Here is a 144,179-nt window from a genome sequence, read left to right on the forward strand (position 1 = left end):
TTATAAAGGGGTGTGGATTTTGTCAGAAACCTTTTCTGTGTCCATGGTATTTTTCTGATTATGTGATTTGTACCCTAAAGTCCATTTATGTGATATATTGTATTTATTTATTTATTTGCATATGTAGAACAATACTTGCATCCTGTAATAAAATTAACTTTGTCATGATGTATGATCTTAATGTGTTCTTGAATTCACTTGCAAGCATTTTATTGAGAATCTTTGCATCTATGGTCATTGGAGAAAATTGTCCATGGCTTTCTTTTTGTTGTGTCTTTATCTAGTTTTGGCATCAGAATAATCCCAGTCTTGTAAAAAGATTTGGATAGTCGGGCTGGAAAGATGGCTTAGTGATTAAGCGCTTGCCTGTGAAGCCTAAGGACCCGGGTCAAGGCTTGATTCCCCAGGACCCATGTAAGCCACATGCACAAAGTGGCACTTGTAGCTGGAGTTTGTTTGCAGTGGCTGGAGGTCCTGATGCACCCATTCTCTCTCTCTCTCTCTCTCTCTCTCTCTCTCTGCCTCTTTCTTTCTCTCTCTCTCTCTGTCACTTTCAAATAAATAAATAAAAATTACTAAAAAAATTTTTAAAGATTTTGATAGCATTCATTCCCTTTTTATTTTATATCATTTAAGAAGCATTAGTGTTCTTTAAAAGTCTGGTGGAAATGAGAAGTGAATCCATCTGGGTCTGGACACTTTTTGGTTGGGAGATATTTTTAATATCACTTCTTTCATTTTTCTTATGTTGTTGCCAGCCATCTCTCCACCTTTGCATACTCAGTTTTACATTGCATCTCCAAACCCTTCTTAGTCCTGCTCAATGTTAATATGGTTCCCATGTCTTGAGGGAAAATAGCACCTTTTAGGCAGCAATGACTGACTCCATCTTAGCACATGCAGCATAATATGTGACCAGTTCTGTCTGTTGGCTAATCCTGGCTGCTTTTCCAAAGAGGAGCTTACAGATTCCAATCCAACTTATTCCTTTTCCCACATTTTCTCATTAACCTACTAACCTCTTTGTGCATTTCTAAAGTTCTTCAGCTCATCTTTAAAGAGTAGTATATTCTTTTTTATCTTGACTTCACTAGGTCATGCTAATCTGTCATCTTACTCAAAAGTCCTTAGAGGTGCAACCTAGGGTTGACCGCAAACTTTTAATCCTCCTGCCTTATCCTCTTCAGCATTTGCTTGTTGGCATGTACTACCACAGTCAGCAGTATTGATTTTAACAGCTGTGCTTAAGTACATTCTGTTCATAACCAAGCCTTCATAAAATACCTTACTATAATTCACTCATTTACCAATGAAGAAATGGTGACCACAAGATAAGTATAGAATGGAAGTCAATTTGGGAGGGGAGTGGGTATTTCTAGAACTAGAATGATACAGTCTGTTAGCAGTTACACATACTGTTGGCTCTATAGTATCTATATATTCCCTTTCTAATACAGTGATATTCTATAATATTAACTTCCATATATTTTTCTTCTGTCAGGTGCTAACAGCTTTTAAGGATATACAAAAGGAGGTAAGATTAAATTTTGCTCTAAATTTCTTGGCTTTTGACATCATTTTTCCCATACCCTTTGAGATGTGAACACTGACCAAGGTTTTAGCTATGAAGGGTAGCACTGACTTGTCATTCCAGGCAACTACAGCAAGAATGTGTCTAATAACTCCCTTGAGGAAGTATAAAATATTCAAATAAATAACTTCCCAGAAATTCTTTCAACAAAGTTACTTTATGTGGTTGTATGAAATGTCAGTAAGTGACTAAGTTGAGGGGATTTTTCCCAAGTGACATGAAACTGTCTTATTAGGTGAGTATATTTATTAATTATAAGAAAATGCAAATTAGAGACCAGGTCAACTGCAACAATTCTTTTTCACTAATCTTCCTCCATGCACAGTTCGATCTCTCTTCTAAAAATTGATCAAAGATTTAAACAACATATTCACGTATTACTATATCGTTGACCTTCCCCAGATGCTAAGTGATTATATTAGCTTGCTCAAGGTGCTAAGTTGTCTCAGTCTTACCAAGCCCACTGTCATGCACCTCCCCTTTTGCTTCCCCCTCCCTCTGTCTTACAGTGAGGTCCAGAGGAGACCAGCCCCCTAAGTCTCTGACTCTGAATCATTCTTTTCCAGCTACATGAAGATGCTCGTCTCCGAGGTATGAAAGAAAGATTCCAAGATGTACATAGGAATGGAATTTGGAAGAAACAAAGGAGGAGTTTCTTCTCACCTTAAGGCTTTTCTATTTTGTTTGGTGCTGGAATGTAGGTTTTCTTTTGTTTTCCTCCTCAGTCAAACTAGACATTGGCCTTCCCTAAAGTCTCCATGAACACACTCATCTTTCTTCTGTCTAGCCCTCTAACCTGGTTGTCTTAGCCTATTTGGATGGCTATAATAGAATATCATAGACTAGATGGCGTACACACAACAGAAAATTATTTCTGAAAATTCTAGAGGCTGAGAAATCCAAGATCAAGATTCTGAAAAAGTTGTTGTTTGGGGAGGGCTGACTTCCTGGTTCATAGCTGTCTTTTCACTTTGTTTTTGCCTAATGAAGGGCTAAAGCAGTTGTCTTTTATAAAGGTACTGACCCCATGAGAACACTGCCCTCATAGCCTAATCACCTCCAGAAGCCCCAGGCATAGGGAGGAGACCCTGCAGTCGTTAGCTCTGGACAGGGCTGGAAGGACCCCTCTCCCCAGGAGTCACTGGTGAAGTCCTGAGAGAGAGTATTCTTGACACTCAGTCAGACATGTTTCTCCTCTTTTCCGTAAAGGAGAGGCAGAAAGCACAGAGGGGAGCCCATCTTCAGCTCTGTGGGGGCAGGGGGGCTTAGCCGAGATAGGATCTTGGGGAGGTCAGATTCAAATTATTATCCAATATGACCAAATTATACCTCTTAAAGGTGCAGGTACAAATTCTAATGTCTCTGGGAAACACCCAGAGGTACCCAGGAGTCTGAAGTTATAGGATCAAAGTTCTATTTATAGCTCTTTCCCCCACTCATCCAAGAAAAATAAATCCTAAATCATACCATGTCAATTTTTAAAAATATTTTATTTTTATTTATTTATTTGAGAGAGAGGGAGAGAGAAACAGGCCGGTAGAAAGAGACAGAATGGTTACACCAGGGCCTCTAGCCTCTGCAAATGAAAAATGAACTTGAGATGCATGCACCACCTTTTACATTTAGCTTTACATGGGTCCTGGAAAATCAAACCTGGGTCCTTTGTCTGTGCAAGCAAGCACCTTAATTGGTAAGCCATCCCTCCAGCCCCAAAGTCAAGCTTTCATATGCATTCAAATAACCTAGATCCCTTATTAAAAAGCAGATTTTATTCAGCAGTTCTATGATGAGCTTGAGGTTCTGAGATTCTGTATTCTTAACTGGCTTTCGTATGATGCAAAGCTGCTGACTGGCAAATCACACATTGATTATCAAATATGTAAGTGACAAACTAAAGAGGGACCCTCTAATGTCAGAATGAAATAAGATTCTACTCAGGGAGCACTCCAGCCAGGATGGCGACCGCCTAACTGTGCTGCACATTCCCAGGAAAGAAAGGCAAGACATTAAGGGTTCACTGGGTCTTTTAAGGGTTCACTGGGTCTTTTAGGGGAGAGCAATCTCCAATAGATTGCCAGTGGGAGGCCACAAAGGGGAAAAAACAAATACCCACTGATTCCCTCAAGGGAGGGCAGGAAACCAACCCCTCCCCCAAAACAGCCTGGGCCACAGTCCCAGCTTCAGGAAACTCCCACACTTACTGGAGGAAAAGGGTCCAAGGCCAACATACTTCCACTTGCCTCACTGCACAGGGGCGATCACTCTGCTACCCCTGCCCACGAGTGACATTGGCCAGGCTACGCCTGCTGGCCCATTGGAGCTCAGGCTCCCTTGATCAATTCAAATGGCACCTGCAGCCGCCCCATCCCGCTTGTGGGAGTTTAGTCTACTCTGCCCACTTTTCCACTTACTGTTCTGGCTGCACATTCACACGCATGAGTCCAGGCCAATTTCCAACTCCACATGTGAGATCAGACTGTGTCTGTCACTTATGCTAGCTCTGGTGCCCTCCCCTCCCTGTCTCCTTCACAGGCCCACTGCCATTGTCCTGTTGCCAGGGAACACAGACTGCTTCCCGGTCCCAGTGTTCTGCCATGCCAGAGTTTGGGCTGCTTCAGTGCTTGGTGCCTCTGTGTCCCTCCTAACCAGAGTACAGGCAGCTTTGGCACATTACCTCCTAAGAGCTCAGGCAACTTTGGCATCCTGGCCAGGCAGGATCTCAGGTGGCTTAAGTGAGAGCCAAAGCCCAGGCTGCTTGGCAGCAGCCTCAAGCTGTTTCAGATTCCCATTGTGCTTGAGCCCAGGCTGATCCACCCATCTACATGCCCATACACTGCAATGGGCAGACCACAGCGCAAAAGAAATAACATGAGAAATCAAATGCAAGAAAATCCAGTTATATCACCCAGTCCTACAATGAACATCTCTAATCAAAACATAAAAGAGTCATTAGGATCAGAACACCAAAATGAAGCTATGAGCAATGCAACCCTGACCAAGCTACTGGGAGAACTTGCAGAAAAGCAACAAAGGACCGATAATCGTGTGGATGCTGCCATCATTAGACTAGACCTGATAGATAAAAAAATGTAAGGAGTTCAAAGACAGTTAAGAGATATGAGGGAGAATGAAAAGAAAAAGGACCTCAAAAACTCAGCTGGCAATACTAAATGAATAAAGAAATGCAAGGATGACTTCCAAGAAGCATCAAGAAAATCAGAAAATGATATGAAAAGGGAGCTTGACAGAGGGATGGAAATCATACATAGAAAAGTAGTATAAAATGCAAACCTAATTGAACAAGTCCAAAAGCTCTCAAGAATAGAGTCAGCCATGTGGAGGATAGAAACTCTGATCTGGAAGACAAGATGGAAGAAACAGTGCGAGAGTTCAAAAATTTCAGTAACTTCAAAAGTTTCTGTGAACAGAACATGAGGGAATTGTGGGATAAACTTAAACATCCAAATATTAGGATCATTGGAATACCAGAAGGAGAGGAAATTCAGACCAAAGGCATGGAGAATTTATTTAACAAAATAATCGAAGAAATCTTCCCCAGTCTCTTAAAAGAAAGGCCCACCAAGATACAAGAAGCCAACAGAACTCCAAACAGACTGGACCAAATAAGAAACTCTCCAAAACATATTGTCATTAAGACTCTAAAAATTGACACCAATGAGAAAATCCTAAAGGCAACTAGGGAAAAACAGCACAACACTTTTAAAGGTAACCCCATCAGAATTACTCCAGACTTCTCAATGGAAACCCTGAAAGCCAGATGGGCCTGGAATGAAACACTGCAAAGTCTAAGAACCTATGGCTTCCAACCCAAACTACTCTACCCAGCAAAAGTATCCCTCATAATAGATGGTGAAAGAAAAACTTTCCATGACAAAATTCAGCTTTACAATTACATGAACAGAAAACCAGACCTACAGAGAATATTTCAGGACATTCACCACAGAGAAGAAACAAATAATCAACCTCAAATACCTACAAGAAGCAGATCACAATAACCAAATTCAGAGTAGGCACAAAACACTTCAAAGCCCATGAAACCACCAAACCACATATACCACTACAATATGGCAGGAATCAAATCAAATCTCACAGTCATTACCCTAAATATTAATGGCCTTAATTCACCCATCAAGAGACTCAAGCTATCAGGATGGATCAAAAAATTAGACCCCTCAATCTGTTGTCTTCAAGAAACCCACCTCACCATTAAAGACAGACACCTCCTCAGGGTGAAAGGGGGGAAAACAATATTCCAGTCAAATGGGAATAAGAAACAAGGAGGTGTAGTGATATTAATATTGGATAAAATAGGCTTCAAACCAAAAATAATCAAAAAAGACAAAGCCACTTCCTTCTTATCAAGGGAATGATCCATCAAGATGATATAACAATCATAAATCTGTATGCACCAAACACAGGGGCACCACAGTTCATAAACCAAAACCTACTTGACAATAAAACAGAAATAACCACCAACACCATCATAGATGGGGACTTCAATACATCATTATCAGTAATAGACAGATCATCCAAACAGAAACTCAACAGGGAAGTAGGAGAACTCAACAAAATCACAGATCACTTAGACCTAACAGACATCTACAGAACTTTCCATCCCAAATCCACAGACTACACATTCTTCTCAGCAGCCCATGGAACATTTGGGATATTCCCTAAAATAGACCATATACTGGATCACAAAGCCTGCCTCCATATATTTAGGAATATTGACATAATTCCCTGCCTGATATCAGAACACAATGCTATATTGCTAGAAATTAACAACAAAAGACCCACCAAGAATCCCAAGGGCACCTGGAAACTGAACAGCACATTTTTAAACAATAAATGGGTAGTGGATGAAATAAAAAATGAACTTGCAAAATTTCTAGAATTGAATGACAATGAGAACACATCCTACCAAAACTTATGGGACACAATGAAGGCAGTCCTCAGGGGAAAACTCATAGCACTCAATGCCTTCATAACAAGGACAGCAAGGTCCCAAATCAATAACCTAACCATCCATCTAAAGGCACTGGAAAAGCAAGAAGAATTCAACCCAAAAACCTCTAGATGGCAAGAAACAATTAAGGTCAGAGCATAAATTAATGAATTGAAAGCTAAAAAAAAAAAAAAATTTTGAAAATTGACAAAACAAAGAGCTGTTTGTTTGAAAAAATAAACAAGATTGACAAGCCCCTGGCCAATTTGATCAAGCAAAAAGAGAGAGAGAGAGAGAGAGAGAGAGAGATGCTTCAAATTAACAAAATTAGAAATGAAAAAAGGAGAGATCACGACCGACATAAGTGAAATTGGGACAATTATTAGAACTTATTTCACAAACCTCTACTCCACAAAACTGGATAATATGGAGGAAATGAAAAATTCCTGGTCACATACCATCTAACAAAGCTAAACTCAGAGCAGGTTAGTCTCCTAATCAAATCTAGCACATTCACTGAGATTGAAAAGGTAATAAAAAACTTCCCCAAAAAGAAGAGTCCAGGACCAGATGGCTTCTCAGCTGAATTCCATCAAACCTTCATGGAAGAACTCAAACCAATCTTCCTCAAACTGTGCTACACAATTGAAGAACAGGGAAAGCCACCCAACTCCTTTTATGAAGCTAGTATCACCCTAATTCCAAAACCAGACAGAGATGCCACAAGAAAAGAAAACTACCAGCCTATTTCCCTGATGAACTTAGATGCAAAGATCCTGAACAAAATCCTCACAAACTGAATCCAACAACACATCAAAAGCATTATCCACCTTGACCAAGTGGGATTCATCCCAGGAATGCAGGGGTGGTTCAGCATATGGAAATCTGCCAATGTAATACACCACATAAACAAGGTTAAATACAAAAAACACATGATCATTTCAATAGATGCAAAAAGGGCCTTTGACAAGATACAACATCACTTCATGATAAAACATTGGAGAGAATTGGCATGGTTGGTTCATATCATAACATAATAAAGGCAATACACAAAGCTCCTAAGGCCCAAATAATACTTAATGGAGAGAGACTGGAGGAATTCCCATTAAGATTAGGAACAAGACAGGGTTGTCCACTCTCACCTCTGCTCTTCAATATAGTACTGGAAGTCCTAGCTCAAGCAATTAGACAGGAGCAGGAAATAAAAGGGATATAATTTGGAAAGGAAGAAGTTAAGTTAGCTGTATTCACCAATGATATGATTGTATATGTAAGAGACCCGAGAGACTCCATCCCAAAACTCCTGAAGGTGATTAACTCCTATAGCAAAGTAGCAGGATACAAAATCAATGCACAAAAATCAGTACCCTTTCTATATGCAAATGACAAAGATGCAGAGAAATAAATAAGGGACATGGTCCCATTTTCAATAGCAACAAAAAAAGTAAAATATCTTGGAATAACATTAAACAAGGTAGTGAGAGATCTATACAACAAAAACATAAAAACAGTCAAAAAAGAAATTGAGGAGGACTTGAGAAAATGGAAAGAACTCCCATGCTCCTGGATAGGCAGAATTAACATTGTGAAGATGGCAATCCTACAAAAGGCAATATACAGATTTAATGCCATTCCAATTAAAATCCGAATGGTGTTTTTCAGAGATAGAAAAAAATTATCTCAAATTTCATATGGAAAGGCAGAAGGCCTCGCATATCCAAACATATCCTCACCAAAAGAAATACCTCTGGAGGCATCACCATACCTCAACTAAAGCTATATTACAAAGCAATAGTAATAAAAACAGCATGGTACTGGCATAAAAACAGGAGTATAGACCAATGAAATAGACTTGAGGACCCAAAATTTGGGTCAAGCAACTATAGCTACTGGATATTTGACAAAGGCCCTAACAATATAGGCTGGAAAAGAGACAGCATCTTCAACAAATGGTGCTGGACAAACTGGATAACCCTATGCAAGAAATTGAAACTTGATCCACACATTTCACCATGCACTACACTCAAGTCCAAATGGATCAAAGACCTCAATATAAGACCAGCAACTCAACTACTACTGGAAGAAAATGTAGGGAGTTCTTTCCATGATATAGGAATGGAAAAAGACTTCCTGAACAAAACCCCAGTAGCTCATGATCTCAAACAGTCACTCAACCAATGGGATCACATGAAGCTAAAGAGTTTCTTTACAGACAAACATGCAATAAGCAAAGCCAATAGATTACCCACAGAAAGAGCAAAAATATTTGCTGGTTATCCAACTGACAGAAGCCTAATCTCTAGAATCTACAAAGAACTCAAAAATCTAAACAGAAAAAAGTCAAACACCCCACTCACAAAATGGGGCAAAGAGCTGAACAGACAGTTCACAGAGGAAGAAATATAAATGGCAAACACACACTTAAGAAAATGTTCATCATCCCTAATCATCAGGGGAATGCAACTTAAATCAACAATGAGATTCCACCTTACCCCAATAAGAATAGCAAACATCAAAAAAATCAAATGAAAATAAATGCTTGCAAGGATTTGGAGAAGTAGGAACCCTCATCTACTGTTGGTGGGAATGTAAGATGTTACAACCACTTTGGAAAGCAATCTGGAGACTCCTGAAAAAGCTAACTGTAGAGATACCAACAGACCCAGTTATTCCCTTACTGGGCATCTACCCTACAACCTTCAAACTACTGGCCAGAGAGATTTGCTCAACCATGTTTGTAGCAGCTCAATTCATAATGGCTAAGAGCTGGAATCAACCCAGATGTCCATCACTAGAAGAATGGATAACTAAGACGTGGTATATCTACACAATGGACTTCTATTCAGCAGTAAGAAAAAAATGCCACAATGAAATTTGAGGAAAAATGGTTGAACCTGGAACAGATCATTCTCAGTGAACTTACCCAATCACAGAAAAAAAAAAAATCGCCACATAGTCTCACTCATCTACAGCACCTAACCTGAATCTACCCAAGATGCCTTACATACCCAGCAAGCTTCTCATGGACTAGACAATAGGATGGGGGGGGGGGAGGGAGAGGGTGGGAAACACAACTCTAGACCCAAATGGCAATGGTACCATAAAATTCTACATCCTAAAAGGCAGACCAAATGGCTGAACCTTCATCAGGCCCTTAGAGGAACACCTGACCCACAAGACACTGGAGAGGTTATGATGAAGAATGACCTTAATCTTCTACAGTCTCTCTCTCTCTAACTCTTTTATATTAGTTATCTTTTTCTTCCTTTTCATAGTGAGAACTGACCTGTAACTCCCAGTACCAGCATGTGGCTATCATCCACAATGAACTTTTGATCAGAGAGACCTACAAGGTTTCCTAAAAGAAAGACAGATTTCTATCAGAGTACTTGATGACCCACCAAAGGTTAGTGGTAAGACCCTATTGCTGAAGACATCTTATGCAGTTGACACATAAAATGGAATGGCATGGCTGGAAGCTGGAAGATAGTCACTCCCCAGACAGTCAGCACGTCTAGTGCTAGAAGGTGCTACATGGGTGACTGGGGGAAAATGACCAATATCTGTCCAAGCAACTCATGGTCTCACCTACTTAGCAGCAAATAACCTGTTGTGATGCTCACACAAGTGCAGTAGTGGTGCACAGCTGTGGTGGGAAACCAGCTGCTCTTGATTTGGCTAACTGATCCCCTCAGCAGTACAGGACCCATAGCTGGAGCTAGAAAACAAGTCAGAACCATATCCAAACATAAGCCCGCTCTCCACCAATAGTGGGCTACTAGAGGGCCTACACCTATTAAATTCTCTATAAAAAAGTAAGGGTTATCTCATTTGTCTGGTGCTAACTCCCTCTCCATTGGAGAATGTGCTTCTCTTTTTCAGATAGATGTAGATCCTAAGGAGAGAGCCACCCATCATACCTCAAAAGGGTCCCAGCTGAAAGTAAGAACAATTGCTGAAACAAGCAAGGGTTCTTTTTCTTTGGTGAACCAGGTACCAGCACAAGAGTGAAGGAGATCAACACAGAGAAAAATAAACTCCTACCAAATCAGAGACCCAGAGGCCCCAAAACCTCATCACTGACACAGACCAAAAATGAACCCACATGGCTCAGGGAAATTTTGCAGAAGAGGGGGCGGAAAGAATGTCAGAGCCACATATTGGGTCATGATATGCAGACATTTATCCTACCCATAACTGTGGGCTAACTTCAGAATGCATGACCCATTTACTTCAACAAGGATGGGCCAAGGGGAAGGGGTAGGTAATGGATGAGCCTAATAATGGTACCAAATTGACTGTATTTGCTGAGTACAAAACTAATTACTTTAAAAAAATTAAACTAATTAAACTAAAAAAAAAAAAGCTTCTATTCAAGGACCTCCATACTCCATTAAAGTATATAAGAAGCTTCATCTGTGTGTTCAGAAAATATAGTTCTTAAAAATACAAATCTTTTTGAGAATATTTAAGTACTTACAGTCCAGAAAAGACCCCAGATCTTTCTCCAAGGTCAATGACCTCCACTCCAGAATAAGGAATTACGTCCTATCAGAATCCATTATGAAATACTGAGAAAACATTTCCTGGGTGTTCATCCCTGTCTGTAGGTAAAAGGGCCAAGCTTACGTCTACTTGAAGGATGTTATCCTTCATCAGAGCTAATGATTTCCAAAGTTTATTGCAAGTCCTGAGAACACCCAAATGATTACCTGGGCTGTAAAAATGTGGACTTGGGTTTGAACTGTTGCTATTACTGTTCTATTTCTTAAAAGAGGACAAGTGGTTAAATCCAGGTGAGCAAGGAGAATATAGGTCTTACATATCCACTTTTCCATACAAAAGAGAGAGGTAAGAGGTGAGAAACTAGAGAGTGGTTGCAGTGGTAGTGTTCTGAGACCGAGGCATTTGACTTACTCTTAAATGAACAGCACTAGTTAGAAAGAGAGCTCCAGAGGACACATTGGCTGACTGTACTTCACAGATATCTGGTGCCACATCCTGTAACCACCTCCCTGAAAGTTTCTGTATCACCACAAGTTTGGTTCCTCCCACTCAGACTGGCTGTACTACATAGAAGAATGTGAGTTTGGCAAATAGGGGACACTTTCAGACCCCTGTAACAAAATACCTCCTTTCTCAGGGCTGAGCAACCATTCTGCAGCCGTCAAAGCACCTGCTCACCCCGTAACTGGGTAAGTAACCCTATTTTGTCAGTTTACAAAAGAGATTACCTGGATATGAGTGTGGTGGCCAGAAAAATGGCTAGCTACTCGCCTGCTTTCAGAAGCCTGTAATTCTGATTCATGGCCTCCAAAAAGAGCTTGAGTTGGTCTACTACCACTCTCAATGGGTGGGGAACTATACAGCCAAAGCTTTGTCCTCCTTTCCAAGCCAATCAGAAACCCCTAAAATCCTAGAATTAGACTGGACTTTACCATAATAGATTTGTGGAAATTCTCATTCAACTAGGGAAATAAAGGAACCTTAAGAAAATGATGGGTAAGAAAGGAAACCCATGAAAATGGATAAGGAATCAAGAACATGGAAGGTTGTAAAGAAAAGTAACAGGAGCTGGACAGATTGCTCAGTAGTTAAGGCACTTGCTTGCAAAGCCTAAAGACACAGGTTCAACTCCCCAGAACCCATGTAAGCCAGATACACAGGTCACACATGTGCACAAGATGGCACATGCATCTGGAGTTCATATGCAGTGTCTGTAGGCCCTGGAGCACCCATTCTCTCTGCCTTTGTCTCTCTCTCTCTCTCTTTCTCTCTTTCTCTCTTTCTCTCTCAAATAAATAAACAAAAATTTAAAAATAATAAGAAAAGAAAAGTAACAAATTTGAGAGTACAATATCCCAACCATTGGGCAAATTCTTTTCCAAGGAATAGTACGAGGCAAATGACAGCTCAGGCTAAGACACTAGAGATTCAAGTTAAACATTAGAAATGACTTCCAGCAGTGATAACCGAGAAACAGAAAACTGAGCAGTCAATAAAGACTATGACATCATACTTCAGATATCTTTACGGATACTTTTAAGAAAAATCAATTTGAGGGGTCTGGGAAGATGCCTTAGGAGTTAAAGGTACTTGCTTTCAAAGTCTGCTGGTCTGGATTCAATTCTATATATTATTTATTTATTTATATATGTATTTATGAGATAAAGAGGCAGAGTACGTGTGTGTGTGTATATGTGTGTGTGTGAGAGAGAGAGAGAAAATGGGCATGCCAGGGCCTCTAGCCACTGCAAACAAACTCCAAATGCATGAACCCCCTTGTGACTTATGTGGGCCCTGGAGAATCAAACTGGGATCCCTTGGCTTTACAGGCAAATGCCTTAACCACTAAGCCATCTCTCCAGCCTTGGATTCAATTCTAAATCTGTCCATGTAAGCCAAAATCAAGAACTGGTGCCAGTGGCTGGTGCTCATTTGTAGTGGCAAGAGTTGTTGAGATGCTCCCCCAACACACACACACACACACACACACACACACACACACACATGCAAATAAATAAATAATCAATTTGAGAACTGAGGACATGCCTCAGTTGGTAATGTACTTACCACACAAGTGTAAGGACCTGAGTTGGGAACCAAACTCCAGCATCCATATAAATGCCCAGACATAAAAGCAAGTGCCTGTAATCTCAGCTTTCACATGGCAGAGATATGTGGATCTACAGGGCAAGCTGGCTAGCCAGACTAGCCAAATCAATGAGATCTAGGATCAGTGGGAGACTCTATCTCAATAAAGTGGACAGTAATAGAGTGATCTACCTGAACTTGACCTCTGGCCTCCACATGCATGTGTACATGCATAAGGAAATGTAACTACACAAAAGTGTACCCTCACACAAATGAACATGCATGAACATCACACATATAAGCACAAAAAATTTAATTTGACACGTTTCAGGTATGGTTTTGCCCAAACCAGAAAATAAAGAAGATTAAGTACCTAGACCCTACTTCAGTGCATATACACATGGAGGCCAAAGATCCATATCAGAGGGATGTCTTCCTCAATCACACTCTACCTTTTAAAAAAAAATTATGTATTTTTTTATTTTATTTTTATTTATTTATTTGACAGAAAAAGAGAGAGAGAGAATGAGCATGCCAGGGATTCCAGCCACTGCAAACGAACTCCAGACACATGTGCCCCATTGTGCATCTGGCTAATGTAGGTCCTGGGGAATCAAATCAGGGTCCTTTGGCTTTGCAGGCAAATGCCTTAACCACTAAGCAATTCCTCCAGCCCAATTTATGTATTTTTTTAATTATTTGAGAGAGAGGGGCAGAGAGAAAGAGAGAATGGGCACATCAGGGCCTCTAGCTACTGCAAACAAACTCCAGACGCATGCGTCACCTTGTGCATCTGGCTTTACATGGGTATGAGGGAATTGAACCTCATTCCCTTGGACTTTGCAGGCAAGCACCTTAAATGCTAAGCCATCTCTCCAGCCCACATCTCTACCTTTTTAGTTAGTTAGTTAATGAGTTAGTTAGTTAGAGGCAGGCTTTCACTCTAGCCCAGACTGTCTTGAACTCATATACACAAACATTTTTAAAAGACAATCAAGAATAATTTATCTAATGAAAATATAGGCTGAAATAACTTGTTTGATTCTAAAGTCAAGCATGGGATTTCTACATCCTGGAATTGCAGCAACCAGACCAGTGATGCTGCTTTCTGATAGAGTATGACAGCACAGTCCCTAAAAAGACAGTGGAGTCCAGGAAGGGAACAGCATGGGTGTCCTCTTTTCTCTTTTCCTTACACATCTATAATTCCTCTTTATCTGGTACAGAAATATCAAGCCTCCAGATTTCTCTCGAACACCAAATGTGAGATCACAGTTCTGCACTGGAAAGTAGCCATCAGAAGCCCATTCCTACAACCTCAGGATGCAGCTCTCTGACAAATCAGCTTACTACCCTGGACCCTAACTGTATCATCAAGGAGGGTCTCTGTGATTCTTGCAAGGCGTTTATTACCCAATGGACCTTTCCCTGTCTGCCCTTCCTATCCTGCTGTACTTGTAGTTGGAGCCTAGACCTCCTATGTACTTTTGACAACATTGCAGAGCAATGAATCAGCAAGCAGGTATAGTCTATTATAAGGGGTAATGGGGTTGTGAAGTCAGACAAGTGAGGGCAGAGCCAAGCTATATTCTTTTGGTCTCTATTGTAGTCAGTTCCATGTTGCTCAGAGGAAAATCCAAGCCAGATAGTTTATGGAAGGAAAGGATTTATTTGAAGCTTACAGATACAGGAGAAGTTCCATAATGGTTAAAAAGGCTGTCCTCCTTTCACAGATCCAAGCAGAGAGCAAAATCATCACCAACCACCACTACACACAAGCACAAAACTGGCAGCAAAACAGCAGGGACCCCAGCAGAGCCCAGACTGCTCTGCATAACTTTAGGCTGGGAATCATATCTACTCACAAACACACCTTAGGGCTGGATCCCAGGATCTGCCCACAGTGACACCTCTTCCAGCCAGATGGCTGGAAAACCAAGTGACAAGCTTTAATAAAACATCTGGGCCTATGCAGGGGGACATCCATTCAAACTACCACTGTCTCAATGATCAATACAAAGAGCTAAACACAGTGTGTCAGCTGTGGACAGTTCTGGGTAGGAAGGAATAATTCAGGAATCAAGCAGAAATAGTTAAGGGCTAAATAAGTGAAAAGATGGAGAGGTTCAAAGCCCACTTATAAATGTGAGACCAATAATCTGTGTGGAAGGTACTCTGGAAACTTATATTACTTTGTGGACTTAATTCAGTATCAAGAGTCAAACATTTTACATATATGTGTGTGTGTGTGTATACATATATATACATATATATACATATATATTACACTAATATATATTACATAAATATATTACACACACATATACGTATTACACTTATCAAGGTTCTTATTAATAAAATACTTTGGTGTGATAACCCCCAAAAGGCACTGGTTAAGTGATAAGTTGTTACCTCAACACTTTTAACTCTCCTGTACTTTAAACTCACGTGACTGCTAACCTCATCCACTTGGCCCTCTCCAGGGATTATTCAAACCCTTACAAGATAGAATTTGAAATAGGTGATGAACAAAATTGGTTGCACCTGTCTGTGTCTTAGTACAATGACTATGTATTTTATTAAATGACTCCTTTCAAATATTTTATCCTGCTTTCACCACAAATAATCAAGGTATACCAATATTGCAATAATTGGCAACAAGATTATATCTTTCTAAGGAATGCATATAGTCATGAAATTTCTGCCATCATTCAAAATCTACCTTTGGTTCAGATATCAAGACCGAAATATTATTTTCTCTTATAGTCAATGTAGAGAGCAGGTATAGTACACCAATCTGGAAGTGACTGCTGCTTAGAGAGAATATGGTCTACACCTACTGAATGGAGACATGAGGCGAGTAACATCACCGCAAGAACTGCCTTCACTTTTATTGTCACTGGCTAGTAAACTCTCTAGTCATCTCTTTTTTCCAATCTATGTGATGTGAAATCTTGGGCTCAGCTCAGGTGCTTGAGAAAGAAAACTATGATGCTGACATCATCACTGGACCAAGAAGAGTGGGTAGTCACCATAGGCAGGGACACCAGACTTATGGCTGCAACTGGAACTAGGAAATCAAGTGAGACCCAAGAACACCCTAACTGACAAGCAAAGAATCCAGAAAATAAACAGATAAGGAAATAAGTGTGGTGTAAAAAAAAAAAAAATGCCCTCTTGGTTCTTCATGCATTGTGTGATGTAATGACAGATTGGTTTAGAAATAACACTGTAAAATAGGAAGTCATAGGCTATAAGATGGGCACTCCTTTTGACATGGACCAAGTGACTCTTCTTCAGTCACCTCCCCGCAAACTACAAAAGCATAACTGGGAAATACCCGTAGCTCTTTTCATTGTGAAGATACTCTGGTCTGATGACTGCAATTGAACTGAGACCCATGCTCCACCTTGTGCACGTTGTGCAACCTTGCATGTTTGCATCACCTTCTGTGTCTGGTGTATGAGGGACCTGAAGAATTGAACATGAGTTCTAAGGTTTCACAGGTAAGCACCTTAACTGCTAAGCCATCTCTCCAGCCTTCATTGGTTTTCTTGATGATAGCCATTTTAACTGGTGTGAAATGGGATCTCAAAGTGGCATTAATTTGCTTTTCCCTAATGGATAAGCATGCTGAACTTTTAAAAATTGTTGGCCATTTGTGTTTCTTTTTTTGTGTGAATATGTTCTCTGTTTTGCTCCAGTAGTTTCAGTGTTTCTGGTTTTAAGTCAGTGTATTTTTCTTTGATCCATTTTGAATTGATCTTTGTGCAGGGTGAGAGTTATGGGCCTAATTTCATCCTTCTGCATATGGATATCCTGTTTTGCCATAAAATGATATTTTCCCAGTGTATGTTATTGATGCCTTTGTCAAAAAATTATATGACCAGGCTGGAGGGATGGCTTAGTGGTTAAGGAGTTTGCCTGCAAAGCCAAAGGGCCCAGGTTCAATTCCCCAGGACCCACATTAACCAGGTGCACAAGGGGGACACTTCATCTAGAGTTTATCTGCAGTGGCTGGAGGCCCTGGAGCACCTATTCTCTTCCTCCCCCCCCCTCTTTCTCTGTCAAATAAATAAATAAATAAATAATATTTTTTAAAAGTTATATGACCATAGCTGTGTGGATTTATTTCTGGATCCTCTATTCTGTTTCATTGGTCTATATATATGTTTTGTGCCAGTTCCATGCACTCTTTGTTACTAAGGCTCAATAGTATAATTTTAGGTCCAGAATTGTGATACTTCTGGCAATGTTCTTTGTAATGAGTATTGATTTGGCTATTTGTTGTCTTCTGTGCTTCCACATGTCTTGCTTTTTCTAGCTCTGAGAACAGTATCATTAAAACTTCAATGGGGAAAAAAAAACACTTTGATGGGAACTACATTGAATCTGTATATTCCTGGATTCTGTCATATCCAGGACTATATACGGGTTTTTCTAACATCTCATATCTTCTCATTTCTTTTTTGAGTGATATAAGGTTTCTTTGTAGAGGTCACCCCCTTGGTGTATTTTATTTTGGTGTTCTTGTCTTCTAAACTTCCACTAGAATGGCTCATTAAGCTTTTATTGCAGTAGTTTTGGGCTGTTGGGATCCAAAGTTTCACACTCCTCTACATTCCTCCCACAAACCTGGGTCCTTATGCTTTGCAGGCAAGCGTCTTAACCACTAAGTCTTCTCTCCAGTAGGGCTCAGTTTTGATGGAGACTCTGAAGAAACCATGCAAGAAAAACACCTAAAAACTCCCCACAAAGGCTGGGAAAGTAGTTTAGTGGGTAGAGTGCTTGCCTTGCAAGTATGAAGACCTGAGTTCAATTCTCAGAAGTCATGTAAAAAATAAAAATGAATTTTAAAAAGACCCTCAGGTATGGTGGTGCATGCGTGTAATCCCAGCACTAGGCTTGGTGGCATATTCTTTTAATCACAGCACTCAGGAGGCAGAGGTAGGAGGATCATGTGAGTTCGAGGACAGCCCTTAGCCATCAGGGCTCAAGTGCCAGTGAATGCCAGGTCATCTTGGGCTAAACTGAGGCCCTACCTCAAAAAAAAAAAAAAAAAAAAAAAAAAAAGAATAGATATCTCACTCCCTAGCAGGAGATGAACCACCCCTCACACAGCATTCAGGGCCCATATGAAACCACAGAGGAACTGGCAAGATGAGCAAGGGTGCTGCTTCCACACGAGCCTGGTAACTTGGGCCAGGGTGATGGGGACAGGCACTGAGGATACTCAAAATGCACCAAAGCATAAATCCAGAAGCCGCTGAGAACTAACATTGGAGTAGAATTAAAGCACACCCCCAAGGCTCAGAAAAGTTCATAGAAGAGGGGTAAAAAGAATATAAGACCCACAGGGTGGGAAGGAATATCCAGAGACATAGCCCTCCCCACAATAATAGACTCATGCTCTCACAACTTATAACCTATACCTACATGGTGAATACCAGCAATCCCACTAAGGAGGGCCCTCAGTGGAAGGGGAAGAGAGGAGAGAAATGATGGTACCAACATATAATATGTCCATACAAAGTTTCTACTTAATAAAAAAGTAAGTTAACAGCATTACTGAAGAATAACATCCAAGGTTATTCTCTAGCCTGCATACACATATGTACCAATAGACACACAAACATGAACACACATTTAAAAATCCACCAGAGAGCAGAGCTAAGGCATTTATCACTTCCTCATTTCCTAGTCGTTCAAGATGATTCCCAGTAGGTAAGTCCTTGGACTTCTGGGTGAAACGTGTGCTTTGAAGCAAGATCCTATGATACTGGAGATTACTCAATGGTATAAAAGCAAAAGATGAAGGTACTTCAGTTGGGAATTTCACTGTGCAGCTGATGGTAAGCTGATGGTTCTTGAAGAGGGATACAAATATAATAGTGCATATAATTTATGTAGATATTTATATAATTTAAATTTTCTATAAACCCAATTCTAATTTTGTTATTAAAACCTAGTATACATAAAATAATTTTAATATACATAAAATTTTATTGAAAAAACCAATGTTTTAATATGGACTTGAGAATTTAATTCCCTCACAATTCAATTTCTTATGTTTATTTAAGGACTTGACAAAGGAGTAAAAAAATCACTATAAGCATTCTAACTTGAATAATAACACATCTTAGATAAATAAGTATACTTATTGGTTTATTTATGAATAACTGAGTGGCTATTTGACTGAGATCTTAATCATTAAGCATGAAAATTTTTATAGAGCCATTGTGTGCCTTGAGTATATATGAATTTATCAATCAGCAAAAGTTGACTTAAGTGGCTTGGGCAAATGATGGGTTATTTAACTTTTTCTTGAACATAATTTTTCAAATTCATTTGATCAACTCACATATACACAAGCAGATTTACTTGGGTAAGTTTGCCTTGCAGTATAAATTGAGAAAAATGTTCTTTTTACATTTGATTGTCCTCTTTATTGCTTCAACCTGGAAGCCCCAAAAGTCACACTTAGGGAAACCACATTAGTGTTTCTGATACTGCTTAACTTTTGACATCAAAATCTGACTGAAAGTTCTCACTACAGAGAGTAACTGGCATTGCTTCTGCCATCCTCTGGGCTTTTGGTGCCTGGAAGTCAATCCCCAACCTGCTAAACATAGCTTCTCTGAGGGTTAGTTATGCCAGAGGATTCTTTCTATTTAGAACAGAGGGACAAAAGAAGAAGCTCCATGATAGTGCCTGCAATCAAAGACCGGTCCTGTGGCTGCTTCACTTTAGCTGAAGAATTCAAGGAAATATGTTATTGTCAATATAATTCTACAAACTCAGTCAAGAAATAAGGTATAGGAAATCATTTTCATTTTCATTCTTAGTATCTGAATCAACATACCTGGAAGCAGACTATCTTTTGGAGAAAATGTACAAGTGATGTGTATTTGGGTTATAGAAAGAGGATATGCTTGAACAGGGTGGGAAGGAATATCCAGAGACATAGCCCTCTCCACAATGATAGACTCATGCTCTCACAACTTATAACCAGGCCGTGGCACAGTGCTAGGCTTAGTGGGTACAAGCCAGCAAAGGAATATCTAAGACTTGGATAGACATGGCTCACATCATAAATTCTATGGTGACACAAAGGTTGGATCCCAGCACATCAGATCTGAGCTGATAGCAGTCTGGTAACACTCAGTGTCCAAAGAGGCAGCCACATCTATAAAACAGTCCTGAAGGTTTGCATCAAGCCAAGGAGCATGGAAAGGACTTGACTTGAATACTGAGGAAAAAAAAATGTCTCCGAATGAAGATCAAAGGGTAAATACAAATATCTTCATAACTGATTTCCGCAGGAATGAGTGTTCGACTTCTCCACCTTAACAAGCATCTCTCTAATGGACAGAACAGGAGCTGCCACTGCTGGGATTCCAAAATGATTCAGGCATTGTGGTAAGCTCTCAAAGGTTTGGGCACAGATTCCTGACCACAACTCTGCTTTTCCTCTTTCCTCCACTGCCTGTGTGAGTGGCTTATGCAATGCACTGATAGAACTCTTCTAAGTCATCTCATCATTTGTCCAGAGTCCTGACCCTTCACGGGGCCTAATATCTATCCCATAAGGGGACTTCTAGAACAGAAGTGCCTCACCAAGGCTACTTCTCCTTCCCTTGTCCTCTTTTGGGGTTTGTTCTTTTTGTCTTGAGTGACATTGTCATTAAAACTTTTATCCTATTAAGGGTGGAAACTGCATGGTATGATTCCAAATGCCAAAATTACTTCAATCATAGAGGTTGGAGGAGGGCAGCAATCTTTAGTGATTTTAAAATAATTTTATTGTATCTGTGTCAGAACAGCTGTTGTAGTAGTAAGAAAACTCTGGTAGGATTACACACTAAGGAGATTTAGTATTTGTTGTGGGCTCTGATTATAATGATGATGATGATGATAAAAGTTCACATAGAAATATTGTATAGCCTTTTAAATGTACTTTATATGTTACCATTCTTAATTCCCATGACAACTCCAATTTTCTCCAAGGAAACAGAAAACAAATACATTTATATTATAAGCATCAGGTAGAGCTTAACTTTGAACTTACTCTAACATAAAGGCTATGTTGCCTATCCATATTCTTCGATACAACTATTTTTAAACGCGTGTGCTTTATTAAATATGCCCTACTAGTTGTCTTTTTTCTGTGTGTGTGTGTGTGTGTGTGTGTGTGTGTGTGTGTGTGTGTGTACACACCAGGGCCTCTTGCAACTGCAAACAAACCCCAGTGATTTGTGCCACTTCTTGCATCTGGCTTACATGGGTTGCTTAGGAATTGAACCAGGACCAGTAGGCTTTGCAAACCATTGAGCAACCTTCCCAGGCATGCCTTGCTAGTTTTCAATACTGATCCTTTGCATGCATGTCTATTTCTACCTAAATGTGCTTCCATTCCATGACGCTACAGAGAAATCATACTTTTGCTTATTTTCCTCAAAGAGTTTCAAAATGATGAAATTATTGAATTTTTTTCTAACTCATTCTCAGAGACCTCATTGCAGTTAATCTCATGTAATTTAATTTATTGTCTTTATTTCCATGCTCTTCCTTGAACTGTGACTTTTAATATGGACATCTTAACTCATTTTTATCCTGGTTAAAGGGAAAAAATCCCAGTATAATTTCGAATGCCAAAATCACTTCAATCACGGAGGATGGAGGTTGAAATGATTGAACTTGGCCCCTATCTCCTGAGTAATTATGGTATTAAAAAACTAGTGTGATAGAACATTCATTGTCATATTTCCCATGCCATTTTGAGGAAACACTTTTCTTAATGGCCTTCACCAACCATAGTGCCATCACAGAGTTCATTCTCCTTGGTCTGTCTTCTGTCCCTCATGTTGAGGGCCTGCTCTTTGTGCTATTCCTGGGGATTTACCTTCTGACCTTAATGGGAAACCTGATGCTACTGGTGGTGATCAGGGCGGATTCTCACCTCCACACTCCCATGTACTTCTTTCTGAGTCACCTTTCTTTCTTGGACCTTTGTTTTTCTTCAGTTACTTTGCCCAAGATGCTGGAGATCCTCCTGTCTCAAAATAAAACAATATCAGTGAGAGGATGTCTAGCCCAGGTCTTCCTTCTCTTTGTCACTGCGGGGACCGAGGCCTTTCTGCTCTCTGCAATGGCTTATGACCGCTATGCTGCCATCTGCCACCCACTGCACTATAGCCAGATGATAAGCAAGCAGCGGTGTGTGAAGCTCGTGTGGAGCTCCTGGGGGCTCGGCTTCCTGGATGCTCTAATCAACGTCCCTCTGGCAACCAAAATGGACTTCTGTAAGATCTATACCATCCCCCACTTCAGCTGTGAGCTTCCTTCTCTCTTCCCTCTGTCCTGCTCTAATGTCTCCACCAACCTCATTGTTATGCTCTGTTCCATCATCCCACATGGTGTCATAACTTCCCTCGCAATCTTCTTTTCTTATGCCTGCATTGTCTCCACCATCCTGAGCATCACCTCCACCTCTGGCAGAAGCAGAGCCTTCTCCACCTGCTCCTCCCATCTCACCACAGTGATTTTATTCTATGGCTCCGGTTTTCTCCGTTATCTCATGCCAACCTCAGGCTCCTCTCTGGAGTTGATCTTCTCTGTGCAGTACAGCGTGGTCACTCCAATGCTGAATCCCCTCATCTACAGCCTGCAGAACAAGGAGGTGAGGACAGCTGTAAGAAAAATCCTGGGAAAGTATTTACAGTGTTTTCATTGGTAGACAAAAGACAGGGGAATGATAGGCAATTGGGCTAAAACACATGTAGCAAGACATTAGATGAATGGACACTAATGAAAAGTTTCTGCTCGCGATGTCAAATTTGGAAAAATAAATTAAATTTTTCTAGAGTTTGCTTGCAGTGGTTAGAGGCTCTGGCACACTCATTCTTTCTCTTTCTTTCTCTCTCTGCTACTCATAAATAAATATAAATAAGTAAATGCCTGTGAAAGGTGCATGGAGCAATTATAAAGTAAATTTAAGATGATTATAAAAGAGGCAGAGAGCCATTATAAATGGGTCATTTGGCTTGATAAAAGGCAAAAAAAAAAAATAGACTTAATCACCAACACATGCTTTAAGATTTTCATAAGAACACATTACATTAATTATATTTGTTTCTTTTCATACATTTACATTAAGGTTGATTTGGGGGTAAACTATTGTCTATCATCATTTGTAGTTGAGTTTTTGAAAAGTCTAAGACCAGTAATTTTTCTAAGTAGATAAGTGCTAAATCTTTTCCTGAAGAAAAATCATAATGTTCATAGAGCCACTGGTAATGAGTATGGATTAAAGTTGCAGGAAAAGGAATGAGTGCATGACCATTCTGAGACTAAAGCTTTTCCAATTGTTACTGGTTATAGGAGGCTAAGCTCTGTGGAGAAATCTCCTCCTTAGAATAGCATGGCAGGTCTGTTTGTTCCCATTTTTCAGGTTGAGCCAGAGTCTGGAATTTATGAAAGGATACATTCTGAGAAAAATGAGACAAAAACAGAGTGCCTAGGCAATGCAAAACTATGGGTGTCATGGTAACAGTGGCCCTGGTGACCTGACATGCAGGTGGTGGGCTGAATTCTCTTTAGAACTCCAAAAGAAGGCTTGAAAGTGGAACTTGGGGACTGGGAAGATGGCTTAGTGGTTAAAAGGGCTGATCACTCACACATGAGGGCCTCTCCAGCTGGACAGCATCAAGTGTGACTCCCTAGAACCTATGTAAAAAGCTGAGCATGATGCATCTGGAGTTTATCTGCAGGGTCAAGAGGATGGGGCATCCATACTTTCTTTCCTGAATCTCTTTCTCCATATTGGTCTCTTTCCTTGGAAATAATTTTTTAATTGCAAAAAAAAAAAAAAAAGAAAGAAAGAAAGAAAGTCTGGGCATGCTGGTGCTTACCTTTAATTCCAACACTCAGGAGACAGAGGTAGGAGGATCGCTTTGAGTATGAGGCCAGCCTTGGACCAGAGAGTAAGTTCCAGGTTAGCTTGGGCTAAAGCAAAACCCTACGTCAAAAAATATTGTCAAAAAAGAAAAAGAAAAAAGAACTGAACTCAGGAGGCAGAGGTAGAAGGATGACTATAAGTTCAAGGACTGAGACTACATAGTGAATTTCAAGTCAATCTGGGCTACAACGAGACCCTATCTCAAAACAAACAAACAAAAAGATTAGGGGCTAGAGAGATGGCTTAGCGGTTAAGGCATTTGCCTGTAAAGCCAAAGGATCCCAGTTCAATTCTCCAGGACCCATGTAAGCCAGATGCCCAAAGGGGCACATGTGTCTGGAGTTTGTTTACAGTGGCTGGAGGCCCTGGCACGCCCATTCTCTCCCTCTCTCTTTCTTTCTTTCTCTCTTTTTCTCTCTTTCTCTTTCTCTCTCCCTCTTTCTCTCAAATAAATAAATAAAATATATAGAAAAGATTAATCAGAATCTTAATACAATAGTTAGCACATGGTTTAATAGATAGAAGAAATGAACGGTTGATATTTTTGAACTGTACTGATTTTCATGCTGTATTTCAACTGACCAAAGCAATGTTAAAAATGCATCTTTATAAATGGGTGTTAATTGACAATGGAAATAATTTAATAAATCATTTTGCTTTATCTTGAAGAACGTAAACATTTTTCAGTTCTACAAATCAGTAAGTTTTTATTTAGGGCAAGAAATATTCCATTGAATTGTTGTGCTGTAACATGGGAAAATGTAAATGTTTTTCAATATGAATGTTTTCAATATAAATAAAATTTACTTCTGGAAAAAGAAAAAGCTGAGCATGGCTATGCTTGTCTGAAACCCCAGTCTGAATGGGGTGAAGACCACAGAATTACTGGGGCTCCCTGACTGACATCAGCTTATCTAGATTGAGGGAGAGACCCTGGCTCAAACAAATACACAGATGATCCATATGAGGACACTCAACATTTTCCTGTGGCCTCCACCAACACACACACACACACACACACACACACACACACACATGGGATTTAGGCTAAAAAGAATGCATGATCATATTTTCAAAGAAGCAAATAGCTCTTCTGAAAAAAACTGGAAATGTGACGTGTTCAGTGGCATATGACTTTCTTTTGTGAAGTCTCCTGGATGCTTCTGCTCTTATCTACCTGCCCAGGGTCATATTTTCCTTGTGCTAGTATCTTACATTTTTCATGCCCATTCAATTAAACTGCTCACTACCGGTGACAAATTACTAAAGTTTTCCCGAATCCCCTTTATCATAATGAAAATATTAAAAGTATATTCTTCAGGTCTCTATGACAAAATAATTCTAAATTTTTATAGGAGAGAAATATTTGAATCTCATCAGTATTGGTGATATTTTTTTCTCTTGTCTTCTGAAAAATTTAAGAATAGCTGAATGGTCCAAAGTGACTTTTGGTTTGAAGTCATAATTTTAAAATTCATATTGATAATCCATCCTAAATATACAACTTATTAAATATATACTTTGAGAATCTTTGCGTCCTTTTTAAATTTTTTGTTGTTTATTTTTATTTATTTATTGGAGAGTGACAGAGAGAGAAAGAGGCAGAGAGAGAGAGAATGGGTATGCCAGGGCCTCCAGCCACTGCAAATGAACTCCGGATGCATGTGCCACCTCGTGCATCTGGCTTACATGGGTCCTGGGGAATCGAGCCTTGAACCAAGGTCCTTAGGCTTCACAGGCAAGTGCTTGATCACTAAGCCATATCTCCAGCCCCTCTTTGCTTCCTTTTTGCTACTTTTATTCATGTAATATATTTGCTCACACATGTACTATACCATAGAGAATTGTGGTTGAATTTGGTACCTTGCTCAGTATGCCTCTCTGACTAGAAAAGTATCTCTCTTTTAGCTGACTGCAAGTGAGAAAGCATGGATGGATATAGTAAAGTACTTATTGCTCCTTTATTGTCAATTTCTTTTTAATTTTCAGATCACAAGGTAAACTACATCTTCAGTATACATTAATAAGAGTGTGGTGGTTTGAATGTGAGTGTATGTTCCCCATAGACTCAAGTGTTTTATTAATCTTATAACTTGGGTCTCCATCTGCCTAGCTGGAGAAGGCATCAGTTGCTTAAGGGAGAGATCCTAGGGTCCAGCACAAAGGTGTGTTTGGGGGCAAATCTGGTTGCAGCCCAACAGTGTGGAGAGCAGGTTTGGGTTTTGCATGGTTCATGTTTTCTGGTGTTGGTGTGCTTGCTTGGTGGTGCTGGCTGGTGGTAGTTTTTCTCTCTCTGCTTGGATCTATGAAAGGGATCCAGCTTCTTCCATGAAAGAGAGACCTTACCCTGGATCTGAAAGCTTAAAATAAACCCTTTTCTGTGATAAACCATGTCTGGATTGAATGTTAATCCCAGAAACATAGAGCTGACTGCAACAATCAATCAATCAATATTTTCCAAATTTAAAAAAATGAGACTTCCAGGTAAGGTGGCTGCATAGGAGCTATGCCAAACCAGCCTAGCAAGGGATTTCAGTAAAACCACAGCAAAAATAGACTCTTATTCTGAAAAGTGAAGGTGTATAGGTTTTTATTAGCCACAGCAGAGAAGCAGGAGAGATAAAGATCCACCAGAAAGGAGGAAAATGGCCAGAATCCCGCTGCGGCGCTTGCAGCCCCAGTTTGTGCAATCGGCGCAACTGACTTGAGCTGCTCACCTGACACAGACCTGCAGGGGCGGAGACCAAAAAAAGGGGGGGGATTTTCCAACCTCATCAGCCTCCTTGAAAAGTCAAGAAACCCGAAAGGGAGACAGCAGAGATCAGCTAATGAGCTGCTGAAAGGGATACAGGTGGGACCAGTTGACCAGATCCAGTTCAACTCCAGGCTTCCTGCATTCTCTCATCCCCCAACCTTCATAACCACAAACCTCCAGAGAACACATTCAGCCCCCACTGGCAGGGCATCCAGCACAGCTGATCAGAACAGGTCCATAGTACAACATGGAAGGATTGAGGTGGGCACTCAGCATTAGTGAAACTGGAAGCCACCCCAAAAGATAACAAAGCAGACTGACAAAAAAGCACATACATAGGCCTGCACTGGAAGTGCTAATCTCTCTTTCCATGTCAGAACAGGTTATGGGTTATATATTCTTGGATGGCTTTACCATTCTGAATTAAGCTGTATTTGGGGGTGGACTATTGTTGCCTTTGATGCTTTCAGATTTATAGGGCCTTTATCTTTTGCTTCTGTCATTATTGGGGATAGGGTCTGAGTCAGACCCAGGCTGACATGTAACCCAATTCATAACTCCCAGCTGACAAGGTTAAGGCTGTTGACCAACACACACCCTTAGGAATTTTGGCTTTATAAGGCTATCTGTTTGCTTTAATCACCACGTTTGCATAGTCTGTGCTGGTTTTTGTTGAATGGATATATTGCTCAGTTGAAGTTTAGAATTTTCCAGTAAATTGTATTACCCAGCCCACTGCAATACTTGAATAACTGTCAAACTCAGCACCTAGGATTACTTCTGCAGTTAGATTGGGGTACAAGAACTACATTTGACACTTATAACTCCTACTCTGAAGGTACATAAAGTTGGATTTCCAAGTCTAGGAGCAATGCAGATAATTAGAAAACCCAAGCATCAAATCAACTCAGAATGCAAAAAAAAAAAAAAAAAAAAAGCTACATTATAATACAAGTAACACAAAGAATCAAGACAATACAATCCCACCAAAAATTATAAAGCCATCAGAAATTACCCCCAATGAGACTATATTAAATGTCAGCCCAAGATTTTTAAAAGTGATTTTATCTATACTCAAAAAGTTAAGAAGACAAAGGAATTAAATAAGAAAACACCCTCCTGAAAGAGAACACAGGAAATCATCTTAATGAAATTCAGAGGTCATTACAAGATGGAGTAAGGAAATAGAAATACTGAGGAAAAACCAGACTGAAATTCTAGCACTGAAAAACACAGTTAGTCAAATAAAAAACTGTGGAAAGTCTCAGCAGAGTAAATGATAGGCTATAAGAGATGGAGGAGAATAAAGGACTTGAGGGGATGGCATTGTATTTATGTAAGTAGAAGAACAGATTACAGGGAGTGGAAAGGCCTAAGTGAGGCCAGGGGAAGAGATTGAGTAAGAGAAGGGTGGGGGGAGGGCCACAAAATTAAAAATATTCTGAATGAGAGATATTAAAGCCTACTTCTTTGGATAATGGCACATCCAGAAGTCGTAGATTGCTACTAGAAAATTTTCAGTGCCATGGATGGGATATGTACCAGTGAATTGTTGGTCAGGGAGGTCTCTGTTGCCTCTAAAACATTACAGACTATTGCCAAAGCTCTTGGTTTTCCATGAGAAACAAATAGTAAGACCCTATTGCTGAAGACTTCACAATCCTGGGCAGCAAGGTCACTGAGAAATCAAGGTGGGGCTCAGCTGAAAACCTTCTCCCTGTAGACCAGCCAACTGAAAGCTGGAAAAAGCTGTATTGTATGCAGCCTTATGGGAGACAGAAGCCATCATGGGTTAAAACAGTAGACACTGCAAGCCTCAAGTTTGGCCAGCCATTCTAAATGAGACAACAGGTGCAATAGTGGCATGTCTGTTATGGGGCAAACCAACTGCTCCCTAATTGGACTGGAGGCCTGCATTATGGGAGGGAATACACACCTAGTACTGAAAACCTAATCAAAAGCCTTTGGCAGGTGAGGTCATGAGCCTTAAGGATATAAAGCCTGCTCTTGTCTGGATAAATGCATATATGCCTCTCACCAAACTACCCTGAAAGCACTACACTTAATGATCATATTCATATATTAATGCTACTCTCACTTTTGGTTAGAGAACCTTCTCTCTCTGATGGCAGTGACCACTGAGATGACCCAAAAGGCAGCATAGTGCTGAGAAGAAGTGACAGAGGAGTGTCTAGCATTGAAACATCTCTATCACACCCTCCAAGGCTCAGGGTCCATTGCTTAATAGGTGGTGGAAAGAATGTTAGATCCAAAGGAAGGGAACCACTCCTTAGAATACATCTGTCTAGACAGAAATTGGCCTTGATATTCATGACTTCACAGAGCCTAGCAATGCCTTCACAAGACCATCATAATAGGAGAAAAAGATGATGACCTCAAAATAAAAGAGAGGGCTGGAGGGATGGCTTAACAGTTAAGGCACTTGCTTGCAAAGCCAAAGGACTCAGGTTCAATTCTCCAGGACCCATGTAAGCCAGATGCATAAAGTGTCACATGCATCTGGAGTTTGCAGTGGCTGGAGGCCCTGGCGTACCCATTCTCTCTCTCTCTCTCTTCCTCTCTCTCTCTCTCTCTCTCTCTCTCTCTCTCTCCCTCTCTCTCTCCCTCTGTCTCTTTCAAATAAATAAATAATAATAAAAATACAAAAAAAATTAAAAAGAGAGACTAATGGAGAGAGGGAGGGAATACAATGAAGAGTGGAGTTGTGAAGGAGAAAGTGGGGAAAGGGAGGGAAATACCATGGTTTATTGTCTTAAGTATAGAAGCTGTTAATAAAAAAAAAAAAAATTCACAGTACCCTCATAAGCCAGATGCACAGGTTGGTGCATGCATCTGGAGTTTGCTTGCAGTGGCCCCTACCACACTCATTCATTCTCTCTCCCTCTCTCTCTCCCTCTTTCCTTACAGCTATCTGATTTTTAACAACAACAACAAAAAAAAAAATGCCCAGGGCTGGAGAGATGGCTTAGCGGTTAAGCGCTTGCCTGTGAAGCCTAAGGACCCCGGTTTGAGGCTCAATTCTCCAGGACCCACGTTAGCCAGATGCACAAGGGGGCGCACGCGTCTGGAGTTCGTTTGCAGTGGCTGGAAGCCCTGGCGCGCCCATTCTCTCTCTCCCTCTATCTGTCTTTCTCTCTCTGTCTGTCACTCTCAAATAACTAAATAAAAAAATGAACAAAAAGTATTAAAAAAAAAATGCCCAAAATATCGTTGGAAAAAGGATAGCCTCTTCAACAATTGGTGCTGATAAAACTGGGTATCTATATGTAGAAGGATGAAAATAGATCCTTCTCTCTCTCTCCAAGCACAAGAATCAAATCCAAATGGATCAGGGATCTTAATATCAGACCTGAAACTCTGAAACTGCTAGAGGAAAAAGTAGGGGAAACCCTTCAAGATACTGGCATAGGCAATGACTTTCTGACTTTCTGCATATAACGTTCAGGAAATAAAACCACTAATCAACCAATGGGATATCATGAAATTACAATGTTTTTGTACAGCAAATGACACTGTGAATAGAGCAAAGAGACAACCTATAGAATGGGAGAAAATCTTTGCCAGCTATATATCTGACACAGAATTAATATCCAGAATACATAAAGAACCCAAAAAACTAAACAATAAGAAATCAAACAACCCAATTAAAAAATGGGCTGTGGAATTAAATAGAGAGTTCTCAAAAGAAGAAATAAAGATGGTATAGAAACATCTAAAAAAGTGTTCTGCATCCTTAGCCATCAAGGAAATGCAAATTAAAACTACTTTGAGATTCCCTCGCACTCCTGTCAAAATGGCAACCATCAAGATAACAAATGACAAGAAATGTTGGCGAGTGCAGAAAAGGGAGAACCCTTCTACACTGTTGGTGGGAATGTAGTCTGGTACAGCCATTGTGGAAATCGGTGTGGAGGTTCTTGAGACAGCTAAAGTTAGATTTACCATGTGACCCAGCTATACCACTCCTAGGCATATATCCTACGGACTCTTAGAGATACTTGCACAACCACGTTTATTGCTGCTCTATTCACAATAGCTAGGAAATGGAACCAGCCTAGATGTCCCTCAACAGATGAATAAATAATAAAGGTGTGGTACATTTACACAATGCCGTTCTATTCAACAGTTAAAAAAAATGAAATTATGAAATTTGCAGCAAAATGGATGGATCTGGAAAGGATTTTACTATGTGAGGTAACCAAGGCCCAGAAAGCCAATTGTCACATGCTTTCTCTCATATCTGAATCCTATTTACAAATGGTTAGACTTGTGTGTGAGTTGGAGTAAAAATGAGTAGCAGAGGCTAGTAAGCTTGTAAAGGGCTGTAAGGGGCTGGAGAGATGGCTTAGTGGTTAAACGCTTGCCTGTGAAGCCTAAGGACCCTGGTTTGAGGCTCGGTTCCCCAGGACCCACGTTAGCCAGATGCACAAGGGGGCTCACGCGTCTGGAGTTCGTTTGCAGAGGCTGGAAGCCCTGGCGCGCCCATTCTCTCTCTCTCCCTCTGTCTTTCTCTCTGTGTCTGTCGCTCTCAAATAAATAAATAAATTTAAAAAAAAAAAAAAAAAAGGCTGTAAGGGAGGGAGGAGAGGGGGGACTTAAGGGGATGTATGTAAGTAGATGGACAGATTACTGCAGGTGGAATGGCCTAAGTGAGGTCAGAGGAAGAAATTGGGTAAAAGGAGTGTGGGGGAGGGGTAATAAAAATTCAGAATATTGTGAATAAGCCACATGATAACCTACTTTTTTTGGATAATGACACACCCAGAAGCCATAGACTGTTACTAGAAAAATTTCAGTGCCAGGGATGGGATACCTTCCAGTGAGTTGCTGGCCAGGGAGGTTCCTGATGCCCCAAAACATTACAGGATATTGCCAAGGTCTTTGGTTTTCCACCAGAAATAGATAATAAGACTCTTTTGCTGAAGACTCCACATGATTGGGCTGCAAGGTCATCAAAAAATCATACTGGGAATGAGCTGAAAACCTTCTCCCAGGAAGAGTGAAGAGTGGGACTGCTTACAATGCAATCAACCAGACAGAAATTGTCCTTGATATCCATGACCTTGCAGTGCCTAGCACTATCTTCACAAGACCATCATAATAGAAGGAAAAGATAATGATATCAAAATAAAAGACAGACTAATGGAGACAGGGTATAATGGAGAGTAAATTTATGAAGGGGAAAGTGGGGGGGATTATTATGGCTTATTGTCTATAAATATGAAGCTGTCAATAAAAAGGGAAAAAATGGGGTATATATAACACAATGTGACTTTATTCTTCTGTGAAGCAAAATGAAATCATGATTTTTGCAAAAAAAAATAGATGGAGCTGAAAAGCACTATGTTAAATGAGGCGATACAGATTCAGAAGAGACAAAAGTCACGTGTTCTCTTTCATACACAGATCCTAGGTTACAATGTCTATATGTACATTTAAGTGGCAGTGAGTGTGAATACATGCTACAAAATGGAAAAAGAGATGCCAAGTGGGGAAAGAAAGGTGCTGAGGAAGGGAGAGCATAGCTGGACACATGTGATTTGCAAGCAGAAGGGAGGCTAAAAGGGTATGGAAAGAAGATGGGGGAGAAGAGAATTAGTAAAACCAAATTTTGTTTTAAAATAATATGATGAAACCTAATGCTATGTATGCTAATTTAAAATTTTGATACTGGTAGGGAATACTAGAAGCATTAAAAGCAAAAACTTTAATAGTTCAGCCATCTTATTAACTATAATCAATAAATAAAATTTCAAATATCTTATAGTGTACAATGCAATGTTCTGCTCCATACATACAATGTGAAATGAGGGGCTGGAGGGAAGGCTTAGCAGTGAAGGTGTTTGCCTACAATGTGAAATGATTTTTATATTTTCAAATTTTATTTTTACTACTTAAATACAAAAATGTATTTTTCATTTTTTTCAAGCTTTTATACATGTATAAGTTATATGTTGAACATATTCTCCTTCATGTCCCCCTGCCTTCTCCCTCCCAGTAGTTCCTTTTGTCCCCCTGGAGAATTAAACTTTATTTTTATGACATACTTTATGTATGTGTGTATGTATATTATCTTATTTTATATTACTATATAAAATATAAGAACCTCAAATTAGAGAAAACGTATATTTGTCTTTTGCAATTAGCTTAATTCACTTAATATGATTATCTTCAATTTCGTCCACTGTTCTGCAAACAACATAACTTCATTCTTCATGGCTGAAAAAATTCAGTGTGTATATACATCAAATCTTCCCTATCTGTTCCTCAGTTATTGCACGTCTACATTGATTCTAATTTAGCCATTGTGAATAGTGCTGCAATAAACTAAAGTACAAGTTTCTCTGTGATATGTTGACTTGAAGTCTTTTGAGTAAATGACCAGGAGCGATATAACTAGATCATATAAAAGATCTATGATCTCTTCGGGCTGCTGCTGCAGCTGCAGCTGCCTCCTCCTTCCCCACCTCTTCCGAGGGGAACGACCGCGAGGGGATGCGATAAGGAGCCAGGGCCCGAGGCCGAAGCGCGGCTCGCAGGCAGAGACCCCTGGACGCCCCTCAGTCCCTGGAGCAGGAGCGGAAGCTGGAGCACAAGCTCTCGGGGTGGTGAACAGCGTCCACTGGCGACTCCGCAAGCAGTAGCGCGAAGTGGGAGATTTTGATACCACCTGGTGAAAACACTGTGAAGATGAGGAAACGCTTTGTGAATATGCTGTTGCGATGAAAAAATTGGCAGATAATCATTGAGCAAAAACTTGTGAGGGTGAAGGTCGCATTGAATGGTGGTGTACTGTATGCCGACAATATTTCCAAAATAGTGGGAAGAGAAAAGCACTTACGATGAAAAAAGAGCTGTACTTGCCACTGAGACCACTCCAGGCTTAAACACAGAGTCTTCTCAACTTGAAGGTTATTTAACCAGTCTCAGATTTACATCCGAATGGCTTCAAGCCTTTGGAAAGATCAAGTTACTTGATGTTGGCACTGCCTTGACCCATTTCTGAAGTTTGAAGAACTTTTGGCTGTTGACATAGACACTGTACCTGCTGTGGAGAGTGTAAGTGTGACTCCTGAACTTACAGCTGCAGCTTGCACAAGATGCTATAGATGCGTTTCTGAAGCAGCTGGAGAAACCTATTGATTCTCTTCGTGGAGAGCTTTTCCATGTGGTGGTTTTCTCTCTTCTCCTTTCCTACTTGCCATCAGCCTAGCAGCGATGGATTTGCTACAAGAAAGCCCAGGAACTGTTAGTGTTAAACTGATTATTACTTATCATCACCTGATTCCTCACATCAGAACTGTCATGCTATGATGATGAAAAGCAGGAAGATTGTTATAGAGTCTCTGGGCTTTAAACACTTCAAGTATTCAAAATTTTCTCATATGCATCTGATGGCATTTAGGAAAATCTCCCTAAAAACCACAAGTGACTTAGTAGAAACTACCCAGGGATGTTGTATATTCCTCAAGATTCCAACAGTGTAGAAGATGAGGAATATGCTAATCCTTCCTGCTATGTCCGATCAGATGCAGAAGATGAGCAACTGGCGTATGATTTCACAGAGCTCCCTGAGGCTCCATATGACTCGGAGGTGGGGGAGAATCAAGCCAGCTCTATTCCCTTCTAGGAGCTAGAGGATCCTATATTACTTCTAAGTTAGTACACAAGCAAAAAGCCTTTTCAATCCAGACTCCTATGCTAATAACATACACTAATTGGAAATACTGATATAAACTCAGTCCTTAAAAGCTGGTTTGCACTGGAGAGATGCAAAGATTTAGAGTTTGCTATTTTTTTCTACTTCTAGATTTCAAAAGTTATTCCTCTACAAGAAGTTCACGTAGAGAGTGACTTCTGTTATAGCAGAAATCACTGATACTTAGCATTTCATATGAAGCTAGAAAGGTACCTTTTTTCCTTTTAGTACTATAAAGTGAAATAAAGCATAATTTACTATGTACTTTCCTTTACAGTTGTTCAGTGTTGACTTTAAACTATTGTGTTGAGGAACTTTAAGATATGTAGAAAGCTGTGGATTGCACTTTGATGACTCACAATTTAAGTATTTCGTGAAATAAATTGGTTTAGTTGTTTTGCAATGTACTTACCTTTTTCTTTAAATTGTTACCTGTTACAGAAAGACATTTCCTGTACAGTGTCATCTGATGTTTCAGTATGTCCTGAAGTTTTTAAATTGGTAATAACTCTTTCCTTTTTCTTATGAATCTCATTTGGCAACAGCAGATAAGGGGAAAGATTTCTCCAAATATGTATTTTAATTTCAGTAGCATGTATAGTAAGCACCATTGCCAGAGTAGTTCTTTTCATAACTTTTTGTTAAACAGTTTGGCCTAGGTGCAAGTATATTTACCTGTGAAAGTTCACCTAAATTTTTAAAATTTAAATTTCATATACAAAATTTTCTACCTAAGCAAGAAACAACATATACCAGCCAATAGTGACTGAAACCCCTTTGTGAAAGGGTTTGCACTTATAAAAGAATTTGTGTTCTTATGAGAACAGCTTTAATAGGGTCCACACTTTTCCATTCATTCGGTGCACACTACAGTCTGAAATTATATTAAACTTAAAAAAAAATTTAACCCGACTTCAGGTCAAGATGGCCACCGCCTAATTGTGCAGCACCTCCCTGGGAAGAAAGGCAAGGCAATAAAGGTTCACTGGGTCTTTTAGAGGAGAGCAATCTCTAATAGATTGCCAGTGGTAGGGCGCAGAGGGGAAGAAAAGGGGAATCGGTTGACTTCCTCCCTCTCAGTTAGCCCACCAGTCCCCCAATTCCCACAAGCAGCCTCCTTAGACATAGCACCAGCTTCAAGATACTCCCGCACTTAATGTCTCTAATCAAAACATAGAAGAGTCATTGGGATCAGAACACCAAAATGAAGCTATGAGCAATGCAACCCTGACCAAGCTACTGGGAGAACTTGCAAAAAGCGACAAAGAAAAGATAATTGTGTGGATGCTGCCATAACTAGATTAGACCTAATAGATAAGAAAATGGAAGGAATTCAAAGACAGTTAAGATATAGGAAGGAGAGTGGGAAAAAAGGAGGACCTCTAAAATCAGCTGGTGATGCTAAATGATGACATAAAGAAATGCAAGGATGAATTCCAAGAAGCATCAAGAAAATCAGAAAATGATATGAAAAGGGAGCTTGGCAGAGGGATGGAAACTATACATAGAAAAGTAGTAGAAAATGCAAACCTAATTGAACAAGCCCAAAACTCTTTAGAAGCTCTCAAGAATAGAGTAAGCCATATGGAGGATAGAAACTCTGATCTGGAAGAAAAGACAGAAGAAACAGTTCAAGAGTTCAAAAGTTTCAATAACTCCAAAATTTTCAGTGAACAGAACATGAGGGAATTGTGGGATACCCTTAAACATCTTAACATTCAGATCACGGGAATACCAGAAGGGGAAGAAATTCAGAGCAAAGGCATGGAAAATTTATTTAACAAAATAATGAAAGAAAACTTTCCCACTCTCTCAAAAAAAAGGCCCATCAAGATACAAGAAGCTAATAGAACGCCAAACAGATTGGACCAAAGGAGAAACTCTCCAAGACATATTGTCATTAAGACTCTAAAAATTAGCTGGGTGTGGTGGTGCACGCCTTTAATCCCAGCACTCGGGAGGCAGAGGTAGGAGGATTGCCATGAGTTCAAGGCCACCCTGAAATGACAGAGTTAATTCCAGGTCAGCCTGGACCAGAGTCAGACCCTACCTCGAAAAACCAAAAAAAAAAAAAAAAAAAACCTCTAAAAATTGACACCAAAGAGAAAATCCTGAAAGCAACTAGGGAAAAACAGCACATCACTTTTAAAGGTAACCCCATCAGAATTACTTCAGACTTCTCATGGAACCCTGAAAGCCACAAGGAATGGAACACTGCTAACTCTAAGAACCTATGGCTCCCAAACCAAACTACTCTACCCAGCAAAAGTATCCCTCATAATAGATGGCGAAAGAAAAACTTTCCATGACAAAACTCAGCTTTACAATTACATGAGCACAAAACCAAAACTACAGAGAGTATTTCAGGAAATTCTCCACACAGAAGAATCAAATAATCAACCTCAAATGCCTACAAGAAGGAGATCATAGTAACCAAGCTCAGAGAAGGCACAAAAAATTTCAAAGTTCATGAAAGCACCGAACCAAATATGCCAACACAATATGGCAGGGATCAAATCAAATCTCACAGTCATTACCCTAAATATTAATGGCCTTAATTCGCCCATCAAGAGACACAGGCTAACAGGGTGGATCAAAAAACTGGACCCCTCATTCTGTCTTCAAGAAACCCACCTCACCACTAAAGACAGACACCTCCTCAAGGTGAAAAGGTGGAAAATGATATTCCAATCAAATGGGAATAAGAAACAAGCAGGTGTAGCTATACTAATATTGGATAAAATAGACTTCAAACCAAAAATAATCAAAAAAGACAAAGAAGGCCACTTCCTATTTATCAAAGGAATGATCCATCAAGAGGATAGCACAATCATAAATCTTTATGCACCAAACACAGGGGCACCACAGTTCATAAACCTACTTGACAATAAAACAGAAATAACCACCAACACCATTATAGTTGGGGACTTTAATACACCATTATCAGTAATAGACAGATCATCCAAACAGAAACTCAATAGGGAAGTAAGAGAACTCAACAAAACCATAGACCACTTAGCCTCAACAGACATCTACAGAACATTCCATCCCAAATCCACAAACTACACATTCTTCTCAGCAGCCCATGGAACATTCTCTAAAATAGATCATATACTGGATCACAAAGTCTGCCTCCATATATTTAGGAATATTGACATAATTCCCTGCATGATATCAGATCACAATGCTATATTGCTAGAAATTAACAACAAAAGACCCAGCAAGAATCCCAATGGCACCTGGAAACTGAACAGCACACTTTTAAACAACACATGGGTAGTGGACGAAATAAAAAGTTAAATTTCTAGAAATGAATGACTATGAGAACACATCATACCAAAACTGATGGGACACAATGAAGGCAGTCCTCAGGGGAAAACTCATAGCACTAAATGCCTTCATAACAAAGACAGCAAGATCCCAAATCAATATCCTAACCATCCATCTAAAGGCACTGGAAAAGCAAGAAGAATTCAACCCAAAAAATCTCCAGATGGTAAGAAACAATTAAGATCAGAGCAGAAATTAATGAATTGGAACCTTAAAAAAAATCATGAAAATTGACAAAACAATGAGCTGCTTCTTTGAAAAAAATAAACAAGATTGACAAGCCCCTGGCCAATTTGATCAAGCAAAAAAGAGAGAGAGAGAGAGTTTTTTTATAATCATGGAAAATGTTAATAAAAATCTAAAAAAAAAAAAAAAAAAAATTCCCAAAAAAGAAGAGTCCAGACCAGATGGCTTCTCAGCTGAATTCTATCAAACCTTAGTGGAAGAACTCAAACCAATCTTTCTCAAACTGTGCCATAAAATTGGAAAACAGGGAAAGCTCCCCAACTCCTTCTATGAAGTTAGTATCACCCTAATTCTAAAACCAGGCAGAGATGCCACAAAAAAAGAAAACTACCAGCCTATTTCCCTGATGAACTTAGACACAAAGATCCTGAACAAAATCCTCGCAAACCAAATCTAACAACACATGAAAAGCATTATCCACCTTGATCAAGTGGGATTCATCCCAGGAATTCAGGGGTGGTTCAACATACAGAAATCTGTCAATGTAATACACCGTAAAAACAAGGTTAAACACAAAAACCAAATGATCATTTTGATAGATATAGAAAAGGCCTTTGACAAAATACATCACTTTATGATCAAAACACTGGAAAGAATTGGCATGGTTGGTTCATATCTTAACATAATAAAGGCAATATACAAAGCTCCTAAGGCCCAAATAATACTTAATGGAGAGAGACTGGAGGAATTCCCACTGAGATCAGGAACAATACAGGGGTGTCCACTCTCACCTCTGCTCTTCAATATAGTACTGGAAGTCCTAATTCAAGGAATAAGATAGAAGAAAGAAATAAAAGGGATGCAATTTGGAAAGGAAGAAGTTAAGTTAGTTCTATTCACAGATGACATGATTCTATATGTAAGAGACTCAAGAGACTCCATCCCAAAACTCTTGAAGATGATTAAATCCTTTAGCAAAGTAGCAGAATACAAAATCAATGCACAAAAATCAGTAGCCTTTCTATATGAAAATGACAAAGATACAGAGAAAGAAATAAGTGATCTTATCCCATTTTCAATAGCAACAACAACAACAAAATACCTTGGAATAATGTTAGCCAAGGAAGTGAATCTATAAAGTCAAACAACCCACTCACAAAATGGGGCAAAGAACTGGACAGGCAGTTCACAGAGGAAGAAATACAAATGGCAAACACACTTAAGAAAATGTTCATCATCCCTAATCATCAGGAAAATGTAAATTAAAACAACTATGAGGGCTGGAGAGATGGCTTAGCAGTTAAGCGCTTGCCTGTGAAGCTCAATTCCCCAGGATCCGTGTTAGCCAGATGCACAAGGGGACATACACGTCTGGAGATCATTTTCAGTGGCTGGAAGCCCTGGCATGCCCATTCTCTCTCTTTCTCCCTCCCTCCCTCTTTCTCTTTCTGTCTGTTGCTCTTAAATAAATAAATAAAAATAAACAAAAAAATTAAAACAACTGTGAGATTCCACTTTACCACAGTAAGGATTGCAAACATTAAAAAAATCAAATGAAATAAATGCTGGCAATGATGTGGAGAAATAGGAACCCTTACCCACTGTTGGTGGGAATGTAAGATGGTACAACTACTTTGGAAAGCAATATGGATACTTCTACAATAGCTAACTAGAGAGTAACCAACAGACTCAATTATTCCCTTACTGGGCATATACCCTAAAACCTGCAAGCCTCCGTCCAGAAAGATTTGCTCAACTATGTTTATAGCAGCTCAATTTATAATAGCTAAGAGCTAGAATCAACTCAGATGTCCATCACTAGACTAATGGATAACTAAGATGTGGTATATCCACACAATGGAGTTCTATGCAGCAGTAATATAAAACAACACAATGAAATTTGAAGAAATTGGTCAAACCTGGAACATATCATTCTCAGTGGATTTACCCAATCAGAAAGATAATTACCGTGCAGTCTCACTCTTCTACAACACCTAACCTGAATCTACCCAAGATGCCAACATACCCAGCAAGCATCTCAAGGACAAAACAATACGGTGGGTGGGGAGGGAGGGGACAGAAGGGCAAGGGAGAGGATGGTGCACACAAATCTGGACCCAAATGGCAATGGTACCATAAAATTCTATATCCTAAAAGGCAGACCAAATGGTTGAACAGTCACCAGGCCCTTAGAGGTAATACCTGAGTCACAAGGCACTGGAGAGGGTACAATGAATTCTGGCCTTAATCTTCTACTGCTTCTCTCTCTTTCTCTCTCTTTTCCTCCCTCCCTCCCTCTTCTCCCTAACTCTTTTATATTAGTTATCTTTTTCTTCCTTCTCTTCATAGGCACTGACCTGTAACTCCCAGTACTAGGATGGGGCTATCATCCATAATGAGCTTTTGATCAGAGAGACCTACAAGGTTTCCTAAAAGAAAGACAGATTTCTGTCAGAGTACTTGATGACCCACCAAACATTAGTGGTAAGACCCTACTACTAAAGACACCATATGTGGTTGACACATAACATGGAGTGACATTGCTGGAAGCTGGAAGAGAGTCAGTCCCCAGACAGCCAGTGTGTCTAGTGCCAGAAGGTGTTACATGGGAGACTGGGGAAAATAACCAATATCTATCCAACCAACTCATGGTCTAACCTACTTAGCAACAAATATCCTGTCATGATGTTCACACAAGTACAATAGTGGCACACAGCCATGGTGGGAAACCAACTGCTCTTGATTTGGCTAACTGATCCCCTCAGTGGTATGGGCCCTATAGCTGGAGCTGGTAAACAAGTCTGAACTATATCCAAATATGAGTCCACTCTCCATTATCAAACTACCACCAATCATGGGCTACAAGAGGGCCTACACCTATTAAATTGTCTATTAAAAAAATAATGGTTATCCCATTTATCTGGTGCTAACTTTACTCTCCGCTGGAGAATCTGCTTCTCTTTGTCAGATAGACACAAATCCTAAAGAGAGAATGACCCCCATCATACCTCAAAAGGGCCCCAGCTGAAAGTAAGAATAACTGGCACAATAGGCAAGTGTGCTATTTTCTTGGTGAACCAGGTACCAGCACAAGAGTGAAGGAGATCAACACAGAGAACAATCAACTCCTACCAAGTCAGAGAGCCAGAGACCTAGAGACTCTCAACACCTAATCATTGAAGCAGACCAATAATGAACCCAATATGGCTCAGGGAAATTTTGCAGAAGAGGGGCTGGTAAGAATGTCAGAGCCACATGTTGGGTCATGATAAGCAGAGACATTTCTCCTACCCATAACTATGGTCTATCTCCACAATGCATGACCATATACCTCAATAAGGAGGGTATGGGGGAGGGGGTAAGACATGAATAAGCCTAACAATGATACCAACTTGACTGTATTCACTGAGTACAAACCTAATTAATAAAAAAATAAATTAATTAAAAAAGAAAAATCAATCCTGAAATTCATTCGGAAGCACAAAAAACCTCGAATAGCCAAAACAATTTTGAGCAACAAAAATAAGGCCAATGTGGGCTGGAGAGATGGCTTAGCGGTTAAGTGCTTGCCTGTGAAGCCTAAGGACCCTGGTTCGAGGCTCGGTTCCCCAGGTCCCACGTTAGCCAGATGCACAAGGGGGCGCACGCGTCTGGAGTTCGTTTGCAGAGGCTGGAAGCCCTGGCGCGCCCATTCTCTCTCTCTCCCTCTATCTGTCTTTCTCTCTGTGTCTCACTCTCAAATAAATAAATAATTAATTAAAAAAAAAACAAGGCCAATGGTATCACCACACCTGATTTTAAGCTATATCACAAAGCCATAGTAAAAAAAAAAAAAAAAACAGCATGGTATTGGCAAAGACAGACATGTAGATCAATGGAACAGAACAGAGGACCAAGGTGTTAATCCAGGTAGCTACAGCCATCTGATTTTTGACAAAAATGCCAAAAATATTCACTGGAAAAAAGACTGCCTCTTCAACAAGTGGTGCTGGGAAAACACTAGATATCTACATGTAAAGGATGAAACTAAATCCTAGTCTTTCTCCATCCACAAGAATCAAGTCCAAGTTGATCAGGTACCTTAATATCAGACCTGAAACTCTGAAATTGATAAGGAAAAGGTAGGGGAAACCCTTCAACATATTGGCATAGGCAATGACTTTCTAAAAATAACCCCAATTGCTCAGGGAATAAAACCACTAATCAACCACTGGGATCTCATGAAATTACAAAGCTTTTGTACAGCAAAGGACCCTGAATAGAGCAAGGAGACAACCTACAGAATGGGAGAAAACTTTTGCCAGCTACACATCTGACAGAGGATTAATATCCAGAATATGCAAAGAACTCAAAAAACAGAACAATAAAAAAATCAGACAACCCAATTTAAAAAATAAGCTATGGAACGAAATAGAGAGTTCTCATTGGAAGAAATGCAGATGGCATATAAACATCTGAAAAAGTGTTCTACATCCTTAGCCATCAGGGAAATGCAAATTAAAACTACTTTGAGATTCCACCTCACTCCTGTCAGAATAGCTGCTATCAAGAAAAGAAATGGCAATAAATGTTGGCGAGGATAAGCAAAAAGGGGAACCCTGCCGGGCATGGTGGTGCACACCTTTAATCCCAGCACTCGGGAGGCAGAGGTAGGAAGATCGCCGTGAGTTCAAGGCCACCCTGAGACTCCATAGTGAATTCCAGGTCAGTCTGGGCCAGAGTGAGACCCTACCTCGAAAAAACAAAAGAAAAAGGGAGGGGGGAACCCTTCTGCACTGTTGATGGGAATGTAGTCTGGTACAGCCATTGTGAAAATCAGTGTGGAGGTTCTTGAGACAGCTAAAAATAGATTTACCATTTGATCCAGATATAGCACTCCTAGGCATATATCCTAATGACTCTTCTCACTACCTTAGAGATGCTTGCACAACCATGTTTATTGCTGCTATATTCACAATGGCTAGGAAATGGAACCACCCTAGATCTCCCTCCACAGATGAATGGATAATAAAGATGCGGTACATCTACACAGTGGAATTCTATTCAGCAGTAAAGAAAAATGAAATTATGAAATTTGCAGGGAGATGGATGGATCTGGAAAGAATTATACTAAGTGAGATAACCCAGGCACAGAACATCAAAGTCACATGTTCTATCTCATATGTGGATTGTATCTACCAATGTATAGACTTGTGTGTGAGCTGGAACCAAAAATCGGTAGCAGAGGCCATAAGCAAAAAAAAAAGGCTATAAAGGAAGAAGAGGGAAGGACTTAAGGGGATGGTATTTATATATGTAAGTAGAAGAACAGATTACAGTCAGTGGAATGGCCTAAGCAAGGCCAGGGGAAGAGATTGTATAAAAGAAGGGTGAGAGGGTGGGTCAATGAAAATTCAAGATATTCTGAATTAAATGTATGAAAACCTACTTTTTTGAATAATGTCATATCCAGAAGCCATAGATTGTTACTAGAAAATTTTCAGTTCCAGGGATGGGATACTTTCCAGTGAGTTGTAGGCCATAGAGGTCCCTGTTGCCTTCAAAACATTACATGCTATTGCCAAGGGCCTTGATTTCCCTTGAGAAACAGATGGTAAGACCCTGTTGCTGAAGACTTCATATGCCTGAATGGTAAAGTCACTGAGAAATCAAGCTGGTGCTGGGCAGAAAACCTTCTTACTGCAGCCCAGCCAACTGAAAGCTGGAAAAAGCCACACTGTGTGCAGCCTTATGGGAGACAGAAGTCATCAGCAGTGAAAATAATGGACACTGGAAGCCTCAAGTTTGGCACACAGGCCAAATGACCAAAACAGTGCAATAATTGTATGTCTACTCTGGGGAAAACCAACTTCTCTCTAGTTGGACTGGAGGCCCACTCTATGGGTAGGAATACATGCCTGGTACTAAAAACCTAATCAAAATCCTATGGCAGGGGAGGTCATGAACCTTAGGGGTATAAAGCCTGCTCTTGTCTGGGTGAATGTATATATTATTCTCACCAAACTGCCCAGAAAGCACTACACTTAATGTTCATACACATATATTAATGCTACTCTCACTTCTGGCTAGAAAAGCTTCTCTTTTCAGATGGTGATGACCACTGGGATGACCCAAAAGGCAACATAGTGCTGAGCAGAAGAGATGGAGGAGTGTCCAGCACTGAAACATCTCACACTCTCCAAGGCTCAGGGTTCATTGCGTATGAGGGGGTGGACAGAATGTAAGAGCCAAAGGAAGGGTACCACTCCTTACAATGCAACTGCCCAAACAGAAATTGGCTTCAATATCCATGACCTCACAATGTCTAGCAATACCTACACAAGACCTCCATAATCGAAGAAAAAAAATGATGACATCAAATTAAAAGAGAGGCTAATGGACAGAGGGAGGGGATATGATGGACAGCAGACTTGTGAAGGGGACAGTGGGGGAGGGTAGGGAATTATCATAATTTATTGTCTGTAAGTATAGAAATTATCAATAAAAAGTAAAAATATATTTATATTTTAAAAGATCCTTTTATATTCTTCCCTCCCAATCTTCATCAGCCTAGTAAGAGTTCTCTTCTAGGGGCTGGAGAGATGGCTTAGTGGTTAAGGTGTTTGCCTGCAAAGCCAAAGGATCACAGTTCAACTCTCCAGCATCCATGTAAGCCAGATACACAAGGGGACACATGCATCTGGAGTTCAAGTGCAATGGCCGGAGGCCCTGGTGTGCCCATTCTCTCTCTCTCCCTCTTGCTCTCTCTCAAATAAATAAATAAATAATATTTTTTAAAATAAGAGTTGGTGGTGCATGTCTTTAATCCCAGCACGTGGGAGGCACAGGTAGGAGAATTGCCATGAGTTCAAGGCCACCCTGAGACTCCATAGTGAATTCCAGGTCAACCTGGGGCTAGAGTGAGACCCTACCACACACACAAAAAAAAAAGAGAGAGAGAGAGAGAGAGAGTTCTCTTCTAGGCTTTAAACAGTTGTCTTAATTGAGAAACTTCCAATACTCCCATTTTTCTAATTGCTTATACTTCCAGCTAATGCAGAGCTGTGTAATTAATGAGTCCAGAGGTTGGCTTCTGTCTGAGACTTGAGGGAATATTGACTCAGCTTCCCCTGAGTACCAAACAGCCTATGGCTGTACAAACACAGATAGCCTTTTGATGAGTTCCTTAAGTAGTATTTTAAATATCGTTCAGAATATCAGAGAGGAAACAAATGAAGAGATGGCAGTTGACTAGATCTTAATCATGAAATGAATTTCTAAGGTAATAGATGCCAGTGAAGAATATGAGCATCTATATAAGAAATGCCTTTATTTCTCCTTAGAGTCCCACCTTACAGAATGATAGTACCCTAATTTTCATTTACTTCTGGACAATAATCTTCATGTTGTGACATTTCAAGTGTTCCTAGAGCTATTCTAAAACCGAACACTTGTTGACAACAAGAAAAGAAAAACCCCTCTCAAAATGGTTCACGTAGATGGACCTTCTTTTGTAGCAGGACTTCATCTGTAGTGTGTTTACTGAACCATAAAGCTAGAGACTAAGGGAGCTCCTCCTCCAGGAAAAGCCAGTAACAAGGTAATACTTCCCATATATGTGATGTTCCTCCTATTTCCTTTGTTCCTGAAGTGTTTTAATTTTGTTAACCATTTACCTCTATGCCCTCTCCTGAACCTGCAGATTCATCCCACTGGTGCTAGACCCTGAAGTTCCTCTGCCCCTCCCCCCACCTTCCTAAGCTGGAGATAGAAAACCCTCTCCTTCCCTGGGTGAGTCTATGTTGTCTCTCTTCCAATAGAAGTCACATTTGTTCCAGTTACTTTAGACAGCTTCTCAAAAAGAGCTCTTTCCTCTCTTTTTTTAAAAATTTTTATTAGCATTTTCCATGATTATAAAAAAATCCCATGGTAATTCCCTCCCTCCCCCCCCCACACTTTCCCCTTTGAAATTCCATTTCTTTCCTCTCTTTCTACCATGGTAATAGGAACCTTTAAAACCTATGCAGAAACTCTCCATGCTTCAGCATGGTCAAAGCTCCCAGAAAGCTGTGGCCTAGGATGAAATTAGGGTATCGGAGACGGTTGGAGCTACTTCTGCACCTGCTTGCATAGAACTCCTATTAGTGAGCTGTTTTATTAAGAAAACCACCATCAGATCTAGTAACCACTGAAACAGTGTGAATAGTACAAGAAAACAGAGGACACCTCCTGCTCCTAACTTCAAATTCCTCTGTAATCCATCTAAGGTCTGCATTGTGCGCCTAGCCCCACAGATGCCTCAAGCCACTTGTGTAAGCTAATTAATATTCCAAACATACAGTTCACTTACTTTTTCATTCCAAATACATCATTAAACAACCAGTGTGGACAAAGAATATAGACACCTTTGAGGTCTTTTTCAAGCATCTGTTCTTTAACTTCAGTCTTTTGTTCTCACTTATCTGTAAATCTGACATCAGTCTATGTATCACTATTAAATTAAAGTCTTCCATCCTAAATACTGAATGAGAGCTGAGATAGTGTTCCTCCTTATAATTTGTGATCTATAATTTAGAATGTTTTCTCTTTGGTCATTTGGGTAAGAAATAATTGGATCCTTTTTTTATCACACCCCTAAAGTCATTTGATACAAATATCTGTACCCCTTCATCACAAAATCATGGAGATGAGTACCTGAGAAAACATTCTCTTCATAAATGCTGCACTATTCTTAGATTAAATCTCAAGTTCCCCAACCACCCAAAGACACTGGTCAGGTTCCCCTTGTGAGTAAGACCAAATGAATGTCGACAATCATCAGGAAAACTCTGTTCAGAAATAATTTTAAAATACCCAGATCTTTGAAAAGAATAAGACAATGTTATTATTTAACTTTGTTCAGAATCCAGGCACATTGCTTGCTTCCAAGGGTTTACACATCTGCTTATGCAGGGTCCTCAGAAGTAGTCACCTCTTCTCTGGACCTAGCTGGAGTCACATACACACTGCTCAGAGGTAAGCTGGACTCGGGTCTAAGAGAGGCTTTAGCTTGGGTCAAGAGGGTTTTTATTGAGACCAGAATTTAAGATATGCTTTATGAAGAAATAGAAGGATTTGAAATGAGGCTGGAAGGCTCATAAGAGTTTGCATCACTGGAATAAAAGGAGATATTTGAATGGATGACAAAATAATCAAAGACATGGCATTAAGTAAAGCTTTATGTTATTAAAGGACATGGAGGCACACACTTGTAATCCCAGCACTCTGGAGATGGAGGCAAGAAAATCAGGTCACCCTTAATTTTACAGCAAGGCCAGCCTGGAGTACATGAGAGTTTGTCTCAAAAAAAACTGAAAGAAAAAAGAGGGAAGTGACTGAAAAGTAGGTTAAGGACATATACGAAAAACTCTATAAACATCAGGGTAGGAAAATTGGCCTTTATTTACATGTACCAGAACTAAAGTACTTGACTGAGAATTAGGAAAAAAAAAATCAAAACAATGTATTTTTTTTATTAGCTCTACTACTTGATGTCAATATCATAGTGTTTCTTAGAGGTAAGTTAAAAAAATATATTCTTGACTAAAATACTTCATAGAATTGCTGTGAAGCCAGGCGTGGTGGCACACACCTTTAATCCCAGCATTTGGGAGGCAGAGGTAGGAGGATTGCTGTGAATTTGAGGCCACCCTGAGACTTCATGGTGAATTCCAGGTCAGCTTGGGCTAAAGTGAGACCCTACCTAGAAAAAAGGAAAAAAAAAGAATTGCTGTGAGAACAAGCAAAAATTAGTAAGAAGGTACTCTGCATATTAAAAAATTGTTCAGGGGCTAGGCAAATGGCTTAGTGGTTAAGGCACTTACCTACAAAGCCAAAGGACTCAGGATCAATTCCCCAGAACTCATGTGAGCCAAATACACAAGGTGGCACATGCTTCTGGAGTTCACCTTCAACAGCTGAAGGCCCTTGCATGCCCATTATCTCTCCCCACCCCACTGCCTCTTTCTCTGTCAAATAAATAAAATAAAATAATTCAAATTACCTGTGCTGGTTAGTAAGAATTCTGCATTACCTTGAATGGAGAGCATGAGAGAAGAAAAAGATTGGAACAATATAGATATAATTTTCTTTGAGACATAGTGAAAATAAAAATTTCCAAGCAAAAGAAAATTTCTGAGCCTTAGAATATATGCCAAAAATGAATAACATAAATGTACACATGACCTAGCAATAGTATTTATCTAGTAATTCCTATGAGCAAGAATTTCATTGCTCACATTCAGGTGCAGCAGGAAGGAATGTAGGAGCAGACAAAAAGATGCCCTAAATGGGGGGGGAGGTCATAGAAGATCTCACCCCCCTTTCTACTTTATTCCAAGGAAGCATCATCCACAAATGGCCTGGAGGAACCACAGTGCCATCACTGAGTTCATTCTCACTGGGCTGTCTGATGACCCCCGGATCAAGGCTCTGCTTTTTGTACTGTTCCTGGCGATTTACCTCCTCACCACGGTGGGGAACTTGACGATGCTGCTGGTGATCAGGGTGGACACCCACCTCCACACTCCCATGTACTTCTTCTTAAGTCATCTGTCATTTGTGGATCTCGGCTTCTCTTCGGTCACAGTGCCCAAGCTACTGGAGGACCTCTTGTCTAAGAAGAAAACCATCTTATTGGAGGGCTGCTTCACTCAGGTTTTCTTTGTGTTTTTCTCTTCGGGGACTGAAGCCTGCCTGCTCTCGGTGATGGCCTATGACCGCTATGCTGCCATCTGCCACCCACTTCTCTATGGCCAAGTGATGAGCACCAAGCTGTGTGTGAGGCTTGTGTTGCTCTCGTGGACTGTGGCCTCTCTCAATGCAACCATCATCGTCCTCTTGGCTGTTAACCTGGACTTCTGTGAGGCGCAAACCATACACCACTATACTTGTGAGCTACCTGCCCTTTTCCCTTTGTCTTGTTCAGACGTCTCCATCACTGTCAATATCCTGCTCTGCGCCAGCTTATTGCATGGCCTTGGAACCTTTATCCCCATCTTCTTCTCATATACTCGCATTGTCTCCACCATCTTAAGTATCAGCTCCACCACAGGGAGAAGCAAAGCCTTCGCTACCTGCTCCTCCCACCTCATAGCAGTTACTTTGTTCTTTGGTTCTGGTTTTCTCTGCTATCTCATGCCCCCCTCTGGTTCTTCCCTGGATCTGCTCTTGTCTTTGCAGTACAGTGCCGTCACTCCCATGTTGAATCCCCTCATCTATAGCCTCAAAAACAAAGAGGTGAAGTTGGCTGTGCATAGGTCATTGAGGAAATATCTGCTTTAGGCAGAGAAATTTTACTGTGCAAAATTACAAACTTTTGCTCCTCTGTCCCACCTCCTTCTATCACATAGTGTCAGAAAGTTTCCAGAGTTTGCCTGAACCCCAATCTCTTACTGCAAGGTAGAGGGTCTTGATTTTTTTTTTTTTTTTTTTTTGTCTTCTGTTTAGAAAGTCTATGCTCTGTTGGTTGGAAGAGAATGTGAAAATAATATTCCACAAAGCAAGCCAGTATGGCAACTAAATAATAGTAGAAAATATGAGCTGGGAATGTATCTCAATGGCAGAGCACTTGCCTAGCAAGCCCCAGCTCCTCCAGACCCCTAAAAATTGCAGGAAGATACAATGATCATTTCAGGAGATTTTGAACCTAACCATGAGGAGTTGGTAAAATTTAAGGATGGCTTTCCTATAAAGAAAAAAATTATGTTAGCAGGGCGTGGTGGCACACACCTTTAATCCCAGCACTCGGGAGGCAGAGATAGGAGAATCGCTATGAGTTCAAGGCCACCCTGAGACTACATCATGAATTCCAGGTCAGCCTGGGCTAGAGCGAGACCTTACCTTAAAAAGCCAAAAAACAGGAGGCTAGAGAAATGGCTTAGCAGTTAAGCACTTGCCTGTGAAGCCTAATGACCCCGGTTCAAGGCTCGACTCCCCAGGACCCACGTTAGCCAAATGCACAAGGGGGTGCATGCATCTGGAGTTCGTTTGCAGTGGCTAGAGGCCCTGGTGCACCCATTCTCTATCTATCTCTATCTGCCTCTTTCTCTCTCTCTCTGTCACTCTCAAGTAAATAATTTTTTTAAAAGCTATAAAACAGTTATGTCAGCAAAAATCAAAAGTATATATAGACTATTATGAACATAAGAACACTACAAAATGCTGTGAATTTTTTAAATGGACCTGAGAGTAGCCGCTGTGGTGGCCTCTGCACATGCTCCGTCGCCTGCCTGCCCTGGCTGCTCACCGCTGGCCAGGCCAACCGCATGAGATGCCCCAGCTATCTGGCTTCATGTGAAAGATGGCTAATGCAGAAGTGAGTGTCCCTGTAGGAGATGTTGCCCACTGAAGGAAATGAAGGGGAGAACCCTGAAGACAGCAAAACCCAAGTGATCTTGCAGTTACAGCCTGTGCAACAAGGGATTTTAAAAGCTGGCTGGGAAAACAACACAGCAATTGTAGCAGTAGAAACTCACGATCCACAAAATTGAAGAAGGAATTGATGCAAGCACTATAGAGGCAAATGAGGATATGGAAATTGCTTACCCTATAACTTGTGGAGAGAGCAAAGCCATTCTCCTCTGGAAGAAGTTTGTATGTCCAGGAATAAATGTGCGGTGTGTCAAGTTCAACAATCGGTTGATCTGCCACAAGCATTTTATTCATCTGGCCAGCAAAGTCAACTGTGAAGAACTGGAAGAGAGCCACCCTTCCAGGTGGAATCATGCTCAGGAAAATGATGGACTCCGGACACATTGATTTTTACCAACATGACAAAGTTTGCTCCAATATCTGCAGCAGCACCAAATTCGATGATAACACCAGCAGTCCATGAGCTCCATGCCAGGACAGCAGACAAGTGGGTGCACATGCCCACTGCGTGACAGGAGTGTCACACGATTGCCACCAGAACAGAGCATGGAAGAGGCAGGGCTGGGATGGAACGCAGCTCTCACCACTGCTGCCACCTTAGGTGTAGAGGAAGAGGGCATGAAAACAGACTCAGAGGACATCTCAGAGGACACTTTGGCGTTCTGAAAGGAACTGCAGATGTAGGGTTGATGGAAGAGGTTGCCTGCAATACACAGAAGGAAACAGGGGAGCTTCTCAGGGGAGTTCAGCAGCGGCTCATCCAGGCTTTCTTCTGGGCGTCAGGAGTTAATGCTGGGCGTGGTGGTGCACGCCTTTAACCCCAGCACTTGGGAGGCAGAGGAAGGAGGACCATCATGAGTTCGAGGCCACTCTGAAACTATGTAGTGAATTCCAGTTCATCTTGGATTAGAATGAGACCCTACCTCAAAAAAAACAAAAAAAGAAAGAAAGAAAGGATGGCTATTACCAAGAGGACCAGAAAGCTCCTGATTCAAATGCATCAGGTGCATGGCATAGATGAAGGATGAAGAAGGAGAAGATGATGAAGATGAAGTCAGTGGTGAGGAAAAAGAATTTGGATAGGATGAGGTTGATGAGAAGAAGATGAGGATGAGGATGAACCAAAGAGCAGGAAAGGTGAAAAGAGAAAGAGAGAAACAGATGATGAAGAAGATGATAACTACCCAAATGAACTGCAGAAACAGAGCTATTCAGTATTGGTTGGACTGCTCATGGATTTGGTAGCTGTTAAAAAAATAAGTAGCTGTGATACAAACTCCAGGACACCCACCCACCCAAAGAGCCAAAGAATAGTTCTTGTGACTTTCCACCTTCCTCCATTTAGTCCCTCTTGGTAATCCACCACCAAGCTTGGGGACTTTACCCCAATAAAATTGTAAGCATTGTAAGGCTCTTGTGTAAGACTTGCTGTAGTGTGGATAGCTGTGATTGGTGAGTCAACCATCCCTGGCTACCAGTTACACTGGGATTGTAACAACATTTTTACTTTCTATACAACAACAAAAAGCTTTGTAAATAAAATCTTAACATTAAAAAAAGGACATGGTCTGGAGAGATGGCTTAATGATTAAGGCACCTGCCTGTGAAGCCTAAAGACCCATGTGCAACTCTCCAGATCCCACATAAGCCAGATGCACAAAGATGAGACAAGTGCAAAGCTGTACATGCCCACTAGATAGCACAAGTATCTAGAATTTCATTTCAGTGACTGAGGCCCTTGTGCACCAATTCTCTCTGTCTCTCTCTCACATAAAAATTTAAAGTGTTTTTAAAAAGGAAGTATGACGTGAGGATGTATCCCTCAGCCATCCATATGCTATAAAGGACACTGCAAGCTAGTTATTAAATATTACAAGAAGCCTTCAGTTTAAAAAAAAAAAAAAAGCAAGAGCTGGGGAGATGGCTCGGCAGTTAAGGCACTTGCCTGTAAAGACTAAGAAAGCATGTTTAAATCTCCAGGTCCCACATAGCCAGATGCAAAAGTGAGGCAAACAGGCAATGTCACACATACACACAAGGGGGTGCATGCCTCTGGAGTTCATTTACAGCAGCTGAAAGACCCTGGCAAGTCCATTCTCTTCCCTGGCCTTTCTCCTTCTCTCTCTCTCCCTCTCTCAAAAAAAAAAAAAAAAAAAAACTAACAGTTAAAAACTAAATAAATAAAATCTTAAGTAAATTTATTAATAGACATAAACAACATTTTTGAATGTGCATATCCAAACCTTAGAAATATAACAAAACCAAGCAATAAAAAGAGAATAAGAGAATAAATTTAAAACACAATTAAGGAAGCCAAAAATAAATTCATGCTCCAGTTACTCTAAACTATCTCTAGAATTTGACATATTACTGGAGACAACAATGAAGAGAAAGAGATAAACTAATTGTAAACCACTGATATAGAGAAAAAAAAATCTAGAGGCTGGCACGCGTAGCTCAGTTGGCAGGGTGCTCGCCTGGCATGCACAGATCCTGGGTTCAATCATAAACCAGTGTGGTGCTGAGCACCTACAGTCCTAGTACTGGAGAGGTGGACGCAGGAGGACAAAATGTTCAAGGTCGGAGGCCGGCCGCCCCCTCCGGCCCGCTGGCTTGGCTCAAAGTTTGCGGCCGCCCCTGCGCCGCGCGCCCGCCCGATGCGCGGGTGACAGACCGCGGCGGGTCAGGGTGAGGGACGGCCCGAGCCGGCAACAACAGAAAGTGCGCGCGCTCGGCCGGCGCTGGGGATGTCTTACGTGCCCGCCGCCGCCCTCCACGCCGCAGGAAGCGTGCACTCGCCTTCCGCTAGCACGGCGGCATCCTCCCAGCACCGCCAGCTGCTGAGTGACTATGGGCCACCATCGTCACCCAGGGAACCGGGAACAGCCAGGTGCCTCGGAGCAAATACGCCGAGCTGCTAGCCATCACTGAAGAACTGGGAAAGGAGGTCAGACCCACATTTGCAGGGAGCAAGAGCGCCATGGAGCCGCTCAAACGAGGCATCCTCCACGCCCGACGGCTGGTTCGGCAGTGCCTGGCTGAGACAGGACGCAATGCCAGATCCTAGTCTCGTTAGATCTGAAGGTCCTGTCTTTCTGAGATGGGAGGTCACAGTTCATCTCTCCTGTTGAGACAAAACTCTCTGTTTTCAAAATGGTAACAGTTTCTACCATGGTTCACTAAGCTCTATACCTACACCCTCAAAGATTGGGAAAAGATTTTGCAGTAAAATTTGCATTTTAAGTCATTAGGATGACCCAATTTTTTTTTAATTTTATTATTTTTAGCATTGAATTAAAGATACACGTGACATTACAGCAAACTGTCCTAAAGCCAGTGTCTCCCTCTAACCTTCTTTTGAACACATTTGCATCACCTGAATTGGTCTGCTCCTTTTCATAAGCTTGTCTGACTCTGAGGACTCGTAGCGCACACTGACAGCGCTTCACTCCTAGCTGGCTCACCTGCCACACCGTAGATCCTGCTCAACAGAGCTTTGCTTAAGCATTTGCGTGACTGAGTGCTTTGCAGTCAATCTTAAAGATGCACAAGTTATAAATACGAAGAAAGAGCAATCTACCAAATCTAACATGCACCCTGAACATTTTCATACTAAGAGTGTAGATTTCAGTTCTATGTTTATTGTAAGTTGATCAAAACATCTGGTAGAAAAGTGACTAAAATTGTTTGCATCTTTGTATATATTTATTACTTGATGTAATAAAGCTTATTTTCATTAACAGTTAAAAAAAAATGTTCGAGCCGGGCGTGGTGGCGCACGCCTTTAATCCCAGCACTCGGGAGGCAGAGGTAGGAGGATTGCCATAAGTTCAAGGCCACCCTGAGATGACAGAGTTAATTCCAGGTCAGCCTGGACCAGAGTGAGACCCTACCTTGAAAAACCAAAAAAAAAAAGAAAAAAAAAATGTTCAAGGTCATCCTCATCTACATAGTGAGTCTGAGGCCAGTCTAGGAAACATGAGACTCTGCCTTAAAAAAAGAATAAAAAATTTTTTAAACTACTAAGATTTAACTAAATAAATTTGAAAAACAGTAACATTTAATTTTAAGGAATCAATTAGTACAAGAAAAATGAGGGCTGGTTGTATAGCTTAGTAGTAAGGTACTTGTCTAGCATGTTTGAGACTCTTAAGTTCAGTTTTCATTACCAAAGAAAGACAGAAAGAGAGAAGGAAAGAAAGGGATAAAAAGGAAGAATGAACAAATGAAACTGAGCCATTAATATTTTTCCACTTTTTTAATCGTAGTTTTGTGTGTATACACATACATGCAACAGTTCACACGTGGAGGTAAGAAGAAAATAGCAAGGTACTAGTACCGTCTTTCCCGGGCTGTCAGGCTCTGCAAACAAGTGCCCTTAACTGTTGAGCCATCACTCCAGCACAGATTTATTGTTCTAAGCATGTGTTTCTGTTGGTGTTCTTGGATGCACCATGTGATGAAAACTAAATATAAGTAAGTAAACAAATAAGTTAATAGACAAAAAAAGAATCTTTTTTTCCAAAGAAGACATACAAATAGCCAATACATACATGAGGAAGTATTCAATATCACTAATGTGAATATTAAATAAATTTTGCCCTACTAAACTCTCTTGGGATACTAATTATGCTTCATTGTTAATATATATTAGATTTTTAAGTAAATAATCACTGCCATCTTTAAAAATGTGTTGATCTGGGCTGGAGAGATGGCTTAGCAGTTAAGGTGCATGCCTACAAAGCCAAAGGACCCTAGTTCAATTCTCCAGGTCCCACATAAGCCAGATGCACATGGTGGTGCATGCATCTAGAATTTGTTTGCAGTGGCTGGAGGCCCTGGTGCTCCCATTTTCTCTCTCTCTCTCTCTCCTCCCCTGTCTCTAATAAGTAATAAAAATAAAATTTTAAAATGTGTTGACTTTATCTGCCTAAATTTAAATATAATATTTGAATCTTATCTTCATGCCCAAGCTGGCCTAGAAATCACACACTTCTTGGTTCAGCCTCTCAAGTGGCAGCATTACAGGTGCATGTTACCACATTCCATTTGTTTGACTGTTTTTTGTTGTTGTTGTTGTTGTTATTGTTGTTTAATAAAATCTAACAGTGAGGGTGGGAATAAGGCTCAGTGGTTAAAGGCACTTGCTCCATAAGCGTGTTACAGGAGTTCAGATCTCCATCATCCCTGTAAAAAGCTGACTATGCCATGATGAATGTGTCATGCACCTTCAGCCACAAGTCCAGTGGGAAAGCCAGTAGCAATAAAACAAGGCAGACCCTGTTTCAAATAAGATTGAGTTCATTTACAGTGGCAAGAGGCCTTGGTGCACTCATTCATTCCCCCCTCCCTCCCTCCATCCTTCTCTCACCTCTCTCTTTCTCTCTGTCAAATAAATAAAATAAAAATATTTGGGGGTCTGCTTCAGTGATGAGTTATTGGGAGCCTCTGTGTCTCTGGATATGTGATTTGGAAGGAGTTGATTCACTGAAGCAGACCCAAAATGAACCCAACATGGCTCAGGGAAATTTTACGGAAGAGGGGGCAGAAAGAATGTCAGAGCCACACATTGTGTCATGATACGCAGAGACATTTCTCTTACCCATAACTGTGGGCTAATTCCACAATGCATGACCTATATACCTCAACAAGGAGGGGCCAGGAGAAGGGGTAGGACATGGGCGAGCCTAACAATGGTACCAACTTGACTGTATTCACTGAGTACAAAACTAATAAATAAGAAGAAAATAAAAAATTTTTAAATATATTTTTAAAAGAAAAATAAGGGCTGGGAAGATAGTCTAGTAGTTAAGGCATTTGTCTGCAAAGCCAAAGGACCTAGGTTCAATACCCCAGGACCCACGTAAGCCAGATGCACAAGGTGGAGCATGCATCTGGAGTTTGTTTGCAGCAGCTGAAGGCCCTGGTGCACCCATTCTCTCTCTCACTATCTCATAAATAAATAAAAATATTTTTAAAAGATTTAAAAAGAACAATAAATCCAAAATGGCCACACATCTTTTAATTCAAGCATTCAGGAGCTGAAGTAGGTGGATCACCATGAGTTCAAGGCCAGACTGGGCTACATAGGGGTTCCAAGTTAATGTGGCCTAGAACAAGACCCTGCCTCAATAAAATTTTTTTTTTCGGGCTGGAGAGATGGCTTAGTGGTTAAGTGCTTGCCTGTGAAGCCTGTGGACCCCGGTTCGAGGCTCGATTACCCAGGACCCACGTTAGCCAGATGCACAAGGGACTGCACGTGTCTGGAGTTCGTTTGCAGTGGCTGGAAGCCCTGGCGTGCCCATTCTCTCTCTCTCTCTCTCTCTCTCTCTCTCTCTGCCTGCCTTTCTCTCTCTTTCAAATAAATAAATAAAAAATAAACAAAAAAATTTTTCAAAGAAATATTTTTTCATCAATCTAATCCTTTATTGTAAGTAGAGCCTAGAGACAAGGTGAGGTTATATAATTTTGTTTGTTTTTAATTTAAAGCTCCATAGCACATTTTATTATAGATGCATGAACTAAATTTTTGACAAGTCATAGTATATATGTAAGATACTATATATAGTATATATATGGATCACAATGTGGTATATATAACAAAAAGATTGAATTAAGCTAAATAATAAATATAATACCTCACCAATTTATCCTTATGAATGTGTTAAAAAGCATTTCAAATCTATCTTTTAGTAATTTCACAATACACATTATTATTGACTAGAGTCACCATACTGTAGTTCAATAAGTAACTAAAATTTATTTACTTTGGTATAAGTGAAATTTGAGTAGCACCCATTTCCTCATCCCTCATGTCCTTGCCCCTCAGCTTTGATAAGCACCGTTCCACTCTATATTTCTATGAGTTTGACTTTTTGCATTATTGTGAGATTGTAAAGCATTTGTCTCTCTGTAGTTAGCTTATCTCATTTAGCAGAATGTCATCCAGGTAAATCCATGTTATCACAAATATAGAATTTCCTTCTAAAGGCTGGATAGTACTCCATTTGGCATATACCACAATTTCTTTGCTTATTAAAATTGACAGATGACTATGTTTCTTCAACATCTGCTATTGTGAATAATGTTCCAGTGAGCATGGGTATACAGATTGCTCTTTGGAATTTCAATAACAATTCCTGTGGCTATGTACACAGAAGGGGGATTATTGGATCATATAAACTTACATAACCCCCTACCCTGTACCAGGATTATGTTTACTACACATTCTTGCCAACATTTATCCTTCATCCCTTATTTATTTATTTATTTATTTGAGAGAGAGAGAGAGAGAATGGGAACTGATGCACCAGAGCCTCTAGCCACTGCAAATAAACTCCAAATGCATGCCCTGCCTTGTGCATCTGGCTTTTTATATGTATACTGGGAAATCAAATTTGGGTCCTTAGGCTTTATAGGCAAGTGCCTTAACTACTGAACGATCTCTCCAGTCCCTTCACCATTTTTATAATAGCCATTCCAATAGATGATAAACAATATCTCATTTTGATTTAATGATTAGTGATGTTAAACCTTTTTCATATATCTATCTTCTTTGGAGAGATGTCAAATCAGGTCCTTGGCACATCTTTTAATTGGGTTATTTGTATTCTTTTTTGTATTTTGTGTTTTTATTATTATTAGATATGGAAATATTTAATACATAAACAACACATGTTGATACCACGCTTTCCCTCCTCCCTGCCCCTCTTCTGAAGAGGCCTTCCTCATTGGGGATGCAGGTCAGCCCCATGGGGATTGTGGGTCATGCATTATGGGGGGGGGAGAGGCAATGTCTCTGCAAAATGTTCCAACTTGCGGCTCTAACCATCTTTTTTCCCCCTCTTCTGAAAAATTCCCTGAGCTATGCTGGGAGCATTTTAAGTCTATTTCAGTGTTGTGCACTTAGGAGCCTCTGGATCTCTGCTTTGGTAGGTGTTGAGTGTCTTCAGTGTCTGTCTCCTTCACCCTTGTGCTGATATCAGATTCACTAAGAAAGCAGCACTCTTGCTCATTTCCCTGGTTCCTCTGTGATTTCAGCTGGGGCCGGGGTGGAGTGCACTGGGTGGTTTATCTCCTCAGGTCCAGCTCCCATCAAAAGAGAAGCAGATTCTCCAACAGACAATGAAGTCAGCACTGGTTAAATGGGATAACCATTATTAATTTAGAGATAATTTAAAGGATGTAGACCCTCTTATAGCCCAAGATTAGTGGGAGCTTGACATTCGAAAGCAGAATCATTATCTGGATATGATTCTGATTTGTTTCCCAGTTCCATATATGGTTTCCTTTCCACTGAGTGGATCTGTTAGCCAATCCAAAAGCAGTTTGTTACCCACCATGGCTGTGTGTCACTATTGCACTTGTGTGAGCATCACATCAGGTTGTTTGCTTCTGAGTCACTTAGACTTTGAGTTTCTTGGACAGATGTTAGCCACTCCCCCCCCCCCCCCCCGAAGCTCATGTAGCACCTTCCAGCACTAGATGGGCTGATTGTCTGGGGATTGGCTCTCCTCCAGATTCCAACCAGGTCTCTCCATGATCTGTGCTGACAGCTTATAGTGTCTTCAGCAGTAGGGTCTTACCATTAACCTCTGGTGGATAATCAAGTGCTCTGACAGAAGTCTGTCTTGTTTGTTTTGGGAGATCTAGTAGGTCTCTCTGATCAACAGCTGATTGTTGATGTAGACCACATCCTGATATAGGAATTACAGGTCAGCACCAAGGGAAAAGAAAAAGACAGAGAAAAAAGAGAAACAGGAGAAATTTAAGGTTAGGTTTTGTCTCACCCTCTCCAGAACCCTTCAAATCAGGTGCTCCCCGTAGGGTTCTCTTGAGGGTTCAACCTTTTAGTCTGACTTCCAGGATATAGGATTCCATGGTACCAGTTCAATTTGGGTTCAATTTTGTGTTGCCCCTACACCCTTCCCCTTCCCTCAAGTCCTGCCCTCCCTATTGCCCAAGCCTCCAGATACTATTCAGTTATGTCAGAACTCAGGCTGATCCAGGCTAGGAACTGAAGATGAGTGAGACCATGCGATGGTTGTCTTTCTGTGATTGTGTGAGTTCATTTAGAATGATCTGTTTCTAGTTCAACCACTTTTCTACAAATTTCAGTGTGTCATTTTTTTCTTACTGCTGAGTAGAATTCCATTATCTTGGTTATCCATTCATCCAGTGACAGGCACTTGGTTTGGTTCCAGGTTTTAGCTATTGTGAATTGAGCAGCTATGAACATGGTTGAGCAAATATCTCTGACCTGAGATGTGGAGCTTTTAGGGTAAATACCCAGTAAGGGAATATCAAGGTCTGTTGGTAACTCTATATTCATCCTTTTCAGGAGTCTCCATATTGATTTCCACAGTGGTTGTACCAGCTTACATTCCCATCAACAGTTAATGAGTGTTCCTATTTCTTTACATCCTCACCAACATTTGTTTTCATTTGATTTTTTAATGTCTCCTATCCTTACTGGGGTAAGATGGAATCTCATAGTTGGGTTTTTTTATTAGTTGTTTTAATTTGCATTTCCCTAATGGTTACAGATGTTGAACATTTTCTTAAGTGTGGGTTACCCATTTGTAATTTTTCATCTGAGAACTCCCTATTAGTTCTGTGCCCCACTTTTGAAGTGGGTCTGTTTTTTTTTTTTTTGTATTGTATAGTTTTTTTTACTTCTTTGTAGATTATAGATATTAGGCTTCTGCTAGTGGAATAGCTGGCAAAGATTTTCTTACATTCAGTGGGTAGTCTATTGGATCTGCTTATGGTATGTTTGTCTGTGCAAAAGCTTTTTAGCTTTATGAGATCCCATTGGTTGAGTGCTTGTTTAATTTCCTGGCTTGCTAGGGTTTTTTGGTTCAGGAAGTCTTTCCCCACTCCTAGATCATGGAGAGTGCCTCCTATTCTTTCTTCCAGTAGTTGAAAAGTTTTGGGTCTTATCTTGAGGTCTTTAGCCACTTTGTACATCTGGCTTACATGGGTCCTGGGGAAACAAACCTGGTTCTTTGGCTTTGCAGGCAAGTGCCTTAACCACTAAACCATCTTTCCATCTCTGGGTTGTTTGTATTCTTGCTATTGAATTGCTTGAGTTTGTTTTTATTTTATCAGATTATGATTTGCAAATATTTCCTCCAATCCATCAGTTTTCTTTAACCCTATCACCTGCTTCCTTTGCTATACAAAAGCTTTTTAGTTTGATGCAATCCTGCCTATTTGTATTTTGTTGCCAATTTTTTTAGGGGGGTAGTCCTATCCAAGAAGCCATTGCCAACCAATGTTGTAGAACTTTCCTCCTGATATGGGATTTATATTTAAATCTTTAATCCATTTTCAGTTGATTGTTTTGTACATATAAGATAAAGATCTAATTTCACATAGATATCCAATTTATACAGTACCATTTATTGACAAAATACTCCTCCCTCTCATGTGTGTTCTTAGCAATATACCATAAGCAATCATGAATTTTTTTTTGGGGGGGAGGGGTTGAGATAGGGTCTCACTCTAGCCCAGGCTGACCTAGAATTCACTATGGAATCTCAGGGTGGCCTCCGACTCCCAGCAACCCTCCTACCTCTCCCAAGTGTTGGGATTAAAGGCATGCTCCACCACGCCTGGCAGCAATCATGAATATTAATAAGCTTTCTTTCCTGACCTATTTGTTCTTTCTTGTACTATTTGTCTGTTTATATGCCTGTATAATGCTCTTTCACAAGATGAGTATGATTCTCTTATCTTCATTCATTTTGCTCAAGATTCTTTGACCAGTTGGGTCTTTTTTGGTTTCTTATAGATTTTAGGGTTTTTTTTTTTTTCTACTTCTGAGAAAAATGACATTAAATGTTAATAAGTATTGCATTGAACTGAAGATAACTTTAGATGTTATTGACATTTTAACCACATTAATCCTTATAATCTATAAACATGGGTTATCTTTTATTTGTATCTTTAACTTCTTTTTCCAGTTGTTTTAATTTATTCAGTGTATAGACCTCATCCCTCCTTTACAAAATTTAGCCCTCAGTGTTTTCATAACTACTGATCTTACTAAATTTTTAAGCAGTCCTAGCACCACAATATTTAAGGTTTTCTACATATAAGGTTATGTCATCAGCAAATAGAGATAATGTACTTGTTTCCTTTTCTATTTGGGTCCTCCTCTTCATTTGACTGCCTGATTGGAATTCCAACACTATATTAATTAGGAGAAGTAACAATAAGTCTCTTGTCTTATTACTGACATTAAAAGAACAAAGCCTCCAACTTCCCACACTGAGTATGACATTAGCTATGAGCTTTCAGAGTCTCACTGTGTAGCCCAGACTGGCCTTAAACTCAAGACCTCATTTCCCCAAGTGTTGAATTGCAGGCAAGTGCTATCATGTTTGGCAGTTGTGAACTTTTCACAAATGGCCCTTTTAGGAGTGGGGTACATTCCTTCTGTGCATATTTTCTTGAGGGATTTCACCATAAAAGGATGCTGCTTTTTATAAAGTATCTATTTCCTGTACCTGCTGAGATGACCATGTGGGTAGGTTTTGTCCTTCATTTCTGTTAATGTAGTGTATATTACATTTGATTGTATATGATAAGCTGTCATTGCATCCCTGGGAGAAATCTCACTTAATTATGGTAAACAATCCTGTAATGTGATATATATATATAATTTATATATATATAAATATAGAATATATATATATATAGAATTTTATTTTCATTAGCATTTTGTTGTAGATTTTACATGTTTATGAGAGTTACTGACCTATAATTGCCCTATCTTTAATGGTCTCGGCTGACTAATTATGTTCTTCAAAAATGAACTTGAGCCAGGTGTGGTGGCGCACGCCTTTAATCCCAGCACTGAGGAGGCAGAGGTAGGGGGATGACAGTGAGTTCAATGCCACCTTGAGATTACATAGTGAATTGCAGGTCAGCTTGAGCTAGAGCAAGACCCTACCTCAAAAAAAAAAAAAAAAGAACTTGAAGCCGGCCCAGAAGGGTGATGTGGATGGGGCCCTGCCAGCTTCACCATGTCCACCATTTTCAGTTTTCAGAGCTTGTTAACCATAATCCTTCTGCTTATGTGTACATGTGCTCATATCCGATCCTTGGTACCCAGCGACCTGGACAGAAATGAAACTGGATTGTTGGAGATATTTTGCAAGTGTGCCAGAATTGGTGAACAAGAGTCCTTACCTCACAGTGCTCTGTGCAGTGATGGCCTTCAGCGTCCTCTTCGTGAAGTAGCTTAGACAAGTGACACTTGAATTTCCATCAGACTTCACTGTAAACAAGGACTTGTCCACAGAAATAATGGGAAGAATGATTAACCCGTTTATCTCTGAACATTGGATGAGATAAATTTCCAATGATCTGTATAAATAATTAAGATACAACCATTTAATATGCAGAGTTTAATAGTCTGTAACAACCAACTTCAGTACTGTTACTCAATATTACATTCTACAAGTGTTCTGTTTTGTACTAAGATAGCTTAAAGGCAAACAATGGAAAACAAAACTGGTAAATTACTCAGCTCTTTTCATTGGGACTTGGAAATGATAAATCTTTACAGAATGGCTAGACTCTTTATTGAGAAAATGATTTTTCTTGTTGTGGATTGCATTTGTATTATTAATTTTGCTTTTCATGTGACCCCACTGTTTTGATCATTAACCAGAATACCTTTACTCTTCGAAAATTCTATAATTTATTTCAGGTATTTAAAATGTTTAAAACAAGCCAGACATGATGACACATGCCTTTAATCCCAGTGATTAGGAGGCTGAGGAAGGAGTATCAGCATGAATTCGAAGCCAGCCTAGAGCTAAAGAGTGAGTTCCAGGTCAGCCTGGGCTGGAGTGGGACCCTATAGAAAAACCAAAACAAAAGGTTTAAAACAAGCCTATGCAGTTCTTAAGCACCAAGAAAAATAAGATGACTTGCAAGTAGAATAGGGAAGATGTTCAAACTTTACATATGAGTGAGGCCTCCGTTCAACTAGGGACACATGATTTAAGTGTGACCAGGAAACTACCATTCTCTGAAAAAGACAATAATAGTAGAATGAACAAACAAAAGTCTGCAATTGTAGAATGATGATCCTATATTGTTTTCATTCTTATTAATGTTATGTCTTCTTTTTTTGTTTGTGTGTTTTGGTTTTTTAAGATAGGGTCTCGCTTTTGTCCACGCTAACCTGGAATTCAATGTGTAGTCTCAGGGTGACCTTGAACTCACAGCAGTTCTCCTACCTCGGCCTCCCAAGAGCTGACATTAAAGGTGTGCACAACCATGCCTGGCACTGTCATGTCCAAATAGAACATTTATTGTAACTGTTAAGAAAAAAATTAAGATGAACTTGAGAAGATTCCTTCCACTTTAATTTTTTTCAAAGAATTTGAGAGAGGGAGTGGCAGATTAGGGGATTTGCCAATGAAACCCAGGGAAAGAAAACCAGCAAGATAATGCACAGTATGCTCTTTTTTTTCTGGAAGAGACAAGATCTGTACATGAACTTCCAAAACCAAGTGAGATCTCTAAAGAAACAGGAGAGAATGGCTGCTGAATAGTATGGATCAGCTAGCCATGCCAGAGCCAAGCAGGTCTGCTTCCCTGACTGATTCTTCTCCAACCCAATTGACCATGCCAGTGAGAATAGGGGAAGTGCTTCTTCCCAACCCACCCCCAACACACACACACACACACACGCATTGCAAGATCAAAAGTACCCAGTGGGGGGCTGGAGAGATGGCTTAGCGGTTAAGCGCTTGCCTGTGAAGCCTAAGGACCCCGGTTCGAGGCTCGGTTCCCCAGGTCCCACGTTAGCCAGATGCACAAGGGGGCGCACGCGTCTGGAGTTCGTTTGCAGAGGCTGGAAGCCCTGGCGCGCCCATTCTCTCTCTCTCCCTCTACCTGTCTTTCTCTCTGTGTCTGTCACTCTCAGATAAATAAATAAAAAAATGAACAAAAAAAAATAAAAAAAAAAAAAGTACCCAGTGGGAATACTGCCAAAAAGTTCCAACAACCTCCCCTTGCCCATGTGCTAGCACCAAGAACACCAGAGACTGCAGGAAGCCAAGGGCTCCCATCATCCTGTACCCACAGTCAAGCCAAGGAGAGGCACAAGCTGGGAGGGAGCTGCTGTCTTTACAAAAAAGTGTAGGTAGATTCGAATCTCACTAAAATAAAAATTAATAGGCCAAGCAGGGCATTGTGGTGCATGTCTTTAATCCCAGCATTCAGGAGGCAGAGGTAGAAGTATTGGTGTGAGTTTGAGGCCAGCCTGAGACTACATAGTGAATTCCAGGTCAGCCTGAACTAGCATGAGACCTTACCTCAAAAAAAAAAAAAAAAATTGAATATGGCTGATAAAACACAGAAAATTCAAGCAAGAGGCAGTGGAGATGGCTTAGCAGTTAATGGTGTTTGCTTGCAAAGCCTGCTGATATATGAGGAAGTGAGGATAAAAATAGAATACAGGAAATAATTTAATCATGTCTCATAGTAGGGAGAAAATGTGGTCTGTCATAAGTGAAATAACTAGAAATACAGATTTAGTACAAAATGTCTATTGATCCTTTTTTCATTTTTTTATTTGACAGAAAGATGGAAAAGGAAAGAGAGAGAGAGAGAGAGAGAGAGAGAATGGGTGTGCCAGGGCCTCTGACTATTGCAAATGAACTCCAGATGCATGCGCCACTTTATTCCTTTGGCTTTACATGGATACTGAAGTATCAAACCTGAGCCTCCAGTCTTTTGCAAGCAACACCTTTAACAATTTAGCCATCTATCCAGCCTATCTGTTGATTCCTAGTGTCATGTCTCCTAATCTAAGGACTCCCTCAAATAAGAGAGCTAGGTACTATATTCTCAAGTTGCCTTGACAACTGCATTTCAGTTTAGATGCCACAGTGCAACTCATGGGAGGCCGAGTCAAAACTCAAGCCATACTTATTTCTAAGACATTGGTAGAAAGATGCATTTGTTTCTGAAAACAGCAAACGTTAAATCTTATAGGTTCTGAACAAGATTAAGGAAGAAACAAAATTGGCCTGACATCATAACCAGATTTCTACCTGTACCATGTTTTTCAGAATAGACCCTATCCAGTAAACACTAATTCTTGGCTGTGTGTTCCCTGCTTATAAACCCTTTTCCAGAAGTCAAGAATTGTGCCTTCCCACTGAGAAATCCTGCTGTAACTGAGCTGATAATCTCCATGTAGACCAGCTGACAGAAAGCTGGAAGAAGCCATTCTGCATGCAGTTCAATGGGAAAAAAGATAAATCACCAGTGAAGATACTCAACAGTGGACACTGCAAGCCTTATATTTGGCCAACCAGGTCAAATGAGTCAATAGGTGCAATAGTGGCATGTCTGTCATGGTGGAAACCAACTGCCCTCTAATTGGACTGGAGGCCCGCTCCATGGGAGGGAATACATGCCTGATACTGAAAACTAAAGACAGGGGTAGTCATGAGTCCTAGGGGTGTAACGTCTGCTGCTGTCTGGCTAAATGTATATACTATGCTTATCAAACTGTCCAGTAAGCACTTCTCTAAACGTTCATACCCTTATATTAATGCTACTCTCACTTTTGGTAGAGAATCTTCTCCTTTCAGATGGCAGTGACCTTGGGATGACTCAGAAGGCATAATGGTGCTGGAAATAAGTGACAGGAGTACTCAGCACTGCAATATCTCTATCACACCTTCCAAGGCTCAGGGTCCTTGTGGAAGAGATGGCAGAAAGAATGTAAGAGCCAAAGGAAGGGTAGGACTCCTTACAATGTGCTCCCCCCAGGCACAAAATGGCCTGGATATCCATGACCTCACAGTGCCTGATGCTACCTACACAAGACCATCATAATAGGAGGAAAAGATGATGACATCAAAATAAAAGAGAGACTTATTGAGATGGGGAGGGTATATGATGGAGAATGGAATTTTAAAGGGGAAAGTGGGGGGAGGGAGGGTATTAGCGCAGGATATTTTTTGTAATCATGGAGGTTGTTAAGAAAAAAATGAAAAAAAAAAGAATTGTGCCTTTTCTGCTATCTCAGTGGATATCTCACCTTGATGTGCCTGACAGAGACAAGGGACGCTTCTTAGAAAGGTGTTTTAAGGATATTCAACCTGAGATCTAAATGAAGCCTGGAATGAAATATATAAATTAAGTGATTGTATAAACATGGGGCAAATGAAAAGGTAGTCTCTTCTCAAAAACCAATTCAGGTGCCAGAAAACTAATAGGCTCATAATAATGCTGGTGCCTCTTCCAATAACTCAACAAATTCTTAAATTTTTGCCATTGTATTAGTTACTTTCTTATTGCTGTGATCAAACACTCAACAAGAGGCAATTGAATGGAGGAATGAAGGAAGGAAGGAAAGAAGGAATTACTTCATTTATAGTTCAAGGATTAAGTCTATCATGGCAAAGAAGACATAGTGGCCAGAGTTTGAGGCATCTGGTCACATTCAGTCTACAGTGAGAAAACATAGAACCATAAATGCTGGTACTCAGCCAGCTCTCTCCTTTCCTTAAAGTTCAGGACTCCCACCCCTGAAATAGTGCCACCCACAGTTAAGGTGGGTCTTCCTACTTTAATTAACCTAATCATGATAATTCACCAGAGACTAAGCAAAGGTAAATAATCCATCACAGTCGTCTCCAGAGTTTTGTTTATTGAGTGATTCTAGGTCCTGTCAAGTGGACAGTCCATATAAACTATCACAGTTATAACTACAGGATAATGTTAAAATTCAATAATCACCTGCAGTTACCTTTTGATGTACAATGAAAGACCCTTAAAACAAGTCAAAAGTTTATTCTTTGGTCTACTAATGCAAAACTAAAAGGCCAGATGAAGCTGCTGGCTTGTAGCACAGCAGGAAACCTCTGGCTCTTAAAATATTTGCTCCTGGGCTGGAGAGATAGCTTAGCTTAGCAGTTAAGGCATTTGCCTGCGAAGCCAAAGGACCCAGGTTCATTCCCCAGTACCCACATAAGCCAGATGCACAAGGGGCACATGCATCTGGAGTTCATTTCCAGTGGCTACATGCCCTGGCATGCCTGTTCTCACCTGTTTGTCTCTCTTCTGTCTTCTTTCTCTCTCTCTCTCCTTGCAATTAAATAAATAAAATTAAAATGTGTTCCTTATATCCTTCCCAAACTCTTACCTGACACTCTAGAATATCAAAATTCTATAAAAATTATGGAGCTGCAGGCTCACTTTCCTGCTCCTGTTTTCCACCTGCTGCAATAAAAGGGATGTTTATCCTCTGCTCATTCCAGGCTTTCCCTAGCCATCATGAAGTTTCCCCTCAAAACTGTACACTAAAATAAAAACCTTTCTTCCCAACAGCTGCTTTTGGTCATGCTTTGTCCCAGCAACTTGAAGAATTGGTATGCTGTTGCTAAAAAATATGGCCATGTCATCTTTGGTCATTTGGAACTGATTTGCCAGAGGAATGTGGAAAGTACATTGGACTAAGAAACAGCTTTTAGTGCTATAAATAGAACTTGATGGATTATTGTGAAAGTTGAAAGGCCTAAATGCAGAAGAAGCTATGGACTGTGAAGTTTGGATTTTGAAGGGAAAAGAGTTTTGTCTATACTTGGATGGAAGCAATTTGTATGAGAGGCTAGCTGCATTCTTCCCCTGTCCTGAGAACTTGAACAGAGTTGAATTTAGAAGAAAAAGACTAGTCTGATCAGAAGGACATGGCACAGAAAGAAACAAAAGTTTTAGGCCAGAGACTGCTGCCCACTTCAGCTGCAATTTTTTTTTTCATTTTTATTTATTTATTTGAGAGTGACAGAGAGAGAGGGAGAGAAAGAGGTAGATAGAGAGAGAGAGAGTGGGTACACCAGGGCTTCCAGCCACTGCAAACAAACTCCAAATGTGTGTGCCCCCCTTGGGCATCTGGCTAACATGGGTCCTGGGGAATCTAGCCTCTAACTAGGGTCCTTAGGCTTCACAGGCAAGCACTTAACCACTAAGTCATCTCTCCAGCCCTGCAATTTTTTAGAGATTGCGCCACTGAGAATGAGCCACCTGTTCTGCACTGGGACAATGGGATGAGTGCTGAAAAAGTTTTCCTGCTCTTCAAAACTGGCTTTATTCTCCCTGCCCCCCAGGACTAACAAATTTGGTGCCCAACCTGGTAGTATGGGAGTATAACAAACTCAGGAGAAAAGGGTCGTTGGATTTGAAACATGGCTACTTGGAGATAGCCTTGAGACAATGTGTAACAGGGTCATAGTCCCTGATTAAAGGCCATGAATGAACCATTGGTTACAGTGGAGACCCCAGGAGTTGAGGGACACCAAGACTATGGAGCAGCTGTCAAGTACAGCTATTGGCCCTGGATGGATTGTTCTCTAGGCTATAAGCAGCCCAGCTGGAGTAGTAGTCAGAACCCCAGAGACTTCATTGTGGGTGCTAGATGGACACAGTACTGCAGGATTTGATGTTTGCTTTTTTTTTTTTTTTTCAAGATTCCAGTGATATAATCTTTTCTTACTATGCCCAGTACGATTGTTTGCAGGGTGAATGTTTACTCTGTGCCACTATTTGTATGTAACTTGTATTTTTGTTTTATAGCCGCATAGTTAAGAAACTTTGGACTATGGGTATATTTAAACAGTGTTGAGGCTGATAAAATCTATTTTTGTAAAAAATAAAATGGAACCAGGTGACAAACTAGTTGGTGAGCTGTGTTGGTGAGAAGTGATCACCAAAGTGTGAACTTGCTGAAGAAATGAAAAGTCCAAAGGACATCAAGTCTGCCTTGTCACTGTAACTAACAAACATATCCACAGGAGTGGCCTATACCAAAAATCAAGCTTTCTATTGAGAAATTCACTATTTGAGGTAAAAGTGAATGCAAGAAGAAAGAGGGAGTAAGCCAAGAATCACTCCTTCAATGATGCCCTTCTCACCATGATCCCCAAGAGGCTAGATATAGAATCCAGGAAAAGGTCTGTATTCTCTATCTTGATTCTGATTCATTCAATTAGATCCAGATGCCAAGTAGTTAAAATGACTAACGTTGAAATTAATTATGTTTGCTATTTTCCCTCTGCCCAGAAAGTAGCTATGAAGTCACAAGGGAAAGAAGAAAATGGCTAAAAAGCTGAGATAACACGATTAGCAATGATGAAATTTCTCTTGCTCCAATTCTTCTTAATCCTTGGCCTAACTGCCAACTCACTCTAGAGGACATGATCAAATTAAAAAAAAAAAAAAAGAGTAGACTTGGGCAAAAAAACATAAATAGGGAAATTAGCAAGCCTAAAACCTGTATCTTCCATCACTTATCTAAGGTTGGTTGCCCACAATATCATTTTGCTTAGTTTGTTTGGAATGGTTTGTTTGATGTTTTTTGATTCATTACAAAAGTGTGAAACAAAATCAACATCACTTTCCAGCCTCCAAGGAGGATTTCATCTGTTTGAATCATTTGGATCTGAAACCCAATGTGAAGAGAGAAGTATTTTCCACAACAACATTAGAATTTATTATCTACAAGAAAGGGTAAGGCCATAGAGAAAAACTCGATATATAAAAGCAGAAGGGTTTGGGGAGAAGGGTCAGTGGATAAAAGCAGTTGCTGTGCCAGCATGAGGCCCTTAGCTGATCCCTAGCACCCGTATGTAAAACCAGGCAAGCTTCAGTTCAATGTTCAGCACCCATTTAAAAAGCCAAGCATGGTTGCATGCCTACAATCCAAGAGCTGGGGAAAAGGAGTGTGGAAACAAAAGGATTTCTGGGGGGTCACTGGTCAGCCAGTCTAACTGAAAAATAGTAAGTTCCAGGTTCAAGTGGGAGACTCCATCTCACAAAAATAAAGTGAAGATCAGGGTGTGGTGGCACATGCCTTTAATCCCAGCACTCTGGAGGCAGAGGTAGGAGGATTGCTGTGAGTTCAAGGCCACCCTCAGACTATATAGTGAATTCCATGTCAGCCTGGGATAGAGTGAAACCCTATCTTGATAAAGAAAGAAAGAAAGAAAGAAAGAAAGAAAGAAAGAAAGAAAGAAAGAAAGAAAGAAAGAAAGAAAGAGAGAGAGAAAGAGAAGAGTGAGAGAGGAGGATACCTGATATCTTCCTCTATCTTTTGCATGCTTGTGCACACACACACACACACACACACACACACACACACACACACACAAATGCTTTAAAAAAAAAAAGGCTGATTCACATAGTTTGTTCCTGGCATAGAAAAACCAAATGAGATTTACATAATTATAGATACATGAGAAGGTGAAAGTTATTGTAGGGATGGTTAGTCAGAGAAATGAGCTTCTATGTGAGAAGCCTGAATCCCAGTATGCTATTATAAAACTTAACTTGCCACCACAGAGCTATGAGACTGTCAGATAAGCAAGCATTCATGAGAGAATATTATGAAACATAATGACAGAACTGTGATGTTTCCTCTCACTCTGTGTTTTATTTGCTGTTCCCCAAATCCATTCCTGGCTGGCAAGCACAGTGGAACCAAAAAACAAAGACACCAAAATCCTTCATGTTGAAAGACATGGAAACATATGAAATAAAAGTACAGCCAGATATTACCTTGCCAAACTGGGAAGGAGAAATGGGAGCAAATGTAGGAGCATCGTTTGTGAGGATGTGGGACTCTTCTTCCCCAACCATTGGTCCATGTTTTTTTCTTTTTTAACATGCTATTTATTTGAGAGAAAGAGGGAGGTGGAGAGAGAGGAAAGGGCAGGTAGAGAGAATGGGCATGCCAGGGCCTCCAACCACTGCAAATGAACTCCAGACACATGTGCCACCTTGTGCATCTGGCTTACATGGGTCCTGGGGAATCAGCCTGGGTCCTTAGTCTTAGTCAAGTGCCTTAATGGCTAATGTCCAGTAGCATAAAATATAGTTGAATTGGAAAACTGAATGTCCATCACCAGTCTGGTCAAAGGATGATTTACATCATAACAGATTAGAGAAGACCAGTAAAGATCTCATAGTTAAACAGGAGGTTGGCGTAGGAAGTGCCAGGCCACTGTTGATAACTTCTCACCAACATCACAACTGGTGCCCATAGCATTGACCTCTACTAAGAGATAGGTGACAACCATGAATTGGAAGAAGACTCGGCCCTGACATGGCTGAGATGAGTTTCACTGCGTTTGTAATTCAGGGACTAGACCAAGTCTCTGCATCCGATTAAATAATTGCTTAAAAGAGAAATTATATTCAGCTATAAAAATAATTATTATAATAATCCTTAGACTGAAGATTAAAATTAGCATATATAGTGCCTTAGGTAAAAAATAAGATGGTATGGACATTATGCTGCATGACTGTGTATTTAGGTCCAAAAGATGACAAGCTTCATGCTGTGCCTACAATTTATTCAAAGAAAATTATTTTACTCACTGAATCAAAAGTAAGAGTTATTCAGCTGAAGCGCCTCCAGGAGCACACAAAGACAACATGGCTCCCAGAATAAGAGTAGCAGAAAGTAGAGCTTTGTCCTTCCAGACTAGGCTTCAGGTTTTGATTTTAGCCAAAACGTGTAGTCCTTTCTAGCCTTGGCTCTCCTATTTTTCCTGAACTACATTGAACATGTTGCTTCACCTTTCTATGCCTTGGTTTCCTAGCCTATAAAACAGAATTAATAATACCTTATAGGGTGGCTTGTGGATTAAACCATGACCATATGTTATAAACTTAAAATATGGTTTGATGCATATTAACTTCTAACTATTATTGGCTGTTTTTCAAACTTCTAAAAAATTGTTGAGGTCTCGCGCCGGACGTGCGGGTAAGCTGCTTGCGGGGGCACGGGGGGGGGTGGAATGAAGGGATGGGGACCGTGTGGACCGGTCTGTCTGCGTGAGACCCTCGGCGCGCAAGGACCCGGGGAGCGCCTCAGCAGGGTGGAGCCCTTCACTCGACTCTGACCATGCTATTGTACGACAGATCAGACATTTTGTCACAATGCCTGAAATAAATACCAACCATCTTGATGAGCAACAAGTTCAACTTCTGGCAGAGATGTGTATACTTATTGATGAAAATGACAATAAAATTGGGGCTGACACCAAGAATTGTCATCTAAATGAAAACATTGACAAAGGATTATACATGTTGGCTGAACTCTTAGATGTGGAGGGCCAACTATATACCCTATGTTCCGTTATTCTAAGTTGTTTTTGTACTTTAACTATCCTGAGAATCACTTTGCTACATAAAGTTAACTGTTACTTTTGGTAATGATAATTAGTTGACTTTTAAATTCTGTTTGCCATTTAGTAGCCAACTTTTTTTTCAGAAGTACATGGGAAGCAATGCTACTCATAAGATGGGATTGAGTCCTCTACAGAAGTTAAAACATTTGGCTCTGTCAGCATTTGGTCTGGATTCTTCCTTGTGGGGCCATCCTCTGAGTTGAATGTTTGATAGTGTCTGCCCTCTACACATTGAATGCCATGTAGCACCCCTTCCTGCTATGACAACCAAGATTGTAACAATACCAAATGCCCCCTAGAGGACAAAGTCACCCCTAGTAGAGAACCACTGTGGTCAGGGTTTATTTTACAGGCAGAAGTGAGTGAATAACAATGAGAAAATTTTTATGGAATAAGTATCTCTTATATGTAAAATTATATATTGGTTGGGTACTTTATAAACTTGCCACATGTTTGTCAGGTTTGAAATCTTAAGGCAGGTTTATTCTTAACTGCTATGTAATGAATAAAATAAATTTTTCTTAGGAAGTTAAATGTTTTGTAAATCTAATTGTTAACTCTGAACAGCTGATTTATATTTTAGGTATGGCTATATAGAAAGTATTTATTAAAAAGTTTAAAAATTTTTTAAAAAGTTGTTGACATTTCCTTTTGTCTATATTTTTATCATCTCTATTAGATATTAGATATGTTTGCACTGGCCATCCTCTCACTCTACTTTTAAGATTGGTGTATGCAATGAGCTTTTGATCAGAGAAACCTACAAGGTTTCCTAAAAGAATGACAGATTTCTTCAAAGTACTTGATGACCCACCAAAGGTCAGTGGTAAGACCCTATTGCTGAAGACTCCATATGCAGCTGACACGTAAAATGGAATGGCATGGCTGGAGGCCAGGAGAGAGTCAGTCCCCAGACAGTCAGCGTGTCTAGTGCCAGAAGGTGTTACATGGGCGACTGGGGTAGATAACCAATATCTCTCCAAGCAACTCATGGTCTAACCTACTTAGCAACAAATAACCTGTTGTGATGCCCACACAAGTGCAATAGTGGCACACAGCCATGGTGGGGAACCAACTGCTCTTGATTTGGCTAACTGATCCCCTCAGTGGTGTGGGATCCATAGCTGGAGCTTGGAAACAAGTCAGAACTATATCCAAACATAAGACCACTCTCCAATATCAAGCTACCATCAATCATGGGCTACAAGAGGGCCTACACCTATTAAACTCTCTACTAAAAAAGTAAGGGTTATCTCATTTGCCCTGGTGCTAACTCTCTGTTGGAGATTCTGCTTCTCTTTTTCAGATAGATGCAGATCCTAAGGAGAGAGCCACCCCATCATACCTCAAAAAGGCCCCAACTGAAACTAAGGAAAATTGGCAAAACAAGCAAGGGTGCTGTTTCCTTGATGAACCGGATACCAGCACAAGGGGGAAGGAGACCAACACAGAGGAAAATCAACTCCTACCAAATCAGAGAGCCAGAGCCTCAGAGGCCCCCAACATCGCAGCACTGAAGCAGACCACAAATGATCCCAACATGGCTCAGGGAAATTTTGTGGAAGAGGGGGCCGAAAGAATGTCAGAGCCACATGTTGGGTCATGATATGCAAAGACATTTATCGTACCAATAACTGTGGGCTAAATCCACAATGCACGACCCATATACATCAACAAGGAGGGGCCGATGGGGAGGGGGTAGGTCACGGATGAGCCTAATAATGGTACCAAACTGCCTGTATTTGCTGAATAGAAAACTAATAAAAAAAAATTTAAATAAATAAATAAAGAATTAATCAGAAAGGCATGCAAGCATCATTTTATGAGAGGAACATCTCTGTAAAAGGGGAGGAAAGAGAATTGTAAGCAAAAATAAATAAATAAAATCCCCCCCCCCCAAAAGATCAGTGTATGCTTCCCCAACCCACTGAATCAAGCTTGAACATATGAGTTGCTCTAACCAGTAGAATGTGGATGAAAGTGACAGTAGTCAGTTTTAGTAGAAATTTTCAGACATTGTACTCTTTTTTTTTTCTTTTTTTTTTTTTTTTTTTTTTTTTGGTAGGGTCTCACTCTAGCTCAGGCTGACCTGCAATTCACTATGTAGTCTCAGGGTGGCCTCCAACTCATGGTGATCCTCCTACCTCTGCCTCCTGAACACTAAGATCAAAGGTGTGTGCCACCATGCCAAGATTTTGTACCTTTTTGTATTTGGTATGCATTGTGTCTTTTTATTGCTTTATGAATGTTTCCCCTTTGATACAAAAATAGGTTGTTCCAAGGAATTATTGAAACTTTGTCTATGTGCCAGAGTGAGAGACACTTGAAGTTGAGCACAGATGTACTTATTCATGCCAAAGGCAATCCAGGATGGACATCAAATCACAACCAAGAAATAAATGTTTGGTGATATAATTCATTGTGAGTTTGGGTTATTTGTTGTCACAGTGAAAGGTAAAAATATAATATCTTTATACACACACACAAACAATTCCAAGTTCTAAAGATTTTCTAGCTCTAAAATCATTTGGGGAAAAAACTTGGGTACTTATTAGAACATTAAAAAATAAGTAATGTCAGGCTAGAGAGACAGCTCAGTCATTAAAAGCACTTGCTTGCAAAGCTTGACAGCCTGGGTTCGATTCCTCAGTACCCATGTAAAGCCAGATGCACAAAGTGGCACCTGTGTCTGAAATTCATTGGCAGTGACAACAAGCTCTGGAATGCCTATTCATATACTCTCTCTCTCTCTCTCTCTCTCTCTCTCTCTCTCTCTCTCTCTCTCTCTCTTCCTCTCTCTCTCTTTTCCTGCAAGTAGATAAAAATATTAAATAAGTATTGTCCTTAAAATTGTTAGCAGTTTGAAGTCCATATTAGTTAATATACCAATTCTGAATTTCAACCCTCTCCCAACCCTAAATACAAGTAGAACATGTTGGAGCATAATTTAAAAAGCAACTGGTAACTTTCCAACTTCTAGTAGCAAATGAAAAGTAGTCTCTTGTAAAAGACACAGTGGTAAGGGGAATGATAAATGACATTCAAGTTAGGATTTTATTCTAGTCAATGTACTTGAGTTTGTAATAATATCTTCACAGTCTTAGCAGAGATAATAGTATTATCTCTGCTCCCAAGTGAGGTCAGGGGAAGAGATTGAGTAAATGAAAGATGGAGGGAGGCTAATCAAAATCTAAGAGGATGTAAATATATCATATGGAAACCTACTTCTTTGGACAATGGAACACTCAGGAGCCATGGATTATTACTAGAAAATTTTCAGTGCCAGTGAGTTGTTGGCCAGGGATGTCCCTGATGCCCCATAAAACATTACAGGCCATTGCCGAGGCCCTTGGTTTCCCACGAGGAAGAGATGGTAAGACCTTATTGCTGAAGACTGCATGTACTTGGGCTGCAAGATCACTGAGAAATCCTGCTGGAACTGAGCTGAAAACCTCCTCCATGTATACCAGCTGACAGAGAGCTGGAAAAAAGCCACATGGCATACAGTTCAATGGAAGAGAGATAAATGACCAGAGAAGATACTCCACAGTGGACACTGCAAGCCTTATATGTGGCTAAACAGGCCAAATGATCCAACAGGTGCAGTAGTGGCATGTCTGTTTGGGGGAAACCAACTGCCCTCTAATTGGACTGGAGGCCCACTCCATGGGAGGGAATACATCCCTGATACTGAAAACCTACAAGAGAGATAGTCATGAGCCCTAGGGGTGTAACATCTGCTGCTGTCTGGCTAAATATACATACAATGCTCATCAAAGTGCCCAGTAAACACTTCTCTTAATGTTCATACCCATATATTAATGCTACTCTCACTTTTTTGTTAGAAAACTTTCTTTTCAGGTGGCAGTGACCTTGGGATGACTCAGAAGGCATCACAGTGCTGAAAAGAAGTGACAGAGGAGCGGTCAGCACAACAATATCTCTATCACACCTTCCAAGGCTCAGGGTCCATTGTAGAAGAAGTGGCAAAAAAAAAAATTTAAGAGGACTGGAGAGATGGCTTAGCGGTTAAACGCTTGCCTGTGAAGCCTAAGGACCCGGGTTCGAGGCTCGATTCCCCAGGACCCACGTTAGCCAGATGCACAAGGGGGCGCACGTGTCTGGAGTTCGTTTGCAGAGGCTGGAAGCCCTGGCGCGCCCATTCTCTCTCTCTTCCTCTATCTGTCTTTCTCTCTGTGTCTGTCACTCTCAAATAAATAAATAATTTAAAAAAAATTAAGAGCCAAAGGAAGGGTAGCACTCCTTACAATGTGCTCCTCCAAACACAAAATGGCCTAGATATCCATAATCTCACAGTGCCTGACACTCCCTACACAAGACCATCGTAATAGAAGGAAAAGATCATGATATCAAAATAAAAGAGAGACTGATTGAGAGGGGAGGGGATATGATGGAGAGTGGAGTTTCAAAGGGGAAAGTGGGGAAGAAGGGAATTACCATGGGATATTATTTGCAATCATGGAAGTTAATTATAAAAAATTAAAAATAATAACTAAATAAATAAAAAGAGAAATATTGCTTCTTTAATATGATGCCTCAAAGTCTCAATCAGTGATTGGCCAAATATCTAGGTTCAGTGAAGTGATGATACACAGATGAAAATTTTTCAAAAGACAGAAGTCTTTTCTTAAAAATGTTAATCACAGCTGCCATGATGCTGGAAGGTGCTATGTGAGCTGCTGGGGTAGAAAAGTCATCTAAGTTTGAACAAGAGTGGATCCTACAAGCTACAAAATTGATCAGCCAGGCAAGATGTACCCAATGGTGCAACAGCATCACATAAGTTATGGGGGTAATCAATTGCTCTTTGATTATATAAGAGCCCCCACTCAGTGGGAGGGATTTCATGCCTGGTACTGAGAATTGAACCAAAAGCCCATGGTTTTGAAGGTCATAGATCCCAGAGGGAAGCTCCCACTGTTCTTTGGCTAAACTGAGATATTATGACCATCAAAAAGCCTTCTAAACGTATGTGTATATACCCTTTGATTATTGCTGTTCTCACTTTTTGTTAGAGAACCTTCTTTTTATTTTATTTTATTTATTTATTTTCCAGGTTTCACTCTGGCCCAGGCTGACCTGGAATTAACTTAGTCTCAGGGTGGCCTCGAACTCACAGTGATCCTCCTAACTCTGCCTCCCGAGTGCTGGGATTAAAGGCGTGCGCCACCATGCCCAGCAAACCTTCTTTTTATAGATAATGGCAACTACCAGGGAAACCCAATACCCATCAGAATAATAAGAAAAGAAAGTCATGGCTTAGCACTTGACAAGCTATCTATATCACACCTGCTAAGAAAAACTCAGAAAACATTGTAAAGGAAGTGTCAGAATGAAGATGAATGCTGCTCTCACTGCTAGCCAGAGAACCATGAGTCTCTATGGAGATAGTGGTGGACACTAAGAAGACTCAAAACTAACCAAAGCAGAAAATAAAAGGCTGTCAAGCTCTTAACACTAATGGAGATTTCTTTATTATTATTTGAGAGACAGAGAATGAGATTGAGAAAAATGGGCATTCCAGGGTCTCCAACCACTGCAAACAAACTCCAGATGCATGTGCCACCTTGTGCATCTGGTTTACATGGGTCCTGGGGAATAGAACCTGAGCCCTTTGGCTTTGCAGGCACGTGCCCTAACTGCTAAGTCATCTCTCTAGCCCCTAATAGAGATTTCTATCACACCCTCCAAGGCTCAGGGAACATTGTGGAAGAGGGACAGAAAGAATATAATTATACATATTCACACAGGGTGTGAAGGCATACTTTGGAGCACTGTCCTATCCACAGGAACCAACTAGTGCAGCCATGACTTCACAGTGGCTACCAATACTCCCACAAGATCAGCATTGTTCTGAACCCATTATTAAAATTGTAACAAGGGGCTGGAGAGATTGCTTAGTGGTTAAGGTATTTGCCAGAGAAGCCAAAGGACCCAGGTTCAACTCCCCAGGACCCATGTAAGCCAGATGCGCAAGGGAGTGCATGCGTCTGGAGTTCATTTGTGATGGCTGAAGGCCCAGATGCACTCATCCTCTCTCTCTCTCTCTCTCTCTCTCATAAATAAAATAAATAATTTACAAAGTATTTTGACATGGATGACAGAGTAGGACAAAAGTAATAAGACAACAAAACAGAGGGACTGCTTTGAAAGAGAAGGGTGCTCAGGGTATAGGGGAAGGGGAAGGGGAACAAAAAGGGATTACAGGATGAGAACATGATCAAATTATTGTATGTTCATATATTAAAGTTCTAAATAAAATAAGTCTTAGTTACTGAAAAGAAAACTAATAAATTAAATTAAAAAAATAAGTTTTAGTGGAGAAAAGCATGGGACAAAACTCAGCTCCTTTTTTAAAAAATATGTTTTATTTATTTGCAAGCAAATATAGAGACAGAGAGAATGGCATGCCAGGGCCTTTAGCCACTGCAAATGAACTCTGCATGCACGTGCCAATTTTGCATCTGGCCTGATGTAGGTACTACAGAATTGAACTCAGATTGTTAGGTTTTGCAAGCAAGCACCTTAACCATGAGCCATCACTCCAGCCCCTTCAACTCCTTTTAATGATAAATCTATGAATAACATAAGTAGAAAAATAAATTACATCTACACAATAAAGGCCATATATGAAAAACCCACAAGCATCATACTAAATGGTGAAAGCTGAAAACATTTCCTCTAAGATCAGAAACATAGAAAAGATTCTCACTCATACAACTTCTATCCAACAAAGCAAAAGCAATTAGTGGAAGAATTTTGTTTAAATAAATGGCATCAAAATCCTAAGGAAATGCTGGGCATGGTGGCATATTCCTTTAGTCCCAGCACTCAGGAGGCTAAGGTAGAAGGTAGGAAGATCACTGTGAGTTTGAGACCAGCCTGAGACTACATAGTGAATTCTAGGTTAGTCTGGGCTAGAGTGAGATCCTACCTTGAAAAAACAAAAAGAAAAAGAAGAAAGGAAGAAAGGAAGAAAGAAGAAAAGAAAAGAGAACAGGAAAGAAAGATAAAAACCTTCCAAGGGTTCACTACTGGACTCATCCAATGTAAACTTCTAAACTATCCCTGTAGCCAGGAGAATGCAGGGCTATGGCTGTCAATGAGTCATGGACCATAAGAGCATGGAGAGTGAGCCACTCAGATTTAGGCAAACATGAGCCCAGAGGTTGGGAGGTCATCCCTAAAACAGGTCCTTTTTCACCTTCCTTGTATTGAACTACCACTGTCCCAGTCCCTACTCATAAAAGAGGCAGAAAGAGAGAGAGAGTATGGGCATGCCAGGGCTGCCAGCCACCGCAACAACTCCAGACACATGTGTCACTGTGTGCATCTGGCATTATGTGGGCGCTGAAGAATCAAACTTGGGTGGCTGGTCTTTGCAGGCAAGCATCCTGACCACCCTCCAGCCCCTGCTTTAGCAACCTGTGCCTTCAGTATCTTTGCCCACTACTCTTCCAGCATATTCACAAGACTTATTGACTGTCTCCGTTTTGATACCTAGAATGTAAATCTTTGCAATTGTAGCTATGATCCAAACACAGCTTGACCCTCAGAATTCTTATCCTTATCTTTACTTGGACTCAACAAGGATCCCCCACTACATGAGTTTCCTTTACACTTGACGGAGAATCTTTTAGTCATTTTTTATGCCAAAAATTCTATCTATATCTGTACATAATTTTATTCCTTTTATTGAGACAACAGAGGAAAACCCTATAAGGCTGAATCTAAGTGTAAACCTGCACGGTGTGTGTGTGGGTGTGGGTGTGTTTTTGCCAGCTCCTCCTAGGCCTTACTGCTTCAGTATTTGCCATTTTGTCCTAACATCTTAGCTTCTCCTGCTCTATAAGTATAAACTATATATAAAGTTTTCTTTTTCTTTTTGTTTTTTCAAGGTAGGATCTCACTCTAGCCCAGACTAACCTAGAATTCACTATGCAGTCTCAGGCTGGTCTCAAACTCACAGTGATCTTCCTACCTCCTAATTTAGCCTCCTGAGTGCTGGGACTAAAGGAATATGCCACCATGCCCAACATTTCCTTAGGATTTTGATGCCATTTATTTAAACAAAGTATAAAGTACCAATAGATATAACTTTTTTCTATAAACATGCTATTTTGTCCCATTACAAAAATTAAAGCTGTGGTTATTGAGATGTGCCAGTGTTTAAAGGTGCTTTCTTGCAAAGCCTGATGGCCTGGGTTCAATTTCCCAGTACACATGTAAAATAGATGTGCAAAGTGGCATATGCATCTGGAGTTAGTTTTCATTGGCAAGAAGCCCTAGCATATATCCCTCTCTCTCTATCTCTCTCTCTCAAATAAATAAATAAAATTTTTAAAAAAAAATAAAGTAGGGGCTTGTGTGAGGCAGATGGAGGAGAATAATGGGGAGAACAAGGGTACATCAATACATCAATAAGATCCTTGAAGCAGTGTCTCCAGGCCCGGCCCTTCAGTCCTTATGCTCTGTGGCAGATGCAGTGTGACATTCCTATGCTGCTTTTCTTCCTCTACATTCTGCCTCTTGTAGTTCCTGGAGGTCACTTCGAGATATAAAGATTATTCCACCCCAGTCTATTCACACTTTCCACATCTGCCATCCTCATAAATGTTGCAGTTCCCACAATTCTGTCCCGGAGGACCTTTGTCTTACAGTTCACATCCTTTCCTGGAATTATTTTATTTATCTCCATAGAAACAATGACCATCTATATGTTAATGACTCCATATTGTAGTAATTAGACATTTCTGTACATATTTCAAAATCAATGTGTATAAAATTGCATGCATTTTTCATACCTTCAGAAAACAAATATTTATTAAATCACTTACTAGAAGTCAAGCACTAAATAAAATTCATATCCATTATGTCATTCCTGATGCATTTTTCTCATCAATAAAGCTTTCATAGTCTTCATATCTGATGCACCTATCACAGAAAATTTACTGCATAAAAACCATATTTTGGCATTACTTGTCTCATCTCAAATCATCTTTGTTTCCCAATTAAGTGAATAAAAAGTTAAATCAGATCAAATGTTTTCAAACACGTTTTTACCTTGACTACGTTATATTTTAAAATCTTATGTAAAAACCTAAACAGGTGAAAACTACTAAAGTAGAATTTCTCTGGATTAACTGGCAGCTTAAGAAAACATGGCCAACCTACCCTTGCCCTTCTCTTCTAAATACCCCAGGAAATTTCCTACTGTTCAGTCAGTAGGATGGCTCTGATCCTCACCAAATAACTTGAAGTCCTAAGCGGCCAGAGTGTTGAAGGACTCTCCTCATCATACACGTGGTCTGCACATGCAATACCAGCAGAGGACCAGCATTGCAAACACTGCCAAAATCATACCATAGACCTTTACCACAAGTCTGTTTACTTCCTAGAATTGAAATATTCAGGAATCAGTTAAGTCTAGATTTAATTTCTCTCTAAGGCTAGCATTTAAAGATAATGCTGGGCTGGATAGATTGCTTAGTGGTTAAGGCACTTGCCTGTGAAACCTAAGAGTCCACGTTTAATTCTCCAGTACCCACATAAGCCAGATGCACAAGGTAGCGTCTGGAGTTTGTTTGCAGTGGCTGGAGGTCTTGGCATGCCCATCCTCTCTATCTGCCTCTTCCTCACTCTCCCGCCCTTTGGCTCTCTCTCTCTCTCTCTTTCAAATAAATAAATAAAATGTATTTTAAAATATTAAAGTAAGTAAGTAAAGATAATGTCAGGTGTGGGGAAATAGTTTAGTAGTAGAATGACTGCCTAGCATGTGTAAGGCCCTAAGTTGGATGCTCAGCACCATAAAAATCAGTAAGTACATTAGTAAATAAAGTCTAGTTCCACCTAAGAGTGCTGAGTAGATGACCAAGACAATAGTTTGATCATTCTGGAATCCCTCATTTCTCTCAGATATTGGCCCTCTCTTCTTACTGAAAAAATGATGAAAAATAATGCCTTCTTGATTTTTGTGTTATTTGAGTTAAATCAGGGTAATGTGTTCTCTGTGTTATTTATGTATAAACTTCACTAAAATGCTGATGGCTCTGCCTTACTCAAATAATAAGTTAAACTTTTTTATTTTAGTCATTTTTAAATCCAAGTATATAAATCACTTAAAATAACTCACTGTGTGTTTGAATCATTTCTGCTTTGATAGACTCTGTTAAAAACCCATTATATACTTGAAATAGAATTTTTAGGCTCAATAATTTATCAGGGTAGAGTTATCTCCTCTCATTAAATCATTATAATGAACAATCTTGTAAAAATAAGGAAAATTCAAGTGTGCTCTACTAGAAAATGATGTGGAGTCAGTTAATGTGTCACAACTCTGCTCCCTTAACAAGTGGCATTCTTAGCCCCATGGTGAAATGAGGAAAATGACCATTTTCCAAGAACAATTTTCTCTAACTCGGGTTTTCTCTCTTTCTTCGCCACCCCGCCCCCAGGCCTGAGAAGAGTTCCAATCCGGCTTTAAGTATTCGTTCTAAATCAGACTTCAAATGCTGCCCTGCAGGTACACCCTGGGTCTCTAAGTTTAACTTCCCTGCTGAATGGAGGCTGTGTGAGTTGAGTCCAGAGCTTGGCTTTGGGCTGAGACTTCAGGGAATATGGCCTTGACCCAGCTTCCCCTGGGTGCCTGACTCAGCCCATCGCTGCCTAAACACAGACAGCATTCTGATTGGTTCTGCTAGACAGTTTTTTTCCCTTCAGTTACACTTCTAAAAGAATATTCAGAATCACAGAAGAAATAAATGAAGAGAAGGCATGTTGCTGCACCTGAGACTATTTGAGAAGGTTTTAAAGAAATATATGCCTATTATTCCAAATATGAGCTTCTTTACACAAAATGTCCTTATCTTCCCCCATAGGATCCTACGTTGCAGGAGGGCACCACTCTAGGATAAAATACTCAGGACAATAATCCTGACTCTGGGACATATCCAGTGCTCCCAAGGCTCGTATTCTAACATCTTTTCCTCACTGACATCAAAGAGACTCCTGTGGTTGAGATTCCATCATGTGAAGACGTTTGCACGCGATATCTCTCTCACGATGGGAAATGGAACACACACGTGCCTCTTCCAAGAAAAGCCAGCAGACCGGTAACAACCTTCTATTTTCCCATGTTATCTTGTGTTTGCCTAGGAGGTTCTGTATTTAACTCTGCTGCTGAACCCTCCCTTTCCCACACCCACCTCCTACTACTTTTTAAAAAAAATTTTATTTATTTATTTGAGAGTGACAGAGAGAGAAAGAGGGAGAGAATGGGCACGCCAGGGCTTCCAGCCACTGCAAACGAACTCTAGACGCGTGTGCCCCCTTGTGCATCTGGCTAAGGTGGGACCTGGGAAACAGAGCCTCGAACCTTAGGCTTCACAGGCAAGCGCTTAACCACTAAGCCATCTCTCCAGCCCACCTCCTACTACTTTATAATTCATGTCATTCATCCTACATCCTCCCCACCCCTCATTCTTAAACTACAGAGAGATACTTCCTAGTCCTGGAAGACCATCTTTTCTTTATGGAACCCACTTAACCCTGGGTTCCCAAATGATGTATTTGTACCTGCTATATGGACACCTTTTCAGAAAGGTGTTTATTCACTCCCTGCTTACCACAAGGAGAGTGACACCTTAGTGATTGGACATAAGTCCTTTCATTGTAAGGATCCCAAAACACTGTAGAAAGCAGACCCCTAGAATGTGATGCACATATCAGAGATAGGTGGTGGACTAGCAGAGCTACTTATTCTCCAGCTTTCCCGGAACTGCAGAAAAATTTCCCTGTTGTTGAGACTACCCTCAGATCCATTCTGCACAGACATGCTGTGGACAGTGTGAAGGTCCACAGAAGATGGGAGCTCACAGAATAACCCTTCCCATTGCCAGCACTGATATCTGTCTCCATGCTGAGTCCACCTGTTTGCTCACAGTCTGAATGTTAACCCTGTGCACCTAGAAATTTCCAGTCACCTTGTCTAGGCTCACCTTCCACACTTGCCCTTCTCACACTCCTTCATTCCAATAATATACCTGCCATCAAGTAGGTGATTCTTTCAACAAGCTGGGGTAGCTGAGCTATTCCCTCCATCAGAATTGTTCTTCTTAACTTTGGGCTTAATTCTTAAGTCAGTGCCATGACCCTGTGATTTTTCTGTATTAATGGCTGAATTCAGGAAGTCAACTTTCTAAGAGCCATAGAATCCTAAACATGCCCACTATTCTGCTTTATCTCTTTTTTAAAATAATTTTATTTATTTAAGTATCCTTTTTGTTTTGTTTTTTGAGATAGGGTCTCACTCTAGCCCAGTCTAGCCTTAAACTCACAGTAATTCTCCTATCTCCTCCTTCTAGATGTTGAGATTAAAGGTGTGCACCACCATCCTTAACTATTTATTTATTTAAGAGAGCTGGGCATAGTAGTGCACACCTTTTATCCCAGCACTTGTGAGGCAGAGGTAGGAGGAAGACTGTGAGTTCAATGCAGGCTGGGACTACAGAGTGAGTTCCAGGACACCCTGGGCTATCATGATACCCTACCTCAATAAAACACAAAAACATGAAACAAAATAAGAGAGAACATAGGTGCTCCAGAGCCTCTTGCCATTGCAAATGAACTCCAGACACATAAAATAGCACTTTGTGGCTTGATGTGGGTACTGGAGAATTGACCACAGGTGGGAAGGCTTTATAAGCAAGTAGCTTTAACTGCTGAGCCATCTACCCAGCCCCTGCTTCATCTCTTTATAAGAGAAGTTAACCAAATGACTACATGAGCCACTGACATGAAGGGTCTTGGTGGGCAGAATGGTGGCACAGATGTTTAAGCACATAGATTTGAAATCCTTCTTTTGCATCTATCTCTATAATCAACCTTCTCATCTTTCTCTGCAGTCTTTCTATTCTTACCCCATATCCAAAATCTGCCATCTATCTTTTATAACTCACAATGAAATGAGTCAATATCATTCCTTCAGAAGAGTGGCTGCAAACTTGATTTATTCTGTGATGAATTAATGTAGGGTTTCAATGAAAACTTTTTTAAATATATTTTGTTTATTTATGAGAGAGAGAATGGGCATACCAGAGCCTCTAGCCACTAGAAATGAACTCCAGACACATGTGCTACCTTGTGCACCTGGCTTACATGGGTCCTGGGGAATCGAACTTGGGTTCTTCGGCTTTGCAGGCAAATGCCTAAACTGCTAAGCCATCTCTCCAGCCCAGTAAAAACTTTTAATACTGGCCATTAAAGGAATCTCGGGCATTAGCTGGAAGTGCTGTTTGGCATAGGAGGGTAATGAGGCTCCATTCCTTACAAAAGCATGAAATAAATGAGAGAAATAGCTGCTGCCTTTTCTTATGAAGTGTGGAGAGAAAGCAAAACTGTTCACACAAGAGCTTGAAACCTGTATGACACACTGTAGCCAGGTCTCCCCTTGTGAAAGAAAGTATAGGAGGAATTTTCAAGATAAATCTATCAGCAAATACCTTGAAATGGCTAAATATTTGCAGAAGATATATCATTCACCACTTGACTTTGCTTATATAGATGACAAATAGTGTTTGCTTTCAATAGTATTTACAATTTTATCTACGCAGGGTCCTCAAAAATTACTTCTCCAACTGGCTGTGTTCCACTGTGTTGCTGGACATAGGCTAGCAGCCTGACAGCACATAAAAGCAAACTCTGCTTGTTCATTCGTGCATACAGGTAACCATGACTTAGGTGTAAGCTGAACTTGAGCTTGGCTGGTTTAAATTATCTTACTGTCATTAATATAAGCTGTTCATAATCTTGGCTGTCTTGGCTACATAGTTTATAACTAAATTAAAGGATGTAAGAAATATTTTAAAGTAAATGGTGAGACTGTACATATCGACCTCAGAGGATGATAAAAGAATAATGTACCTACAATATGAATACAAATAGCATCCTGAAGTTATGGCAACCATATTTGTAGATTCTGAAAGTGGGAGAATCAAAGGATATTGCAGTGACATAAAGGATGGACTTCACGTCGATGAGAGTCTCCTTGAAATTCAACAGTCTTCACCCCTAGGCAGCAGGCAGGCTTGATGGACAACAGAAGTAACAATGCCTCCACTGAGCTTTCATGCTCGTGAGGACATTGGAGTGGGCAGATGAGCTTATGTTTGAAGTGGTCAAGAACTCTTGTCTGAATCACACACGATATGCCATAGAAGTTGGGTGTGGTGGCGCATGCCTTTAATCCCAGCACTTAAGAAGCAGAGATAGGAGGATCAGCCTGAGTTTCAGCCACCCTGAGACTACATAGTGAATTCCAGGTCAGCCTGGCCTAAAGCAAGACCCTACCTCAAAAAAAAAAAAAAAATGATACACCATAGAGAACTTCCAAAATAGTCTGAGAGGTATCATCTGAAACTGATATGGAATAGGTGGGGACAGAACTACCTAAGCCTGTTTACTACTTAAGACTGTTGTAGTCTATGTGTTCTGAGAGCTCATAGTCCAAAGTGGGAAACTGAAATACATGGTTGGCATATATGGCATAAGGCAAGAGATGCTGTGGACTAAAAAGGGAGCACCATGATAGGCTTTAAACAAAAATCAGCCAGGTATGCCTTTAATCCCAGCACTCAAGAGGCTGTGAATTCGAGGTCAGCCTGAGCTACAAAGTACATTCCAAATTTTCCTAGGCTAGAGTAAAACCTTGCCTCAAAAATAATGCAAAATAAGCCGGACATGGTGGTACATGCCTTTAATCCCAGCACTTGGGAGGCAGAGGCAGGAGGATCGCCATGAGTTTGAGGCCACCCTGAGACTGCATAGTAAACTCCAGGTCAGCCCGGGCTAGAGTGAGACCCTACCTCAAAAAAAAAACCAAAATAAATAAATAAATAAAAATCAGGATAAAAGAGTCAGCAGCTCATTTTGTAACCCAAGCTGGGCTCAAGTTCACGGCAATCTCCTGCCTCATCCTCTCAAGTGCTAGGGTTACGGATGTTACCATCACACTCAGTATCTTCTAACCCTTAAAGAAATAAATGCACTTTCATACGTCATACAGGGATCATGACCCCAGGCACTGGGCTCATTATGCTTAATGGAATTTGGCAAGTAGCTATTGAACAACTTTGAACAAAAAATAATTGAGAAATTGAAGAGAGAGGGGAAGGTTTAGAAAACCACTACAGATATGTGCTATAATTTTTAGATTCTCTGAAATATAACAAAAGTGCAGTAGAAACTAAAATTATAAATTTATGGGTGATCCAGTGGCACTTATTTTCTAGTAAATTCTGTTGGAGAAGGAATAAAATTGTCTTGAAGTATGTGAACAGTGTGACCCAGGATCAGCTCTAACAAAACACTATTAAAAACTCACTGTGGAGGGTGGAGAGATGGCTTAGCGGTTAAGCGCTTGCCTGTGAAGCCTAAGGACTCCAGTTCGAGGCTCGGTTCCCCAGGTCCCACGTTAGCCAGATGCACAAGGGGGCGCTCGCGTCTGGAGTTCGTTTGCAGAGGCTGGAAGCCCTGGCGCGCCCATTCTCTCTCTCTCCCTCTATCTGTCTTTCTCTCTGTGTCTGTCGCTCTCAAATAAATAAATATATAATTTTTAAAAAATGTTTAAAAAAAAACTCACTGTGGAGCTGGAGAGATGGCTTAGCAGTTAAGGTACTTGCCTGGGAAGCCTAAGGATCCAGCTTCGATTCTCCAGGTCCCACATAAGCCAGATGCACATGGTGGTGCATGCATCTGGAGTTGATTTGCAATGGCTAGAGGCCCTGGCATGACCATTATCTCTCTCCCTCTCTCTGTCTCAAATAAATAAATAAAAATAAACCACAAAAAAAAAAAAAACTTTTTAAACTCACTGTGGCCAGGAATCGTGGCACATGCTCTTAATTCCAGCGCTCAGAGGCAAAGGTAGGAGGATCGGTGTGAGTCTGAGGCCACCCTGAGACTACACAGTGAATTCCAGGTCACCCTGGACTAGAGAGAGATACTACCTAAAAAAAATAAAAAAAATAAAATAAAATAAAAAAAACTCTTTCTGTGTCCTTTGTGGTGGCACAAATCAGTATGAAATTGATGAAGAGGGGGAGACAGGAGGATCACAAGTTCAAGACTAGCCTGAGCTACACATTAAACAGAAAAAAAAAATTCTGAGATATGAATGAGGGCAGCTTTGAGCTACCTGAGTATCATGTGGCAGAAGGGTAGCATGAGAAGAGGGGATGCCCTGAAGCGGCTACTCAGTGACAGAGATCTCTTTCTATTTTATTCCAAGGCAATACCATCTACCAATGGCGTGGAGGAACCGCAGCGCCATCACTGAGTTCATTCTCACTGGGCTGTCTGACGACCCCCGGATCGAGGCTCTGCTTTTTGTACTCTTCCTGGCGATTTACCTCCTCACCATGACCGGGAACTTGACGATGCTGCTGGTGATCAGGGCGGACACCCACCTCCACACTCCCATGTACTTCTTCCTGAGCAACCTGTCATTCTTGGACCTCGGCTTCTCTTCGGTCACCGTCCCAAAGCTGCTCAAGGACCTCCTGTCTGCAAGGAAAACCATCTCAGTAGAGGGCTGCCTAGCGCAGGTCTTTTTTGTGTTCATCACTGCCGGGACTGAAGCCTTTCTTCTTTCCATGATGGCCTATGACCGCTATGCTGCCATCTGCCACCCGCTGCTCTACGGCCAGATGATGAGCAATGAGCTCTGTGTAAAGCTGGTACTGCTCTCCTGGGGCCTGGCCTCTCTCAACTCAGTAGTCATTGTACTCCTAGCTGTTAACCTGGACTTCTGTGAGGCCCGAGTCATACACCACTACACCTGCGAGCTGCCCTCTCTCTTTCCTCTGTCTTGTTCCAATGTCTCCATCAATATCAACATCTTGATCTGCTCCACCCTGCTGCATGGGCTTGGCACTTTTCTCCCAATCTTCTTCTCCTATGCCCGCATCGTGTCTACCATCCTGAGCATGAGGTCCACCACAGGGAGAAGCAAAGCATTTAATACGTGCTCTTCTCACCTGGTAGCGGTGATCTTGTTCTTCGGGTCGGGTCTGGTTCGCTATCTTATGCCTACGTCTGGTTCCTCTCTCGATTTTCTCTCCTCCTTACAGTACAGTGCAGTCACACCCATGCTGAATCCCCTCATCTACAGCCTAAAGAACCAGGAGGTGAAGGCAGCTGTGAAAAGGACATTGGGAAAATATCTACATTACTTTGGGTGAGGAACATGGACACAGAATGGGAAGAAAAGTTTTTCCTGCCAAGTGCTTTAACTTAAGGTAGGGTTTTAGACAACTGACTTAAAGAAAGTCCTGTGTCACTCTTTTCCTGCCTATATTGACAGTGAAAATAAAGTATACCAAACTGTACTGAAATATTATTTATATCTAAAATCTGTGGCCTGTCTTTTCCTTGCTCTAACATCTCCACTACTTTATTCCTACCATTGCATAGTTAAATGAACCAGTATTTATGCATCTCTTTTTTTTTTTGAGACCAAGTCTCATGTAGTCTAGGCTTGCCTTAAACTTACTCTTCCTGTCTCCACCTGCAGAGCGCTAGGATATAAGCATGCTCCATCACATTTGATTCTTTCTATGTGGTGCTGGAGATCAAAACCAGGGCTTTGTGGATGCCAAGCAAGCACTCTACCAACTGAGTCACATCCCAGCCCCATATCTTATTTTTAACCCCTTATTACTTTTTCATCCTTGACTGTTTGGCTGGTTAGTTGGTTTAGCTTCAGAGACAGAATCTTCCTGTGCATGTAGCCCAGGCTGACTTCAAGGTCACAATCCTATTGCCAACTGATTATCTCTTAAGGAACTTAGACTGGCCAGGTGTGGTGGCTCATGCTTTTAATCCCAACACTGTAGAGGCACAGGTAGGAGGATTGTGTGAGTTCGAGGCCAGCCTGAGATTACATAGTGAATTCTGAGCCAGCCTGAACTAGAGCAAGACCCTACCTCAAAACAGAAGAACTTAGACTATTTTGTTTCTCCAGAATTTAAATAATGTGTGTGTGTATTTTAACTTTAAAAACAAAAATATGTTGACTACTTCTTATGAAAGATTACAAATTTGATTTGACAAATTTCCTCTCCTGTCACTTACATTTTTTCTCTCTCCAACTTTGCTATACATTATTATAGTTTGTCCCTGTATTACATAAAAACATCATTATGTTTATATTATGTGACTTTTACCCAACTACATTATGGATTCTAATACTAATTTTGACAGTTTTTAAAGCTTTGTTCTATTTTTGAATTCCTAACATATTTCCCCATTTTACTTCCCTTCCCACGGTACAGCATAACTATTAATCAGTCTTCAGAAACCTGTTGATGTAATTCATAACTTAGGATAAAGTACCTATAGTATAGGACTACTGTGAGAATCATGTTGATAGCGCCTATAGAACCCCAATGCAAAGAGCCACCATTCAAACATTGCCATTATTAGTCACGAGTTCATTTCATGCTGCTTCTATTTTTTTGAAAGTGAAGTAGTAAGGTTTTTTATTTTTTATTTATTTATTTGACAGAGAGAGGGAGAGGAGAGAATGGGAGCACCAAGGCTTCCAGCCACTACATACAAACTCCAGACATGTGTGCCTCCTTGTGCATCTGGCTAACATGGGTCCTGGGGAATCGAACCTGTGTCCTTTGGTTTTGCAAGCAAATGCCTTAACCGCTAAGCCCCTGCTTCTATTTTTGAAGTATGCATTTATTTAGATTTTTTGAGAAATGGGTATTATGACATATTCTGAGACCTTGGAAACCTGAGAATCTCATTATTCTGATTCCTCACATGAATGAAAACATGCCTAGGCATAGATTTGGGGGTACCTTTTATCCTCAGTTATACTTTATGTTTAATAACACATAACTTTTGTCATAAATAAAAGATAGAAAACAAAATAACACCAAGAAAGCATGAGAAAAGTTGAAAGTTGAAAGAAGTAACACTACAGAATGTAATAAGCAAAAAAAAAAAAAAAAAAGTAACTCATGCAATTGAAAGGATTTTTTTTGTTTTGTTTTGTTTTGTTTTGTTTTTGTTTTTCGAGGTAGGGTCTCACTCTAGCCCATGCTGAGAGCTGGAATTCACTACGGAGTCTCAGGGTGGTCTCGAACTCACGGCAATCCTCCTACCTCTGCCTCCCAAGTTCTGGGATTAAAGGTGTGCGCCACCATGCCCAGTGAAATTGAAAGTTTTTATCGAAATTCTGCTGTTATCTAAACTAGGAAAAAGTGAATAAGCAAAATCTAGTTGTCAAGAAATAGTTGTTAGTCAAAATTGAATTCAAAGCAAAAATAAATAACTAAAAGATAACTTTAGCATGATATCCAAGCACATAAAAGCTATTCAACAAATATTTGCTGCTTGAAGCAATAACACTTTTTCTTTGGTTTTCTTTGCTAGGAGGACTGTCGAGGCCACCCTGACACCACATAGTGAGTTCCAGCTCAGCCTGGGCTAGAGAGAGACCCTACCTTGAAAAAAAAACAAAAAAACAAAAAAAAGATATAACAACTGTGAATCTTTCCAGCTAAATACACATAATATAAAATGCGACAGAAGTTAATAAGGAAAATGAATAAATCAACAATAATTGTAAGCAAGGTGTTGTGGCACACGCCTTTAATCCCAGCTCAGGAGGCAGAGATAGAAGAATTACCATGAGTTCGAGGCCAGCCTGAGATACATAGGGAACTCCAGGTCAGCCTGGCCTAGAGCGAGACCCTACCTCAAAAAACCAAAATAATAATAACAATAATAATAATAATAATAGTAAAAGACTTCTACACATCTTTTATGATTCTTACAAAGAAAATATATATATCATTAATCCATACCTATGGATCATTTACAAAAGCATTATCAATAAAAAAAGTCATAGAAACATAAAAAGTATAAATGCAACAAATTAAATCCTCCTTTTATGATGCAATAAAATAAATATATGACAGATATATGTACAATGAATAAATAAAAACCAAAGAAAATACAAGAGATCCAGGTGCAGAAGCATATTAGCAGTCCTAGCTACTCAGAGGCTAAACCCAGGAGTTATTCCCCATCCTCAGATTGGTGTCCATAGACCTAACCTCTAGGCCTGCCCTAGAACCAGCCCATCCTCCAGACTCAGGCTCCACACCCACTCAGGGCTCCAGGCCAATCCCAGGGACCACAGGCCCCAGCCATATCCATCACCATACTGGCCTTAGCATCCCCAGACTCCAGGATAGCACCCATGGTCCTTAGCTCCAAGCTAGACCCTGATGAATCAAGATGCTCTCTACCCACAGGGAAGCCCAGTCTCAGCAGCCCAGTCTAGAGGCCGACTTGATTCAGACTTGAGGCACATCCCAGGCACAGAAGACCAGCCCAATCCTATCCAACTCACACAACCCTGGGCTTCAGACCCACCTCGGCACCAAGTCAGCAAGCCTGGCCTCGGGTAATAGAATAGCACCTAAATACAAGTGGAAAGTGCCAGCAGATGGCAGGCGTGGGCCCTGCACTCTGCCCACCCAACCCCATCACACCTAACCCCCTCCACTTCACACCCCCATCCACTGGTTGCCTTCAAGAGGACTAGCACCCAGCAGGTCCAGGCCTGGAACCCGCCCCAGAGACAGTCAAGTTGGAGCTCAGTGCCCTCCCTGGACTCCATCTCAAGTAAGCATCAGTCTCTACAGCTGACCTTCACCAAGTGCAGCTCTAGGGGTCTCTCCCAGAACTATTAAAAGCGAAAACAAACAAGAGAGTAGATCAGAGAAAGCTTATCACTATTTTTATTCTTTTTTTCTTTTCTTTCTTTTTGTAGTGGTTATTAGTTTGTTGGCTAAATTGGTTGGTTGTGTTGCAGAAATTCTCTAGAAAGATCACTCCAATGCCAACATGAGTAAAAGCAGAGGACTTCATTTACCATGGTACCAAAGAGCTTGGCACAGCTCTCCAAAGAAGATCTGATCCAGAGCTGAGATTTTATTTCCACTTTATAGTTTTCATAGCCAAGGGGAGGGGTAAGTGAACAAACAAGATGTGGCAATTTTCATATCAATCATTTCTGTAATCAGGCCACCTAACAATGAACTCTATTTTACGTTGTTTTAGCCTAAACTGTCTTTCCTTCTTATCCTCCTGCTGGGCCCTTTCTGGACAGTTCCCTCTGGGATTTTCCCATCTGCTGACAAAGATAAGTTTAGCTCCTCAGCAATTAACTTTTACATAACCCAGCAAATCAGTTCAACCTTTAGCTTCTTTCCTACCACAGTTGTGTGTATGTTTGCAAATTTTGCCATATTTTTCTTCTTTTTTGATGTTCTTTTGAGACAGGATCTTATGTAGCTCAGGCTTCAGACTCACTATGTAGCTAAGGCTGGCCTTGAACTCATGCTTCCACCTCACATGTGTTGGGAATACAGGCATGCACCACCACACCCAGACTTACTTTTCTTCTTGGTTGTTTCTCGTGATCTGTGAAATCTGTTTTTGTTAATTTCATTTTTTCTAACATTCTAGTAGTTTAATTTTTCTTCCTAATTAGTTACATTTGTAACTACTTGAAATTTGGCACATTAATTGTTAACCAACTATGTTTGCTATAACCTATACCACACCAGAACATATATCCATGACTGCCCCTCACTTTTCTGTACCTACAAAAACCTTCTCCTCTATACTCCTTCATCTAAAATAGTCTTACTACTTCCTTGAGTACACCTTCTAATACTGTATCCTGTCTTTCTTTCCCTCCTTCCTTCATTTCACTGCTTAAATGCTTAGACCCTTTGCTCTGAAAACTATGAATCACTGTTTATCCAACAATTAACTAAATACCACTGCCTCTGAAACACAGAGTCATAAGTGTAATACAAAATGGTCTTCTACAGCTAAGCAAAAAATAGAATTGCCAGTAAATAAGTGGGTATCATCACTGTCCTTCTGCCTAAGTAGCTACAAGAGGTGTAATTACTAGTGAAGGCCTTACTCTATCAAGATAATCCTCACAGCTGACAGAAAGCTGGAAGAAGCCATTCTGCATGCAGTTCAATGGGAGAAAGAGAAATCACCAGTGAAGATACTCATCAATGGACACTGCAAGCCTTATAATTGGCCAGGTAGGCCAAATAAGCCAATGGGTGCAATAGTGGCACATCTGTTATGGGGGAAACCAACTGCCCTCTAATTGGACTGGAGGCCCGCTCCATGGGAAGGGAATACATCCCTGATACTGAAAACCTAAAACAGGGGTAGTCATGAGCCCTAGTCTGCTGTTGTCTGGCCAAATGTATACACTATGCTTATCAAACTGCCCAGTAAGCACTTCTGTTAATGTTCACACCCTTATATTAATGCTACTCTCACTTTTGGTAGAGAATCTTCTCTTTTTAGATGGCAGTGACCTTGGGATGACTCAGAAGGTATCATGGTGATGGAAAGAAATGACTGCAGTGCCCAGTACTGCAATATCTGTATCGCACCTTCCAAGGCCCAGGGTCTAATGTGGAAGAGGAGGTAGAAATAATGTAAGAGCCAAAGGAAGGGCAGGACTCCATACAACATGCTCTCTTCAGATACAAAATGGTCTGGATATCCATGGCCTCACAGTGCCTAACACTACCTGCATAAGATCATAATAATAGGAGGAAAAGATCAAGACATCAAATGTAAAAGAGAGACTGATTGACATGGGGATTGGGTATGATGGAGAGTGGAGTTTCAAAGGGATAAGTGGGGGAAGGGAGAGTATTACCATGGGGTATTTTTTATAATCATGGAAGTTGTTAATAAAAAAGTTTAAAAAAACAACAACAACAAAAAGATAATCCTCACAGACATGCCTAGAGACTAGTTTCATGGGTGATTCTAAGTCCTGTCAAATTGGCAATCAATATAAACTATCACAGTCTATCAAACTAAAAGTTAGCAAAGATGCTCCAGAGTTAAATAGGCCAAGTGGATTTTACAGAATATTCCATCCAAAAGACATGGAATACACATTCTTAGTGGTATATGGAAGCTTCTCAAAAATTGTCACAAATAAGCCTCAACAAATATTTTAAAAATTGAGATAATTCTTTCCGTGGTGGAATAAAAGGAGAAATCAACAGTAACAGCAACTTTACAAACACTTGCAAGCTGAACAACACACTTTTGAATGAATAATGGGTCATTAAGGAAGTCAGGGAGGAAATTAAAATCTTTCTATACATTTTTGTTAGTCCAAGTTCATTGTTGCTCTATTACAATAGCTAGGAAATGAGATAAACTTTGATGTCTATCAACTGATGCCTGGATAATGAAACTGTCATATAAATACACAATGGAATTTTATTCAGCTGTGAAGAAAACAGAAATTATGAAAACTGCAGAAAGATGGTTAGAACTGGAAAATGTAAGTAAGGTAGCCCAGGTCCAGAAGACAAAAATCATGTGTTCTCTCTCATATGTAAATCCTAACTTTAATGTTTATATGAATGTAAATAAAGGAATATGAGCATAGGTAGAAGACACTAAGATAGAGCTAAGAAACTAGATAGGAGACCACAAGAGGGCAGCAAGAGTGTAGAAAAGTTGAAGGGAGGAACAAGGTGATGTGGAAGCAGAAGAGAAGCGATAGCGGGGGCACAATGGCAGGGGATGGGGGAAAGTAAGAAGGGAAACAAAACCAATTTTTGCTTCAAAAATGCCATAATTAAGCCTCGCTCTTTATATGCTGATAAAAATTAGTAGTTTTCAACTTTTTTAATATTTTATTTTTATTTATTAATTTATTTATGAGAGAGAGAATGAGCACACCAGGGCCTCTAGCCACTGAAAACAAACTCCAGACACATATGCCACCATGAGCATCTGGCTTACATGGGTACTGAGGCATAAAACCTGGGTTCTTAGGCTTTACAGGCAAGCACCTTAGCCACCATTAAGCAATCTCTCCAGCCCTATTTCTTTTTAACTTTTTATTGACAAGTTCCATTCATAGACACAATCTACCATGATCTTAATCCCTTCCCACTACCCTCTCTTTTCCCCCTTCTGAATCCCCCTATACTGAATCCTTTCTTCTTTTCAACCTGTCTCTCTTCTATTTTAATGTCATTGTTGTTTACTCCTATTATGCAGGTCTTGTTAGCCACTGTGAGGTCATGAGTATGATGGCCACTTTTTGTCTGGAAGACAATGTTGCAAAGCACCCTCCCCGCTTCTTACATTCTTTCTGCCTCCTCTCAAAATGCTCCCTTGGCCTTGGAAAGCGTGATAGAGATGTCTCAGTACTGAAACTCCACTGTCCCTTCTTCTCAAAACTTTGATGAGTTTTGAGTCACCCCAGTGGTCACCAACATCTGAAAATAGAAGCTTCTCTAATTAAAAGTAAATGCATTCATATATGGGCATAAACATAAGTATTTAGAGGCAGTTTGATGAGCTTAATATCTCCATTTAGCCAAGCAACAGTAGTAATTTCCCCCCTAAGGCTTATGATGTCCCAGCTTTTGATTAGGTTTTCAGTACCAGGCATGAATTCCCTCCCATGGAGTAGACCTCAAGTCAAATCAGAGAGAAGTTGATTTCCTCCATAACAAACATGCCACCATTGCACCAATTGGTATGCTTGACCTGGCTGCCTCGCCATAAAACTTGCAGAGTCCAGTGCTAGTTAAACGCATTGCTGACTTTTTTCCCCCAACAGGTTGCATAGCTCTTTCCAGCATCTTGACAGCTAGTCAACAGAAAGGAAGCTTCCAGCTCAGCTTCAGATTGCTTTCTCAGTGTCCTGCAGCCTAAGAACATGGTGTCTTCAGCAATAAGATCTTAGTATCTGGTTCTGGTGGGCAACAAAGAACACTAGCAATAGTTTATAATGTTTGGGGCATCAGAGTCCCTGACCAACAACTTACTGGAAAGTATCCCACTCCTAACAGTGACATTTTCTTGTAACAATCTATGGCTTCTGGGCACAGCATTATCTACCCCCACAGGGTACTGCTGCTCAGAGTTTCTTTTTTAACACAGACACACACACACAGACACACACACACATATAATTTGCTAGTGAAGAAATAGGTTTCAATATGGCTTATTCATAACATCTTTAATTAAAAAATAGTGCTTTAAATATATATATAGTCGCCAGCCAGGCATGGTGGTGCACGCCTTTAATCCCAGCACTCAGGAGGCAGAGGTAGGAGAATTGTTATGAGTTCAAGGTTACACTGAGACTGCATAGTGAATTCCAGGTCAGCCTGGACTAGAGTGCGATCCTGCCTTGAAAAACAACAATAACAACAACAAATGTGTGTGTGTGTGTGTGTGTGTGTGTGTGTGTGTGTGTGTGTGTACAAGCCAGATGCACAAGGCAGTGCATGCATATGGAGCTCTTTTGCAGTGGCTAGAGGTCCTGGTACAAGCCAATATTCATTCTCTCTCTCTCTCTTCCTCTTTCTCTCTAAATATTAAAAGAAATACACACACACAGTAAGGGCTGAGGAGATGGCTAAGCAGCTAAAGGCATTTGCTTGCAAAGCCTGCTAGCCTGGATATTCAATTCCCCAGTATTCATATAAGGTACACAAAGTTGCGCATGCATTTGGAGTTCATTTAACTGGCAAGAGGCCCTGACATACCTATTTTCTCTCCTTTTCTCTCTCTCTCTCTCAAACACATACACACACACACACACACACACACATACATGTAAATATGTACACAGTCAAACTCATCCCTGCATTCCCTGGAGCCCATTCTCCAGTGAACCTAGAGTTCAAGCTTGACTCAATAGATCCAGGATCCAGATGCAGTTCAGTAGACCCTAGTGCTGAACTAGACCCCACAACTAGGCTGCAGGAACAGCCTTGAGGACTCAGGTTCCAATGAGTCCCTGCTGCCCAAAACCCAGTTCAGCTGTTGTAGACCTAGCTTCCAAGCCAGGCCTGTGACCTAGGCTCTAGACCAGCAGCCCAAACTCCAAACCTGCCTCCATGGACCAAAGAACCATAACTACCTAGCACCAGTAGTCCAACATGGACTTTCCTGGGAGCATTACCACTCCAATCATGCATATAGAAAGTAAAATGAGCTGGACATGGTGGTGCACGCCTTTAATCCCTGCACTCAGGAGGCAGAGGTGGGAGGATTTCCATGAGTTCTAGACCACCATGAGACTGCATAGTGATTTCCAGGTCAGCCTGAGGTAGAGGGAGACCCTACCTCGAAAAAAAAAAAAAAAAGCAAAATGTTGGGGCTGAGGAAATGGCTTAGCAGTTAAGGCATTTGCCTGTGAAGCCTAAGGACCTGGTTTGATTCCCCAGGACCCACATAAGCCAGATGCACAAGGGGGCACATGCATCTGGAGTTTGTTTGCTTTGTCTAGAGGCCTGGCGTGCCCATTGTCTCTCTCTATCTGCCTCTTCCCCCCCCCTCAAATAAATAAGATATAAAAAGTAAAATGTTGGTTATTATGATATGCATATCTATCTTCCTCTCTCCCTATGTACCACCCCATGTGAAAAAAGAATTAAACTAGAACTAAGTTCTTTCTTCAGGAAGGAGACTCATAAGAAGCATAGAGTACAGGTCCCTGGAAGTGGGACTGGCAACTTGCCTGCTGACACACTACAGGCCCACAGGGTTGAAGACGGCCTTCTCTCACAAGACTAAACTCTCATATCACTAGTCTTGGCCATTATGAGCAATCCAAAACAGCACAAACAGGCTATGAAAAAATCATCAAGCAGAATGATCAGAATAATCCCATCAGAAATGTTGGAGAAGCTGGGTGGTGGTGCATGCCTTTAATCCCATCACTGGAAGGGCTGAGGTGGGAAAATCTTGAGGGAGTTTGAGGGCAGCCTGGGCTACATAGCACCTTGTCTCAAAAAGAAAATGTGTTTAAGGAGATAAACATTGTCGTGGTTTGAATGTGAAAATTCCCCATAGTCTCTTATGTTTTGAATTCTTAATCCCAGATGGTGACTGTTTGGCAAGTTGTGTCTTGCTGGAGAAGGTGATTGGATGTTTATAGCCAACTCACTCATTTTTTAAAAATCTTTTAATATTTTTATTTATTTATTTACAAGCAGAGAGAGAGAGAGAGAGTGGGTGTACCAGGGCTTCCAGCCACTGCAAACAAACTCCAGATGCATGAGCCACTTTGTGTATCTGGCTTTATGTGGGAACTGGGGAACCAAAACCAGGTCCTTAGGCTTTTCAGGCAAGCACCTTAACCACTGAGTCATCACTCCAGCTCCCTCCCAAATTCTCTCTAATGTCACCTCCCACTGGTGTGACAAGATGTGATGCCCAAACTCTGCTCTGTCATGCTTTTTCTTCCCCTTGAGACTATAAGCTAAAATAAAATCTTTCCTCCTATCAGCTGCTTTTGGTCAGATGTTTTGTCCCAGCAATGAGAAGGTAACTGCTATAAATATGGACTTAAACAGCTACTGTAGAAAAAAAATATATATATATAGTGAGGGTATCTAGTGATATTAAACTACAGATGTACCTAGAATTAGGAACTCTGATATTATTTAAAAACTCAACTGAAAAAGATAACAGACAACACAGGTGTGATGGCACACGCCCTAATCCCAGCACTGGGGAGGCACAGGTAGGAGGACTGCTATGAGTTCAAGGCCAGCCTGGGACTACAGAGTGAGTTCCAGTCAGCCTGGGCTAGAGTGAGACTCTACCTCAAAAAAAATAAAATAAAACTAAAAACAGTACTATCATATGACCCAACTATACCATTCCTGGGACATATATACCCTAAGGATTCTACCCATTACTATAGACATACTTGCTCATGTTCATTAGTGCTCTATTCACAATAGCTAGAAAATGGGATCAGCCTAGATGTCCATCAATTAATGAATGGATAATGGAGATGTAGTGCATATACACAATGGAATTCTATTAAGCAGTAAGGAAAAAAGGAATTATGAAATTCACTGGAGAATGGATAGACCTGAAAAAAATTATACTAAGGCTATTGGCTGAAGTCTTCAAATTGTATGTTTATCTTCTTTGATCAATGCTACTCTCACTCTTGGTTAAAGAACCTGCTTTTAACAGATGATGGAGAATATTGGGAAGACACAAGACCCATCATAATGAGAAGAGAAAGTCACGTGCCTAGCATGAGACTAGTCATCTCTATCATATCCACCAGAGCCCATGAAGCATTATAGAGGAAAAATGAGGGTTAAATGTATGTGCTGCTCTTATGGCTAGCCAAAGAACCTTCCCAAGAGAGATAGTGGTAATGGTGAGGAGATTCAAAATTCATCAAAGCAGACTATAAGATGCTGCTTGCAGAGAGCTCAGCACTAAAGTAGACTTCTAACACACTCTCTAAGTGTGGTGGTTTGACTCAGCTGTCCCCCATAAACTTAGGTGTTCTGAATGCTAGGTCCCCAGCTGATAGAGATTTGGGAATTAAAGCCCCCTGGAGGCAGTGTATTGTTGGGGGCAAGCTTATGGATATTATAGCCAGTTTCCCCTTGCCAGTGTTTGGCACACTCTCCTGTTGCTGTGGTCCATCTGTTGTTGACCAGGCGGTAATGTCCACCCTCTGTTCATGCCATCATTTTCTCCTGCCATCATGGAGCTTCCCCTCCAGTCTGTAAGTCAGAATAAACTTTTTCCCACTAGCTGCTCTTGGTTGGGTGAGTTCTGCCAGCAATGCAAACCTGACCGCAACACCAAGGCTCAGGGAGCACTGGGGAAAAGGATGGAGTAAGGAATGTAAGAGCCACAGAGTAGGAAGACGGGCTGTGGGACACTGCCCTCCCCACAGGGACTGACTGGCTCGGTGACTACTAATATCCCACTGAGGAGGGCCCTCAGGGGGGTGGGGCAGAAGAGAGGGGACATAAGAGGATAACCTGATTGGAATACAACCAATTGTCAATGTGTCCACATATTAAATCTTGATATCAGTCTGATAAGTAATTTAATAAAATTAACAGATATTACTATTTAATAGTAATTAACAAATAAAGATGACATAGTTTATCAATTTGAGGAAAAAGAGTAGGATTCCAAGAGATTCTAAGTACGTTTAAAAAGATGAAAAGTAGCCAGGCATGGTGGCTCACACCTTTAATCCCCGCACTTGGGAGGCAAAGGTAGGAGGATCACCATGCGTTCAAGGATACCCTGAGACTACATAGTGATCATAGTGAGTTCCAATCAGCCTGGGCTACTCTCCCAGTTGCTGTAGACTAGAAGGGGCCTAATTTGAGAGGGAACTTCACTACAGGTTCACTCCTATCATAACAGTGTGAAAAGTTTAATTTTTCTTTGGGTAAAGCCAAGTACCAGACACAGATCGCCACCCACTGAATCCAAGATAACATATAACAAATAGTGTTGTTATGTTCTCTTAAGAACTTTACATTATCATGAATATATATTTCTGTTTAACTGTTGGGGTATAATGAAATATATTTCTCTACTTCACAGCACAAGCTGCTATAATACTTGATATTTCCTGAGAGAATATTTTAGGGACTTCCAGGTAAGATGATGGCATAGTAGCCACACCAAAGCATCCTGGTGAAAATAAATAGAAAAACAGTAAAATACAACATTCTACCAAAAAGTGAAGGTATATAAAGAACTATCAATCTCAGCAGAGAAGCAAGAGAGACCCAGATCTTGTAGAAAGCAGGCAACCAGCCAGAATCGGTTCCCATAGTGGTGTCAGTCTGCACAGCCACCCAGCTCGGCCTGAGCCACAGGAGAAGCCAGGCGAAGAGATTTTCCACTCCCACCAGCCTCCTCTCAAAGTCAAGAAACTGGTGGAGAAGACAGCAGAGAGATCAGCCACACAGCACCCAGCCCAGGCCATCAGAGCAGCAGGCCCACTGACCCAGCCAGCCTAGCCAAGCCAAGCAGGAACAAGGAATAGGTGAGACTAAAGCCATCCCAAAAGGTAACAGGGCCTACTTACACCAGGTCCCTAAGCCTGCATTAGAAGCGCTAATAGTACATTCCAGGTTATAGGTTAGATTTGATGGATTGCTGCCTTTGACGTTCTTTTTTTTTTAAAATTATTTATTTATTTATTTATTTGAGAGCGACAGACACAGAGAGAAAGACAGATAGAGGGAGAGAGAGAGAGAATGGGCACGCCAGGGCTTCCAGCCTCTGCAAACGAACTCCAGATGCGTGCACCCCCTTGTGCATCTGGCTAACGTGGGACCTGGGGAACCGAGCCTCGAACCGGGATCCTTAGGCTTCACAGGCAAGCACTTAACCGCTAAGCCATCTCTCCAGCCCTGCCTTTGACATTCTTAAATAAGCTGTATTTTGGGGTTGTCCTTTGTTGCTACCTGATTTATATTGCCTTTGTTTTCTTCTACTTCTGCTGTCATCTTGGGGTCAGAGTCTCTTGTTCAGTCCCAGGCTGACTTGGAACCCTTTACAAACTAGAAATCTCAGCCTTCCAATTGATAAGATTAAGGCTGTGGGGTAGCACACACCCTTAGGGACTTTGGCTTTGTTAGATTATCTGTTTGTTTTAATGCCCACTCTTAAATAAATACTCCATGCTGGTTTTGATTGAATGTATATATTAAGACACAAAGCAAACCTCAACAAGTATAGGAAAATTGAAATAATTCCTTGCACTCTATCTGATCACAATGGGATTAAACTACAAATCAACAACAGGAAAACTACAGAGCATACACAGAATCATGGAAACTAAACAATGCACTACTAAATTATGAATGAATCAATCAAAAAAATTCATAGAATCAAATGATAATAAGAACACAACATACCAAAACCTTTGGGACACAATGAATGCAGTCCCAGGAGGGAAATTTATATCTTTAAGTGCTTATATTAAAAAATTAGAGAATTCACAAGTAAACAACTTAATGCTTCACCATAAGGCCTTGGTAAAAGAAGAACAGAGCATACCAAAAATCAGTAGACAGGAAGAAATAATAAAGATTAAGACAGAAATTAATGAAATAGAAACCAAAACAAAAAGAATCAATGAAAAAAACAGTTGATTCTTTGAAAGGATAAACAGAATTGATAAATCTTTAGCAAATCTGACCAAAAAAAAAAAAAAAGAGAAGAGACACAAATTGATAAAATTAGAGATGAAAAAGGAACCATTACAATAGACACCAAAGAAATTCAGAAAACCATAAGGACATACTTTAAGAAAATATATACTCCACTAAGTTGGAAAATATAAAAGAAATAGATGATTTTCTACATTTGTATGCCCTATCAAGATGAGATAAGCCATTCAAATAGACCTATAATAAGTACAGAGATCCAAGCAATTATAAAAAAAATCTCCCCACACCCAAAAAAATCCAGGCCCCAGATGTATTCACTGGTGAATTTTACCAGACAGTCACAGGTGAAAGAACCAATGCTTCTCAAACTTTTCCATAAAATAGAAAAGGAAAGCTTTATCCCAGACATGCAGGGATGGTTTAACAGGCAAAGCAATAAATATAATACACTATATAAATGGATTGAAAGACAAAAAAATCACATGACCATCTCAATAGATGCAGAAAAGGCATTTGACAAAATCCAATATCCTTCATGCTAAAAGTCCTAAAGAAACTGGGACTAGAAGGAACACATCTCAATATAATAAAGGCTATTTATGGCAAACCTGCAGCCAACATAATACTAAATGGGGAAAAGCTTGAAGCTTTTCCAGTAAAATCAGGAAAAATACAAGAGTGTCCACTGTCCCCAATTTTATTTAATATAGTACTGGAAGTCTTATCCATAGCAGAAAAGGTTGTGCATAGCAAAGGACACTGTGAATAGAGCAAAGAAGCAACCTACATAACAGCAGAAAATCTTTGCCACCTATACACTTAACAGAGGAACAATATCAAGGATATACAAAGAACTCAAAAAACTAAATAAGAAATCAAGCAACCCAATTAAAATATGGGCTATGGAACTAAATAGAGAGTGTTCAAAAGAAGAAATACAGATGGCATATAAACATCTAAAAAATATTCTACATCCTTAGCCATTAGGGAAATGCAAAATGAAACTACTTTGAGATTCCATCTCAATCATGTCAGAATGGCTTGCATCAAGAAAAGAAATGAGCTGGGCATGGTAGCACATGCCTTTAATGCCAGCTCTCAGGAACCAGAGGAAGGAGAATCGCTGTGAGTTTGAGGCAATCCCAGGACTACATAGAAAATTCCAAGTCAGCCTGGGCTAGAGTGAAACCCTACCTCAAGAAAACAAAGAAAAGAAAAGAAGAAAAGGGAAGGGAAGGGAAGGGAAGGGAAGGGAAGGGAAGGGAAGGGAAGGGAAGGGAAGGGAAGGGAAGGGAAGGGAAGGGAAGGGAAGGGAAGGGAAGGGAAGGGAAGGGAAGGGAAGGGAAGGGAAGGGAAGGGAAGGGAAGAAGGAAGGAAGGAAGGAAGGAAGGAAGGAAGGAAGGAAGGAAGGAAGGAAGGAAGGAAGGAAGGAAGGAAGGAAGGAAGGAAGCAGGAGGAAGGGAGGAAAGAAGAAAGGAAAGAGAAAGAGAGAAAGAAAGAGAAAATGGCAACAGATACTGGTGAGGATGTGGAAAAAGTGGAATCCTTCTACACTGTTGGTGGGATGTAAACTGGTACAGCCATTGTGGAAATCAGTGTGGAGGTTCCAGAGACAGCTAAAAATAGATTTACCATACAACCCAGCTATAGCACTCCTAGGCATATATATCCTAATGACTCTTCTCACTACCTTAGAGACATGTGCATTCACAACCATGTTTATTGCTGCTCTATTCACAATAGCTAGGAAATACAACTACCCTAGATGCCCTTCAACAGATGAATGGGTAATAAAGATGGGGAACATTTACACAATGGAGTTCTATTCAGCAGTAAAGAAAAATGAAATTTTTCTTTTCTGTGAAACTTGCAGGGAAATGGATGGATCTGGAAAGGATTATACTAAGTGTGGTAACCCAGGCCCAGGAAGCAAAATATCACATGTTCTCTCTCATATATGGGCTCTAGCTATAAATGTTTAGACTTGTGTATGAGCTAGAACCAAAAATGGGTAATAGAGGCCAGTAAGCTAGAAAAAAGCTATAAAGAAGGGAGGAGAATAAAGGACTTCAGGGTATGATATTGTATATATGTAAATAGATGAACAGATTACAGGGAGTGGAATGGCCTAAGTGAGGCCAGAGGAAAAGACTGAGTAAAAGAAAGGTGGGGGAAGATTAATCAAATTCAAGATATTGTGAATAAGACATATGAAAGCCTACTTCTTTGAATAATGGCACATCCAGAAGCCATAGATTGCTACTAGAAAATTTTCACTGCCAGGGATAGGATACCTACCAGTGAGTTGTTGGACAGGGAGGTCCCTGTTGTCTCCAAAACATTTCGAGCTAGTTCCAAGGCCTTTGGTTTCCTACCAGAAATAAGTTGTAAGACCCTGTTGCTGAAGACTCCACATGCTTGAGCTGCGAAGTCACTGACAAATCCTGCTGGACTGGGCTAAAAACCTCCTCCATGTAGACCAGCTGACAGAAAGCTGGAAAAATCTATGTTGCATGCAGCTCCATGGGACAAAGTCATCAGCAGCAAAACCAGTGGACACTGCAAGCCTTAAGTTTGGCCACGACAAATGACCAAATGGGTGCAATAGTGGCACATCTGTTTTGGGGGGAACCAACTGCTCTCTAATTGGACTGGACACTATTCCATGGGAGGGAATACATGCCTGGTACTAAAAACCTAATCAAAAGCCTCATGAGGGCTGGAGAGATGGCTTAGCGGTTAAGCACTTGCCTGTGAAGCCTAAGGACCCTAGTTCGAGGCTCAATTCCCCAGGACCCACATTAGCCAGATGCACAAGGGGGCGCACACGTCTGGAGTTCGTTTGCAGTGGCTGAAGGCCCTGGTGCGCCCATTCTCTCTCTCTCTCTCTCTCTCTCTCTCTCTCTCTCTCTCTCTCTCTCTTTCTCTCTCTCTCTCTCTCTGCTTGCCTCTCTGTCTGTCACTCTCAAATAAATAAATAAATAAAAATATTTGAATAAAAAAGCCTCATGAGCCCTAGGAGTGTAATGCCTGCTCGTGTCTGGCTAAATGCATATATTATGCTCACGAAACTTCCTTGTAAGCACTTTTCTTAATGTTCATACCCATATAGTAATGTTACTCTTACTTTTGGTTAGAGAAGCTTCTCTTTTCAATGGCGGTGACCACTGGGATGACCAAAAAGGTACCATAGTACTGAAAAGAAGTGAAAGAGGAGTGCTCAGCACTGAAACATCTCTCTCACACCTTTCAAGGTTCAGGGTCCATTGCAGAATAGGTGGCAGAACAAATGTAAGAGACAAAGGAAGGGTAGGACTCTTACAACACAAGCATCCAGACACAAATTGGCCTGGATATCCATGAACTCACAGTGCCTAGCACTACCTTGACAAGACCCTCATAATAGGAGGAAAAGCTAATGACATCAAAATAAAAGAGAGACGGGACTGGAGTGATGGCTTCTCAGTTAAGGCACTTGCCTGCAAAGCCAAAGCACCCAGGTTCAATTCCTCACAATCCACATTAGCCAGATGCGTCTGGAGTTCATTTGCAGTAGATGGAGGACCTGGTGTGCCCATTCTTTCTCTCTCCCTCTTTCTCGGTCAAATAAATAAATATACACTATTTTAAAATAAATAAATAAAAGAGAGACTACTGGAGAGAGGGAAGAGATATGATGGAGAGTGGATTTATGAAGGGAAAGTGGGAAGGGGAGGGAATTATCATGGTTTATTGTCTATAATTATGGAAGTTGTCAATTAAAAGAAAGATCTTTTGGGCTGGAGAAATGACTTAGTGGTTAAGGAACTTGTCTGAAAAGCCAAAGCATCCAGGGTTAATTGCCCAGAACCTACATAAGCCAGATGCACAAGGGGGCACATATATCTGGAGTTTGTTTGCAGTGGCTGAAGGCCCTGAAGGGCTCTCTCTCTCTCTCTCTCTCTCTCTCTCTCTCATAAATAAATAAATAAAAATAAAATACTTTTTAAAAATCCAAATTGAAAAAAATAACTTTTAAATATTCATTGACAAGGGGTTGGGGAATTGGCTGAGCAGTCAAAGGCACTTTCTTGCAAAGCCTGTGGGCCTGGATTCAATTCCCTAGCACCCACGTAAAGCCAGACATAAAATGTGACATGTGTGTCAGAAGTTTATTTGCAGCAGCAAGGGCCCTGGAATGCTCATACACACAGACACACATACATGTGCAAATAAATAAAATATTTACATATATACATATATATTAATTGACAAGACCCTTTCTATTGTATCTGAGCTTTTCTACCATATCTTTTTTCGACCATATGTGTTTGAGAAGTAACTTAAAATAGAGCCCCTAGATAGCTTCAGGATGGCAGCTGGTAACCAGAAAGATTTAATGCATGCTTGGGGGATGGGGACTTTCATTCCTGAGGAAGTATGGAGATGAGGTCTTAGAAATGAGCTTCTGGTTTGGTGAAAGCATTAAGATACAGGAAGGGAAACTCACCCTCAGAGGCTTGGAAGCTCTGCACCTCCTTCCCACTCACACACCATTTCCTGAACATCTCTTACATTTAGCAGTCCTGGGTTGTATCTTTTATTATTTATTATTTTAGAGAGAGAGAGAGAGAGAATGGAGACTGGATAGATGGCTTAGAAGTTAAGGCACTTGCCTGCAAAGCCAAAGGACCCAGGTCCAATTCCCTAGGTTCTATCCCCCAGGACCCACATAAGCCAGATGCACAAGGGGCACATGCATCTGGAGTTCATTTGCAGTGGCTAGAGGTTCTGGCATGCTCATTCTCTCTGTTTGTCTTCTCTCTCTCTCTTTTTCTCTCTCCTTGTAAATAAATAAATAATTTTTAAAATAAATAATAAAAAGAGAGAAAAAATGGGCATGCCAGGGCCTCTAGCCACTGAAAATGAACTCCAGACGCATGTGACACTTCGTGCATCTGGCTTATGTGGGTCCTGGAGAATCAAACCTAGGTCCTTTGGCTTTGCAAGTATATGCCTTAACCACTAAGCTCCCTCTCCAACCCTTGAGTTGTATCTTTCATAATAAATTAGCAATGAGAAATAATTTGAAAATGTCCTAAATTTAATTAATTTAGCCTCTTACTGATCACTGGGACTAAGGTGAGCTCTTCCCCCCACCGCCATCACAGTCAGGTTCTCAGCCAATGCACCGAGGTTATCGGGCTTCACTGTTTCGGTTTCTTGTTTGTCTGTAAGTGCCCGCACTGGATGTCTGTGGCAGAATTGAATCTGGAGTTGGTGAGTGATTGGAAAGTATTATCTCAAGGCTGGAATTACACTTTGTTGGATTTGCCACTTTTGCCTAATTGCGCTTTTTGACCACCCTTGTTTCTGATTCCTTCTAGTTTATTTAAAATACCATGGGTTCATTGTGACATCTTGTGGTCATTGATAAAATTGCAATGGAAATTCTATAGTTCTTGGACTGATCTAACTACATATTAAGTGATGATGAATTTAAATTTTTGTTCTAAGAAAATATATGACTGCTCCTTCTGGTTCCCCCAGGAAACTTTTCAGGTGACCGGAAACCTAAGGGAAGGGTCAAGATACTGACCATGACATATAACAGTCTCACAACCCACAAAATAACACACACTATTCCCAGGTTAGAAGGAACACTTCTGACTCATTTGGAAGGTACATAGGAAGTAAGTACTAAGCAGGTACAATAATTGGAACTTTCTGAAGGACTTAAATAAGAGGGTTGGTTTTGTTTGAAATGCATACAAAAATATCCCAAGGGACTAAAGAGATGGCTTAGCAGTTAAGGTATTTGTCTATAAAGCCAAAGGACCCAGATTTGATTCCCCAGGGCCCACGTAAGCCAGACCCACAAGGTGGTGCATGCATTAGGAGTTCATTTACAGTGACTGGAGGCCCTGGAATGCCCATTCCCCCCTTCTCTCCCCCCCTCTCATCCAGACTTTAGGATTAATATTCATAAAAGATAAATGGTTAACAGAGCCATTAAGATTATTTTCAAGACAGTAAAAGATAATCAGGTCCTGTTGGAAGAAGGCATAAATCAATATAAGAACTTAGTGTGGTTAGGTCTTAAATATAGCATCAATAAAATTGGCTATCAATATATCCGAAGGACTCATCTCATTTCCTTAGAAGTATGTGCTCAACCATGTTTATTGCTGCTCAATTTATAATAGCTGGGAAATGGAACCAGCCTAGATGTCCCTCAACTGATGAATGGATAATGAAGATGTGGCACATTTATACAATGGAGTTCTACTCAGCAGTAAAGAAAAATGAAGTTATGAAATTTGCAGAAAAATGGATGGACCTGGAAAGGATTATACTAAGTGAGGTAACCCAGGCCCAGAAAGCCAAGCACCACATGTTCTCTCTCACATGTGGATCCTAGCTACAGATGATTGGGCTTCTGCGTGAGAAGGAAAATACTTAGTAGCAGAGGCCAGTAAGTTAAAAAGGAGACATAAAGGGAAGAGAAAGGAAGGGAGGAGGGTACTTAATAGGTTGATATTGTATATATGTAAGTACAGTGATTGAGATGGGGAGGTAATATGATGGAGAATGGAATTTCAAAGGGGAAAGTGTCAGGGGGGAGGAAGGGAATTACCATGGGATTTTTTTATAATCATGGAAAATGCTAATAAAAATTTAAAAATAAATAAATAAAATGGAGTCAGGCCAAAAAAAAATTGTCTATCAGTATTCAGTGTCAAACAGTGATGCTTATAAGCCAAACTCTAATTTACATTCTTGGTTATACTTTTCTCTCAGTATTTAAGGCCAAATAGGTAGCCAAATTTTAATTAAATATGAACTTTTGAAGATCAATAGTGGTTCTTTAGGAAAGACTCTAGGGACCTCAGAGGAGCTCTATGGCTCAGTGTATGTGCCATCTTCAGGATGTCAGGGCCATGCTGACTAAGTGGCTTCCCCTGGAAGCATCAAGGATTGTTTTCTAGATGAGGTACATTCAGGGTGGGGTGGCGTAGACCCTGGTGAGGAAGGCTTTCTATTTTGACTCTCCTCTTGCAGGCTGTGCACTGTTTGGAGTCCAGTTTCTGAGGACTCCACAATCTTTGTGGGCAAGAGAACAGGTGATTCACCAGAGTTTTGGACTAATAGGAGTGTCCCACTGTCTCCAGTGGCCTATTTGACCTGGGAGCAGGAACCAAAATATTGGTTATCTTTTTTAATTCCAGTATCTCCAAATGGCTATGGCTTCATATATGGTTATCAGTACTCAGAGAGGGAGTTACACCGTTCTTATAGAATAATGCTGATACAGAGCACTGTATCTGATCTGTGAAACAGATCTAGTTAAAGAATTGTGGAAAACCTCAGCTGCCCAGTGACAGTGTTAGACATATATGGAACTTAAAAGACAGTCATGTGCCTGTGACTCCCAGTACCAGCATGGGGCTATCATCCACAATGAGCTTTTGATCAGAGAAACCTACAAGGTTTCCTAAAAGAATGACAGATTTCTTCAGAGTACTTGATGACCCACCAAAGGTTAGTGGTAAGACCCTATTGCTGAAGACTCCATATGCAGCTGACACGTAAAATGGAACAGCATGGCTGGAAGCCAGGAGAGAGTCAGTCCCCAGACAGTCAGTGTGTCTAGTGCCAGAAGGCGCCACATGGGTGACTGGGGGAAATGACCAATATCTCTCCAAGCAACTCATGGTCTAACCTATTTAGCAGAAAATAACCTGTTGTGATGCCCACACAAGTGCAATAGTGGCACACAGCCATGGTGGGGAACCAACTGCTCTTGATTTGGCTAACTGATACCCTCAGTGGTGCGGGACCCATAGCTGGAGCTGGGAAACAAGTCAGAATCATATCTAAACAAAAGCCCACTCTCCAATACCAAGCTACCATCAATCATGGGCTACAAGAGGGCCTACACCTATTCAATTCTCTATTAAAAAGTAAGGGCTATCTCATTTGTCCTGGTGCTAACTTACTCTCTGTTGGAAAATCTGCTTCTCTTTTTCAGATAGATGCATATCCAAAGGAGAGAGCCACCCATCATACCTCAAAAGGGCCCCAACTGAAACTAAGGAAAATTAGTGAAACAAGCAAGGGTGCTGTTTTCCTGGTGAACCGGATACCAGCACAAGGGGGAAGGAGACCAACACAGAGAAAAATCAACTCCTACCAAATCAGAGAGTCAGAGCCTCAGAGGCCCCCAACACCTCATCACTGAAGCAGACCAAAAATGAACCCAATATGGCTCAGGGAAATTTTGCGGAAGAGGGGGCGGAAAGAATGTCAGAGCCACATGTTGGGTCAGGATATACAGAGACATTTATTGTACCAACAACTGTGGGCTAAATCCACAATGCACGACCCATATACATCAATAAGGAGGGGCCAATGGGGAGGGGGTAGGTCATGGATGAGCCTAATAATGGTACCAAACTGCCTGTATTTGCTGAATAGAAAACTAATAAAAAAAATTATTAAAAAAAGACAATCATGTGATCAAGAACGAAAAGGACAGAACAGAGGTGAAGGAATGGCTTAGTGGTTAAGGAATTAGCCTGCAAAGCCAAAGGACCCAGGTTCAATTCCCCAGGACCTACATTAGCCAGATGCACAAGGTGGCACATGCATCTAGAGCTCATTTGTAGTGGCTGGAGGCCCTGGCACTCCTGTTCTCTCCTCCCTCTCTCTCTCTCTCTCTCTCTCTGTCAAATAATAAATAAATAAAATATTAAAGTAGTGACAGCCATAAAAAAAAGGACAGAACAAAAAACTAAGCATCTTAGCATGTTAGCATTTAACTAGGAGAGATAGAAGAAGGGTTAGTCTCTTATAATTAATATGTTACTTAAATTGTATAACAAACAAAACTAGCTTTTTCCAGGCTTTGAGTATCACAGGAATCTCCCCACAAAACAGGCCTGGCACATGTGGCATCTGCCTTGAATGGCATCCAGTATGCCTTTGGCACCCTACTATGGCTGGCACCTAGGAGAGGAGGAGAAGATGATAAACATCTTCTATCATTCTCATCCTCTATCTTCCCTAAGGCATCCCCCAAGGTCTGACCACCTGACAGATGCTGGCCACTGTCAATGCCTAAGGGAAGAAAAACTGAACGGGAGCTTCCAGCCTTACTAGCATCTGCCATCTTTCTACCCTTGTTGGGATCTCCTTTGTGCTCTTACCCAAGGCATGAAAAAACTGAATGTGAAAATTACCAAGGTAACAAATGTAACCCAGTTAGAACTGTCTAGAAATAAGCTGAATAGATTGTCATTAAAAATGTGTCCTAATGGGCCGGGCGTGGTGGTGCACGCCTTTAATCCCAGCACTTGGGAGGCAGAGGTAGGAGGATCGCTGTGAGTTCGAGGCCACCCTGAGACTACGTAGTGAAGTCCAGGTCAGCCTGGGCTAGAGTGAAACCCTATCTTGAAAAACAAAACAAAACAAAAAAATGTGTCCTAAGCGGGGCGTGGTGGCATACGCCTTTAATCCCAGCACTCGGGAAGCAGAAGTAGTAGGATTGCCATGAGTTCGAGGCCACCCTGAGACTACATAGTGAATTCCAGATCAGCCTGGGCTAGAGTGAGACCATACCTCAAAAAAAAAAAAAAAAAAAAGTGGAAATTTAAGAGCATCCTCGAGAGCATGGAAACAGATGAGAACACCTGAATTTAACAGTTTGGCATAGGGTTTATCTGGGTTTATATTAAACTGACAAGAACTAGGTTTAGCCTGAAAATCTTAGCTCCCTCTAAAAAGAGATTGATTTTAGGTAAGTTTTATCTTTCTAGGTTTCTTCTTATAATCCTATTTAACCTTAACTCACAAAAACTTTGTTAACCTCCTTTTTTTTGAGTACTCAATTAATATTTATTGAATAAATAAAGCTGTACATGTTAAATCAATCTTATGCTAGGTGATTACTTTCAACCTCATTTGAATGTTTTTTTTTTCCTATTCTTGAAACAGGTTATGTCATATTTCTCTAACATGTCCTGTTCACAATACTGATACTTACAGAAAATGAGATTCTAAAATTTTGAATCACAGTTTACATTCTCAAGCTTATAATCCAAGAAACCATCAACTAAGGGGTATAGTTTCACTAGTACTGTGTGGAAGTCTGTGAATTGGGCATTTTTTATTAAACTCTTTATCTTGAAAATCTGCCATGCAGCATGCCAGTTTCTTGGCACCAACATCCAGTGCTCAGCTTGTTAACCGCCTTTTTTATAGGCTCATTAAGAGAAACCACATGTAATTGATAATCTAGTATCTAGGACTTGCCCATTCTATCATCATAAATCTATAGAATTGCAGATACAGGTAAAACTTGATTACTGCCTGGAGATACTCCTTGCCAACAAATTTAACACACATGGAAATAGTTTAGTAAAATGTTACAGAATAGGGCCAGAAAAATGGCTTAGTGGTTAAGCACTTGCCTGTGAAGCCTAAGGACCCCAGTTCAAGGCTCAATTCCCCAAGACCCACGTAAGCCAGATGCACAAGGTGGCACATGCATCTAAAGTTCATTTGGAGTGGCTGGAGGCCTTGTCATGCCCATTTTCTTTCTATCTATCTGCCTCTTTCTCTGTCTGTCTGTCGCTCTCAAATAAATAAATGAAAACATATTAAAAGAAAATGTTACAGAATAACATCTTGACAGCTGTTTTAAGACATCATGAGTACTGTCCCCAAAGTTAATTTGGTAGCTTCAGGGATTAATGGTATTTCTGTAGTCATTGTCTAGAGGCAGGTTAGTTTTGATACTGTTGCCTCCACTTCTCAAGTGCAGGAATTAAAAGTGTGAGCCATCTTACCTAGTAGGATCCTGTTTCTCTCATAATCCCCTAAAACTGCCTGCTGCTAGGATTAAAGGTGTGAGCCTCACACCCAGTAAAATGCTGTGATCCCAACAGTCCTCTAAGCAGCTTGAAATTCTAAAAGCCTGAATTACAAGCTCAGCAATGACAAATCTGAATTGTACTCATGACATCATAGAACAAATTAAGATTACCTCTCTACATGTAAATTATAAAGTTCTAGCTCACTGAAAGTCTTAGTCAAATATGGTTTTTGCTTATTTTTTATGCTCTTTCTTTTCAGTGTCATAGAAGTCTGAGAACTGCATTCTAACAAAGTTTTAGTAATCTTAGACAAGGGGAAAAAAATAGAGAGAGAAAACTACAATTACAAGCTGTTGCTATTTTGCCTTAAGACAAGATCTGGCAGATACAGGGTGTAAAGTCTCAGTAAGCCTGGGAACCTCACGATCACGCCCTGAGCCAGGACGCACACATAGTCCCATGGCAGCTAATGTTGCATAGCATTTTAGAGCAAAAACAGCCTATATATAAGGCACTTTCAAGATTGTACTGGGAAGCATGGGGTCTGTGGAATTAAATCCTTACCAATGGGTTCCCAAGTCAACTTAGAGTTTGTACTCTTACCAATGGGATCCCAAATGCAAGCCTAAGATACCCACTCCATAGCTTCAGCTCCTATCTATACCTGTTTCCACTGCCAGAAAACAGGACTCCAAAAAGGTTTGTCTAGAGTGGAGGCCACCTTACCAGTGTAGCCTTATAGTATCTTCATTTCTCTGCTTCTAATGGCCTACAAATTTAAGTCTTCACCAATAGGCCATTCATGTGGCCAGAGAATAAGAGAGGAGACTGTCTTATCAGTATGACCTTGCAATGCTGGGCCTATGAACTTAAATTTGGACCCAAATGATTTTAAATATTCAACTGTCTGTGTAGCATCTATGATTGATCTCAGCCACACATTAAGTCTCTAAGAATGTCTTAGTTTGAAGTAGTATTGGCAAGAAAAGAACTTTAGAGCCAAGCAAAAAATCTTTTGAAATAAATAGAATTCCAGCATAAACTTTTGGAGTACACAGAATGTAAACATTCCTCATCTAAAATCTGTTGGACTGCCTGAATGAAGAAAGCCACATTGTAATTTACATGCAATGCAGAAACAAAAAGTTGTCTAGACAGGTAAAACATGTAATTTCTCTAAAACCAGAAACAAACCAGAAGATACCAGATACCTCTAACCTTGAAGCCACTTGTTCAGCTCATAGGTGGAAAACATTTGAAAAGGTAACCAGAGAACATCAGGCACACAAATCTCGTGAGGCTTCTGCCCAATTACAAACTTATTTCTATCAAGCAAGTCAAAGCCATGTGGGCACTACCTGTGGGGTCTGGCTATACATACCACCCATCCCCATTAGCTGTCTAACATGGCAGAGTCCAGACTGCCCGTTGGGTTTCCCCCATTGAGCATCAGGTTTCACCCATTTGAGCCCCAATGTGTGCATGCTGCATGATCATTGACTGAGTACATTTTATCTAGGTCTCTGAGGAACTTTGACTATGTCTGCTAGGGACAGGGAGGTCTGTCACTCATAGGGACAGTGAGGGCTGTCATTCAACACCAAGAAAAGGATCCTAATGAAGAAGGAATAACAGTAAGCCAGCGTGGAAATTCAGCCATGCTAAATATGGTTGGGATTTCCATTGGTCAAGAGGGCAAAAGATGTCAGACTCTCAATGCTCACTCTCCCCACTTCCTTCCCAGGTTATTGACCTTGAGAGGAGTCTGAGTCATAAATCTGGGGGAACCCCCAAAAATTAGCAAACAGTCCTAGGCAGAATTTGTCACTACACTCTCACTAGCATTGGTCATTAGCATTTTGAAGCTCAAGTGATGTTAAATAGAGGAAACACAAAATAGATACTGACAAAACTCAATGTTCTACACCCAGCATCACATTTGTTACTGGCTTTACAAGCAGGTAGAAAGAAAACAACAGTTTCTCTCATAGAAATTTCTCAAATTTACCATCTACCAAATTTTTTAATGTTCCCAGTTCCTAGACAGAAAGAAGTTTCAGTGAAAACAGAATTAGGAGATCACATGTTCCCTGCCATGATACTACGGCTGTCTCTCCTCAGGCCAGTTGGTAAGACTCCAATCTCTCCAACTCCCTGTCCTTCCCTCTCTCCCGGCCCCAGTCCTCCAATCTGAGATGCAGCCACTTGATGCCTCCTACAATCTTCCCATGATGTACTGCCTTCCACCTACCTCGTCCAAGGCCTAATTAATGTGGGCCCCTGTTCTTGGACTTTGATCTTCAAAAGCTGGCAACTAAGTAAACTTTTTCTCTTTATGAGTTAGCTATCTTAGGTTCTTCATAGTAATAACGTGGTAGGAGGAATTTAACAGATGAGACTCTAAAACACAGTTTCTATTGTACAAGCTGTACCAGCGTGACCCTGAGTCTCCTCCCTATCTATGCAGCTGCACCCTGCTTGCACGTTATCTGGTTAGTGCAGCCATAGGCACAAACACCCCTCAACAAACAGCTTTCTGTTCTACATTTCTAATTTCTTATCACTAACTGATTGCTAAGGTACTTTTTGTTTGTGCCCCCAAATCATGTAACCTTAGAAACCTCTAACCCACCAATACTGTAAAGAATTCAACATGATGTCAGACTGCCTGCCCTACTATCTATAAAACCTCTGCGGGCTGGAGAGATGGCTTAGCGGTTAAGCACTTGCCTGTGAAGCCTAAGGACCCCGGTTCGAAGCTCGATTCCCCAGGACCCACGTTAGCCTGATGCACAAGGGGACACATGCGTCTGGAGTTTGTTTGCAGTGGCTGGAGGCCCTGGCGTGCCCATTCTCTCTTACTCTCTCTCTCTTCCTCTTTGTTACTTTCAAAATAAATAAATAAACATTAAAAAAAAAAAAAAAAAAAAAACCTCTGAGCTATCAGAGCTCAGGACTCAGGTTTTGGACGTTATTCCCCAGTCCATATCAACATGAATTTTCTGGTTCTCTATCTCTGGTGCAAGTTCTGTGCAACTCAGTTTCCCATAACCATAAGGCAAAGTTGACACAGCTAGAAGTAAGCTGACCAGCACAGCCCCAGCTTCAATAGCATTCCACTTGACGGCACTAGCTCCTAGTACTTTCCAGGGATGAGCCTTCCTGAGGCTGCCACTGGGCCCAGTGATAGGAAAAAAGGCAGATACCAGATCAGTGGGCAGAATGCTCATCCAACTCTGTCCCTTCACATACACTTGGGGAAGCTTTGTCTCTTAGTTAAGAAAAGAAGGGCTGGAGAGATGGCTTAGCGGTTAAGCGCTTGCCTGTGAAGCCTAAGGACCCCAGTTCGAGGCTCGGTTCCCCAGGTCCCACGTTAGCCAGATGCACAAGGGGGCACACGCGTCTGGAGTTCGTTTGCAGAGGCTGGAAGCCCTGGCGCGCCCATTCTCTCTCTCTCCCTCTATCTATCTTTCTCTCTGTGTCTGTCGCTCTCACATAAAATAAAAAAAAAAAAATTAAAAAAGAAAAGAAAAGAAGATACCATATAACCCTACTGAATATGTATCACATTGTATTTAAATATGTATCACGTTGTATTTAAATTCATACTAAAATGGTAAGAATAATATAATAATATAATTTCCTGAGTGTTTTCATTAGGTTTAGGGCAGTTGCCCCTACCCTTGTCAGTATACAGGTTTCCTAAATATAGAGGCTTCACGTGGGAGCTGATGGCTTCTAAGCATGATCAAGGCAAAGAAAGTGTAATAGTTAATTTTCTTTGTCAACTTGACTAGATTTAGAACCGCCATGAAAACATACCTCTGTGTATCTCTATAAGTGTGTTTCTAGAAAGATTTGACCAAACAGGAGAAACCCTGAACATGGATAGCCCCATCTATGAGCTGAGGTCCTAGACTGAATAAAAATGAGAACGTGAGTTGAGCACCAGCATTTATATCTCTCTCTTCCTGCTTCTTTCTCTTTCTCTCTCTCTCTCTCTCTCTCTCGGCTTCTTGATTGTAGATACAATATGACCTCATTGCTCCAGACGAGCCACCTCATGCCCTGCTGCCATACCTTTGCCACCATGTTGACTAAACCTTCAAACCATAAACCAAAACAAGCCCTTTCTAAGTCTCTTTTGTCCAGTATTTTTTTATATCAAAAAGAAAAATAAGGGCTGGAGAGATGGCTTAGCGGTTAAGCGCTTGCCTGTGAAGCCTAAGGACCCCGGTTCGAGGCTCGGTTCCCCAGGTCCCACGTTAGCCAGATGCACAAGGGGGCGCACGCGTCTGGAGTTCGTTTGCAGAGGCTGGAAGCCCTGGCGCGCCCATTCTCTCTCTCTCCCTCTATCTGTCTTTCTCTCTGTGTCTGTCGCTCTCAAATAAATAAATAAATAAATAAATAAATAATAAAAAAATTTAAAAAAAATAAAAAAATAAAGGCGTGTGCCACCACACCCAGCTTCTTAAAAAGAAAAATAATCAACACAGGTGGAGAGAGTGCAATCAACAATATTAAACATCTTAGGGAGATAGAAGACAAACTTCATTCATAATTCAAAATGTGGGAAATCAAAGAGTTTTGGGATATTGTATTTTCAAAGCAAGAAAATAGCTCAGAGAGAGAGGAAGAAAGAAAGAATTGGCATGCTGGGGCTGCAAACCACTGCAAGTGAACTCCAGATGTATGTGTCACCTTGTCTGCATGGGCAACCTTGTGTGCTTGCATCACCTCATGCGTCTGGCTTACATGGGTCCTTAGGCTTTGCAAGCAAGCATCTTAATGGCTAAGTCATCTCGCCTGATCTAAAGCTCTCGTATTTTTTTATTTTAAATATATTTATTTTTATTTATTTATTTGACAGAAAGAGAGAGAATGGGTATGCCAGGGCCTCCAGCCACTGCGAACAAACTCCAGACACGTGAGCCCCCTTGTGCATCAGGCTAATGTGGGTCCTGGGGAATCAAGCCTCGAACCAGGGTCCTTAGGCTTCACAGGCAAATGCTTAACCACTAAACTATCTCTTCAGCCCCTAAAGCTCTCATTTTAAGATGAGATGATGGAGACACAAAGGAGAGACGTGACCTGATCACCAACAATGCACAAATTTCAGGACTCAAGTATCCTGATTTTTTTTCCACACATTCGATAATCACTAGAATAAAGACATGCAGATATCCCACTTAAAAACAAGAAAAGCAGCTGGGCCTGGTGATGCACACATTTAATCCTAGGCACTCAAGAGGCAGAGGTAGGATTTCTGGGATGATCTAGTGATCCCAGCAGCATTTGGGAAGATCGTCATGAGTTCAAGGCCACCCTGAGACTACATAGTGAATTTAGAGTAAGACCCTACCTTGAAAAAGAAAAGAAAAGCACAGAGAATGATAAAGTAAAAGATCCAAACTAATAGCTTCCATGTGTTTATGTTTTTAAGAATCAATGAATTTATAAGATTTCATCTTTGACTTCCAGAGTTCTTTTCACAGCTCTCCTTGAAAAAATAAATAAATAAGGAAATCTCTCAGTCCCTTCATCTGTTGATTCTTAGAAACTCTGCTTAGGCTATCCTTTTCCAAGCCCCACCTTTCCCTCTCAAAATCCCACCCACACTTCAAAACTAGCTTAAATTCTACTCCTTATAACCTATGTGTATTTTCACACACTTGTAATCCCAGCATTCTGGAGGCTGAAGCAGGAGGATTGTGGGTAGAAGAAAATCTGATTTGCATATCAAAAACTAAATCCAGCCGGGCGTGGTGGTGCACGCCTTTAATCCCAGCACTCGGGAGGCAGAGGTAGGAGGACTGCCATGAGTTCAAGGCCACCCTGAGATGACAGAGTTAATTCCAGGTCAGCCTGGACCAGAGTGAGACCCTACCTCAAAAACAAAACAACAAAAAAAAAAAACTAAATCCACCCCTTCAATAAATACTTTTTATCTGTTCTTTTCTATCTTTCCAAATATAAATTATTTTTCCTATTATGAATGGGCAAGTCATATTGCTACCCTCTCTCATGATAGTTTTGACATGTTTGTATTTTAACAGTTTTACCCCTCGTCTTAATCTTTGGGGGGTAAGACCCTTTTAACAACTTTGGATCCTTCTGTGACTCCTTAAATATAATGAATGACAAAAAAAATTGAGTTGATACAAAAACAACCTTCATCTCCCTGTGGAAAGTTCAACCTACTTCTTCAGTAGAGAAGAAAAGTGACCCTTTATCCTATTTCCTCCCTTTTCCTACAGAAAGAAAATAGAGCCAAACACTTCAAATCAGGCCCTTTATTCAGGCAAAGAGGAATCTCTTGTTGTAGTGAAAACAATGCCATGGAGGGCTCTACACAAGGCTCCGAAACCCAGTGTGCCGTGGAGAATAGTCCTCAAGAGTCCAGTGGTGGCATGCCAGGGCCCAGGGCTCAGAGACAAATTGGCTTCAGTGTGACAGAAAGAGGTAAACTGAGGTAGCATTAGGGAAGAGGAACTTCAGGAACACAGGCAGGTGTGCCAAAGACAAGCGGAGCTCACAACGTCTTGCAGTGCCACTGTTCCAGCTTCTCGGAGCAGAGTGGCTTATGGGCCAGCCTGATAATGGAGAAGGAAGAACAGAGTGAATTGGCTTATGGAGTTAGTTACAAAATAATGGGCTTCATTATGATATTTCCATATATACATATCAGTGTATTTTGTTCATAGTCGCTCCCTAATTACCCACTCTTGTCTTCTCGCTCCCCATCTTGCCGGTGACTGACTGGGTCTTAGGGTGAAAGGGAAGAGTGTGGCTAAGAATTAGACTTTCCAGCTGGGCGTGGTGGCCAGTACCTTTAATCCCAGCACTCAGGAGGCAGAGGTAGGAGGATCATGAGTCAGAGGCTACCATGAGACTACATAGTGAATTCCAGGTCAGCCTAAGCTAGAGTACAATCAAAAAACAAAAACAACAACAACAAAAAAAAAGAATTGGACTTTCCTGGACAGATGACAAGAGCTTCTGGTGGGGTATGGCCCATCAAATTTAACAAATTTAACAAAACCAGAGGGCTAAAAAAGATGTGTAATGATATACCAAAGGGCTTGTTTTAAGGATAGGACTTTGCCTGGTGAAGGGAAGCTAGGGTATTAGCCTTCCACTAAGGAACTTCCTATAAGAAAAGTTGTTATATAAGAGTGGAACAAAAGAAGCTTAAAAGCCAGGCGGGCATGGTGGCATACACCTTTAATCAAGGGAGTATGATAGCTGTGAGTTCAAGGCCAGCCTAGAACTACATACTGAATTCCAGGTCAGCCTGGACTAGAATGAGACCCTACCTCAAAAAAAAAAAAAAAAAAAAAAAATCAGGGGCTGGAGGGATGGCTTAGCGGTTAAGGCACATGCCTTAGGCCTGTGAAGCCTAAGGACCCAGGTTTGATTCTTCAGGTCCCACATAAGCCACATGCACAAGAGGCGCATGTGTCTGGAGTTTGTTCACAGTGGCTAGAGGCCCTGGTGCTTCCATTCTCTCTTTCCCTCTTTCTGCCTCTTTCTCTGTCTCTCTCTCAAATAAACAAATAAAAATAAAGGTTTTTTTTAAAGCCAGGCTTGGTGGTGCATGCCTTTAATACCAACACTTGGGAGGCAGAGGTAGGAGGATCACTGAGTGTGAGGCCACCTTGAGGCTACATAGTGAATTCCAGGTCAACCTGGGCTAGAGTGAGACCCTACCTCAAAAAAGAAAAGAAGAGAGAGAGAGCCTTAAAAATGGAACGTTGCAGTGGCTGGAAAGATTGCTCAGTGATAAGAACACTTGCTGTGCAAACATGAGGGCCTTGATTCTCCAGCACATATGTAAAAAGCTAGGCATGGCCACCCATGTTGTAACCTCAGGCTGTGAGGGACAGAGAGCAGAGAATTGCTAGGGCTCACTAACTAAAAAGCAACTATGAACTGAGTGAGAGACTCTGTCCCAAAGAAACAATAAAAGACACCCCAGGGCTGGAGAAATGACTTAGTGGTTAGGGCACTTGCCTGCAAGACCTAAGGATCCAGCTCAGATTCCCCAGAAACCACATAAACCAGATGCACATGGTAGCATATGCATCTGGAGTTTGCTTGCAGTGGCTAGAGGCCTTGGAATGCCCATTCTCTCTCCCTCCCTCTCTCTCTCTCTCTCTCTCTCTCTCTCTCTCTCTCTCTCTCTCTTCCCCCCCCTCACACACACACACACACACACAAATAAATTAAAATATTTTTTAAAAAGACATTCCAACATTCTTCTCTAGCCTACACACACCACACATTCTCTACACACACACTCATAAAAAAAAAAAAAAAATGGAACTTTGACTCAAGCCCAGCATTGTGGCACATGCCATTAATCCCAGCACTTGGGAGGCAGATACAGGAGGTTCACTGTGAGTTCAAGGCCAGCCTTGAATTCCAGGTCAGCCTAGGCCAGAGTGAGACTCTACCTTGAAAAACCAAAAGAATGGAGCCTTGAATCTGCTAAAGTGTTTTGTTTTGGAGAATGCATCCGAGATTAAATGACTAGGAGATAAAAGGAGAGGAAAGTGTTCATAAAACAATGAAGTCCGAGGAAGAGAAAGTATAAACTCAAACAAGGATTTACCAGTAGTCAATTCCTTTGATATCCAGGATCTTCTTGACACACATTATGTCATCAGTTAGGTCATCATTTAGGAACTCTAGCAGGAGTATGGGAAAAGAAATGAGAGGGATAAGAAGCATTGCTCAGAGAGGTAACGCGCTCTCCTCTTCCCTGGTTCAGTGAGTCTTCTCTGAACTGGGGGCTTATGGCTAGCATCTTTGTGTATGAAAAGGCCAATGCAGTACTGCCTCTCCTGGCTCAAGACTTCCTCCCCTTTCCTGGCATACCCTTGGAAAAAATTGTCAACTTCACCAACTGACACCTCAAAACTACAGAGCATCAAACCTGGAAGTCTCAGACAAATCAAAGTTCCTCCTTATGAACTTTCTGGGGTTTTGGAGATCATGAAAATTCCATATTCATGGAGCTGGACAGATAACTCAGTGGTTAAGGCGCTTGCCTCTCAAAGCCTAAGGATCAGAGTTCAATTCCGCATTACTCATGTAAAACCAGGTTGCACAAAGTGGTACATGTGTCTGGAGTTCACTTGCAGTGGCTAGAGGCCCTGGTACACCCATTCTCTTGCTCTCTCTTTCTCTTTTTCTCTCACTGTCTCTCAAGTAAATAAATAAATAAAATATTTTTAAAAAAAAGAAAACTCCAGGATGGAGAGATGGCTTAGCAGTTAAGGTCTTGCCTATGAAGCCTAAGGACCCCGGTTCGAGTAACAATTCCCCAGGACCCACGTTAGCCAGATGCACAAGGGGGCACATGCATCTGGAGTTCCTTTGCAGTGGCTAGAGGCCCTGGTATGTCCACTCTCTCTCTCTCTCCCTCTTTCTCTCTCTGTCTGTTGCTCTCAAATAAATAAACAAAAGTAATATATATGTTATATACATATATTATGCATATATATGTATATACATATATATAACATATATATATATATATATATATATATATATACACACACAACTTGGTAACATGTTTTTTTAAAAAAAGAAAATCCCAGTTTCTTACTAAGTACTATCATTTCAAATCACAATTTTATGGCAATAAAGCCATAAAGGATATGCTCTCAAATGCAGGCTGCAGAAAAAAGAGTCTACTCACTGTCGCAGGAGATGCCACAAATGTTCTTTGACTGAGGGATCTGGCTACTCCCACACCAAAACTTATTACTGATCTGGAAAAGTCCATATTCTGTGCTGCCATTGTTTTTGATGATGGCTTCTGTGTCATAACCACTGGTATGAAATATAATGCAAGTCCCTGAGGGAAACATGAGAAAGACATATCTCAGAGATGTCTAGGATTTGCATAAATAAGGAAATACAGTTTCCAGACAGAAAAAAAAAAGGACTTTTTAGACAATCTCAAAAAATGGTAGTGTCTTGATGAGGTGAGGAGCAATCTAAAGTAGGCTCAGACAGTGAGAAAGATGGATAGAGCAAGCTGAATAGAATAGTAAAACACAGAATATAAGAGTATGAATAGATGATTAAGTGAAAATGAAGGTTAGAAGAAGAGACATAAGTGGATGGAGGAGAGACGGGTAAGGAATAGAACAAGCAAGGGACAAAGAACTCACATTCAAGCAAAGTAATATTTCGATAGCCATCCATGTCTTTCAGCTTCTGGGACACCTCGCATTTTGTAAGTTGGGTGGCTTGCATGGCAGGGAACAAAATGCTCAACAGGAACAGAAATACAAAAGACATCATTTTGGCTGCCCCCAAGAAGCTGAACTGGGGGACAACTCAGCTTCACCTCCTTTTATTTATGAAGAAAGCCTTGGGAGCCCTGGCACCAAGCCTTGCATGTAGGAAGAGGATGAAAAAGAGACTACATGCCAAGACAGAAACAATGAACCTGTCAGCTTCCTTCCATAATTTCACCCTACTTTTCCTTCCCTTCCTCCAGTATCTTGTCAATACCCAGCATTGTTCTTTGCCCAGAGAGAGTTCCAGGTGCCATCCAGCTTTTCGCTTGGCTTTGTTTAAACTTTAGTTTCTTGTAGGGCTATTTCTAGGAAGTAGGCTGTCCCTAGCCTACTTTAAAAACAAAGGGGGCTTCAAGGACAACACAAGTGAAGTAATTAGAAAAGAGAATAGGATTCGTAGCCAACTCCCATCTTCCACCTAAAGAAGGTGCATGTTATCCCAACCTAGGATCAGAGCTGGCCTTCATCTGGCCAAGCTAGCTACAGAACAAAGGTCAAAAAGAGTGCCTTGATGTGGGGCTCACTGCTGAGAGTGCTTAGAAATAGGAATAGGACATAAGCTATGACAATCAAATGCAACTTGGATCCCAAGGCTTCCTACTAAGAAAGATGAATGCTTTGAAAAGCATGTATGAAATTATCTCCCCATTATATGAGCTCTTATCAAGCTTCCCACCCCCAACCACCACTGTCATTAGTAACTAGATGCTGCATTGGCATTAATTAAGACTGCGTAAATCCAAGGCTAGTCTCGTGAAAAACTTGTTTATGGAGCAAGGAACTTGTAGATAGCCCCACAGGTGGCTAAAGAAAGGTAGAAAGAATGTAGTCCAAGCTGCTGAGATTGTATTTGAAGTCTGTAAATGAAGTCCCTGAGTCTGAGCTACAAAGTAAGCATCCATGAACAAGTAAGGTTGAGGTACTAGTTCTCAATGGTTCCTTTAATTTATGATACCAATCTTCATATTTATGATGTCTTCTTTCATGCCTGTGCTTATTCTCTACACCCCAGTTTCAAGATCTGATTTCTTACATTTCAGGGCACATCCATCCCAGGATTGCTATTAAAGACCTACAAACTAAGAGTCACCGCAACTGTTATTACCTACATGTCCTCAAGATCAAAGAAACTCTTCTCAATTTAGTCCCATCTTCTCTACAAAGAACAACCAGTATATAACATGGTATGAAAGAAATTACTGTGGAAGGATATGGGAGGTAAAGAGAGATGTGCAACAAATCCTCATAGGAAAACAACACATGTTCAGCAACACTGCATTCGACCAAAAGTACTGGCAGGGTACATGTCACACTCAGAAAATTTTGTAGGACAAGATGTGCCACCTCTACCATATCTGTCAGGCCCAGGAAAAATTTCAGGGGAAATGGTAACATTTATACAGCTCTCCCAGCTAACCTGACAACCAGTTCCAGGACAATGGTGACAGATATGATAATCAATCAAAACCTATGAAATGGCTAGAGAAATGGCTTAGCTGTTGAGGCACTTGTCTGCAAAGCCCAATGACCCAGGTTCGAATCCCAAGTACCCACATATAGCCAGATGCACAAAGTAGCACATGACTCTCTCCCTCTCCCTCTCTCTCTCTCTCTCTCTCTCTCTCTCTCTCTCTCTCTCTCTCTCTGTCTGTCTGTCTCTCCCCCCTTGTAAATAAATAAGCAAATATTTTTAACAAAAAATATCAAAACAGAAATCCAGAGGCTACAAAGAACTAAACACTAAATCAGACTACAACGGGCCTGCTATAGCTCAGGAAACATCATGGAAGAGTGGGTGGAAAGATTGTAAAACCCACAGAGACACAGTCCCCCACTACCCCACAGGAACTGACTGAGGCTTCCATGACCCCATAGTGAATACAATAACCCCACTGAGAGAGTTCCAAGGAAATGGGGGCTGAGGTGAGGGAATAAAAGAGTATATAACCTGTTATAACTTATAATAAATAAAAATTAATTTAATAAAAGGAAAGAAAAGAAAATATGGGCGGGGATGAGAGGACAATTTTGAACCATACAGGAGACATGGAAAGTCAGTTCTTCTCAATAATGGAATCTATAAAATAGTGAAGTCCAACCCTGAGACTAAATATCCCCTGGGACTATAAATACGAATGGTGGTGTGAAGTGATATTCTAAAGTCTTAGAAATCCCAGCAACTTTCTACACTTCCAGCCAAGTCATGACCTAGGGCAGCAGCTTGCTTGCCTCTAATATGATTGTATCTCTGTCCTTCCCTGTAAGCAGTAAAACTCAGCAGAATTACAGCTAAGTCCAGAAAAGAAAATAAATGTGCCTCAGGCAAGAGGAACCATTATTTCCATAGAAATGTTTGTAAAATAGGGCATCAGGCCATCTTAAAAAGAGGATGCAAGTGAGGCAATTAAAAAATACCTAATGGTAACAATAGCAAACATTCAGAGAAACACATAGGTTCTTGGAGATGGACCAAAACACACTAAAAGGAGCATCAGAAAGACGTAAGTGTAGCTCATGTGGAGAGTTTGTGTCCAAGCTTCCTTCCCAGAGAGGGTTAGCTCGGACCCCTCACATGGAAGCTGAGATCTGAATCAAATGCTAAAGATGTGGGGGTTTTTTCCCCAGAGATAAGCTAGAAAGATCTGTTTATTCTCACAGAAAAAAAAATCAGAAATCATTTTGGGGGCGTGGGGTTTCTAGAAATGAAGGTATGAGAGACATCTGCTTCAGAATACTTTTGCCATCTGACACTATAGTTTGCAGGTGGTGGTAATTGACTGAGAGCCTATACATACCATTTGAAGTGAATCCTCTCAGAGCTACAATAATATCGACCATTATTTCTGATAGTTAATGCCCCCATTTTGTTCCATTTCATCCCATAATTCAGGAAAACTGTACTATGTAGAGAATGAGACTAGATATTGATCTTGAAACCCAAGTTTTACTACCTGCTCGATTGAATTAATTAATTAAAATAATTAATTAACTTAATTAATTAGCTAAATTAAGTGATAATTAAAGCAACCAAATTTTTTAAAGAAGTGATTTCTACTGCCAGTGTTCTCCCCAGCCCCATCCAGCTTCTTCTATAGAAGTCCTTGAGAAGTCATTGAGCACTAGAGATTCACATTCTATTTCTACATTGAAGGCCTGCTTTCAACTAATATGTGACTATTTTAGGACTGGGGAGACAAGCTAAGTGGTTAAAGGAGCTAGTTTGCAAAGCTTGCAACCTGGATTCAATTTCCCAGTAGCCACATAAACCACATGCAGAAAGTAGCACGTCCAACTGGAGTTCATTCGCACTGACAAGAGGCCCTGGTGCACCCATACTCTTTTTCTCTCTCTCTCTCTCTTTAAATAAATAAAAATATTTTAAAGGATTATTTTAAAGTATTGTACTTGCATTATTGTTTTTATGATTATCATAGGGCTGGAGAGATATCTTAGTGGTTAAGACATCTGCCCATGAAGCCTAAGGACCCAGGTTCAATTCCTCAGTACTCATATAAACCAGATGCACAAGATGATGCATGTATCTGGAGTTCATTTGCACTGGTTAGAGGTCCTGGAATGCTCGCTCTCTCTCTTTCTTTCTCTCTCTCTCTCTCTCTCTCTCTCTCTCTCTTTCTACCTGTATCTTTCTCTCTCTCTCTCCCTCAAATAAATATAAAAAGTTAATTATCTTAAAGCTCAAATGAGTCATTAATTCATTGTGTGAATTAAGAATTAGTATCAACATAAAATACAAAGATGTTAATTTAAATCCTAATACACTGGCCTGTTCATGCTCAGCTCTGAAATTTATGTTCACATAACCCCATTGATTCAAAGTGGTTAGAGCAGTTTAAAGTGCTTGCCATTTAAGAATGAGATTCTTAGCCGGGCATGGTGGCACACGCCTTTAATCCCAGCACTCAGGAGGCAGAGGTAGGAGAATCGCTGTGAGTTCAAGGCCACCCTGAGACTCCATAGTGAATTCCAGGTCAGCCTGAGCTAGAGTGAGACCCTACCTCAAAAAACAAACAAAAAAAATGAGGTTCTGGGAGGGTCTGACCCTTGCAGTTCAGTCCCAGAATCCATGTACACATCTGGGTACCAGCACATATGTCTGTCACCCCAGTCCTGGGAGTAGGGGCAGAGAGCAGAGTGGCTGGGATCTCTACTGGATTGAGGGAGAAACCCAGTCTCAGGGAAGTATGGTGATGATCCCGAGAAGAGCCCACAAGGTTCTCCTCTGGTAGTTTCACGTACCCACACGGCTACCACATCTGCACATGCACGTGTCTCCCCCACACCACACATACTCCATACCTGTGTGTGCACATACACCAAAAAAAATTCCAAGCTGAGAAAGTAAACTCAAGTGGGATGTGAGAAAAGCTTACAAATACTCTCCTTGGACTGGGACTACTGATCAGTGAGGAAGCAGTTACCTAACATGTATAAGGCCCTGAATTCAACTCCAAAACCACCAAAACCAAAATCCCTTTTTGGGTCAGGCATGGTGCTGCATGCCTTTAATCCCAGCACTTGGGACGCAGAGGTAGGATTGCCATGAGTTCAAGGCTATCCTGAGACTACATAGTAAATTCCAGGTCAGCCTGGGCTAGAGTGAGATCCTACCTTGGAAAAAAAAAAAAAAATCCTTCTTGGAAAAGCTGGGTGTGAATGGAATTCTATACAGCAGTAAGAAAAAAACGACATAAAGAAATTTGAGGAAAAATGGTTGAACCTGGAACAGATCATTCTCAGCGAACTTACCCAATCACAGAAAAAAAACAACACATAGTCTCACTCATCTACAACACCTAACCTGAATCTACCCAAGATACCTTACATACCCAGCAAGCACCTCATGGACTAGACAATAGGATGGATGGGAGGGCGGGGAGGGCATCGAAGGGTGGAAAACAGTAACCTGGACCCAAATGGCAATGGTACCATAAGATTCTACTTCCTAAAAGACAGACCAAATGGCTGAACCTTCACTAGACCCTTACAGGAAACACTTGAGCCACAAGACACTGGAGAGGGTAGGATCAAGACTAACCTAAATCTTCTACATCTTCCCTCCCTCCCTCTTCCCCTCTCCCCTCTATCTCTCTCCTCTCTAAGTCTTGCATATTAGTTATGTTCTTCCTCAATTTCTTAGTGGACACTGACCTGTAACCCCCACTTCCAGCTTGGGCCTACCATCCACAATGAGATTTTGATCAGAGAAACCTACAAGGTTTCCCAAAACAATGACAGACTTCTGTCAGAGTACTTGATGACCCACCAAAGGCCAGTGGTAAGACCCTATTGCTGAAGACTCCATACGCAGCTGACGCGTAAAATGGAATGACATGGCTGGAAGCCAGGAGAGAGTCAGTCCCCAGACAGTCAGCGTGTCTAGTGCCAGAAGGTGCTACATGGGCGACTGGGGGAAATGACCAATATCTGTCCAAGCAACACATTGTTTAACCTAATTAGCAACAAATAACCTGATGTGATGCCCACACAAGTGCAATAGTGGCACACAGCCATGGTGAGGAACCAACTGCTTTTGATTTGGCTAACTGATCCACTCAGTGGTACTAGACCCATAGCTGGAGCTGGGAAACAAGTCAGAACCATACCCAAACACAAGCCCACCCTACAATATCAAGCTACCATCAATCACGGGGTATAAGAGGGCCTACACCTATCAAACTGTCTATCAAAAAAGTAAGTGTTATCTCAGTTTTCCGGGTGCTAACTGACTCTCCGTTGGAGAATCTGCTTCTCTTTTTCAGATAGATGCAGATCCTAAGAAGAGAGCTGCCCCAACATACCTCAAAAGGGGCCCAACTGAAACTAAGGACAATTGGCAAAACAAGCAAGGGTGATGTTTTCCTGTGAACCAGATACCAGCACAAAGGGGAGGAGACCAATGCAGAGAAAAATCAACTCCTACCAAATCAGAGAGCCAGAGCCTCAGAGGCCCCCAACACCTCAGCACTGAAGCAGACCAAAAATGAACCCAACATGGCTCAGGGAAATTTTGCGGAAGAGGTGGCGGAAAGAATGTCAGAGTCACATGTTGTGTCATGATTTGCAGAGACATTTATCATACCAATAACTGGGGGCTAACTCCACAATGCACGACCCATTTTCATTAACAAGGAGGGTCTAATGGGAGGGGGTAGATCACAGATGAGCCTAAACAATGGTACCAAACTGCCTGTATTTACTGAAAAGAAAACTAATAAATTAAATTAAAAAAGAAAAGAAAAGAAAAGCTGGATATGGTGATGCACACCTTGAATCCTAGCACTAGAGGCAGAGGTAGGAGGATCACCATGAGTTCAAGGCCACCCTGAGACTACATAGTGAATTCTAGGTCAGCCTAAGTTAGAGTGAGATCCTATGTCGAAACTCCCCCCAAAAACAATCCATCTTGGAAGACAGACTATTTGGAAAGAAGAAAGATTTGGGGGCTGGAGAAATTGCTTAGTGGTTAGGGCACTTGCCTGCAAAGCCTAAGGACCCAGGCTTGATTCCCTTGTATTGGTGTAAGCCAGATGCACAAGGTAGTACATGCATCTGGAGTTCATTTACAGTGGCTGTAGGCCTTGGCATGCCCATTCTATCTGCTTCTTTCTCTCTCTTTCAAATAAATAAATAATTTTTAAAAAGAAAGGTTGCAATGGATAGGGGGATTTGGGAGGGGAAAGGGAAAGGCAATGGAAAGGGATTACAACCATGGCATACTGTTTATACTTGTGGACATTGTCAATAAAAAACATTTTCAAAAATCCTTGGAAAGCCTTAAAAGTTCCATAGATTAAGTAGCCAAATATGGGCTTAAAAATATTCATTCCTGCCGGGCGTGGTGGCGCACGCCTTTAATCCCAGCACTCGGGAGGCAGAGGTAGGAGGATCACCATGAGTTCAAGGCCACCCTGAGACTACAGAGTTAATTCCAGGTCAGCCTGGACCAGAGTGAGACCCTACCTCGAAAAACCAAAATATATATATATATTCATTCCGGGCTGGAGAGATGGTGTAACAGTTAAGTGCTTGCCTGTGAAGCCTAAGGACACCGGTTTGAGGCTCAGTTCCCCAGGACCCACTTTAGCCAGATGCACAAGGAGGTGCATGTGTCTGGAGTTCGTTTGCAGTGGCTGGAAGCCCTGGCATGCCCATTCTCTCTCTCTTTCTCTCTCTCTGCCTCTTTCTCTCTCTGTCTGTCACTCTCAAATAAATAAAAATAAACAACAAAAAATAATCATTCCAGGCTGGATAAATGGCTTACTTGTTAAGACACTTGCCAGCAAAGCCAAAGGACATAGGTTTGATTCCCTAGTATACATATAAACCAGATGCACAAAGTGGTGCATTGCAGTGACTAGAGGCCCTGGATGTGTCCATTCTCTCTCTCTCTCTCTCTCTCTCTCCCTCTCTCTCTGTCTCTCTGTCAAGTAAATAATAAAGTAAAAATTAAAAATAAACTTAGATTCAAAAAGAAATATTCATTTCCCAGACATACAAGTAAATAAGCCAGCTTGAGTTAAGTGAGGAACGCTATTGCAGACCCTTTCCCAAGGTCACATCTACTTCCCAGGAGCAGATCACTCCCTAAGGCTTGATGTAAGTAGAGAAGCTTAGCCCCTCTGCCTCAGAGGAGGACAATTCTTCAGGGCCATTCAGCTCCAGAGGCCCTTTTATAGAATCATCTGGAGCTTTGGATGTGAGCAACACAATTCACCTTCTGGCCAATCCTGCTTTTGTAACCCTTATCAAGAGGTGTTGAATCCAAGTACATACCCAGCAAACTTCCCACACATAAATCTCCATTTCAGACTCTATTACCCATGAAAGCTAACCTAGGAGAGTTGGTGTCAAAAGTAGTCCAAGTAAGAGAGCTCTAAAATGGGATTTGGGTGATAGCTTTTGAGACTGATATACCAGCCCCTGGTAATATTCATGACCATTATATGATGTTCTCTCTAATAGATAGAATTCATGGACCTGGGACCCAAGAAGTTGGTGTAAATTTTTCCTGCTAACGACATGCTTTTTGAATTAAAACTTCTTATCCCTTACAACTTTGAACTCTGTAGGTAAGAGATTCTACTTTCCAGGTCCAGGAAATTTAGTAGGAGTTCCATTAAACTTTAAGCTATGGCTATACATTCCCCATGTCAGGAGACTAGCAGAAACAGAACAGTCACTATGTTTGGAAGTGACCTTAGTTATCAGGATGAGAACAAGGAAAAATATGTTTGGCACACAGGTGCTAACCACTGTGTATCTTGGTAGTTCCTTGCCCGTTTTTGATTGTAAATCACAACCTGAGAAAGGCAAGGTGAGCAAGGTTGGTTTCAGATTCTTCAGGGAGGAGGACACATGAGGCTGGAGAGCTAGTTCATCAGTTAAAGGCACTTGCTTACAAAGCCTGATGACCTGGGTTTGCTTCCCCAGTACCCACATGAAGCCAGATACACAAAGTGGCGCATTGTCTGGAGTTTGTTTGCAGTGGCTAGAGGCCCTGGCATGTCCATTGCTCATTCCCTCCCTCTCTCTACTTGCAAATAAATAAATAAAGATGTTTTTTAAGGAATGAGGATATAAATCAGACTGCCATGTAAATAACTTAGTACAGCAGACAGATAAAGTGTAGGAAGAATCTAGAAAGAATGGTAAAGGAAGAAAACAATGGCTATCAGTTGCAGCCTACAGATCAGCTATAGCAGTGGAAGCCATAACTTATCCCACTAAGCTTTTTTTTTTTTTTTTAAGAGAGAGAGTTGGCACACCAGGACCTCAGCCACTATAACCAAACTGCAGACACTGTGCCAACTAGTGGACATGTGCAACTGTGTGCTTGCCTCTCCTTTGTGCATCTGTTACATGGGATCTGGAGAGTGGAACGTGGCTCCTTAGGCTTCGCAGGCAAGTGTTTTAACTGCTAAGCCATCGCTCCATCCCCCTAAGCTTATTTTTTTTAGTTTTTTGCATGTTATATATGTGTATGTATGTTTGTATGTATATGGATGCTATGTGTATGCAAGTGTATATGCATGTCACATGCATGTGGAGGCCAGAGGACAGCTTTGTATGTCATTTCTCAGGAACACCATCCACCCCTTTTGAAAACAGGGTCTCTCATTGGCCTGAAGCTCACAGATTAGGCTATGCTGGCTGGCCAGCAAGCTCCAGAAATCTAGCTGCTTCTGCCTTCCCAGTACAAGGATTACAGCCATGCGCTGCTGCACATGGCATTTGATGTACTTAGCAGGGGTCAGACTCAGGTGCTCATGCTTGTAAGGCAAGTGCTTTAGTCTGGGCTATCTCTCCAACCCCCACTAAACTTGTTTCAAGTTTCCTCATTAAACCATGTCACCAAAATCCTAGAGGTATGGCTCCAAAGACTTACACAAAACAAGAGGATCCAAGAGCACACAGATATACTGGAGTAGATGCTTCGGTGTATCCGCCAGATTTCCTCCACCCCTTTCAGCATCAAAGCACTTATTTCCCCCAATCCTGATAAGACTCAACTGAATCTATCCCTCTGAAATAAAGTACTCTCTGGGGAAGAGAACCTTTTTGTCTCAGTAGAGAATAGCAGTCTAGGATCATCTCACTTTCACAATTTTTTTAACCAAACCTCAAGATACATGCCATGAAATCAAACTGAAACTTTCAAGATGCAAGCAGATCCCAAAACTGACTAATTTTTCCTGAAAACAGAAAGTTTCCATCTAACTTGGCTTCATAAAGACTTCTCTACTCTAACCTTTAAATTAAAAGAAAGCTTAATAAAAGACTGTTTGGGTAGAAACATGACTTGGCAGTTAAGGCACTTTCCTATGAAGCCTAAGGACCCAGGTTTGATTCTCCAGTATGCACGTAAGCCAGATGCACAAGGTGGCACATGAGTCTGGAGTTTGTTTGCAGTGGCTGGAAATCCTGGCATGTCCGTTTTCGCTATCTATCTACTTCTCTATCTCTCTCAAATAAGTAAATAAATAAAATAGTTAAAAATAGAAAATAAGATTGTTAATTAATCAACTTTTTTTCTAAAGTGCTTCTTCCCTGATCACATCTTACATGACCCACCCTTCTGTTGTCTTCCAATGGGAGAACCCATTCTCTTTTGTAGAATAGAGGTCACCCAATTTCATGAATCATAACTAAAAGCCAATTATATATATATTATATATTTAATATATGTTATCTATTTATTATATAACATATAATAGTGTATATATACTATATAATAACATATAAAATATAGTATATATAATATATTAATATATTATATAATAGCATATATAACAGTATATATTATATGTAATATAGCATATGTAATATTATGTTATATAATATTTATATAATAAATATATACTTATATATAATTAAATTTATTATAATTTTGTCTGTTGACAATGGTAAGCACCTTTTTGTCATTTTGGGGAAGGTGGACATATATGCATGTGTATGTGTAGTGTGCATAAGTGTGTATGTGTGGTGTGTGCATGAATCCCCATATGTCCCCATATGTCCCCATAAACACATGTGCTTTGAATATTTGTTCCCCAGCTGATAGCAATTTGGGAGATGAAGCCTGGCTAGAGGAGGTGTTTTCTTGGGAGCAGGCTTTAGGGTGTTGTGGCTAGCTCCCTCTTGCCAGAGCTTGACTCACTCTTACTGCTCTCTTCCACCTGCTACAGCAAGAAGTGATGTCCAGCCTCTGCTCATGCATGTTTTTCCCTGCCATCATGAAGCTTCCCCTTAAGATTGTAAGCCAAAATAAACCCTTTCCTCACATCAGCTACCTTGGGTCAGGTGTGTTGTCCCAAAAACACAAGGGTAACTATGACAGGAAGTTGATACCAGAGCAGAAACCTGCTGCTAGAAACCTGACTTACATGACTTTTGGAACTGATTTGTAGGAAGAATGCAGAAGGACTTGAAATCTTGGACTGAGAGACATCTTGCAGTGCTGTAAGTAGAGCTTGATGGACTATTCTTGTAAGTGTTGAAAGACCTAAATGTAGAAAGAACTGTGTAGTATAAGGTTTGGCCTATAAGGGGAAAGACAGCTTTGTTCAGACTGGGCTAGAGGCAATTTGTGTGAGAGACTTTCTGGTTTCTGTCCATTTCCTGAGAACTTTGCAGGGTTGAGTTTAGAAGACATTGCTGGTGTGAGCAAAAAGATACGGCACAGAAAGGGTTGAAAGTTTGAAGCCTGAGATTACAGCCCAGTTCAACAGCAATTGCTTGAGACATCACCACCACTGAGTATGGACCAGCTGGTCTGCGTTACTCCAGTAGGAAGAATGCTTAAGGAATTTTCCTGCTCTTCAAAGTAAGCTTTATTTCCCCCTGGATTAACAAATTTAGTGGTTCACTGTGGAAGTAAAGGAAATTCAGGAAAGAGTCATTGGTTTTGCAATGTGGTTTTTGGTTAATGGCCCCTAGGCAATGTGGAGCAAGGTCAAGCCATAGTATGTATGAATTATGAGCTGCAGGGAAGACTCCAGGATTTTGGAGAAGCAAGGACTGTGAGATGGGTGTCAAGGAAAGCTGCTTGCTCAGGAGGTAGAGGGGCAGAATTTGAACCCCAGATGCTTTGTTGTGGGTCTGACATGGAGCTACAGAATTTGATACTTGCCCTGCTTATTTTAGATCTTACATCGTTTCAGTCTTTCCTTTCAATGCCTTGTTTTTGCAGTGAAAATGTTTATTCTGTGCTGTTTATGTGTATGTCACTTCTATTTTGATTTTTCAGCATTACAGTTAAGAAACTAGTTATCTTGAGTCTCAGAAGAAACCTTGGACTTTTAAATCGTGCTGAAATTGATTAAAAAAAAAACTTCAGGGACTTTTAAAGTGGGACGGAGTGCATTTTACATCCTGGGATGATGATGACTTTATGGGAGCCGGGGCAGAATGCAGTAGTTTGAATCAGATTTCCCCAATAAACTCATGTGCTTTGAATGTTCACTCCCCAATTTGATAGTAGTAATGCAAAGGTCACTACAATAGTGTGTATGTATGTCCATATGTATGGGGTGCCCATACATGTGGAATCACTGTCTTCCTTTTGAGACAGGGTCTCTCTAGCTGAACCTGCAGCTCACCAATAGAGCTAAACAAGCTGGCTAGCAAGCTTCAGGGATCCTCCTGTCTTCACCTCTCCAGTACTGGGATTACCAGAGTACACTGCCATACCTGGTATTCTACACGGATGCTGAAAATCTGAACTCAAGTCCTCATGCTTGTGTGACTAGCACTTTGCCAATGGCCTATTTCACCAGCTGTGTGTGTATGTGTGTGTGTCTGGCGTGTGTTGAGACAGGGTCTCATGTAGCTCAAGCAGGCCTTAAATTCACTATGTAGCCAAAGATGATCTTGAACTTCTGATCTTCTTGTCATAACATGCCAGGTGCTGGGACTATAGTGGAGATCACAATCGTGTAGCACCATTCTTACTTTAATGCAACACCAACAACCTTCTTTCACACCAATCTCTGTTTCCCAGGGGTATCTTGATAAGAGATTAGGATCCAGCTAGTTTGCATTGAAGATAGTTTCAGGGCCACAGGTCCTCAAGGTGAGATAAAGATCAATCTTCCCAAACACCTGACACTGATCCATGAGAACACTCCTGACCACCTGCTTTTACCCATTGTTCTGCTTCCTTAAAATTCTGGGGGGCTGCCCACTTCCTGACTTCCTTAGAATTTAGATGGGCTTTAGCTCTTTACCAATCAGAGCCCAGTGGATGTGTCTGTGTAGACCTATCACAATCTGTACCTGTCCAGTACCTAATTTCTTTTCTTTGTTTTTTTTTTAATTTTTTTGTTGTTATTTTTATTTATTTGAGAGAGAGAGAGAGAGAGAGAGAATGAGTGTGCCAGGGCCTCCAGCCACTGCAAATGAACTCCAGACGCGTGTGCCCCCTTGTGCATCTGGCTAACGTGGGTCCTGGGAATCAAGCCTTGAACTGGGGTTCTTAGGCTTCACAGGCAAGCGCTTAACCGCTAAGCTATCTCTCCAGCCCTCTTTGTTTGTTTTATTGTTTGCTTTGTTTTTGAGGTAGGGTCTCATTCTAGTCCAGGATGACCTGGAATTCACTATGCAGTCTCAGACTAGCCTTGAATTTATAGCAATCTTCCTACCGCTGCCTACCAAGTGCTGGAAATAAAGGCATGCACCACTATGCCAGCCCAGTACCTAATTGCCCTATGAGTCTTTGCTTACTCCAATTTGCTCCAAATCTATAAAAGCTGCTGCAGTCCCAAGTATGGATAGCAACTCTTTTTGAGTCCCCTCCCCCTCTTTCATGGGGAACTTTGTTCTATGTCTTTTCAATAAATTTAGCTTGTAGATCCTTGAAATGCCCTTTCTGTCCTCCTTCTCAGTTCTACATTACTGGAAGACAAAGAGCTTGAATGACACTAGCTTTGGGGAGTTTTAGTGACCATTGATTGTCCAGTGTTCTATTATACAAACTAAGCCCACCCAAGCTGACTAGAAAGACTCCACTGCTCTCCAAACCTGCAGTATTCTTTGGAGGTCCCACCAAGATCAAGGAGGGTTAGATTATCTGTTTCTTAAATCTGCATCGGTGTTTTTCAGAAACTCAACCCTATACTAACAGTCATTTTGTGACTGACAGTCTGCAAATATCAATTAAAGAAACCAAGCTTCATGGATACTGCTTCTGATGTTCTACTCACATGTCAAAGTAAAGAAACCCCACTCTAGAGACCCTTTTCATTTCTGGCCACCTGGCTAAATGTCAAATTAAGAAATCTCACTCTGGTTGCTCATCTTCCTTTTATAAAGATCAGTCAAGCCAGGCATGGTGGTGCATGCCTTTTATCCCAGCACTTGGGAGGCAGAGGTAGGGGGATCTCCATGAGTTAAGTTCCAGGCCATTCTGAGACTACATAATTCCAGATCAGCCTGGACCAGAGTGAGACCCTACCTCAAAAAATAAAAATAAAAATAAACAAAAATAAAAGCTCAGTCTGTCAGAAGAAATATCAGAAAAAAAATTAAAACAGCTAAAGGTTTCTGGCCCCTAATATTACATAAAGGCTTTCTAAGTGAACCTCATTGCCAATCACCAGTCTAGATCATGAAAAAAAGTTGGGGTCTCTGACAATTTCCATCAGTTACCAATGGTCTGAGGGTTATCACAAAAGAACTGCACTTAGTGACACCTAGTGGCCCTTTAGCAGAACTCTACCTGTCAGCCAGAACAAAAGACACTGCTTGTCTCTGGTCTACTTTTCTGTGGCCAGCAGTTGCCAAAGCCCCTTCATCAAAGCCAGGAACCTGGCCAGTTCTTCACTCCTCAAGGCTTGTTGGAGATGGACTTGCTCCCTAGGAGACAAGTCTTCCTTCTAATCTGCCTCCTATCACTGACTCACTTGTCCCTCCAACTTCTCATCAATATTCTTTGTGTCTATATAGACTTTCATGGATCATTAAGTCAGTAAGTTTCCTCCTGCTTACAGAACAGGGTTATTTTGCTGCCTGTAAGCACAGTGAGGGTAATTCTCTTTTTTATTATGTCTTCTGGAGTTTGTAATTCAAACTCATAGGAGAAACTCGAGAGTACACTTCTTTGTCCAAATCTCTTAGTTTGTCAAGAAGACTTTCTTTTAAAAAAAAAGTTTTATTTTTATTTTACTTATTTGAGAGAGAGAAAAAGAAAAAAAAAGGCAGCCGGGCTTAGTGGTGCATGCCTTTAATCCCAGCATTTGGGAGGCAGAGGTAGGAGGATCACCATGAGTTCAAGGCCAACCTGAGACTACATAGTGAATTCCAGGTCAGCCTGAGCTAGAATGAGACTCTACCTCAGAAAAACAAAAGAAAGAAAGAAAAAGGCAGAATGAAAGAGAGAGAAGGAGGGAGAGAGAGAGAGGATGGGCATGCTAGGTCCTCTAGCCTCTGAAAATGAACTCCAGACACATGCACCACATTGTGCATCTGGCTTATGTGGGTACTGGGGAATTGGTCCTTAGGCTTGGCAGGCAAATGCCTTAACTGCTAAGCCATCTCTGCAGCCCTAGAATTCTCTTTATTTTTAGAACAGAGAGAAACTAGGAGATTGGAAGGCATATTTTCTTAGACATTATTGTAGCCATGCCTACAATTGCCCTCAGCAGGAACTTTGGCTGGATTATAAGAAATGGTTGTCAGTAGCAGTAGCAGCAGCAGTAAAATTTCCAACTTCCAGCCTGATAAGAATTTCCCTAGAACAGGTTCCCCTCCAACTTCCTAATGACAGAAAAGTGATTGAGGAAAGTCCCCTCTCCTCTCTTTCAGTACAGGCAACAAGCCCATGACAACATGCACATCTTTGGAATGCATCCTGAGAAACTGGGTCTCCTTTGATTGCCAATCACTAAGAAACACTTAATTGTCCTTTGTTCCAATGCTTGGCTGACATGCAAGTTAGAAGATGGGGAGGAATAGTCAGCAGAGGGAAGTATGAATTATAGTGTCATTGTACAACTAGACCTATTCTATTGTAAAAAAAAAAAAATGAAAGTTGGGCTGGAGAAATAGCTTAGAGGTTAAGGCACTGGCTTGCAAAGCTAAAAGACCCAGTTTCAATTCCCCAGGACCCATGTAAGCCAGATGCACAAGGTAGCACATGCATCTGGAGTTCACTTGCAGCAGCTGAAAGCCCTGGCATGCCCTTTCTCTTTCTCTCTCTCAAATAAATAAAAATAAATTTAAATTTTTTAATTCTTTTTGTTTGTTTTTATTTATTTATTTGACAGTGACAGAGAGAGAAAGAGACAGAGAGAGAATGGGCACGCCAGGGCCTCCAGCCACTGCAAACAAACTCCAGACGCGTGCTCTCCCTCGTGCATCTGGCTAACGTGGGTCCTGGGGTATCAAGCCTCGAACCGGGGTCCTTAGGCTTCACAGGCAAGTGCTTGACTACTAAGCCATCTCCCCAGCCCAAATTTAAATTTTTTTAAAAATAAAAATAAGGAATGAAAACGGTTAAAGGTCCCCTATGTTCAAACTTTCTTCACATTAAGGGAAAATCTAGATCTCTGTCAGGCTTGCAGGTGGTAGATGCAGCTCCACTTGCAGCCATGGCTGTACCAGGTAAGCCTCCGTCAAGGGACAAGCCTTCCCTGGCCAAGAACACTGATCCCAAGAAGGAGCTCCCATGACTCCATTGCCACTCTGACCTCCTTACCCAAATTTGAGACTAAGTGCATCACCCCTTCACCTTTGGTTCATTCTCCAGAGTCCCCTTGACCAGTGGCTCCCCCAAAGATAAAATGGCCATAAAATAAGATGATATCCAGAAGATATCAGAAGCTCTTGAAGTAACCATGTTGCACATCTCTTTCCTCCTACCAGATTTCAAACAGCTCAAACATATTTAGGAAAATTCTCTCGAATGAACCAACTACTACATAGAGATATTCCAAATCGTGACATATATATATATGTATGTATGTATGTGTATATATGTATGTGTGTGTGTATATGTGTGTGTATCTATATATATATATATGTCACGATTTGTCACATATATATGTACTGACCTGGGGAGATATAATGCTAATCCTATCTCAGACCTTGATGGCTACAGAAAAGGAAAGTATTTTACAGCCAACAATACAATTTGAAGATAATCGCTTCATGTCCTGCACACATGAACAAAAGTCAAGTCCAGAGACAGCTAGGAAAGGAGCCAATAATACTGGCCTAGCTCCATCCAAGGTACAAGCCCTAAGTCAGCCTGTACACTCAGGAGGACATCAGTCTTGGGCCTTTCTGATCTTCTTTTCCCCATAGGATTATAGACAGTTTCAATAGTGGACCCAGGATGGAATTATGCAGCTAGAGGGGGAAGAAGAAGAGAGAGCGACTGGAGATGTAAATATTTCCAGATGGGTATCATCGAAGGGCTACTTAGGAGTTTCTCTAAGCCTCTTGATTATGGAAAGTTCTCACTAGTCATCCAAAAACATGATGAGTTCTGGAGAGATGACTCAGCAGTTGAAAGCACTTACTTGCAAAGCCGGTCAGCCCAAGTTCAATTCCCCAGTACCAATGTAAAGCCAAATGCACAAAGTGGTGCATGCATCTGGAGTTTGTTTGCAGTGGCTAGAGGCCCTGGTAGGCTTATTTATTCTCTCTCTCTCTCTCTAATTAATAAATATTTTTTTAAAAAGAAAAGAAAAGAGCCAGGCGTGGTGGTGCATGCCTTTAATCCCAGGACTTGGGAGGCAGAGGTAGGTGGATTGCTGTGAGTTCGAGGCCACCCTAAGACTACATAGTGAATTCCAGGTCATCCTGGACTAGAGCAAGACCCTACCTTGAAAAAAGAAAGAAAGAAAAGGTCTTTGATAAAATTCAACATCCCTTCATAACAGAACCCCTGAAGAAGCTGGACTGGAAGGATCATACTTCAACACAATAAAGACTATGTATCTGACTTTCAGGTAAAATGGCAGATTAGAAGCCTCACCATTGAACTGCAGAGAAAGAAAAAATACTCAAGATAATACACAATAAGCTTTTTTACTGCAAGAGACAAGATGTGTAAGTGAACTTCTTAAGCCAGATGAGCTCTCCACACAGAAGCAAGCAGGCACTGCTGCAAATGAGCCAAACCAAGCAGCACCAGCGGCCAGAAGGGCTTCTTCCCCGACCCTGGCCTCGCCCAGGAGAACAGGAGAAAACACCAGGAAGTGCTTCTGCCACTGTCTCCAGTGCTGAATTCAGTAGTCAAGAGGTGGGTTATGTTAATCCAATTGCCACACTTTATTCACTCTTCACACATGTTAATTAGGCCAAGTCCCTTTTCTCTTTTATCCTCTCAACTAGCCTAGCCTAGCCTCTAAGGCACTCACCTGCGACATCACCTGGCCCACAGGCAGCATCGGGGTTCTCTGTGCCAGGATGCCAAGGGCTCCAGGAACTGCTTCTTCTTGCAGTGGGTATCAACACAAAGAGGGATGTGGAGTCTGTCTCTGAGTTGAGTGGTGGTGTTCTGAGCTTTGGCTGGGGTTTTTATACCCATTTTTCCCCCAGTCACTCTAGCTGATGATAATCACCTTAGGGTTAGCTCATTCCCATATCAGCACAGCAGCTGTTCTCTGGTCGTGGCCCCCAGTTGCCATGGTGATGTTGTCACTGCTAGGTGAGCACCTCATTTTTACTATTACTCATGCTAGTGCTCCTAACATCCCACCCCCGTGCCCCAAGCCTAGGGGATGAAGGGGCATCACAATTCTCAAAAAATTAAAGCATAGGGGCTGAAGAGATGGCTTGGCGGTTAAGGTGCTTGCCTGCAAAACCAAAGGGCCTCAGTTCAATTCCCCAGTAAGTACCTACGTAAGCCAGATGCACAAGGTGGCGCATGCATCTGGAGTTCGTTTGCAGTGGCTGGAGGCCCCGGAGTGCCCATTTTCTCTCTTGGTCTCTCTCTCTCTTGCTCAGCATCTTTCCCTCTCTCAAATAAATAAATAAAAATAAAATATTTTTAAAAAATAAAGCATAGCACACTACAAATCAATAGCAAAACTGAAAAACACAACAAACATATAACAATTCAAAACAACTCATTACATTACAAGGGTGTTTCAACAGTCTATATTCAATAAAAAAAAAATTGTTGGTACAATTTCCAAGTCAAATAAGCAGTACGTTGCAACAAACAAAACTTAGCAAAAAGTCATACCAGTTCTCTCAGGCAATATTCCTCCAAATATCTAACAGGAAGTGCTGTGTTCTTATCAGTAGGTTCCATAGAACTCCAAGAGAAACTTAGCATAATGGCAACATAATCAGGGTCATGTCTAATCATCTGTTAGATCATGGCAGGATACATGTAATGTCTAATATTACAAGGCTACCGAAAATCCAGTCATTACAACAGACACTTGTTCATACCATTGGCTGACATGTATTGTCAAATTATGGTGAAGGCTATGGCACAAAAATGTAATAAAAAGGAATTATTTTGTTCATGCCTGATACCAATAACTACCGACCATCTCTGTTTACAAAAATAGCAAGTAGATGGTGGAGTGTATCCTATCAATGGATGCAGTATACATCTAGTCTCATAATCCAAGCAATGTTTCCAACATTCTCTAAAAACTCTATCTCCCAAATGGACAGGATAAAACCTGCATTTGGAAAGATATTTCATATTAAG

General features: G+C 40.9%; 4 protein-coding genes and 2 pseudogenes across 4 annotated transcripts; 5 read left to right on the forward strand and 1 right to left on the reverse strand.

Moving 5' to 3' along the window:
• Positions 1-21,948: 21,948 nt before the first annotated feature.
• Positions 21,949-22,887, forward strand: LOC101598820 (olfactory receptor 8S1-like). Its single transcript, XM_004668521.2, has one exon. It carries the CDS (start codon positions 21,949-21,951, stop codon positions 22,885-22,887), a length of 939 nt encoding a protein of 312 aa, XP_004668578.1.
• Positions 22,888-30,677: 7,790 nt separating this feature from the next.
• On the forward strand, positions 30,678-34,547 carry LOC101599118 (annotated as a pseudogene).
• A 13,926-nt stretch (positions 34,548-48,473) lies between these two features.
• Positions 48,474-49,400, forward strand: LOC101611346 (olfactory receptor 8S1-like). Its single transcript, XM_004668555.2, has one exon. It carries the CDS (start codon positions 48,474-48,476, stop codon positions 49,398-49,400), a length of 927 nt encoding a protein of 308 aa, XP_004668612.2.
• Positions 49,401-53,236: 3,836 nt separating this feature from the next.
• On the forward strand, positions 53,237-53,734 carry LOC123461528 (annotated as a pseudogene).
• A 30,102-nt stretch (positions 53,735-83,836) lies between these two features.
• LOC101599413 (olfactory receptor 8S1-like) lies at positions 83,837-89,976 on the forward strand. The gene is made up of 2 exons (XM_004668522.2): positions 83,837-83,850; positions 89,025-89,976. Exon 2 carries the CDS (start codon positions 89,041-89,043, stop codon positions 89,974-89,976), a length of 936 nt encoding a protein of 311 aa, XP_004668579.1. The 5' UTR covers positions 83,837-83,850; positions 89,025-89,040.
• Positions 89,977-121,203: 31,227 nt separating this feature from the next.
• Positions 121,204-124,988, reverse strand: LOC101599705 (alpha-lactalbumin A). The gene is made up of 4 exons (XM_045153604.1): positions 124,856-124,988; positions 124,378-124,536; positions 123,286-123,361; positions 121,204-121,264 (listed from the first exon to the last, which is right to left on the reverse strand). Exons 1-4 carry the CDS (start codon positions 124,986-124,988, stop codon positions 121,204-121,206), a joined length of 429 nt encoding a protein of 142 aa, XP_045009539.1.
• Positions 124,989-144,179: the final 19,191 nt, after the last annotated feature.

The sequence above is a fragment of the Jaculus jaculus genome, chromosome 6 (assembly GCF_020740685.1).
Source record: "Jaculus jaculus isolate mJacJac1 chromosome 6, mJacJac1.mat.Y.cur, whole genome shotgun sequence".
In the NCBI taxonomy this organism is placed as follows: domain Eukaryota; kingdom Metazoa; phylum Chordata; class Mammalia; order Rodentia; family Dipodidae; genus Jaculus; species Jaculus jaculus.

Coding starts and splice junctions, on each gene's coding strand:
- LOC101598820 (XM_004668521.2), top strand. CDS start 21,949: ATGGCCTTCACCAACCATAGTGCCATCACAGAGTTCATTCTCCTTGGT.
- LOC101611346 (XM_004668555.2), top strand. CDS start 48,474: ATGGCCTGGAGGAACCACAGTGCCATCACTGAGTTCATTCTCACTGGG.
- LOC101599413 (XM_004668522.2), top strand. CDS start 89,041: ATGGCGTGGAGGAACCGCAGCGCCATCACTGAGTTCATTCTCACTGGG.
- LOC101599705 (XM_045153604.1), bottom strand. CDS start 124,988: ATGATGTCTTTTGTATTTCTGTTCCTGTTGAGCATTTTGTTCCCTGCC. Junction 124,537..124,855: donor AAATATTACTTTGCTTGAAT/GTGAGTTCTTTG, acceptor TGTTTCCCTCAG/GGACTTGCATTATATTTCAT. Junction 121,265..123,285: donor ATCAAAGGAATTGACTACTG/GTAAATCCTTGT, acceptor CTCCATTATCAG/GCTGGCCCATAAGCCACTCT.